Raw genomic sequence first — 144,179 nt, 5'->3', positions numbered from 1 at the left:
CCAGTAATACCAATCCATTGTTGTCTTTTCTCTCATCAACTATGCATTTTTCCTTTGACCTTTCTAAATTCCATATAGTGTCACTCATCACGTTGACAGTACATCCATCTCATCACTCTATATCATAAATCCATCTATTTTCTTCATAACTCTCTAATTACTTTATAACCATACAAACTTGTATTTCGTCATCATTTGACCAAACACAACTTTAATCTTCTTCATTGTGATTACACATACTTTAAGGAGTCAAACAATATTTTCACATCACCTTGCACATTTTTTCGTGTTTCTATATCGAACTTATCATTTACACTTCCATACGAATCCTCACTTCATTCACTATATCACATTTACGTAATCAAAAATACAACTATATCCAATACAATTTCATCACAAATCTTGTCAGTCAACGCTAACTCTTTCATTCTAAAGTACAAATCCTTATCATCTCCACTTTTTCTTATACACAATACTATCCCTTTGTTTCAAATTCATAACTCTGATTTCATTCATATAATGTTACTTATCCTGTAGACAGTAACATCAATTCTTATCATCTATTGTACTTGTATTCCTTCAAACATACAAATATTTATCTTCTTCACCACAACACCTTACTATGATCAAACTATACAACTGTATCCAAATCCTCTTCATATTTGGTTATCATAACCTGTCAATATTATAATTCCATTACATTTTCATCACATACTCTTGTTAGCCAATGCGAACTCTTTCCATCTAGAATACAAACTCTTTTACAAACAATAACCGCGTCACTTGATCTTTTAATATCCTTATGGTGACACTCGTTCACCATAATCCATCTTATCCACATAATAACAAGCTTCTCAATTTAATTTCTCCACTATGGAGAAATGAACATCTTCTAGCATTATCTTCATATCATATACAAAGGTCTGTAACAACAGAGCCTTCCTCAAATTCACCCTTGAGATCGGGTGCTCCTAACTCTTTTAACTATTTCGATACATTCATTCTATGAGTTAACAAAGTATACAATTTAAAACACATCGGAATATCATTCAACATCATGAATCATTCTCTAATCTTATACGGCATTCCCTGAGGTTTTCGCTCTTCTCCCTGCCTGGCCAGGGCAGGTGATGTTATTACCTTCAGTCTATCGCCTTGTGCTTCACTTTGGAAGCTCTCATATATTCATGTGCTCATATCATTACTTCTATCACATATCACATGTGCATATGATCCTTCAATTCATATCATATAACATATGTCATTTGTATATATTCACATATCATCTATCATATTATATAAACATATATATTTATCTCATAACTCATTCTCAGTATTCACTTATCTTATATCACATAACAATTTAACTCTATTAACAAGACAGCACACTCCTTACCCTATCAGATCAGAAAATTTTTCACTTATAGTTGGCATGTACACTTTTTAAAACTCTTTCGACTTCATTTTTAGCCTAGAATCGGCTAAATCGTGGCTCTGATACCATTAAATGTAACACCCCAACCCGTATCCGACCCGGATACGAGTCCGAAGTGTCACATTGATTTTTCAAACATTTATTCGTATAAAATAGTGAGTAATTTAAAACTTTTGTACAGTAACTTATTCAAAATATTTCCAGAACTATTCAGGGCTTACATGTTTTGACAAAACCGATCAGAGCATATACAATTCAAAACGTTAATTACATGCCAACTATTTGCAATGTACAGAATACATCTAATTCAAGAGATCTTTTCTGATCTGATCTTCGGTAAGAAGTAACTGACCTGTCTTGTTCCTCTTTCTTCCTCTTTTCGCTTTCCATACCTACGTATGAAACAACACACGCTAAGTCGAAGACTTAGTGAGGCATAACGTTATAATGCACTTCATAACATATATCAATACATGCATGTTTTGTTCTATCATGTTATACCTCCATACATTCATTCTATATAAATCATATCAGATTAATTACAGTACATACATACACATAACTCATCATTAACAGTTTATCATGTAATCACATACTTTTATTGTTAACCTTTTCAATCAAACACTATACACACACAACATCATATGGTTCACGTAACACATTTCAAACCACACAAACAACATCGTACTTACATATCACATTCAGTATCACTTGTTTAATCACTTTATTCAGTCCATATGTCCCGAAGGACATAGGTAAACAGTCCGTATGTTCCGAAGAACATAGTAAACAGTCCGTATGTTCCGAAGAACATAGGTAACAGTCCATATGTCCCAAAGAACATAGGTAACAGTCCATATGTCCCGAAGAACATAGGTAAACCCTCGACCCTTGGCATGCACTATACCCCTAGCTCTCATATCACATAACATGGCATTATCATTTATAACAGTTCACATTACTTATTCATATTCTTTCTCTTATAACCACATAGCTTTTCTTTTCAGTCACGTATCACATGTACGTGTAAACATATCTAATATCATATGTTTGCATGTAATCCTAGATCTTATCTCATAACATATACTTGTTTTCACATATATATTTCATATCATTTCACATATACACTTTCATATCACATGCCATAGCTCATAGCTTCTTTCACATATACATGTAGTCACATAGCTTCTTTTCATATTCTCATGTTCACATATATCATGTCATATGGCTCATATCTTTCTCATCAGTCACATAGTTCAGTTTCACATATGTTCATATATATACATTACATAGCCATACTTCTCGTAACATTACATTCAAAAGCATGTTAACACATAATCATGCTACATACAATTCATGTCCTTCATATATATATCATATTCATGCATTCTAACAGAGGAAATAGACTTGTCGCAAGTCTTGTTTCCATTTAGCACCATTGCAACCTTTGGTGGTTTTATCTTGACATTTTAGGTTAATTTCAAACTACGTTTGTGTGAGAAATAACTCGTTTCCCCCAACAATTGGCATCAGAGCTTCGATTGAGGTTATCCTGGTGGTTCCGTTGCTGAAAAGATACAGTTCGTGATATTGAATATGTTCGTTAGAATTAAATGTCAATATGGATCAGTTAAGACATTAAGCTCTTCATCTGGACCGGTGAGGAGGGCGCTTGAAGGGGATCGGTTCCCCTTGAATGGGTACCGATTCCCCTTGCCCAGAAATCATATTTTTAGCTCGAAATCATTCAATTTCTCTCAACACTTCTATATCATCCCCTTTTCATTCTTACTCTAGTACATACTTAAACCAATCTATATTCATTTATTTCATCTTAACCTTATAATTCTATTCTCCATAGAATCCAATAATCATCAATTTTTCATGTTATCAAACATAATTCTAATACTTCTAACTTCTTAATCTCATAGATGACAGTCAAATTCAACTTAAAATTCAACTTATCAATTCTATTTCAAGATTTGATTCAAGAACTCAAAATCTTTAATCTCTTATATACCTTTCATCTTGTTGTTTTAGAACAAATTAAGCTTTCCTTAAGCTTAATTATCATCTAATAATCAAACCCAACCTTGAATTGAACAAATAATCAACTAATGAAGAAACTTACCTTTGCCCTTGCTCTTACGGGAGGGGAAGAGAAAGGAAGAAAGATGAAATGCTTTCATCTTCTCATGTTTTTATCTCTTAATAAAGGGATAAAATATCTTTCATGACAATTACCATTTTGCCCTTCATTTCCTTTAACAATTATAAAATAACCTTCATCATATGGTATCCAATAATCCTTGAACTATTTCATTCTTATACTTTAGTCACCAAATTCCGAAACTTTACAATTGGAAGAAAGATTGTTGAAGCTGAAGAAGAAAGGAAAAGCTTCCAGATGCATGTGTTGAGCATGATGCACATGACTCTTACATCATTGGTTGCTTCATCAACAACATTCCATTCTGATGAGTGGATATTATATTCGGGTTGAACCTCATATGTCCCCTAATCAGAGTGGTTCTCCGATTTAGTGGAACTAAATACATAAGTTGTTTATATGGGCAATGACAATGCCTGTAAAACTGTTGGGATAGGTTCAATTCGATTGAAGAATCAAGATGGATCAACCAGAGTTCTGAAGGATGTCTGATACGTGCCCAGTTTGAAGAAAAATCCATCTCGTTGGGAGCCTTGGAATCCAAAGGCTAAGTACAATGAGAGATGGAGTTTTAAAAGTCACATATGGCGCACTTGTGATGATGAAGGGCATCAGGAAAAATAATTTGTATTACTACCAAGGTAGTACAATTATTGGAGCAGTTGCAGCAGCTTCCGGAGGTGATGATTTGGGCGCAACCCAGTTGTGGAATATGCGGTTGGGACATGCTGGAGAGAAATCCTTCCAAATTCTGGCAAAGAAAGGATTGTTGAAAGGTGCAAAGGCTTGCAAATTGAACTTTTGCAAGCATTGTGTTATGGGAAAGCAAAAGAGAGTGAAGTTTGGCACCACTATACATAATACAAAAGGTATTGTAGATTATATTCACTCAGATGTATAGGGTCCTTCAAAAACATCGTCTTTGGGAGGAAACCATTATTTTGTAACTTTTGTAGATGACTTTTCCAGAAAAGTTGGGTGTATCCGATGAAGTCTAAAGATGAAGTGCTTCAAATTTTCCTGAAATGGAAAAATATGATCGAGAATCAGACTGGTAGAAAGATCAAACGTCTTAGGACGGACAATGGAGGGGAATATAAAAGTGGCCCATTCTTTGACGTTTGCCATGAGTATGGTATTGTTCGACACTTCACTGTTAGACATACACCACAACAGAATGGGGGTGGAAGAGCGTATGAATCGAACACTATTGGAGAAAGTTCGATGTATGTTGTCTAATGCTAGGTTAGGCAAGGCATTTTGAGCTGAGGCTGTGACATATGCAGGCCATCTCATCAATTGTCTGCCGTCATCAGCGATAGGAGGAAAAACACCATTGAAGGTATGGTCTGGAAAACCTGCTACTGATTATGATTTCTTACATGTATTTGGATCCACTGTTTATTATCATGTGAAGGAATCCAAGCTTGATCCGAGAGCAAAGAAGGCTCACTTTATGGGAATCACCCATGGAGTGAAGGGATTCCGCCTTTGGTGTTTAGACACTAAGAAGATAATTTGTAGCATAGATGTTACCTTTGATGAATCTGCCCTAGTAAAGAAGGTAACAAGTGAAGCTGTCCAGACAAGTAGTACTCTGTAGCAGGTGGAGCATACTCCAAAACAGGTGGAGTTTCAGCAGACGATGATCCCAGAAGTTGATGCAGCTGATTCTTCAACTCCAATAGAAGAATCAGAATATGAAGAGGTTCAAACCCAAGAACCATTGGAGACACCAGAACCACTTGCAGTTATAAGGCCAAGGAGAGAAATTTGTAGACCTGCTCGATTTGTTGATATGGTGGCCTATGCTCTTCCAGTTGTTGATGATGATATCCCTATCACTTACCTAGAAGCAATACAAAGCTTGGAAAGTGATAAGTGGAAAAGTGCCATGGATGAAGAAATGCAATCTCTCCAAAAGAACAACACTTGGAAACTGGCACAATTACCGGAAGGTAAAAGAGCCATTGGATGCAAGTGGGTATTTGTAAAGAAAGATGGATCTCATAGCAAGAAAGATGTTCGCTACAAGGCACGGTTGATAGCTAAAGGCTACGCTCAAAAGGATGGAATCGACTACAATGAAGTATTTTCCCCTGTTGTGAAGCATTCCTCCATTAGATATGTTGGCCTTGGTAGCACATCTGAATTTGGAGCTAGCTCAACTTGATCACGGTGATTTAGAAGAGGAGATCTATGACTCAGCCAGAAGGATACAAAGATGGTGGTTATGAGAAATGGGTTTGTAAGCTGAACAAATCGCTATATGGATTGAAGCAATCTCCGAGGCAGTGGTACAAGCGATTTGATAGCTTTATGAGGCGGCAAAAGTATACTAGAAGCAAATATGATCATTGTGTGTATTTGAAAAAGCTCAAAGATGGATCTTTCATTTATCTTCTCTTGTACGTTGACGATATGTTGATCGCTTCGAAGAGTCAAAAGGAGATAGAAAAATTAAAGGCTCAGTTGAATCAAGAGTTTGAGATGAAAGATCTAGGTGAGGCCAAGAAGATTCTTGGTATGGAGATAAGAAGATTAGATAGAGAGGGAAGCTTTGTTTAAACAGAAGCAGTATCTGAGAAAGGTATTACAATGTTTGGCATGAATGAAAATACCAAACATGTAAGTATCCCATTGGTTTCTCATTTGAAACTTAGTTCTCAATTATCTCCTAAAACTAACAAAGAACGAGTGTATATGGAAAAAATTTATATGCTAATGCAGTTGGGGAGCTTGATGTATGCAATGGTGTGTACGCGCCCTGACATTTCACAAGCAGTTAGAGTTGTGAGCAGGTACATGCATGATCCAGGAGAAGGACATTGGCAAGCTGTGAAATGGATTCTACGGTATCTCCAACAAACCGTGGATGTTGGTTTAGTTTTTGAACAGGATGAAGCACTTGGTCAGTTTGTGGTTGGATATGTTGATTCCGATTATGTTGGTGATTTGGATAAGCGTCGATCAACTACTGGGTATTTGTTTACTCTTGCTAAATCCCCAGTAAGTTGGAAGTCTACATTGCAATCTACGGTGGCCTTGTCTACTACAGAGGCATAATACATGGCAGTTTCAGAGGCTGTAAAGGAAGCAATTTGGCTTAACTGGTTGATGGAAGACTTGGGAGTTGTTCAAAGTCACATTAGTCTCTATTGTGACAGTCAGAGCGCTATTCACTTAGCGAAAAAACAAGTCTATCATTCAAGGACTAAGCATATCGACGTGAGGTATCACTTTGTGCGGGAGATCTTTGAAGAAGGAAAGATTCTACTTCAGAAAATTGCGACATCAGAAAATCCTGCAAATATGATGACCAAGGTGGTAACAGTAATCAAGTTCAATCATTTTGAACTTGATTAACATCCTAAAAGTATGAACACTTCGGTGTGTGTGGCGCTTGTGAGCGCAATTAGAGGCACTACAAATTGGGGAGTTGAAGAAGTTGAGTAGGCTTGGTAATTTCAAGCCAAGGTGGAGATTTGTTAGATTTGTCTAAAAATTAAGTTGACAAGTTGGAAATTTTATCTTGGTTGGTGGCCAACTTATTGGAAATTTCATCTTGGTTGGTAGCCAAACTTTGAACATGTGAAATTTATATTTGGTGGCAAACTTGTACACATTGGAAAATTCTTTGGTAGGTGGCCAAACTTTGAACATATTGTTTAAAACTCAACTATAAATAGGCCTAAGTATTTCCATTAGAAATCATCCCAAAAACAAGTTCTCTCTTCCTCTTGTATTCTTCATTCTCCTACTTTGGGAATTCTAAAGAATTCATTTGTTGTAATATTGGCGATATAGTGAAGTTATTATCTGGTGTGGTGCCCGAGGAGTAGACGATATTCTCGTCGAACCTCGTAAATTTAGTGTGTTATCTCCTTTATTGTTTTATTCGGTTCTTTTCATTGTGTTTCAATATTCAATAGTTTAACAGGTTTATCCATTGTGCAACCTTTGGTGGTTTTAATCTTGACATTTTAGGTTAATTTTAAAACTACGTTCGTGTGGGAAATAACCCGTTTTCCCCAACAGGACCCGACATTGGCTTGGAGAAATTACTGCTTTTCGACTCGTTTTGCTTTTGTTTTCCCTGTAATTTCTGTTTGAAACTTTGTTGTTTCATCTCTTGTCAAGCTCGGATTTTAGCAGCACACTCACGTGTTGAAATCCATGAAGCTACATTGTTTTTTGTTGCAATGTAATTGCAACTTCTGATCTTTTATGCACATATCGTATCATTTGCTGCAGCTTCTCTTTCAATTGTTTTTGCTGCAATGTAACTGAAGTTAATCGATGTAACCACTAAACACATGGAAAACGTTGAACATAAATAGAACCCTAATCACAATATCAGGAGAACAACATTATACCAGAAAATAGAAGGATTATTAACAAATATATGCAAAATGATGTGAGAGATGATTGATTCTCGTGGTAATTATAAGTTGTGATAGCTTTATTGAAAAACATTAAAATCAATTTACATTGCACGGAATAGAGCCCGGGTTTCCTGGGTGAAAGCCAGATATCCTAACCACTGGACAACAATGGGTTGATATTTTAAGGCTTGTCTTAATGTTTAAAATTTATAAATACATTTCATTGGTCAAGGTCAGTTCAATTTCATCTCAAAGATTCCGCTTTTATTTTCCTGCCAATACCTTCCTTACACAACTTTTCAGTAGTAATGTTACCTTCTCATTGGCAAACTAGGTTTTCCAAGAAAAGTCCTCGCAACAACTCATACAATACAAGACATGGAAGCACCAAAGATAGGGCAAGCTTCCTAGGATAAACTGATCAAGCAGCCTGATGGATTTGGAGAAACCAATTACGAATCTCTCAACACTTCACCAATACACGCATCTCCAAAACCATCACGAACAACGTCGTCCACATTAAATTCGAGAGATTTGGGGGGAGGGAGAACCCATTTATTAATAGTTGAACAGTTTTTTTTTATGGGCGAGCAATGTGAGTAGCTAAGAGACAATGGAGAATATCAAAGACCGAAGAGAATGAAACAAGCCATTTAGCCTTGCCCCCATCAGCTAACCCTCCTCAACATTACCAAATCAAACAAGCCATTTTTGTTTGAAGATAAAGGGATGTATTGGGAAGGAGAAGAGGTTTTCTAGTGGTGGAAGTGCTGGTTTAGAGGTAGAGTACATTACTGGGCATGCTTTTGTTCCTAGGTTGAGTATACTTGGAAGAAACATGTTTGAGGATTTAGTTGTTAAAACATTGGTTTTGGTAAGTATAAAACATATATGCATTTAATTCTTTACTGTTTCTGTACGCAAGGATGCTCTTCCAATAGAGTAGAGATGGTTGAGATGTAAAACAGACTTGAACAAATGAAGCGAAAAGGACATTAGAACTTGTGCTATGATTCTTAAGCTCTCAAGGGTTTTAATCAGAGAAGAAGGTACTAAAGGAAAACTCAAGGGCTCCATGAATATATATGTAGTTTTTATAGGGACGAACTGAGTGGTGGTGTTTTGGATGTAGTCGCACCTTCTGAAAATTTTAAATTATTATATAATTTAAATATTTCTAAAATATTTAAGTTCATACTTCTAACCAGGGTTTTAAAAAGCGGTCCTGACCGATTTCGGCCGCGATATACGGTTTCGCTGCCGTCTGAGTTACCCGCGACTGCCGCTATAGCGCCGCGACGGCCGCAATCATGGTAAATCCAAAATAACCCAAAACAACCGCGACCGCAATTTGAAACCCTGCTTCTAACATAAACGTTTCCGTCCATTCCTAGTTCGTACACCCCTAAGGCAATTGGTCTATTTGAACTTGTCTAGTCAACACGACCAACTCAATTCGAGTAATTTTGTTAGAATAAGATTACATGGGATTATTAACTCTATTTTCATTTCTCAACAGTGCTTAGTAGAAGTACAACTTATTGTTACAATTTCAAGCTGTAAAATTACACAACATGCATATCGAGTAAGTTGGCATGACAACTGATCTCAAATATGCAGTTTATTAAGCTACAAATAAGGGATTCATGAATCAAGTTCCTTTGCCCCTCCTTTGCAAATGAATAAAACAAAATGACAAGAACAATCAAATCAAAGTAAATAGTCCCAACAGCTATTGCAACATTATGTTGATTAATACAAATATGGCACGATTCTCCATGGAACAACTTTGCAGTATTCTGCCCAGATTTCTTTTTATTTTTCTGCACAAGAAGCTTCATCTCTTCTTTCTCTTGATATAAAAACACGATCAGAACCATAGGGTAGAAGTATGGAATTGGAGAGCTGCAAAATGAATTTGTAAATTATTCATCTATTTTATATTTGTGTTCTAAACATATTCTATGATTATTATTTCCTTAAAAGAATTTGAAAAAATTTTACCTGAACCGCAAACCAAACTGAAAGAAAGTGATAGCAAGTAATCCGCTAGGTAATTATAGTGCCTTGCAAGTCCCCTTTACCAACATAATCAAGCTAGTAGAAAGTATTTTTCAGAATCAATAGTAAAAAGCACTTTTCCACGGCATTTTTTAAAAAGCGTTATCAAACTTAATCAAGAATTATAATGTTATTAGTTAAAGATTATTCGATGTTCTAATAATATTAAGAAACTAAAAAAGAGAGAAGTTCCTTACCAGTAGCCTGAAGCTAGCAACTTTCCACCAAAACATTTGGAGGCTTACTCCAAATAGGTGCTTTGGGATTCAATTTGAATTGGTGCTTTTGACTATTGGCTCCTCTATATCCAACAACACTGCAAAAAAAAAAAAACATTTTTAGGTTAAAATGTTTTACTTCATTTGCCTGGCTAATTAATCTCTAATCCCTTAGTTTCAAATGGAGAAAAATGTTTACCCTATTAGATAGACTGTGCAAATTGCTATAGCAGCTGGGACCGATAGCTCCACTTTGTTGTAGAAAAGCCACCAACCCTACAATAACAAAAATGAGTAGTCAAATTAAAACTTTATGATAATTTCTTAATTTCATATCATGTTGGAAAGGGATTTATTGAAGTTTGCTCTCTGAGATTGTAGCTATGAAAGCATCCCACACAAGTTATCTAAGAATCAACATGAACCCCAATCTCTCAGCGATCATGTCCCAACTATAGCAAAAAAACAACCATAACACGAAGTTAAAATAAAAACAAGGTTAATACAATCTAGAGAGATTTTATGATCAGGAGAACAAACTTGTAAAATTTTTGAGGATAAAAATAAATTATCAACAAAAAATGTAAAAAAATTTAAATTATTTACGCTTCATCCCTTATGCAATCCATGTAGGTGAGTGACTTACTAGCCAGTTAAATTGTCCTCGTGATAAAGGAAGTCCATAACATGTATCTATAATGCAAAATGATGAGAAAGGGCATCTTAGGAATGTTATCCAACTAAAAAACAATAATTTCACGTTAATTTTAAAGAATCGAGAATCAACCAGACATAAGAGTTTAAAGAGGATCATTGAGAGATATAAAGTTCCGAACATTATTTTAAATATTTGAAAACTTTGAAAAATAGTAAGCCCTTAGCTCCTTTCTTTGAAAAAAACTACTTTTCACTAAATTCTCTATTTTTTATATAAAGAATTCAAACTTATTAGAATAATATAAAAATGAAGAATAAACTAGAATATACATTCAAAATAAAATAGATAAATAATTAAATCCATAAAGTACTTAATGGTAAGGTTGAGCAATGAAACCAAGAAAACTGAAAAATCAATCCGAACTAGATTATGCAGTTCGGTTTGATTCAATTAAAAAAAATAAATATATAATTTAGTTCGATTTTTTTTTTGATTTTTTTTCGAATAAAAAAATGAATATCCAAAATAAATCATTTTGAACTTATTATATGACAATTTTAAATAAATAAAATCTTAAAACTAGTAATATTTTTTAAAATTTAAATTTACACTTAATTTAATCTTTAAATTTGTTTTTTAAGTTGAGTTTGAAAAGTGGTTAGCAGTAAAAACCGCAAAACTGAACCGAACCAAAAACCACGAGTTTTATGTCATTCGATTTTGATTTCAAATTTTAAAAACCCATACAATACAGTTTAGTTCTTATTTTAGTGAAAAACTGAAATTAACCAAACCAAATACATCCCTATTTTTTTAACGTAATTATTCCTACTTAAATGATAATCAATAACCAACAAATATTAAATGAAAGCAACCAACAATGTTTAATTTGCATAGTTAAAAAAGAGTACTAAATGTAGAAAAAAATACCATAAGTATTTAAGCATAAATAAATGCATCAAAAGACACGAAAATGCATTAGAGTGTAGCTAGATCATGATGGCGGAGGAGTTCTGGTCTGAGGCACTTAAAATAAGAATAATAAATACAAGACGGTAAAGAAGGTAATAGGTTAAAAGTGTAACATAAAATATTATAATACGGAACTGGAAAGTTATCAATGTAGTAACATAACAAGTTGAACCTAAAATGTTATAAACGATAAGAAAATAAGTATACGCGGTAAATGTTATGAATATTATTGACATTTTAGGTTGTGCTTAAAATGTTATAAGAATTTAAGCTGATGAGGCATTTGACATTCCCAAGATAATAAAATAAGTTAAAAGTTGAAAATATTATGAATATATACAAGAAATAGAGTTGAACCCAAGAATGTCATGGTTTACTAAGAAATAAGTTGCGATTTCGAATGTTAATATTTTATTAATAAAATGGGTTACACCCAAGAATGTCATGGTTCACTAATAAATGAGTTGCGATCTAGAATGTTAATATTTTTTAATCAAATGAGTTGCCCCAAAAATGTCTTGGTTCACTAAGAAATATGTTACAATTTGAAATGTTAATATTTTTATTAATAAAATGGATTGTGTCCAAGAATGTTAAGGTTTACTAAGAAAGTAGGTTGCGATATGCAATTTTAATATTTTTTATTATAAAAATTCTAAAGCATGGATATTGTTCCACAAGTATCAATACTTTTGAATTTTTAAAAAATATGAAAAATGAGAATGCTGCAAAGTATCGATACTTTTCCACAAATATCGATACTTTTAAATTCAAAAGTTAAAATATCATTTTTCATTTTTTCTAAAACTTGAAAGTATCGATATTTGTAAAAAAAATATCAATACTTTGCAGCCTTCTCATTTTTCTTTTTTTTTTTAATTTGAAAGTATCGGTATTTGTGAAACAATATCCATACTTTCAAAGTTTAAAAATCATGGAAAATGATATTTTAACTTTTGAATTCAAAAGTATTGATATTTGTTGAAAAGTATCAATACTTTTTATCCTTCTCATTTTTCACAAATATCAGTAGGATGTCACTCGACTATCTCATAGCGTATCAACGTGATTGTCAACACCCAAAGGCCTGAACTAAAACCTATTTCAGCTGGAGTACACAATGTAATAGCATCATCATTATACAACGTCCATAGGAACAATAATTTTCTAAACTAATTTATATAAACTTGAAATAAAATCGATTACAATTATTACCTCACCTGTTATCTTATCGATCAATAATCTAAAATCGTGCAAAGATTTTTGTAGGTGGGTGTGAGATAGTGTACCAATCCACCTATCATTCATATGAAAAAAATATAATTATTTGTCATATTATAAAAAAAAGTATAATAATCTAAATATAAACCTAGTTTATTTTTAATTACCTTCAAAGTAGTAAAAATTGAAATGAGATCGATTCTTTAAGAATCAGATGTAAAAACGACATTCAGAGCCAAACTCACGACTGCAACAACATCAGACACCCTCTAATATATTGTTTGTTTGGATGGACGACTTTACAAACCTCCTGGAATAGAAATGGTTGGCTTGTTTGGTGTTTGGCGCGCCTAGGAGGAGTCCACACGCTTGGCACATGATTGCTGGTGACAAGGCATCCACATGGTTATATAGAAGGGTTATGGTGTAGCCTTATGCATATGATGAAGACCAAACATGTGCAACAGCCTTGGGTGTGAGTTGAGCTATCTTCAAGCTTGCATGTGTTTAGCTAGCTAACAATACAAGGGCTGGTGGTGAAAGATCTTCTTAGCCGTGATCTCCCAAGCTCCTTAGCATCACCTTCAGCTATGTCCAGCTACATTTGTTGTCACTTTCAGTAACTTGTCTTCAAATAGTCCAACTAGCTAAGATGTGTTAGCCTTCAGCTCCTCTAGCTGAGTTAAGCTTCCCATTGTGTTCCACAAGCTTCCATGATGTTTCTGAGCTAATTGTGAGCTGCATATGGATCCCAAATACTCTAACAAGCTACCCAATGTGTGACATGCTTCCATGTACCTACATGTGCAAAGAAACCAAGGTAAATAAAAGGCATTGAGCTTATATAATCCAATTACCTTGCTTCCGTGCATGAATATGATCTTGTGAGGTATGTATGCATGTCATGATATAAGTACATAATGATATAACATATGTAAGCTATTGTATAAGACTTAGGAGCTAAAATGAATGCACATGAGCTAACAAATGAATGATTAAGCATGCTTCCATTTCATGAATGTAATGAATCATGCTTAAATGAATGCAAGACTAATCTAACATATTTATAACATACTTGAAATAACAATATGCCTCAATTATAAAGATGTGGATATGCTAAGTTACTTTACTCATTAAATCACATAACTAATAACCTTAGCATGATATGTATGATTATTTCATAGATGATCATAACGATATAAAGTTAGTAAAGTATTAAGATGTTCAAGAATACTCCCTTTGTATGTGGTGAAAAGATGTTTGCATCATTCTCCCTTCTTTAGGGTGATTTGTCCTCAAATCGAAGCCTTTGGTAGGTTTGAAGTGTTTATCATTGTGTTATTGCATAGCTTTGCGTTCTTTCGGCAAAAGAAAGTATCCTTTGAATGAATGTGTTCTTCCAATAGGTACCCTTTCACAAGATCTCCTATTAGGCCTTTCTTTGGAATATATATTACCAACAAGTACCCTTTTGGAATGATATTCTTCTAAGGATATCCTTTTTGGAAGTGACCTTTCATTTGGCTTTTCCTGAAAAGTGAATAGATGTGATTTTTCAAATGAATGAGTATTTACCTTTTGAAGATATGATTCATAACCCTTGATGAAGAGTTGTAATTTTGAATCCCAACCAACACCATGATTTTTTAGAATTCCTTCAATTTTTAGCGTCGAACCATCATACCTCTTCATGAAGAAATTCGGATTCATGTCTTGTCCACCTTCAATCTTTAATGGTAGTTTGTCTTTTCGCAAAGCTTGGATACTCCTTCGCATATGCATTTGATCTTGTTGGACTTATTTAGGCGTCAAAGGCACCAAAGTTACCTTGCATCATTCATGCTTAAAGGAATATTGGTTATGATAACAATCATGAATGGCCCTTTTGTCATACTGCCATGACCTCCCAAGTAAAATGTGGCTAGCATGCATAGGAATAATATCACAAAAGTACCTCATCCTTGTATCTACCAACTGAAAAAGGAATTAGGATCTGTTTACTAACGTTTAACTCACCTACTTCATTGATCCATTGGATTTTATATGGAGTTGGATGCTTTAAGGTTGTCAAGCTGATTTTATCTACCATAATAGTGTTGGCTACATTTGTGCAACTCCCTCCATCAATAATCATTGTACAAACCTTGTCCTTGACATGGAACATTGTATGAAAAATGTTATTTCTTTGTAGATCCTCCTTAATTGATTGTGATTGGAGGTATCTCTTTGAAATAAGCATTTCTCCACAATCAGTAATCTCTCTTAGATCTTCTTCAGGGATTGCTTCTTGATCCTTATCATGAACAGGTTCTTCGAAATCTGAGATATCTCTATTATCTAGCAATATCATAGTGTTTTGGTTGGGACATTGGCTTGCAACATGTCATTTTCCAAAGAACTTATAACACTTGATGTCCTGAGACCTCTCTAAAGTGTTTGTTTGCCTTTTTTTATCCTTGTTGGATTCACTCACTTGTATTGTTTTGGATCCCTCAACATTATCCTTCACTTGGACTGGGGGTGGCTTCCAGAAAGTATTAGGCTCTTTTGTTTCCATCTGGTGGCCGAACTTGGGCTACTCCGATTGAAGACTTTTCTTTTAATTTGGCATTTAATTTTCATGGCCATATGTACCATCTCTTCAATCTCTACATAATGTTGCAATTCATCAAGGTTAGCAATTTCAGGATTTAAGCTAGATAAAAACCTTGCTATTGTTACTTCCCTATCTTCATCAACATTGGCTCGAATCATGGTTATCTCTATTTCCTTGAAATAATATTCAACACTCTGGCTTCCTTGTTTAAGATTTTAAAGCTTGTGATAAAGATCAGTGGTAGTGAATAAGCACGAACCTTTTCCTCATAATGGCCTTCATTTCCTCCCAAGTATTGATTGGGCGTTCACCATTTCTTCTTCTTGAACTTACTAATTGGTCCCACCAAACGAGGGCATAGTACACAAATTCCATAGTGGCAATACCTTCTTTTGCTCCATATAGTTTTGGCATTAAAAATATGCTTCATTTTTATTACCCAGTCATGATAGGCTTCCAAATCAGTTCGTCCTTGAAATGAAGAAATTGTTACCTTGATGTTGCTGAAGTTATCATTTTTGTACCTTTCCCCCTGATTTATATGGACATCTCTTCTTACTCCTTAGGTGATTTGCTCTACCTCAGCCTCCTCTTCAATTTCTTCTTCCATTCTAGTATGAATTATCCTTCGGTTATCCAAGGATGCTTCAACTTGATCCATTCATTCATGTAAGGGCTCTAACTCTACTTTCAATAATCTCGCCATCTCATGTATAATTGCTTGAGTTTGCAAGTTAGAGGCTTCTCTTTCAGGTGTTCGTCCTGGACTCTGAGACATGATTAGTGAAATAAAAAAATGTTTAAAAATACCTTATCAAATAATGCTATCATAAAGCCTCACGAGTTCACTCCAAGGAAACTTGAATGTCACTCAATTCGCTCGTGTTTGTACTATAGGACTTCAAGGCTTTTACTAGTCTCCCACACTCAAGCCTTTTTCCTCTCAATATCTTTGTCTCGAGTTCTAAGTAACTTTACTCAAAACTCTACCAAGTAAAGTTTACTTGTTGTGCGTCGACTGCAAATGGTTAGTAGGAATGGAAATCAAAATATATTGAAAAGGGTGGCTTAGAAAAAAGAAAGAATAAAGGGGTTACTTACACAAAGTTACTTCACAACCTTTTCTATCAGCACAATCAATTTTAGATGCTTACTTGAATTGGTTGGTGATGAGACTTGTTGTTGTGTGCTTTCAACTTTTCTTTGCAATTTCTTTTCTTTTCTTCTTTCTGTTTCTTCTTTTTTAGTGCTTGCAATTTCTTTGCTGATTTTTTATTTCTTCACTTGCACTTATTTTTGTATTTTTTGTTGTTGTTGTTGCACGTTGCTTATTCCACCAATGCTCTAATACCACTTGATGTAAGGTACTTCTAACTGAAATTGATTGTGGATCTAGGAAGAAAGCAAAAACCTACATAAGTGAATGACTCAAATAGATGGCTTGGTAGTTGATGTAAAGGTGAAATGGAGGGCTATTTATGTTTTGAGATTGGTAGTGAAAGTATGTTGATATGGCTATGGTATGGGTGATGAAACAAAGGATGGTTAGTGAGGATAGTATCTTAGAAAGACCAAGAAAGAACCAGTGCTACAATGAGCAAAGACCCAGCCTTAAAAATCTATCTAAGGGATGGTAACACACTTAGACTAACTATCTATTAAGAGATAGGAATCCACAAGTATCAAGGAATAGGGGTTGACGCCACAAGTAATTAACTTACTTGATAAGTCGATAAAGTCACAAGGACTTGAAAAGAGAATAATCTCACTTAAATTAGATGAAAGGTGTGTTTACAAAATGAATAGGACTAGCCTGCTTATAGGAATTGAAGGGACATAGCCGAATGGATATATGTTAGTTCGGCCAGCCCTTGTGTCCCTCTAAAATAACATAATTAATTAATTAAGTACATGAATGAAAGGGGATAATGTTTCGGCTAAATGGAGGGGACATGTCTCTTGGTCGAATGGTGCTTGAACCCTTTCAAGTTGGCGCCTAAATGAAGCATTAGGAGCCTTGGTTGAATGGTTGACTTGTTTGGTGTTTAGCACGCCTAGGAGGAGTCCACACGCTTGGCACATGATTCTTGGTCACAAGGCGTGCACATGGTTATCTATGAGGCTTATGGTGTAGTCTTATGCATATGATGAAGAACAAACATGTGCAGCAACCTTGGGCGTGAGTTGAGCTATCTTCAAGCATGCATGTGTTTAGCTAGCTAACAATGCAAGGGCTAGTGGTGAAGGATCTTCTTAGATGTGATCTCCCAAGCTCCCTAGCATCACCTTCAGCTATGTTCAGCTACATTTGTTGTCACTTTCATCAACTTGTCTTCAAATAGCCCAACTAGCTGAGATGAACTATCCTTGAGCTTCGCCAGCTAAGTTGAGCTTCCCATTGTGTTCCATAAGCTTCCATGATGTTTGTAAGCTAATTATGAGTTGCATATGGATCCCAAATACTCAAACAAGCTACCCCAATATGTGTCATGCTTCTATGTACCTACATGTGCAAAGAAAACAAGACAAATCAAAGGCATTGAGCTTGTATGATCCAATTACCTTGTTTTCGTGCATGAATATGATCTTGTGAGCTATATAAGCATGTCATGAGCTAAGTACATAATGATATAACATATATAATCTATTGTATAAGACTTAAGAGCTAAAATGAATACACATGAACTAACAAAAATATTAGCATGTTGCCATTTCATGAATATATTAAATCATTCTTAAATGAATGCAAGACTAATCTAACATATTTTTAACATACTTGAAATAACAATGTGCCTCAATTATAAAGACGTGGATATGCTAAGTTACTTTACTCATTAAATCATATAACTAATAACCTTAGCATGATATGTATGATTATTTCATAGATGATCATAACGATATAGAGTAAGTAAAGTATTAAAATGTTCAAGAATACTCCCTTTGCATGTGGTGAAAACTTGCTTGTATCAACTTTGATTGAGGTTTCAGGCAGCGCCTTTCTATGCTTAGCTTGCTTGGCGTTTCCCCTTCCATTTAGCCCCTTGAAAACACAAGTCCTCCAAGACTCCGTCGAATGTTTTGGTATTCAACAACAAACTTTGCATTGTAATTTTCAACATTCTCTAGTTTAAAGAAATGGTTGATGGAAGATGAGCGTAAAACTCCCTCATTATCGTTGGGGTAATATCACCTAGGTGTTTGGTACACCATTCTCATTTGTCCATGACTTCGGGGTCAAATCCCGATTTGCAACATCCAGAAAAACAAAACCGTTTTTCAAATAAATATTATGACCCTTGATAAGTTGAAAACACTCATTTGTTGTTTTATCTTTGAACCTTTGAAACTAATTTATGTTTTGGGGGTGGGGGCGAAGAAACTTTAAGGTTCTTCTTGGAACGAGCCATGTTTGCTACAACAAAAAGATAAAAGAAAAGATAGAAGAAAGCTTGAAAACGACGACAATGGGGGTTTCATAGTGGAGGGAAAATAAAAGAGAAAGAGAAGTTATAAATGAAAGAAAAGTACAATAAAGAAGAATGAAGGTAGACGATTATAATAAAAGCGAAGTGAGGGTTACCTGATAGGTGGTTTTGGGAAGAGATAGAGTTAATACAAAAGTGAAAAAGTAGGAAAGGGAAAGGAAAATAATAATGAGGTGAATTATTATTGGTTGGTTTGAAAATAAAAGGGAATATAAATTAAATAAAAAGATTTGCTTCCCCTTTTTTCCACCCAAACTCATAAAATACTAGGGTTGTTGCTTCCACTTTTCTATATTTCTCATCCTAAGTCGTCACCTTCTATAAGGGAAAGCTAAAAGTAAACGGTTAAGTTAAAACAAATTATTTATGTACAAACTACTAAAATAAAATAATATAGCAAAAAGAAAAGGTAGACAGTGGAAACCCTCAAGCGTCATGGAGGAGAAATGCAACTTGTCTCGCAAAATGGGGGCTTCAGTGTAGGCCTTCAGGCGTTGGCCTTTGACCTTAAATTTGGTGTCATCGTTGAGGTTCTTAATGTTCAACACCCCCATGGGAGTATACTTGATACACTTGGAATGACCTAGACCATCGAGACTTGAGTTTTCCCGAGAATAGCTTTAGCCTAGAGTTGTATAGGAGTACTTGTTGCCCTTCATAAAAATGTCACGGTAAAAGTTTTATGTCATGCCACTTCTTCGTTTTCTCTTTGTACAAGTGGGCATTAAGCTTGAGCTCAAAATTTGTCTTTTTCATTTAGCTCTAGCAATCTTTTTTCTTCGGCTAGTTGAGCATCCATGTTGAACTTCTTGATTGCCCAAGAAGCTTTATGTTCTAGCTCTATGGGAAGATTGCATGCCTTTCCATATACATGCTTTAAGGGTGACATACTAAGCGGTGTCTTGAATGTTGTGTGATAGGCCCAGAGTGCTTCATTGAGCTTGGGAGACCAACTTTTCCTCTTGGGACTCACCAACTTCTCAAGGATCTGCTTGATCTCACGGTTGGAGACTTTGCCTTATTTATTGGTTTGGGGATGATATGTCATAGAAATTTTACTCCACACCCCATATCTTTGTGATATCGTAGCAATTAATTTTTTTTATCAAAGTGTGTGCCTTCATTACTTATGATGGCTCTCAGTGATCTAAGCCTTGTGAAGATGTTCTTATGGAGGAACTTGAGCATGGTCTTGGAGTCATTCCTTCGAGTTGACATGGCTTCTACCCATTTGGAAACATATCCCAATGTTAAAAGGATGTAGAGATCACCAAAGGAAGATGGGAAGGGTCCCATAAAATCTATCCCCCATATGTCAAAGAATTCCACCTCCAAAATGTTTTACCATGGAATTTTTGTCTCTTATATATGTTGCCAGTACGTTGGCATCGATCACATGCCATGTAGAAGTCGTGCACATCTTTGAAGAGTGTGGGCCAGTAAAAACCAAATTATAGAACCTTTACAACCATCATAACCCCACCGAATTACCCTACACACAGGGATGTATGGCAATGAAATAGAATTTCTCTTTACTTCTCTTCAGGGATGCACCGTTAAATCACTTGATCCACACATTACTTGAACAAGTAGGGTTTGTCCCAGTAGTAAAATAACACATCATTTCTGAACTTCTTTTTGTTGTAGGTATTTAAATCGAGAGGTAAAATATCATTAACAAGAAAATTAATTATGTTAGCATACCACGGTATTGTCGCGGTAAATAAAATTTTCTCATCATAGAAATCTTCTTTAATCTCTAAGTGTTCATTACATGCTACCTTATTTTCGAGCCTAGAGAAATGATTGACTACTTGATTTTTAGTTCTTTTCCTATCTTTAACCTCTAAGTCAAACTCTTGCAATACAAGTATCCACTTAATGAGTCTAGGCTTGGCTTCTTTCTTGGTCACTAAGTATTTGATAGCTGAGTGATCGGTGTGAACTATAAACTTAATACCTATCAAGTAAGCCCTAAACTTATCAAATAAAAATACTATAAGTAATTCTTTCTTAGTGGTTGTGTAGTTTACTTGTGCTTCATTCAAGGTGTGACTACCATAATAAATGACGTTAAAAATCTTACCTCACCTTTTCCTTATCACTACTCCTACAACATAACCGCTAGCGTCACATATTAGTTCAAATGGGAAGTCCAATCCAGTGAGAACACTATAGGTACCAAGATTAGCCTCTCTTTTAGCTCCATAAATGAGTCGGAATAATATTTTTCAAACACGAAGGGTTGATTTTGCAATAGCAAAAGGCATAGAGGCTTAGATTTTTTTGAGACGTCTTTTATAAATCTCCAATAGAAGCCTCATGCCCTAAGAAGCTTCGAATTCCCTTCAAGGTGGTAGGCGAAGGTAGTTTCTCGATTACTTTAATCTTTGCCTTGTGCACGTTGATCCCTTTGTCTAAAATCTTGTGGCCTAACAGTGTGCCTTCAATCACCAAGAAGTGACACTTTTCCCAATTGAGCACTAGGTCTACCTCTTAACATCTCTTCAGCACCTTGGCTAAATTGCCAAGGTATTTTTTGAAGTCATCTCCTGATACGGAGAAATATTCCAAGAAGATCTCTAAAAACTCATTGACCATGTCTGAAAAAATGGCCACCATGCACCTTTGAAAAGTTGTTGGGGCATTTCAAAGTCCAAAGGGTATCCTCATGAAGGCATAAGTACCATAGGGGCATGCGAAGATTATCCTCTCCTAATCCTCTAGCGCTATAGCAATCTAGTTGTATCCAAAATATCAATAGAGCAAGCGATAATAAGCCTTTCCTTCCAATCGATCTAGCATTTGATCGATGAAGTAGAGGAGGAAGTGATCCTTCTCGGTGGCTTTATTCATCTTACGGTAATCAATGCATATCCTCCATCCAATAATAGTTCATGTGGGTAGGAGCTTATTGTCTTTATTGCTCACCATGATCATGCCTCTATTATTGTGTATGCATTGCATCGGACTGACCCACGAGCTATTAGATATGGGATATATCGCTCCAGCGTCAAGCCACATAATTATTTCCTTAATTACCACAGTCTTCATAACAGAGTTCAGTCATCTTTGTGGTTTAATAGAATTCTTGTGGCATTCATCCAGTAAAATCTTGTGCATTCATATCGTCAGGCTTGTACCCTTCAAGTCGGCCATAGTCCAACCTAGAGCTTTCTTATGCTATGATAATATATGAAGCAAACTATGTTCTTGGTCAAGCATAAGACTAGAAGAGATAATGACCAACGACGTTTCATTACTACATAAGTAAGCATATTTAAGATGTGATGGTAAATGTTTCAGCTCTAAGGTAGGTGCTTGTGTTAGCGAATATTTTGGAGTAATAAATTCCTTAAAATTCAAATGTTCGAATAATGTACCTGTTCTAGCTATAAATAAGCTAGACTACTACACCTCTAGTGGAAATTCCTTGAGCTTCTCGGTTTCATTTTCATTGAGTTACATATAGTCCTCGATCTTCATAAAATTATTGCAACAAATATTTGTATCTTCCTCGTCTATCATCCAGTCCATGTCCATAATACATTGGCACTCCTCAAAATCATCCACTTACTTAATGGTGTTGAACACATTGGTGGTTACACTCTGATTGACCACCCTTATGGTGAATTCACCCTTCTTGCAATCAATCAAAATTTTACCAGTGGCTAAAAAGAATCACCTCAAAATAATACCAGCTGGGAACACAAACTTGTCAACCTTCACCATGACATCCTCAACTCTTCCTTCGGGTCAGACATGTAATTGGCCGACTAGTTGAAGGATAAAAATGGTCGGTCGTGCATTTCCCATCCCAAGCTTTAACAAAACTAACTTGGGCATTAAGTTTACATTCGATCTAAGATTGCACAGACTCTACCCACATAGTTATCACCAATAGAACAAGGGATGATAAAGCTTCTCGAATCTTTTTGCTTTGGCATAAGTTTGCTTAGCACAAAAAACATTCTTTTGATGTAGCAACTGTTTTTAAACTTCTCGACCTTCCTCTTCATAGTAACGATATCCTTGAGGAATTTTACAAACATAGGCATCTGATTAATGGCTTATAAAAGTGGGACATTGATGTATAGCTGGTCAAGGAAACCAATAAACATATTAAATTGAAGGTCTTCATTTTTCTTTTTCAACCTTTGTAGGAAGGGTAGTGGGGGTCTGACCTCATCTACTGCTGGTGGGAGCTGAACTTTTTCTGTAACATTAATTTGGCAACCCTCGACAACTTCAGTTGTTGATCCTTCATGGTCATCCTTCTTCGAAGGTACCACATATTGCACTTCAATATCGTCTTGGATGATCTTGGGGGTTGAATCATCTGTCTACCTTCCCCTAAACTTGGCATCTTGATTAACTTGGGTGCCACTCCTAAGCGTGAGTGCACTGTACTGCTCCTTACCATGTTGTTTAGTGACTTTAGTATCACTAGGTAGACGACCTTATGGACGGGTATGTAATGCTACGACAATCTGACCCACTTTGATCTCCAAGACTTTTAGAGATGAGCTATGACTTTTAAACAAGACTTCTTTTTTATAGTTGTAAAATGATCCTGCAATAAAGCCTTTTTAGTTGCCATGAAATCTTGGAGTGAAGCTTCCAAAGAATTTGTATTTGATAAAGATATTGAATGCTTGTTGACATTTTTCCATGGCATATTCTTTTGAAAACATAGGGGTTCAATCACATTCTAATGTCGCGTGGAACTGCTTGTATTGCAATTCCATTGATTCTCCCATAAGAAATTTGGATGTTTTCACCAATCGAGGTTGTATGTGTTCGAATAGGTGGTGTTGTTGTTGTTGTTCCAATTAAAATTCCCCACATAGTTGGCAGTCTCATAGTTATCAGGGCATTCACTCACATGATGATTGACGCGGAATAAAACGCATGCAGAACTGGCCACCTTAACCTCTCATACTTCGTTAGGGTATTAAATATTTTTAACATGTTGGTGATGACAAACAATTGAGGTGAAACGGAGTCTTTAGCATCCAACTTGAAGGTTCCTTGAGCCTTCCGTCTTGTTCCTAGCCTTGAAGATGAAAATTGGGAGTCATTGTTTGTTATCTGGTCGAGAATATCAAAGGCTTTTTAAGGTGACTTATCCAACAAAGTTTTGTTTGTTGAGGCATTTAAAATCATTCGTGTGGGAGTATTAACACCATTGTAGAACATATCAACTCGTGTCCAATCGTGGAATCTTTGGTTGGTATACTTGCAAAATAATCCTTTATATCGGTCCCAACACTCATACATTGATTCATCATTAGCTTGACAAAAATATGCTATGTCATTTCTGAATTGAGTGTTCATGTTGGGTAGATTATATCACAACAAAAAGCTTTTACACAGGTTATACCAAGATTCCATCGAGCAGAATGGAACTGCACTTAGCCAAGCTCTTGCTCGGTCACACAATGAATAAGGGAATTATTTTAACTTCAGTACATCTTCATGCACCCCTTGCTATCTAAAGGAATCACACGTTTCCAAGAAAGCATGAATGTGTTGCCTTACATCTTTGTGAGGCACACCACCAAATTTCCTTGTCGAGTTTAACATGTTGAATATCACTGATTTAAGCTCAAAGTGGGCTGTCTAAATCTTGGGAGCCACAATACCAGGGTTTAAATTATTCTAGATAGTAGCCAAGTGATATCGAATAGAACGTGGGCATGAAACATTACTTTCGTTGGGATTTGCTACACCATTGGATCCTCAAGATCCTCCACTTGTATACCTCCTAGATTTTGTAGTCTATACATGTTTCTTCCGCACGTTGAACACATCTTCTTTGATAAAATAATTGTTTAATGTAAGGCTCAATCGGTAGTATTGGTCAATCTAGTCTTCCTCTGGTCATGCAACATCAATATCTGAAAGAAATAAACAAAAGTATCATGTAAAACTATACAAAAATAAAGAAATAAAATAATGTTATAACTAAACTTTAAATCTCCAATTGCCAATCCCCGACAACGATGCCAAAAACTTGGTCATGTTGTGTGAGTGCTAAAGTTGAACACAAAACATGTGCAAGTATACACAGTAGAACAAGTAATATAATAGTGAGTAAGTATCGTCTCCATAGGTATTAGAGGGGTTTTTAGTGTAAAGCTATAGAAAAAGGGTGTCACTATATATATATATGGTATGGAAAATGATTAAAATTGTTTTGGCAAAAATGGTATGTGTAAAGAGTGTGAGTATGAAAATGTTGTGGAAAAAGTTTATGTGAAGTGCTGAGGTAAAAACTAAAACAATGTTGTAGCAAAATTAAATTGAACTTGAGAGAATGAAATAAGACTTGACAACTTTACACAATCAAGCTTCTATCGGGATAAATGGCTGCATTTGCTATGGTAATTAATATTCTGGGTCTAGAATGGTCTATGTATTCTATGAGTATGTTGCTCCCCAGGATTTGCTAATAGTGCTCATAAGCTATCTTTAGTAAGGAACCTTGAAAAATGTTATGACAATAACTCTCAACATGAACTGCAGCACTAGCCTATCGAATATGTCTTATCCCTTTTAGTTAATAAAACCCTCTAATTATGTCTAAGGTAGATTAGAACCTCACAATCCGATTAACTCCCATGTTCATGTCGATTTAGCCTAACTCTCTCGATATTAGGCATTTATACTTATAAAACGGCTAAATCTTGAAAGCTCTTACAAGACTAAGCATTTAAATATAAACAATGAGAAAACCAACATTTAAACATAAAAACATTCAACTATTCATTAACACAAAATAAAATCAATCAAAGTAAACCCACACTAAATAAGTTAGTTCATGGCGGGGCTAAGTTTAACCATCATCAACGTTAAGTACAAACTCATGTAAAATAAAGAAATGAAAGCACAAGTCGGAAGAAAACTCCCAAAGGAGCTACTTCCGTGACATTTAGAACCACCGTCGTGAACCACCTTAACGAGCTAGCCTTTCTCAAGGTCCTAGCCGCTACCCTTTCGAAGCTCGACTATGGAGGACACCACGAAAAGAAAGAAAAAAAATAAGAAAAACATGAACTTTTTGCTCATTTCTCCTCTCTCTTAGGTCACCCATCTAAAAGCTCTCCAAAATGTAGGGTATCCTTAAGTATTTATAGAAGGGAATTTCTTAGGGTTTTGGGCCAAAAAATTTTGTTTGTACCCTAGGATTTATACCATTCGCGTGAAAATGAGGCAGACTGACATGTCGTCCTAAAAGTGGCAGTATGGAAGTGCGTCACGTGTGGTTTGGTCAGCCTGGAGCATTAAATTTTTACTATTTTGTACTCTTTAGACCCAGAGTTGTTGTCGAAAAATGTTGTAGTAATATTTTCTCTCGATCAGCTTCATCAGTCCTTCAGATCTTCTTATCCAAATGATACAATGAATTTTTTCTTCTCCTTTACTTTCTTTACATGCACAAGAATACAAACGCAAGACCTTCCCCTTCAAAAACATCAGTTTTAGCAATAAAATTATGTTTAGCAAAACATTTACACCACATGCAACTATATGACCTAAATGCAACTAAATGCTATGACAATAGCTTTAAGATAACCAATAACCTAAGTAAAAAGGCACAAAAATGACCTTTTTACGGGGTTATCATTTATCTTGGATGAATATGTTTTGTGTTTGAATGAATGTTGTAGCATTTCTAGTTTATATACATGTTTTGTTCACTATTTTATTGCTTAGATTTGCAAGAGCTTTCGAGATATAGCCTTAATCTATGGTTGATGCTTGATATCGAGAGAGTTAAACTTAGATCTACGTGAACAATGGGGTTGAGCTGGGAAGAAAAACCCTAACTCACTTTAGAGATAAAGATAGGGTTTTAACGACTAAAAGGAATAGGGCTTCATTGATAGTATCTTGCTAGGGTTCATGCTGAGAGGTATTGCTTTAGAATTTTCATTGTCAGGTTTCATACTAGAGATAGCCTAGAAACACCTCAGTAAACTTATCGAGCATCATATTAATTGGAAAATGTTAAACACTGATTAAGGACAATGCATAGGATTCAAAGATAAACCAGCCTTTTATCCTTCTTGAAAGTTTCACACGTATGACGTCATATCGTTGTCTTATCTTATGCACCTATTTCTTAACACATAATTTTTCCACATCATTACCTTACTTTACTTTTTGTTACAAAATTTCACCCACTTCAATATTTTTCTACAACATTCACATCAGCTTGGTCATACCATTTTACACTTTATTTGTGTATAGTTTAAGTGCACATACTTTACTTGATTTCCCTCCAATCCTAGTGAGACGATACTCACTCATAACTTTTATTACTGGTTCGATGTGTATCTTGCACAATTTGCGTATCAATTTATAGTACTCACACACGCAACACGCACCTCGTAGAACGTGAAGTCCTCGGGAATTTAATTTGAATTTCTAAATTTAATTTTGAAGAATGTGAGGTTGTTTATCCAAATATTAAATTGTGTTATATGAAAAGTGTTTCTACATCGGGCGTGTCTCGCGCCCTATTGAACTTTAGGTCCTTTTATGCGTTTTGCAAGACACACGGTATTCCTACATAGTCAATTTGGGGAGGAGTTATTTTCTTAATTAATTAAGTTTTGGGATTTTTTAAATAAATATGTCAAAATGTCATTTATCATTATCAAAAGGACGCCAAATGTTTTTGCAATAAAATGAGTTGGTTGCTCTTTTGGACAATGCACCAAGGGTTGGCTGGAATGAGTGGTTTAAAAGCAATCGAATTCTTTTTTGAGGCCATAGATTTTGAAATTTTCAAATGAGAGGTTATTTTAAAATTTGATGATTTACAACAAGTAAAGGTAATTAAAATATGATAATAAAGTATTTATAATAAAAAAAATGAAAGTCTAAGCTAAAATAAGTGTCTAGTCAAGTTAGTTTAAAGTGTAAAATTTAGTTAGGAATTTTGTCAAACACTTGGTGGATGTATGAAAAAAATAGAGGTTTTTGAAAAAGCAATTGTTTGAAAGCTTATACAAAAGTTTAATTTTAATGAAACAAAAGTCAAATTTTCAAAGGAAAATGATTTGAAGATGAAAATCTTATTGAAATTCGAGTTTGAAAGCAAAATTTTGGTTTAGATTGAAGATTTTGTGATAGGGTTTTAAAAGGGATGATTTTAAGATAGTTTAGATGTTATTGGTTAGAACGTGTTTAAAAAAATGAAAGATACACTTTTTAGGTTTTAAAACAACCCGATCCCATCCATTCAGGTAAAAGGAATAGATCCTTTGTAGAAAAAATATTTATATTTTTTAGGAATTTACGATTTTACCACAAGGCATCATAAGCCATATGAATGTGATGAAATATGTTTTCAATGAATTCTTTATGCAAATTATACAGGATGCCCACTTGAAAGAGCAAGATACGAAAACTCCCAATTTTAATCAATTTAGTCACCTAATTTGCATATTTTCATCCAATAACAAGTCAAAATAGGTGATCGTCCGTATAATCAGTTGTCGTGATGTAACATTTATCTAATTGTGTTGTAGTATTTTCCTCCAAATAAATTTAGGAAGATTTTAATGTGATACACAACTTATGTTTTAGTTTTGTATTTTCAAAGCCTTAATAAAATCAAAATTGTCGAAAAAAAAAACAAGTCTAATATAACTAATATGTTGAACATGTGTTCAAGGCATACATGATGCATATAAAAGCTACAATTAATATCATATCCCAAAAAAACATCAAATAAAATCATTTAAAATAGAAAATATGAAATTAACAATCAAAGAAATTTTTTTCAAATTTAAGGCAAACAAGACATTGAACTAGTTTTACTACACTAAAAAAAGTAAATCATGCAATATTGACTCTCCTTTAACTTTTTACATATTGTGAAGGACAAAAATAGCACTTGATCAAGATAGATTGATTGGACCTAGTTTTTACACAATTGTCTTGCCGTGCCTCAAAATTCGAATTAATGATTTAATCATATTTTTATTTTATTAAAGTCTAAAATTCAGAATCTAATTGAAATTCTATAAAGTTTAGGGAAAACTTCGTAAATCCTAATACATTTTTGGATTAATTACAAAATTGACTCTTTCTTTAAAAAAAACTAATTATCGTGTTTTAATATCGTAAAATAAAATAATTATAAATAAATGAATGATTGATAATGGGGGAGATGTTTGCGCCCTCACTTAAAACTCTCCTCTGGTTTTAGTAAACCGTAAAAGCCCCAATATTAAATTTATTTCCTCAAACCTATCGACTAATTGTTTAGCCCCAAACCCTGCCTGTGGAAACTAAACCGCAATTATCCCCTATTTGTAAACCCCAAAGAGAACCATTGATTGAAGCCATAATTTCTTCGAGACAACAGTTTCCATGACACAACTGGTTTGGTTTACAGAATATAAGATTATCCTTAAAAATAAGATTACTGAAATGTATATTTTACTAAATTATCCTTATAATTATATGTTTTCTTCAACAAGTTAAACTTTAATATTAAATTATAAATATTTGAATGAAAATACATATAAATATTTTAATCATTTTACTTCTAACTTTTGAAAATTATATACTAATAATTAATATAATTAGTGTATTAAATTTATATTTTTAAATAATTTTTATAAGTATCCTATTTATTTATACAATATAATATGACATTTTCAATGTATAAGATTCATTTTTCATAACTCAAATTTTTTACTTCATAAAATTATAAATGATTGATTAATATTGTAAACCCCAAATTTTGGTTAGTGACCAAAATGTAAATTTTGAAAGTTAAGTGACCAAAGTATAAACTTTGGGAAAGTTTAGGGATTAAAGTTTAATTTTAAAAAGTTATACAATCCATCCCCGTAAGTGAATAGTTTACCCCCAAGAATGACTTTTCTGTGGGAATCAGATTTTTCATACGGATTTTGTATTAAAAGCTATAAAGCGATAAAGTTCAAGAAAAAAGGTAAATCAGATTGAATTGAAATTTGGGGAAAATTAAAGGATTATAAATTAGGCTTAAAAATATTATTTCCATATGTTAAAATGATGGAAAATAATATGGATCATTGGATTTGAAGATTTATTTCCATGTTTAATTAAGATCATTCGACTAAAGTGGCAAGATTGTAATTTTTGGAAAGTTGCATGGTAAAATTGGAAAAGGGTTAAATAATTGGTTCATCTTTGACTTTTTAAAGATGATAAGGTTGATGTGGCTTGGTTGGATGGCGATTATCAAGTTTCATTAATAGTAAAATAGACATTTTTCGTTAAATGAATATTTTATTCATTTAAGCTTAAATAAATGTTAAATTAACATGAAATTCATTAGAAATTTCATGAAAACTTAGTCAATTTCAGCCAACATTTCGTGCTCCCCATGAACAAGGTATGATAATTTTTATTTTTCATTTTTGAGTAATTTCTTTTGGATTTTGGATCATGTTGTGAAATAGGGTTTGTTTTCACATTAGGGTTTATGACATTGATGAATAATTTTGATGTTTTTGAGGTTGTAGAATCATATACAAGCATGATTGTTGATGAAAATCACTTATACATGGCTATATAAGCCTATGTTGAATTTGTCCAAACCTTAGATTTAGGGGAAAGATGTATTTTGATAAAATTAAGTTAGGGGTTTGATTCTAGAGGTCTTGAAATGTTTAATAGAGTTGGTTTCATGCTTGAATCAAATGAAAATCATGAGAAATATACCCCTAAAGCATTCGGCCATGAGGAAATAAGTTGGTAAAAATTGTGGAAAAATTCTCATGGATTAGAAATGATATTCGAAAGTTTCTACAATCCTTAGAAAAAAATATTTGGGTCATTTTGTTATTTTTAAAAAGTTGAGGAACCTATTTGACAATTTTGAAAAGTTATGGGTTGATTGTTTAATTACTCAATAATTGATTTAAATTACTGGAAATTACTAGTTGAGGGCTGAAATTGAATTTAGAATGTAAAATTAAACCATTTTGGAAAGTTGGCAAAGTATAAGTACAAAATGGTGAATATTGAGAAAGTTAGTGACTTAAGTGGTAATTATGGTATTGTTGAGGTATTGAACTGGAAATTAAATGTTGGAATTTTATTGGGCTTAATTGGGCTTGGATTGAAGAATTTATGAAAATGTCCCATTATGAATAAAAAGGAAAAGTTAAGATGAATTTTAATAGAATTAAAAAAATAATAATACTTTTTAGTATTATTATTTTGTATAAATGTTAGTAAGGATACTAACATTGTATTTTATAATTGTATATGTGATTATGGATGCTTGTATAGATCGTGATCAAATTCGTGATACGAGCAAATCGAAAGGCAAGAAAAAAGTTCAAGAATAATTGGATTTCGATAGTAAGATATAATAGTGAGGCATACTAGGTGAGTGCATTTATTATGTACCTATATGATATGAGGACGACTTGCGATGAGTCAACCTCAAATATTTTTATAAAAGCATGTTTTACCGTATTTTGAAATATTTTCATAAAGTTTATGAAAATATTTTTTTACGAATGATTTTAGGGTATGCACTGCCCTAAAACGAGTGGATGTGTTTCATACAAATTATTATTATTGATGGTATGGAATAAATGTTTAACCTATGATTTGGAATTTAAAGCCTATTGTATGTACGTGGAGAGTTATAGGTGCAATAATAATATAATAAATAAGGTGGTATTGTAATAGTACTTTGTGTATTGTAGCATTATGTATGTAATTGACATACTTGGTGTGAGATGGATATATATAGATTTTAGAAAATGCATTATTGCATTTTTTTAAGAGTACTTTGTGTACTTGGAGTAGTACTTTGTGTACTATGGCACTTTGTGTTCAAGGATGGTAGTCGTACGAGATTACTATTACGAAAATGATTAGTATCATGTTATTGTGTACCTTGTATTTTCATTTGTCATACATTGGGCCGTGAAAGGATATTTTGGAATATACTGATTTAGAAGTATGTAAGGAATACAAAATACTGTTTAACAGGTTATTTGATAGAAACTTGGCTTATCAAGTCAGTTTTTATGCGTTTATGCATTTTATACGATAAATCGTATTTTTATCTTATAATGGTTTACTCATGTTTTTAAAATGCCTTATTTATTATTGTTATGCCTCACTAAGTGTATACTTAGCGTGTGATGATTTTCACGCATAGGTAATAGCTTACGATTTGAGTGAGGGGTGCAACTGTCATCATCTATCAAGGGTTACCTCATCAGTAACAGTATAACATCTCTAGATGTTTATTTTGACATTACTAGTTGGTATGTACTTAGATATGTTGCGATGCTCTGATAAGATACTTGGTATTTGGTTGTAGTATTATATTATGTTTGAACTTAAACTATTGTTTGATGGATTTTAAATGTTATTTTGTAAATATATAATTGAAGAACGTTTTATAAACTATATTATTAAACCATTTATTTAAAGAAACAAAATTTTACTGGTTTTCAAGTACGAAAATGTTTTAAAAGTCATGTGATATCTGTGATTCATGTACGGGGACGTATACGGGAAATGGGTGTTCCAAATATATTAAATATTAAAAATTTAAAATAATTTTAATTACTTAAATTTATTAATATTTTACTAAATTAAATTCTATGTATACTATTGTTTTTATATTTATCAATTTTGAGTAAAGCGTGAAAAATGAGAATTGAGAATGATCCATATGAAAATAATTCATTATTTTAGTGGTGTCCTTGTCCAAAGTGACATCAATTGTGTAATACCTAAAAATTTAAAAGTAACGACATTCCCATCATGTTAATAAAAAATTGCTAATATTGATAATAAATTATTATTTTGGTAATGATCTTTTCTGCGAACCAAACATAAGAATATGATTCCGAAAAAGATTATTCCTCTTCGTAATAATCTTTTTCGAGAACAAAATGATCCATAAGGGTGCGTTTGTTTCACGGAATGTAAGATTACCAGTGGGAATAGGATTACTGAGAATGTTACATTACTGTGTTTGGTTGGTTTGGCTGGAATATAAGATTACAGTGTTTGGTTGAATGAATAAAAGATTACTGGAATGTATTTTACCAAATTGTCATTGTTCTATATTTTTAAACAAGTGAAATTCTAAATATTTAAATAAAAATTATTTATATAAAAATTCTATCTGTTGATAATATATTACTTAAGTATTTAAATATATCATGTATTATTTTAATTTTAATTAATATTAAATTTTACATAATTTATGTAAAAATATATTAAAATTTTACATCAACATTTAACTAAATGTTTACATTGTGGAAATTAACTTCGGTACATACGTGACGTATTCACTGGGAGGTTACTTGTATTTTTCAATAGACAATGTTTACATTCTAAATAGGTGAATCATCGACGGCCAACAAAACCACTTTATTTTCATTAATACTGTTAAATATGTGTTTATGAATCATGGAGAACAAAGAATACCCTTTGTTAAAAATCGTAAGCAAAAGAATAGTTGGGTTGTTATTTTCCTAGACATTAAGCCAGGAAGTTATGGAAAAGAGAATAATGAAATGAAATGAAGTGAAGTGAAGCTTAACATGTCCTTGAAAAACAGAGTTGTTCTGTTCCAAGATAGTGAACATAAGAATCAATTCTATTTCGAAGACATATAGAGCCAACCTTGCAAAAAGAATGATCATACATGAAAAAGAAAAAGAAAAAGAATCCATAGCTACCATTTAAAATATGATGTTAAGTTGTAGGCGATGTTCGAGCCAACTCATTTTGGTCTAAAAAAGATGTGAACAAAGGTCAGAGAGAGTGTTCTAACCTATATATATTGCACGAAGCATTGCTTTGAGGTTACTAACATCATGATGCAGTTGAGATAAGAAAGTAGCAAGATCATCTTCATCAAGCAAATCAAGTGCTGTAGAATTATGTTTTTCTAAGACAGCATCCAATGCAGAGATGTAGGAATCATCCCTTGATTGTGCCTTGTTGATAAGGTCAAACATCATATCTGTCACCTTAGACATGGCCGATACCACTATCAACTTTCTTTTTGAATCATCGCTAATAATTATATTTGCGACATTCTTGATCCTCTGGGAGGTCCCAACACAAGTGCCCCCAAACTTATGGACAGCCCACATGTCTCCCTTGAGAAGATTTACTTCATCCATCGATTTCTCTACAGAAATATCTGTAAAAGAGAGAGAAAGTAAAGATGTAACTTTTAAATATCAATAACCAGTAGTAAATAACCTACAGACTATTTGATTAAGCAAATATGTGATATATGTAATCATGTAAATCAGGCCAACATTAATTACAATGTTTATCCCAGCAGATATTTTCTATTGGTTGAAAAGACGGACTAGTCAATTCGCTAGATCAAAGGACATATAAAAGTCAATCCATATAGTTTAATATCTGAAATTTAGTCTCAACATTTACTGGAGTGGAATCGAACAAATTGCATAGAGTGGCAAATTTAAACCATAGGTTCAGCTTATGCATTATTAAGGTAGTGATGAGACACAAACTGAGCTAATATAGCGACAATATTACAAAAATTAAATAAAAACTAAAAAACCATCATCATTTCCTTCTTTTTTCTGTTATCTTATTTTTACTCTTTATGTTTTGAAGACAAGAGTAGCTCCAGGTCTCTCTCTCTTAAGGAAATTATACATGGAAAATCTAAGTGCGGTACAAAAGTGGATCAAGGTAAAAGAAACAGAAGTCCAAAGTCAAAGCTTTAGAAAATTGCCTCTGGTACCGATTAACATTTAGATGATTTTAGTAAAGCCTAGCACCTAAATCAACGAACAAAGAGATCCAATACCCATTGACGCATACACACGGATAAAATACATAAGTTACACAACAAAAAAATTCCATAGAAGTTCGTCTTAGATAATGACTATATCAGATAGCAATTGCAGATACGTCAATGATAGATACCAGAGAGAAAATTGAAACAGGCTTCAAGAGTAAAGATATGAAATGAATCCAAAACTTCCTATGAAAAACATGAAAGAGAGCTACATGTAAAACAAACCTGGTATTGAATTCTGGGCACAGATAGTTAATGACTTCCCTCTTTCCAACAGAGAACCAATATTTAATATGGAATACATAGATAATAAGAGAAACTCATTAGCGTCTTAGTACAATATTTTTTTAATAAAAATTGGAGGTCTCATTAAAAACTCCCTTCGTATTCGTCCACATACTAACAAGTATGTTAAAGAATATTGGAATGAAGAAAAGAGTACCTCACATTTCATTAAATAAAAGGACAAGTTATTTGATGGCAAGTCCAAAAAAATTACCCAGATCCTCCATATTAGCTACTTAAGTGTTTAAATTTATATTGTGGTGGGAAAGAAAACAAAGGTCCACATTTTCATTAAGCAATTAGCCTAGCATTGGAGTTTGAATTGGCTGAATCTGAATTGTGGATACATATTTGAGCATTCAACACATCAATAGCCTATGCCTATATTACAAGGACTCCAACCGTAGTTTTACATAGCAAAAGAGAGGCTATAGGCATTAAGGTCCTTACAACACCATAGGCACAAAGCATCAAAAGCACTCATCACAGTGAAGTAAGTCGGTAGGTTTTCAAGATTTGCTTAGAAACACGACCATAATCATAAATACAGGAATTAAAGTAGCAAAATTTCAACCATAAAAAATAAATTAAAAGACACAATCGATCCATATTGAACTAAAAAGTTCATTTGTTATTCATAAAAGTATAAACAATATAAATATATTCACACTTCTTCCTCTCTCTTTATCTTTTCTTTCTTTCTTAGATTTTTTATAAGCAACAAGCATATCAAGTCAAAATTTGGGAGCAAGATCAATCTATATACAACCGCTATCCAATTTTTTATCTCCTTGCATCTAAGTTATGTACTTATAATCATAATCGAAATAAGACCAGATCGATTTTACCTCCATGAAATTAAAAACATTAAAAAGAAGAAACACTTCAAACATGCTTAAAGAGTGGAAAAACAAGAGATAAATGGATAAATAACGCATTATAGCTATCATTTGGCCAGCAATAAACATCATTTCCTAAGAACCAAACAGAGTTTATAGGACTGGAGCGGAAAAACGGAAAACTTGTAAAGAGGAAAAGGCTTGGGAAGAGGAAAGGAGCGGCATTGAGGAGAAGGAGAAGAAGCAGGGATCTTCCACTTAGGCAATGAGGTAGATGAGAGGAAGCGTGAGGAGCCGGATATCGTGGCTGAGAATGTCGCCATTTCAGATCATATTTTGTTTATTGCAGTTGCAGATATAACAATTTCTATTATAGTCATTGTGGGTATCACGATCGTAAATTTTTTTCTAAAAGAGTTGATTTTTTTATTTGAAAACTATTTTTTTAAAATTAGAATAACAAAATAATAATGAAATAAATATTAGGTATTATCGCAGTTGGTTGTTACCCATTAAATTATCGCCATGATCAATTATTATTAGTGTGATTTTGCTTCACACCACTATTATATACAAACTTAGCATTTTACAACAACCTTAAATCATTAGGATATCTAATATTTAAAAACTTATCATTTTACCTTTTATTGTCTGTAATGGTCTTTTTGTTGTGTAATATGAAAGGAAAATTCCATACCTAGTTTAATTATTTTAGCTTAACTATAGAATGTTGTAACATTAAGACCTAATTCGGATTAAAATTTTAAATAGTTGATATCTAGCCTCTAATGAAAAATGTAATATTGACATTTGTAATGGCAATGCACGTCTGGGTTTCTTGATTGCTGGTTTTCTAGTTTCAAATTAGAATGACTTAATGTAAAATTAAGTATCCAAATTATACTCAAAGTTAATTTTTTGTGCCTAAAGAATTTTTCATTAAAATAAGTGTTTAATGTTTTATCTGTTACACTGTTAGGTGTCTGCTATTTAAAAAATTGTTAAGTGACATGTGTTACGATCATATTTTTAAAAAATATTTTGAAATAATATTTTGTTCACAAGCAACATTCATCATTTTGTTGTTCAAGTTTGTTGCATTATCGGTAATGATTCTTTCAAATAAACCATACAGACATATGATCTCATTTTTCAAGAACTTGCAAATAGTTGACTGAGTGACACTGGCATATGACGCAGCTTTCACCCATTTGGTAAAATAGTCAATTGCTACAAGAATGAACCTATGGCCATTTGAGGGTTTCGGGTGGATTTGTCCAATAACATCCATGCCCCATATAGAAAAGGGTCACGGTGCCATCATCACGTGAAGAGGGTGAGGCAGAACATTTATTTTATCCCCATAGATTTGGCCATTATGACATCTTTTAGCGTAGTTGATGCAGTCACTCTCCAATGTGGACCAAATGTATCCACACCTCATGACTTGTCTTGCCATCATGTGTCCATTTGTATGAGTTCCACACACTCTGTCGTGTACCTCTTCCAATATCATCTTTGCTTCTTCTGCATCTATACATCTTAACAAGACTTGATCATGACTTTTCTTGTATAAGATTTCTCCGTCCAGAACATATCCAGTTGTAATCATTCTGATTGTTCTTTTGTCAGTTTCGGTGGCTTCTTCCGGATAGTTTTGATTCTTAATGTATTGCAGGATGTCGTAGTACCAAGGTTTGGTATATTTTACCTCTTCAATTTGATAACAATGAGTCGGTTACTCATACGACTGTATGTCAATTGGCATCATGTCAGACTCCCTGCCAACCTTAAAGGTTACTGCCAAGGTAGCTAAGACATCGACCATTTGATTTTCTTCTCTAGGCGCGTAATGGAAAGTGACTTCATCAAACTCTTCAAGTAGATCCAATATGAGCTTTCTTTATTCTACCGGCTTTACATCCTTTGTCTCCCACTCTCCTTGGAGTTAATAGATCATTAAGGTCGAATCTCCATATATTCGTAAGGTCTTTATATTCTGTTCAATAGCATCCTGAATCCCTAAAACATAAGCTTCATACTCTGCCATATTGTTAGTGCAATCAATGTTCAATCTGCTAGTGAACGGGTAATGATTTCCTTTAGGTGAGATCAATATAGCCCCAATATTGTGTCTTAATGCATTTTATGAACCATCAAAATGTATTTTCCAGAAATCACATGTAGAAGTACTTGCTTCTTCTAGAGATATGGCCATTAAGTCTTCATCTAGGAAGTCAAAATCTAGTGGCTCGTAATTTTTAGCAGTTATGCTTGCCAAGAAATTCGATATGACACTTCCCTTTATAACCTTTTGGCTCACGAATTTGATCAAATTCATATAATAGGATATTTCATCGGGTTAACCTTCCAGAGAGTGCAGGCACACCTATCATGTACTTTAACGGATCTAACATGGAAATCAACCAAGTGGTGTGATACAACATTTATTGTCTGAGCCTTCGTGTAGCCCAGACTAAAGCGCATCATACTTTTTCAATGGATGAATATCTAACCTCGCAATCAGTGAACTTTTTACTCAGGTAGTAAATGGCTCTCTCTTTCCTTCCGTACTCATCATGTTGGCCCAGGACACATCCCATTGAATTCTTAAATATGGACAAATACATGAATAAAGGTTTGCCCAGGATGGGAGACATTAAGACAGGTTTGCGAGATAAATACTCTTTTATTTTCTCGAATGCAGTATGACAGTCCTCATCCCATGTTTCAGAGTTATTTTTTCGAAGAAGGAAAAAAATTGGGTCACGCTTATCGGTCAGCTGAAATATGAATCGCGCTATATAATTCAATCTACCCAGAAAACCTCAAACTTCTTTTTGTGTTAATGGGGGAGGTAAATTCTGGATGGCTTTGGCTTTATATAGATTAATCTCGATGTCTTTTTTGCTAACCACAAAGCCTATAAACTTTCTAGATATTACCCCAAAGGTACATTTGTTTGGATTCAACCTCAACTAAAACATTCTCAACCTCTAGAAAAGTTTTCTCAAATTCTCGACATGCTCATCTTTAGTTTGTGCCTTGAAAGTCATGTCATCTACATAAACTTCAATCTCCTTATACATCATGTCATAAAATAAGGTCATCATGGCTCTTTGGTATGTTGCCCCAGTATTCTTTAATCTGAAGGGCATCACCTAGTAGTAGAATATTCCCTACATTGTGACAAATGTGGTATTTTCTATGTCATCGAGATGCATTTTAATCTGGTTATATCATGAGAATTCGTCCATGAATGAGAAGAAAGCATTTCATGTTATATTATCCACCAAAGTATCTATGTGCGATAAGGGAAAGTTATCTTTAGGACTTGCTTTGTTAAGGTCTCGGTAGTCGACACACATACGCACTTGTACATCCTTCTTTGGAACTGACACTATATTAGCCACCCACTCCGGATACTTGGCCACTTGGAGAAAGCCAGCATCAAACTGCTTATTGACTTCTTCTTTTATTTTAAGAAGCATTTCAGGTTGTATTCTCCTTAGCTTTTGTTATACAAGTTTTCTTTCTAGCTTGATAGGTAGTTTATGGACTACCATATTCGTATCTAGCCCAGGCATGTCTTGATACGACCATACAAGAACATCCTTGTATTCTAAAAGTAAGTCTATCAAGTTTTGTCAAGCTTCAGCCGAAAGAGTTGTACAAATTTTAACCTCATTCCTTTCCTTTTCTATGCCCAAATTCAAAACTTAAATTTTCTCTTCATGTGGTAACATTTGTTTGTCCTCTCTTTCTACCATCCTTAATAATTCGGAAGGTAAGTTGCACTTTTCTTCATTGTCACATTCATCCATTTTCCCTAGATAACTAAGATGCTCGAAATCCACTTCCGGGTCAAAATCATTATTTTTGCATCATTAATATATGGGGACCTGAAAGGGAAAAATGAAAAGAAATGTGTATATGCGGGAGGAAAATATCTCACACAAAATGAGGAAAAATTAAATGCAAAAGAAAATGAAAAGAATAAGGAAGAAATGTTTGCCAAGAAAAAAACTGCATCTTTTATTGAATATTAATAAAAAACCATTTATTAACCCATATAAAATATCACCTATTGCCCCGGGTATAGGCAAATAGGGAGATTTTGAGTATTACTCTGAAAGAAATTTGAAAACCCCAGGTAGCTCTTCAGCCATCCAGTTGCTAAGCACAAACCCAGGTGTCAATGGGTTGATTTTGGATCTATGCACACTTCAGCATTCTCTATGTTTATGGCATTGATACTCAAGTTTTTCAATGCAACCTCCAAATCTGGTCAGGTGGTCTCAAACACATAGCCACCAGATCTAAATGTGTCATGAAAAAGAGGGAAAACCATTGGTTCCCACTGAAATTTATTCCTGGGCAATCTTGCCAATCTTCTTTCTCAGCACTTCTGAATTTCCTTCCTATTCTATTGGTGATTGGGGTGGAAACCAAGCCCAAATTGGTCTACCTTCGTGATAGAAAAAATGGGGTCAATCATTCCTTTCAAAAGACTTCCAAATCCTCTTCCTATCTTGGCACGTCTTCCCAAAGTCTGCTTGATTTCTATCTTAGTGCATTCCGAGAGCTTGGGTTTGGAAATCTTACCTCCTTCAACCACAAATATGGTATTCACAAACTCCATAGAGCGGAACGAACACTCTACAGTCTCATCATTCACCTCTATGTAAGGGGCATCAGTGGTCACACTTGCCACTATATCTTCTTCGGTATTAATGATTACAAGAGCCCTGTCAATGACAAATTTGACTTTCTGGTACAGTGTTAATGGTACTGCTCCAGCTTGATGAATCCAATGCCTTCCTAAAAGGTAGTTGTATGAAGGCATTATGTCCATCACGAAGAACTCTATGTTATAAGTGGCAAGTCCAATGGTTAAGGGTACCTCAATATTGTCGATTACCTCCTTTTTTGTCTCGTCAAATGCTCATACCACACTCTAGCATGTTCTCTTATGGGAGGTATCCATTGGTAGTCTTTTTAGAGTGACTAGAGGCATGACCCATTGTCGATTAATACACTTAGCAAGGCATGACCCTTGCAGTGAGTTGTAATGTGCAATGATTTAGCCCGACCTCTTCCTCCGGATGGTATCTCATAATTAGAAAGTGAGATAAGATTGTAAGACTGAATGTTGTTGACCAGTCTGTTCATCTTGTTGCCTGGTATGTCTTATGGTATGAAGGTCTGATTCAAAATATTTAGCAGTACATCTCTATGTGTCTCCGAATTTAGTAGTAGTACCAACATCAAAATACGTACTGATAAATTGTGTAGTTGTACCAAAACACTATACTTGTTATGCTTCAAGAATTTCAGGAATTCCACTGTTTCTTATTCTTTAATAGGCTTATTTATCACTAGTTTGTCTCCCTTAAATGGCTCCAATGGTCTATGGGATGGATGCATTTCATAGGAATACCACTTTCCCCTTCCAACAGCGTGCCCCACTTCCTAAGCACCTTCTTTCACAGTGTTTACTTGGAAATCATATTTCCAAGGCATTTGTCGATCATCTTTATAGGGAAAAGGTATGGGTGTTGTGATCACCACCTTTGCTGGTGCCTTTTCTATCGGTTGTACCTTAGGGGTGATTAATAAAGGAGGTTCATATTGTATCCTCTTTCAGATGAATCCCCAGTCGCACAAATATCAGCTTCTAGATTGTCATGTACTTCCTCGTAGAATTCTAACTCCTTCCTATCCATCATGAGCTAAACCAAAGCTTTAAACTCCAAGCAATCCTACACGTCATGTCCTTTTTCATTGTGGTAACAGCAGCTATTACAATATTCATATTTTGTTGTATCGGAATGTGGTATAAGAAATCCTTCTTTCACCATCTGTCTCCATACCCAGGCTAGGGGAGATGTTATTTTAACAACACTTATTTTGACCCTCTTGTTCCTCTCCTCAACAGTTGCATTAACCCAGCTTTCTTGGTGGTTAGGCAAAGGGTTCTATACCACATTCGGTGCTCCTGAGTTATTGAAGTAGATCTAATTCTTGTTGTGCATTCTCTGTATGATACTCTTGAATGTGAGGTTGTTCTCAATAGTGTGCCCTGGAACACCGCCATGATATTTGCAATGGGCGTTCTTATTATACCACTTGGGGTATGGGGGTTATATAGGTTCCACCGGTTATGGTGACATTATATGAGTGTCAAAGAGTTGCTGATAAAGTTCTTTGTAAATCATGGGAATAGGATCGAAATGTTCATTTTCTTTTTCTTTCCTGGGTTACCTTGAATCTTGTATAGAAGTACATGACGGTACAGTTGTAGTTGATTTTGGGTTAGAGATTGTAAAATCGTTGTTGGTGTTGTAGGTGTTGATGTTGTTGGCCTCTCCCTCTCTCATCTTAATAGGAGGTTGATTGTTGGCCTCCCCTCCTTCAATATTGCCTTGCTTTATGGTCATTTCTATCATCTCCAAGCCATAACCAAGTCAGAAAAATTTTCAGATGTGATTGCAACCAAATTCACGAAGTAAGGAGCCTTCAGTGTTTGCATAAAAAGCTTTATAGTTTCCATCTCATCCAAAGGTGGATGAACTTGCACAGCTAAATCCTTCCATCTCTGTGCATATTGTCTAAAACTTTTGTTATGCTTTTTCTCCATACTTTGCAGCATAACTCGATTTGGTCTCATATCGTTTACATGTTTGTATTGTTCCAAGAATGACTTGGCTAGATCCTTCCAAGTCTTGATATGAGACCGATTCAACTGGTTATATCACCGGATAGCTAAACCGGACAGACTCTCCTAGAAGCTGTGAATTAGGAGTTGGTCATTTCTTACGTATCCTGTCATCTTTCGATAGAACATGGTAATGTGGGCTGACGAGCAATTGTTCCTATCGAACTTCTCATACTCAAGGACTTTGAATTTCATATGAAGAACCAAATCTAGGACTAAACTTAGTTCCAAAGCATCGACTCCATAGTAATCATGATCTCCCTTAACAATCTTTATTTGGTCCTCCAACTGCTTGATTTTCTCTTCTATTTTCTTTGCCTTCTCTTCTTCATCAAAATCCGATATATGGTAATCATCCAGATTATTCTCAGGATTGGATACAAAAGTCAGTACTTTTACAGCAGACAATGCTTTTGCAGAAGATGAGTGCCCTTGAAGTCCTGCTAAGATTCCAGGTGAGATAACCACCTGCAGGGTTTGTGGCATAATTATCCCTTCAGATGTCCCTACCCCTGGTGCACTTTCTTGATTCAATCCAAATAACTTTGCAACAATTTGATCAACCAAAGACTCTTGGCTTTTGGGGATTTATTCCAGAGAGCTTTGATTATTTTGACTTATTTTCTCTTTTAGCTCCCTTTGTAACCTTAGCATGTTCTCTTCGAGTTGAGCTATCTTTGCTTCCATTTTCTTCTTCTTTGAACAGGTATTATGTGGATGAGGTGTGTCCAATGTTTGGGGTGGTATGTCCAGTGCTTGTTCCTTTTTTTTATGAGACATTTTTTGTTAGTTAATATGAATGTAAAAAAATGAAGAAAATAACAAATGCAAAGTATCTAGAAACGCATGGTGCATGAAATGTTCTAGGCATTGATCCAAAAATACGTATGTTATTATAAATAATCTTTATTGGGACAAAAGTGTTATTTCTTAAGAGGCAAAAACATCTTAAAGGTACATTCTGACTAAGTCTTCTAGACCTCGAACAGCTTCTAACACGTTGACAAGTCTTCTTCCTTCATCTGTCACCGGTTGAATACCTTGTCGAACCACTCCAGCTTCTCTCGCTAAATCGTGCAAGTGACGAGCTGCTTTTTGTACTTGTTCTAAGAAGTCTCGAATGACCATGTCTCTGGCTTTTACTCTTTGTTGATCTTTCTCCCAACGAAAAAGCTCCATCAAAGGGAACTATCTGAAACAAGCTTGCTTGCTTCTTAAACCCATTCACAATGGTCTCTAACTCAGCTATGGTTTTACCATTATGTTCTTGTTGTTTCTAAAGAGACCTCTCCAGATCAGCTACCTTAGTCTTTATACGTTTGTTCTGGTGTTGGCTGTGTAATAAATGTCTTTGGGAAGTATTTAGTTGTTCTTTCAGTGTCTCTCTTTCGTCTTTTCCTTCGAACTTTCCTTTCAGACTGCTAGCTTCAGCTTTCTAATATTCGAATGATCTTTTCAAACTGGAATTGTTATGAACTTGATCTTGATACCCCTTTCTCAAATCTTCCAACTTGAAACAGACTTTCTTCTATTATTTTTCTAATTTGTCTGTCCGATCCCTCTGAGTATCAGCATCTAACTTCCAATAGAATCTTTCAGCCTCGAGTTCCCTTAGTCTTCATTTCAACTATTTCTTTTTATCTTCGAATTCTTTATTTACCATCTTTAATTTGGAGGGAACTGGTTTAAGATATTCTTCCATGGTCTGAGTATCTTCATGCTCTGGCACGGGAATGGTGTTGTTCTTTCTTAACTTTTGTCATTCCAAATAATATGGAGTAAGCATGTCTTTAACAGCCATGACATCCATACAAACATCTTCTTCCATGACTAAGCTACATCTTTGACTCTTTTCTTGTAGTTATCCTCATGGTATGCGAATTCCGATCCAAATATCCCATGTGTAGTTGGGATAAACTGGCGTGCCCCATACTGCTGAAGTGCCAAAAGTGGAGAATATCTGACTCCTCCCTATAATCCAAGTAACATTATGGTTTCTGAGTCTTCACACCGACAAAGGATATCACTATGGGTCAACCAAGGGGCTCTCCAAGCAATGTCCTTATCTTGAAGGTGCGTGAATACCTTTTTACATTTTTCTTTTGTGATGCCTTCTTGCCATTTCAGTGTAAGGAATTCCCCTAAAGGAGAGTAAGTGGTGTTGAATCGGCAATAAGAAATCCCGTCAGTCTTCCAGAACTGACTATGGATCCAGACCTGAAGAAGTTGTGTGCACCCTATAAATCTTCCTCCGCTAGTCTTTTTGCAATGGTTGGGTGAATGAAAAACTTTCAGTTAAATTTTACAAGTGTCGGGTCCACTCGCTTCAGAAGTTGTTCGAACAGTTCCACCACAGCGCCTCAATGTATCCTAAAGTTCTTGGGAAAATAACTAAGTCGTAAATACCCAATGCGAAGAGATCAATCAACTTACATTCATCAAGATGATTCTTCATCAATTTCTTGATATGGGTCAAGCAATTTCCTCTCCTTTACCCTTGTGTTGGATCCAGTCAGTTACCAACTTTTTATCTACTCCTGTAACCTTTGCCAACCCATTCTTGAAAGGCTGACTTTTGATGAACTTGGTGTAGACCCGATCGAATAAATAAATTAAAATTTAAACTTATAATTTTCACTTAAGAAGACAACCGGAAATTAATTTTAGCCTGACTCACTTACCAGTCTCCAATAGAATCGTCAAGCTATCATAAATGTCTTTCGGGTGGGTCCGGAATTGGTGTTAAAGCCTCCACCGATCATTTATTTTTTAAAATAAAAAATTAGGTTGATCGGACACCTCAATTTATCATCTTACCTGATCTGTGTTTTACCATAAATATGTCAGATTCAGGAGTCGATTACAATCAAGGAAGGATTAGCACCCTTGTACCACCTTTTCGGTACTAATTTAATTTCTTGGTTGTCTTAATTGCAAAAAATAAAAGTTAAATTGAAATTTAAAAATTCGATTCGAACAATTTACCTTTGATCGATTAGAATTACCCCTGAAAAAAATAAATATATATATATATTAGATTGTGAAATTAAATGTATAAATAATTTACAAATTTTTTAAAAAAAAGAAAAAAATGTTTTAAAAAATGTTAAAACAAAGGAACATATTAAGATTTTTTTTTCAAAGTAAGGAAAAAATAATAAAAAAACAAAAATTTAAAGGATTAAATTAAAACAAATTAAAATTGAGGGACCAAATTAATGCTAAAGATGTGCTGAAAGGAAAAATAAAGAGTTAGAGGGGTTAAATTGCAAAAATATAAATTATAAATAGGGATTAAATTTAATTAATTGAAAATGCAGAGGCAAAATTGTGATAAGTGACCAAAATGAATTACACATCAAAAGTACAAGGACTGCGAAAATAATTTAAATATTTGCTAATTACAACCTAGTCCCTTGGTTATAAAATATCATTTTAAACCCATTCCAAAAAAACTATCTCAACCTTCAAACACTCTCCCCTCTCCTCAACCGGCCCCGATGGCCGGCCACCACTTCGACGAATCCCTGCCACATGGCTGTCGCTCCGACCACCGCCCCCGGTGGCTAAAAATTTCGAACATACCTAAAACGTTATCCCCAGCCTGATAAACCCAAAACCAAAGCCTACTCGTACTAAAAAGGATCCTAGAGGCGTAGATCTACATTTGGAGTTTCGGTTTTACCTTAGTTTGGTAGTGTCTCTTTGCTTTCTCGGTGTCCTCTGGCCTATCTCCGACAACAAAAATGATGAAACCTTTCTCTTTATATTTTTTACGATTTTTTGAGTAGATTTTCATGTATGTTTACTGTTCAATTTCGTTGTTTTTTGCTTGGTTTATTGTATGCTTGTTATTCGATAATGCTTGGTTTTTCTCATGTCCCTTCCCTGGCCTCACAGGTGGCTTTTATAGCCATAGGTTTGGATATTTTGAGTCCCAAAAGGGACGGGATTCGTGTGATGTATCATGATGTTTGTATTTTTGTTGGGTTAATCGTTCTGATTTTATCTCGAAACGTTTGTTCGGTCGGGATTTTCGTGGTGGTTCAGTCCTGATCTCGGTCGGTTGTTGGCTTCTGATTTCCACGCTCTGTGTATGGATTCCACGCGTGACATGTGCGTCGCCAGTGCTAATTCCAAAACCCTAATTTGTTGGACTGGATCAAGCCCTCCTAATCGGGCTTGCTGGGTCAGGCTTACTTTTGTTGGGCTTTACTCTGGACCGGTTTATTTGGACTTTACTCTTGACCGATTTATTTGGACTGGATTTGAACCTACAATAGGACCCAAAAATAAAAAATAAAATAGAATAAAAAAAATAAATATTAATATTAATAATATGTATATATATTATACTATATATTATATGTTTTCAAAAATATTTTAAAAAAAATCATATATCATATGTTTTCCAAATACAATTTCAAAAACTATATTAAAACTATTTTCAAAACCATTTTTTAAAAAACTATATATTATACATTTTTTAAAATATATATTTTAAAAACTATATGTTTTGAAAGCTGTTTTTTAAACTATATTATACGTTTTCAAAATTATTTTAAAAATTATATACTATATGTTTTCAAAAATTGTTTTAAAAACCATATATGTTTTTTTTTAAATAAGCTTCCAAAATGTGTATATTATATACTATATTATATTATAAAGATAGCATACAAAAATAAGTGTCTACAAGTTCAAAGGAGAATATGTTGGATTTCTTTTAAATTAAGTTATGGTTGCTTTAAAGGATTGGTTTAGGACTGAGCGTGTTAAAGATTCAGACTCCATAAAAGTGTATTAAAGTAAAGATAGCAACATTAGAAGGCTCGCTAATATCCCATGGTGATAAAACTACTGTACTAGCCGAGATCCAATCCCTAAGGGCTAAACTATGGATGAAGTACAAAAGGGAGGAGCGAGATTGGTTAAAAAAATCCAAGCTCAAATGGTTTAAGGGGGGGATAAAACACCAAATATTTTCATTTAACTATGGCTATGAGAGGGTGATCGAATTTTATTTCCTAAATTAGAGTGGGGGATATGACTATCTCGGGGAAGAAAGAGATTTTGAAAACTTTTGAAGAATACTTTTGTGGAAGTTGTAATAATGTCAATACAATTCCGGTTAAAAGGTGCAATGTTCCACTTAAGAACCTTGGTGGAGCATCAAAATTGGACCTCGAAAGCCTTCTACTGAACAAGAAGTTTGGCAAGTTATTTTTTGGTCTGATGGGTCGTGAGCGCCCAGGCCCGGTTGTTTTAACCTGGAATTCTCCAGAAAATTTTGGCAAACTTGAAATGTGAAATTATGAATTTTTTCGATGATTTCAGTAGAGGAAATGTAAAGCAAGTTGCCATCAACCAATCCTTTATCGCTCTTATTCCGAAGAAATCAGGTCCATAGTGTTTTGATGATTTTAAACCCATTTCGTTGGTGGATAGCCTGCACCAAGTACTGGTTGACGAGGTACAGAATTTCATCTAGTTCCTTCATTTCTTTCAACGTGCTTAGGAGAGGTGGTCGACGAGAGTCGGTTTGCTTTTATCGCAAGGAAACAAACTGCGGATTACTTGTTGATAGCGAATGAAATAATTGACAACCTAGAGCAAAGAAAAAGACACGTTATTTTCAAAGCAGATTTCTGTGAAGCATCTGAAAGTGTTGATTGGAGTTTTTTGATTCTTGTAATTAGGAAAATGGGTTTTGAAAAGAAATGAAGGAACCAGATGAAATTCTGTATCTCGACTCCATCAATTGCAATCTTAGTCAATAAATGTCCTTTAAACTGATTTAGTATTAAGAGGGGACTCAAACAAGGTTGTTGGTTGTACCCAATGTTATTTAATATAGTTGGGGGAGCTTTGAGTGGATTATTGCATAAAGCTTCAGATGTGGGAATCATGAAAGGGGTTTCGGTGGGACGTAGTTACTTAACCATCCGCATATTCAATTCTTTGATGATCTAATAATATTTTTTCAATGCGAGTATAGAGATGGTTAGGAATATAAAGCGAACTTTAAGAGTATTCAAGGTTGCTGCTTGTTTAATATGAAAACCAAACTCTATGGTATAAATGTCGAGTATTAGTCTCTATAAGTGTGGGCAGAGGAGATCCATTTTCAAGCGGACACATTTCCAACAAAATACCTTGGCCTTCCGTTGGGTTATAAGAGGAACTCGAAGGACATTTGGCAGCCCATTGTAAACAAGGTCCAGTCTTGACTCGATGGTTGGAAGGAAAAAATGCTTTCTTTCGTGGTCTGCTCTCCAGTCTATCAATATACTATATCTTCATATTCTTGTTGCCTTCTACACTGGCAGATAAGCTCAACAAAAGTATTGCTAAATTCATTTAGGGAGCCAAGGAGGGTCGAACCATACACTAGATAAAATAGGATTTGGTTCGTAATTCGATTTCTTTCATTCGGTGGACTGGGGTTCTTCGATGTAAGAATCAAGAATCGGTCACTACTAAACAAGTGATTGTGGAGATTTTGGTTTGAACTCGATTGTTTATGGAGGAAATTCATAATAGCGAAATATGAACTTGATGGTGATGCCTTGGTTCCGGGAAATGTTCATAGAGAAAAGTCTTCTTGGATTTGGAGGAACATTTCCTCTCCACTGCTCAAGGAAGCGGATGCACTCACATAGTTACGGTGCACACTTTTTACTTCATTTAAGAGTAGAAAGGTTTTTTTAATGAGACTCATGGTTGTATTCGTTTTGTATAACTCACAATTAATTCATATAAAACATTTTACATAAAAAAAATCTAATCTTAATGAACATAGAAGTCTTGATAATAAAATACTTCCAATCATGATCATCTACAAATAATAATTTTCATAGCATATGTAGTATAATTTTCAAAACATATTGACTATTTAAATTATTTTTCATTTTCAAATTCCTCATTGTTTCCCTAAGTCCTGGCTGCCTTTGTTATTATAAGCTTTATATTTTCATCACTTGGGTTTGGGATCGAAAAATGCTATCTCTCGTTGGTTGAGTGGTTGCAGTGGCCTTGCATTTTCTTCTGCATACTGAAAAAAAAAATTAGATTGCAACAAAAAGGTTATATTTTTCTTGAGAAATTCTCATTTGAATAATTAATTGATGATCAAATACCAAATTAGTAAGTATTGATACTTACATCATGGACAGCTTCTCGGATAGCATGAACCTGTTCCCTTGAAACAGATGGTATCTGGATAATATAATTCAAAATTGTTTTAGGATCTCAGATTCATACAATAAATTAAACATACCAGGACTAAACTACATAATTTTATAGTAATGGGACTAAGATGCTACCAAGCTACTGTATAAGGACCTTTTGGGCAGTTTAACCATTAGTTATTTATTTATTATTAAAGTATGGGTAAACTACCTACTTGGTCATTTACCTATTACTTAGTTTTGGTTTTGATCACCCAATTATTTGTTTTTTCAAAATCATATTTAATGTTACGTTTTGGTTCTGTTTTGACTACTTGTCGTTAAAAAATTGACGGTAATCAAATAAATAGTTTACCCTAAAGTATTTTATACCTTTTCATCGATGATCCAAATGACACCTTCAGTGCAAGGAGGGACAGTCAACGAACCAATGTAGTTATAAAACTTATTTCCTTTCAATTCGATTTGGTTTGGATCTATTACTCCCATTGGCCTTTGCATGATTTTATCACTCATTGCTGAAATGTTGCATATGAGCTGAAAACTAATAATAATAATAATAATGATAAAAGCATATTTGTATATTTTGATCCAAAATATGATACTTCTCTATAATCATTTGGTGAAATTGGTCCTTTCCTTTACCTTGTAGAGGAAAGGATTAGGAGGACCAAATTGGTAGAGTTGTCCAATAACAGTTACATTGTTCTTCACTTTAGGGTCCTCGCATTGGTGCACCATATGTAGCTCCATGGCAAACCTAATTATTACACGAAACATATACATACACAAATATAAATGTATAATATAAACTTACTCCTAATGTTTGACTCGATATTCACTTTAGCCTTATTTTTTTGGTATACTTTGGCCCTAACGTTTCATTTTGGGACAAAATGCTCCCTGATTGGATATAAATCGTTAGTTGACTAATGATCAATGTTCTATTGACGCGACATGTTTTCTGTATCCAAAGCGATAATGTGACACATGTAACATGTTTAAAGTGATGACATAAGACATATCACATCATCACTTTGGACTCATAAGACTTAACATGTTAGTGACAAACGTTGACCGTTAGACAACTATAAATTTTCATCCAATCAAAATATACTTTATCATAAAATAAAATGTTGGGATCAAAAATATATATATATATATATATATATATATAAAGAACATACGTTAAAATGATTATTTTATCAAATATTAGTGGTGAATTTCAACATTATACTTAAAAAACTAGGAATTTAGGTATGTGTTTTTAATGTTTGAAAGAGAGATGAAACAAACGAGTGAAGTTACCTTTTTCCATTAATGGCATGTTCAGAAGGTGAGTGCCAATGAACTTGTTTGAGAAAGTATTCGGCGCCGTTGAATTTGAGTGAACCTGCAGTCTTCGCCGTCCATTGAAGCTGCAGGCCCCACTTTGTCAACTACAATTCTACTGTCCTGAACAATCATATAAAAGCATAGTATATAATTTATATGTAATTTTATTCATCACCAAAATATCATGGCCTCTATTCTTGATGATTGCCTCAGCAGGTTTGTACATCCTCTTCAAATCTTCGGATATACTGATCATCTTCACTCGAGCACTTGACAAATCGATCGGCGACTGCAAACGTCCTTTATTACACGCAGCCCAATCTTTATTAAGAGATCCCCAAAATTTTGGTCCTTTCCCACTCTTCTCTATGTAGTCAAATTCTCTCTCGTTCTCTGCATTCAATTTTCATATATTACCTAAAATTTTATATTAAAAATTAAAAATAGGTTATCAATAAGAAAATATAAAAAAAAAGATTTAAAATTTATGAAAATTTGTAGATATTTGTCCCACTCATTCCCTTTTAGTTCATCGTGTATATATTTATATGAACGATAAATGAAACTCCATTGAAAAAATAGTTATATATTTATCATATTACCAACTTCTTGAGCTGAAATTGAGGTGAAATGGAAGAGAGACACATGTGAAAAGATGAGAAAAGATAAAACAAAATTGGGTTCTATTTGGTATATCATATTTTATTGAAGATCGAAAACCCCCCCAATAATTTTATTTAAATATTGGTAATATGGAATGGGGGAAGGATTATTGAGAATATTTATAATTTTCTTGTAAAGGTGATAGAAAGTTCCTATTTCTACGAGTTTCATGGGTAACCAATCTTTGTTATTAATTTAAGGGGACCCCTTGGGAAACTAACTGAATGCATTGACTTTGTCCCACCCAATTCATTTTTTTCTCTAAAACAAAGAACAACTCAACTAGGAAAAAAATGGTTCTTGCATTATTATGGTCCACTGGCAGAACGCCTAAAGGGCTAGTGGGGCCATCCCCAAACAAATTATTTAAAAAATAATACAAAAATAACACAACAATAACAAAACCCTATTCATATATGTAATTGGATAAGGGGGAGGTATGGTATTAGGTTGCCCCCAACGCCAGGTTGAGAGCAGCTTCTGTAGAAGACCTACGGCAGTGAGCAAATTAAAAATAAAGATAAAATACAATGCATGTATAAATAAATAAATAAATAAATAAATAGTTGAACATCTTTCATATGCATTTTTCATATGCGCGTCTATAATGGGAAGTAATCCCTGCAAATAAATCCCTGCGTAAAAATCTTTGCATATAGACAGAAACGTAACACCGGCTAAATTTAAAAAGAGGAAAAATGAAGAGAAGAATACACAGAAGTCAGCGATAGCAAGCTACAAGAAGGAATATAGTCAAATGGGTTAAAACATAAACTAAGGTAACACTCTCCGCTATCCTAGTTCTAAGCCTTTATAAATTTCAATGACAGAAACGTATAAAAAGTAGAAGTCATGGAAATTACTACAACGACATTAAAAGAAGACAGAGATGCTATACCCTATGGTTGTGACTCACACTACTCGGCTACCCTGGTCTTAAGTCTCTATACTTTCCTATCAGAGGTCATGTCCTCGGTAAGGGCTAAATCCTTCAAATCATATCTCAAGCAGTCTACCCACTTCCTCCTTGGTCTTCCTCTCCTTCTGGCACCGTCGGTTGTAATCGACTCTACCCTCCTGACCGCATCCGACGGTTGTCGCCTAAGGACATGCCCAAACCACCGTAGTCTTCCCTCCCTCAATTTTTTGGATACAGGAACCACCCCCAAGGACATCCTAATTTCAGAGTTTGGTGTCATGTCCCACAGAGTCTTACCACATGCCCATCGAAGCATTCTTATTTCTGCTGCCTCTATCCTCCTTACATGATCCTTCTTGATTGACCAACATTATGATCCATACAATAACGTTGGTCTTATTGTCATTCTATAAAATTTTCCCACCTTCTTGTCACACAAAACTCCAGTAGCAGTTCTCCACTTTAGTCATCCCGCCTTTATACGGTGTGTAACGTCATCATCTACACCCCATCTTTATGTATCATAGACCCTAGGTACTTGAAACAGTTCTTTGAGGGGAGAATGTATCCTTCTATGCATACTTCTACATCTTCAACGTTTTGGTTCCCACTGAAGTTTGAACATAAATACTTTATCTTTTCAATATTGATCCTTAGACATTTTTCTTCCAAAGCAGTCTTCCAGGTAGCCAGTCTACTATTCAGCTCGGTTTTTGTTTCAACAACTAGGACAATATCGTCAGTGAAAAGCATACACCATGGAACACAGTCTGGAGTTGCACAATAGATGTCATCCATAATCAAGGCGAAGATGTAAGGGCTAAGAGATGACCCCTGGTGGAGTCCGATTTCCACCTGGAATGCCTCGGTGTCGCCAACTGTGGTCCTGACGATTGTAGTAGATCTACAGTACATATCATGAATCACCTGGATATATGCAATTGGGATCAGTCTCGTTTCCAAGGTCTTCCAGATCGTATCGTGGGGGACACTATCATACGCCTTCTCGAGGTCAATCAACACCATGTGAAGATCTCTATTTTTTTTTCTTATATTTCTTCATAAGCCGTCGAAGTAGATGAATCGCCTCCGTAGTAGACCTGCCTGGCATAAAGCCAAATTGGTTTTCCGAAACCCTAGTAACCTGTCTCAACCTAACCTCTATCACCCTTTCTCATAGCTTCATGGTATGACTGAGTAGTTTAATACCTCTGTAGTTACCACAACGTTGGGGATCTCCTTTATTCTTATAGATTGGTATCACCGTAGACTCTCTCCACTCCTCTGGCATCTTGGCAGTCTCTAAAATAATATCAAAGATGTTGGTCAACCACTTAACTCCCTCTTCTCCTAGGGCCAACCACACAGTGATAGGAATTTGATCTGGACCGACAGCTTTGTCCCTCCCCATCTTTCTAAGAGCCATTTTGACTTCCTCAATCCCAATCCTACTTGTAGGGCAGTCATTGGTCAAAATATGATGGTCGGCTGACACATCAATGGTACTATCTCTACAGGGAGACGCACCGTCATTAAATAAACCAAAGAAGTAACTACCCAACCCTCTTAATATATTGATCTTTCACTAAAAGAACACCATTGTTGTATTTAATAAACCTAATGTTACCTATATCATTTTTCCTATTCTCCCTGGATTTTGCAAGCCTGAAGATGTCGTTTCTTCCTTCCTTGGTGTCTAATCTCTTGTACATTTCCTCGTATGCCCTATCTTTTGCTTTAGCCACTATTTTTTTGGCTTCCCGTTTTGCCTCCTTGTATCTTTGTTTAGCTCTCGATCTTTCTTCATCGTCATTGCATTGTAGAAACTCCTTGAAGTAAGTTTGTTTTGTCTTCACCTTAGTTTGGACTTCATTGTTCCACTACCACGATTATTTATGTTCCTTGACCTTCCCTGTCAACAACCCAAGGGTGTTTTTACCCACCTCTCTGATGGAATTTGCCTTATTTCTCAATAACATATCTGCATTATTTGAGTTTGTAGTTCCAAAACCTTACTCCTAAAGTTACCATATGTCGTTCCATGTAAGTTCTTCCAAATGATCCTAGGTTTACCAAGGTTAGCCTTTCCTATGAGTGCTCCGCTCAAGGCGTACTCGGAGCACCAACACCAACAATCTGTGTTGTGATACACATGCCTCTTTAGGGAACACCTTATAGTCAATGCAAGCCCACCGATCCTGATTTCGAACCAGGATGTAGTCGATTTGGGTACAATGTCCCCCTCTATGGAACGTAATCAAGTTCATATATCTCTTGTTAAAGAAGGTGTTAGTGACCACCATATCGTGTGCAGTAGCAAATTCAAGCAACGTATGCCCCTCCTCGTTCCTACTTCCAAAACCGAAACCCCCATGAACACCGTCATACCCGTCAATTACACTACCTATATGGCCATTAAAGTCTCCCCCTATGAAAACTCTTTGGTCCTCCAGAATGCTCCTAAGTACATCATCTAACGAATCCAAGAAGTAATGTTTCTCCCCATCCCCTAGGCCAACGTGTGGTGTACACTGAAAGGACATTCACCACTTCCGCTTCTATAATAACCTTAATCATCATGATCCTATTACGGTATCTACAAACTTCAACTACATTTTCCTTGTGCCGAGAGGATACCAAGATACCCACCCCATTTCTAGCGTTATCTACGCCTAAATACCACAACTTGTACCCATTACACTCTCTGGCGCGAGAATCTTTCCACCTAGTCTCTTGAATACATACAAAATCTATTTTCCTATTACTTAGTACGTCGGTCAGCTCCAGCAACCTAGCATTCAATGTACCTACATTCAACGTACAAACTTTAAGTCTAGTCTCCTTGACACCACTCTGTCAAGCCCTCCCCCTATACGCCCTATGGGCTCTAAAAGAAAGACATGACCTCAAGTAATTATCTATAGTCGTAGCTATGAGGAACTATGAAAAAAGAATCCAAATAAGACAGAAGATGCGCAAAAACAATGCTAGAGAATTGAGGGGTACTACAGAATCAAAACTAGATTACAGTTAGGATGCTTTGCTCACCGGCGAATTCAAATACCAGGCCGAATCAACCAAGAAAAAACCCAGAAAGCGGAATAACATGCAACACATGCGATCAGAATAGTTGTAAAAGTAGCATAGCACGTTTAAATACCTGGCCGACCACTATATGTACCTGGCCGGCAAGTACGAAGTAGTTGCTATTTTACGGCGGGATTGTTGAGGGCGCTGTTGAGGTCGACGGTAGAGATTGCTGATGGAATCTGGTTGCTGGTAACGTTCACATGCAAAAAGCAAAAAGCAAAAGGCACAAAAAGGAGATACACAGTTATTGCAGGGACAAAGATTTATCAACTGGATTTGGCGGTTGAGTTCGGCTCCAGACTGATGGTCAACGACACCGATCAACGGGAACGGAGTAGAGTCAGTCAGAGATTGGTCCAGTCAACTTTGTTTTCGAACAAAATCTCCCGAAATTGAACCGAACAACGAGGGGAATGCTAATACATGTTCAAAATTTGAACCGAAGATTGATGAGAAAGCTAGTGGAGGCGAGAAAGAAAATAATGATTGTGAAGATGAAGAGCTCTACGGTAGTCAAGGTAAGAAGAGGGGAAGAAAATAGGAAGGAAAAGTAACTCCCTAGAATCATGCTTCTAAAATGGTTTAGTTGAAAAATGAAATTTTCAGAACAATTACGAATTCAAAAAATAGAAATCAATCGAAACAAGGTGAAATTCAGCTGGATCTAGATACATGAAAATTAGATCTATGAAAATGAGATATCAAAAAGAAACTACAAATTCAACAAAAAAAATTCAGATATGAACGAGAGTGAAATAGAGAACGAAAATACACAAGATACATATAAATAATAGTTTAGGTACTAAGCGTATAATTTAACCTAATATATAATATTAATTTCTTAAATTTGACCGCAATAAAGTGTATGATATTATTAAATTTGATTGTCTCACAAAATGTGTATACTATTTTAAAATTTATAAACCACTTAAATATCATTTATTAAATATATTTAACATTTATTTTTTCTATTATTGTTTTATTTTAAACGAATGAAAAGCCATTTTTTGTTTACCAAACATTTAACTTTTAATTTCATTTCAGTTGAAGGTAAATGTTTTAAATATTTTTTCAATTCAATTTATATTTATAAATTTTATTTTAAATATCCATATTTATCATGTGAATTCATGAAATTTTATCTTTAAAAAATAAAAATTTAGACACAATTCTAAATAATAATTATTATTATTATTTCTTTAAATTTTTATATGAACAAAATAAATTTAAGGATTTATGAAAAAAATCTTAATATGATATTTTGATATATAATTTAGATTGACAAAAATATTAAAATATTTTAATTAATATATACAATTTTTAAATAACCTATCACAAAGTAATCTTGAGTTCCACCATATGGACCACAATGAAACAAATAAAACGTTGAATATCGCAAGGTTTACTTTATTTTAGGGTAAACTAAAGAGTTGGTCACTTTTGTTTCAGTTTTATAAACATATAGTCACTCGATTCAAAATACATAATATATGATCACTTTTTTTCATTTTAATTAAGATGTGGTCATTGAGACGTTAGCTGCCATGAGTTTGATGATGTGACACGTTAGTAAAAAAATTAATTTTTATTTGAACCCGTAAACTTTAGATAAAATACTAATCATGGGTCTTTTAGTAAACCTAAAATAGTTTAGAGATAAAATATCAATTTACCCATTTTCTTTTCCCTAAACCTATCATCTCTATTGCTTCATCTTTAAACCACTAATTCATCTCATTTGAAATTGGTTCACTCAATGAATTTTGATCTAGTTGAAGATAACCATACTATCATATTCACATATATACCCCAGAACATCACCGGACAAAGCATTATCTCGAAGATCAAGCATGGTCAGGTTCAGAAACAACTCGAGCTCTGACATTGTCCTGGACTGAAGCTTGTTCCATGATAAGTTCAAGTACCACATGTTGGAAAAAAACCCTATTTCTGTAGGGATCGTTCCTTCAAGGTCATTTCTAAACAGATCCAAGTTTTGAAGAGACTACTCAAACCTCTCAGAATCGAATCATTGAACTGATTATCGAAAAGATCCATATATTCCAATCCCATATCAAATAAACCAGCTGGAATATTATCAATCAACTTATTATTAGACAATCCTAAATATCTTATGTTGGGATTTTCGGAAGCTCGAATCGACAACCGAAACGGTTTGCAAAGAGGGGTCGGAATGGTTTTGTGTTTAGGGAGTAAGGAGATTGAAAGATAGAAAATTGCACAGCGATTTAGAGTGGTTCGACTTTATCAACCAAAGTCTACATCCACTACCTTAGCTCCTCACTAAGGATTTTCCAACAAATTCACTAATTTGTTCTTTCTTTTGAGGATAAAGAGTAACCTTACAAACTCCCTAGTTTTTCCGGGCTAAACTAGAACCTTTCCCTAGCTTTTACACGGGCTAAGCTAGAACCTTTCCCCTTTACAAAAGGATAATAAATGTAAACAAGAAAACCTCTCTAAGGTAGGTGTTTACAAGATTGAGCTCACAAGAACAAAATATTTACAAGAGAAAGATGAAATAAGAATGAAAAATTCTTCTCTTGTGTTTGATTGCTTGGATAGTTGTTCTCTTACTTCTTCAAGTGTCCTTAGCTTGTATTTATAGCTTGGAATGAGTTTGAAGTCGTATCTAGTCGTTGGGGATGTTTTGGAGCCGTTTGGGAATGATTTTTATACTCAAAAAAGCTGCCCAGAATGGGGGGAATCGGTACCCCTTCATAGGGAATCGATACCCCTTCATAATATTCAAATATTATGACCGTTGGGCTGATGAACAGTGAGGGAATCGGTACCCCCTTGGGGGGAATCGGTTCCCCTTTTACAAACTGGAATTTTTGAGCCTCGGGTTACTGTTCATAAAAACATTTTTGTGCTCAATTTTAAATTAAAAGAACTTTGAATTATTTTTGTAAATTTTGAATAAATTCAATTAAGTCTAAAAACATTTTGTAAATTCAATTCAAGTCCAAAAACCATTTTGTAAATTCAATTCAAGTCCAAAAACCATTTTGCCTTAAATTGTTATATCGAAACATAGTTCAACATCTTAGATCTTTTGGATTATTGATTAATAATGGCAAGCTTCTAGTTAAACTGTTGCATGAAAAATCCATATATTCCAAGTTGCTCAAGTAACCAATCCATGGAGGAAACTCACTTGTAAACATATTGTTTGATAAACTGAACAATACCAATGAATTTAGTCTCTGGAGAGAATCCGGAAGTGATCAATTAAAGATAAAATGAAAGTTCCTTTATATCTTATTTCAACACTATCAAGCCAAGAACATCGTTTCTTAGTTGAATATAAGAATGTTCATTGTCTCCAATGCAAAAATCCATGGAAATATGCAAATAAATCAAGAAATAAAGAGAACCCTGTAACACCCTTAGATCGATGTGGGTAACTCGATCTGATTCGATCCGAGGTATCACATTAGGGCCATCAGAGCGACCCATAGTAAAAATCTAGGAAAAAATAAAATTTTTGTTTAAACGTATAAAATCATAAAATAATTTATAATTAAAATATAAGTTTAGAAAACCATTCATATATTACAAGAAGAATTAAAATTATACAAGTTTCATACTCAATATATAAAAAAATTCAAATGTGACATCCATGCCCCCTAATTACACATTGTACCGTACTCTGCAAGCAAAGCCGAAGGAACTCCCAAAAACTAAAGTTGATAGCTGCACTGGATCGATTCTTTTAACCTGAAATGGTGAGTAAAGTGTGAGTATTGGGAAACTCAGTAATACAAAACTACCAGATGAATACAATATGTCATCGGGTATAAGGTAAAACATAAATTCCTTAGCGGGACAGTCATCATCAGATTCTCATGATGAATTCAGATTCCATTAGCTAAGTCTTCAGTTATAAACAGAAATTTACAGTCTGAATAAAGTATTCAGATTGAGACAAATTCAAAAGATTGAATTGGAGAGTCTAGTATGTTCCAACAGAACAAAGAAATGTGTACAGATCATTTAAAAACATTAGTAGCTTAAAACATATATTAAAACCACAATAATACCCTCCAACCAAACACTGATATGTAGATACCCAGAACTGCATCCATAAGGATTTACCCTAAGCCCATTGGGCGTAGGTGCCAACCTAAGGGAGCATATTGGGTCTATAAGGTCTTACCCTAGCCGAAGCGTAGGTGCCTACTTTAGGGGTGTGCCCTTATTCCCATAAGAACTTACCCAATGTACACAACAAATTAGACAACCTAAGGGAGTACCTTAGGGTCCATAAGGTCTTACTGCTAGGCCGATTGGGCCTAGGATCCCACCCAAGGGTCGCCTTAGGTCCATAAGGAATTACCAGCTTGATCGGTGCTGAACCTACATAAGTAATTACCAGCTTGATGGAATTGAACCTACATACTCCAAAATCCTACCCAAACAATATCCCAATAATCGATTTATACAGTAAAAATATATTCCATGATCCATAAATCAGGAATGAATATATCTTCCAGTGAAAATAGGTAACCAGAGAACACATATTATGTAGCCATAGTTCATAAGCAATAAATCAATACTTCAGTAAATCTGTAATTTTGGAAAATCATATTTTAAAACAAGTAAAACAATTATATAGTGTATAAGGAACACATTATATGATCTATTTTTTTTCCAGAGGTACTTAGCAATTATCAAGTTAGGGAAACATAAAACTTCTGCAAACTGATTGAATTTAAAAAATGAGTACCTTTTAAAAAGAAAGTTTGATAGCTAGTAGATTCATCAATCATTAAGGAAGTGATTTATCATGATCATAGTATTCAAATATATCAGCAAGATATTCAGGAATTATTGCATCAAAATTTACTTAAGATTCAGACATTCTCAAAGTAATTCCATCAATCAGGCATATAAGGGCATTTTAGTCATTCTATTCCTGAAAATTTTGATAAATTATCTTAATAAGGATGTGAATCGATTTATAGAATTCCATATTTCAAGTATCTTAATAGGTTTTCAATTCCAATTGCACTGTATAATTCCCAACAAAGGCGACACTTATCAATTATGTAGATAGAAAAATTTCACGAATATTCATTTCTTAAAATTAATTAAATTGTAGAATCGAGCTGATCACCTTTAGAACCATCTTTGGATGGATCATGAGAAGACACACATGTATTTAAGCGATATTTATTTGCTTCCCATAATGTAACAGTATTAGGGATGATCGACCTACTTAGGTTGTACTCTATAACCTTAAGGGTGCTACAACATCTAAAACTTCACATTTATCTTCAGAAGTTATCCAAAGGCATTGCTTAATACAGGTCATGAGGGTTTTTAGATTATTATGGTATTCTAGGTAGATTTATTCATTTCAGAGCTTAACGATAATTAGTCATTCTAGAGCTTGGGGTATTTTGGGTTATTTTATACTTTAGGGTTATTTCAGCCCTTCTTTTCGCCCAATCTTCCCATTTAATTCAAACTTATCATTTATTTCAGTCATTTCAAATAATTATGAAAATAAGAGTACTTTTGATAAGTTAGTCTCCGGGTGTATGCTCATAAATCAGAAATTATGGGTCTAGTGCCTTCTTAGAGGTTATGAACCGTTTATATGTAATCTTCCGAACAAAATGAAAACTTAAGAGTTAAATTAGTAATTTACCAAATCAAATACGAATTCTTAAGGTACTTTCTCAATCGGGGTCAATTCGGACTATTTTTACCTTTCAAGGGTAATTCCATAATTTCTCATATACGTATTTTCGGTGTTTCAATTTTTAACAAGAATAACCAAATTTTAAGGGTTATGAGGTTTAACGCTTCATTGGTTAATCACAAAACTTGGAATTGTTCCTTATAAATCTTTTATTTTCTTATACGAGCCATCATAGTTTTATTCAATTACTTACTTTTTATCGCATTTGAATTGAGTTTAGAATTAATTAACTATACAGATGAGATGAAACATATTCATCCATGCATTTAGCAATACCAATATGTACCGTAAAGTATGTATAGGGTAGTAAAGTATTACCTTGATTTTCGAGCCACATTGATTAACCAATTAAACTTTATTTGATTTCCCTCAAACTTTAATTTCACGTCCCATAATGTATCAGATACATTTCAAAACCAATTACTTTAGAAACAAAACTTAAACGTGAAAATTCATATTAAATCGAGAGATAAAATGTCAAAAAATAGCTTACCGAGTTTGAATTTGGCAAAATGAACTTCGAATTCGGACTCGGGACGTAAAAAAATATATAAATATGACTTTTTAGAAAATTTGACTTTTTTGTCAAAGTCAATGGGTAGGTCAACGGTCAATGGGCAAGTCAATAGTCAAGTCAAAGTCAACGGTTCGGGTCAAGATTAATGGGTCAGATCGGTTCAGTTGACTTGGGTCGGTTCGAGTTGACTCGAACCGATTCGGGTTGACTCAAATTGGTTCTAGGGTGTTCCAAGATCGGGAAGGAGCTCCACACGCACGCGACGGCTCGTGACGGTGGCGACGTGGTTAGGGATGATGGCTGAGTACTCTAACAGCTTCAATGAACCAAAATTAATCCAAAACAACCTAATATTCAACCCAAAACAATTTAAATCAACCGGAAAAACATTCGAGACTTACCAAAATCGACGATGGTTGACTATCTCAGTCGGGTTTCGAGCGCACGATGGAGAGGAGTCTAGCTGAGGTTGCGGTGAGGCAAACTGATGACCAAGGTGTTCGAAATTCACAAAAAACTGACTCGTGACCTAGGTTTCTCCAGTAAACTTCGAACGAATCCCCACGACTAACGGCGATAGCTAGCAACGATTGACCATGGGGTTTTTGGTCGTATGATGACGGCGTTTCAATTGGGACGATCGAAGTTGCTCACCGACGAACGGTGACGGAGGAGGGGCGATGAGGATTTTGAAAGCCTTTGCTTTCAATTCAGGCTAAACGGTGGTCGATTCAGGGTCGTTAAAGATTGAGTTGAGGTTACATGTTGCTTCTGAGTTCGACAGCGATGGCGGTGTACTCCACTACTGATCGGGGGAGGTTGAACGGAGATTGGCGACAGGAATGGCTTGGAATCGTGTAGGTTAGGGGTTGATTTTGGGGTTTAGTTCACACTGAGGGGTTTCTGGTTATGGAAAATGTGTTATCTCATTTTATCAATATGAAAGAAATTATTATTATTTTATATCAAAACAATAGCCTAGCCTGATCGATAGGGTTTAGGGTTTAAGGTTTGGCCCTAAACTTCCCACAAGTTCAAAACTAAACTACAATTTTTGAAAACTTGCAATTTAATCCCTAAATTGATTAAATTAATACTTAATAAAGCTCAAGAATTTTTGGGTGTGACAAACCCTTTGTAATTATCCCTACTATTTTCTTTTTTGTTCTTTGAAAACCACCCGAAATCGAGTGGAAACGATGAAATCATGCATCGTTTTGTGCTAAAGAAAATACAGTTTTTTTTCACGAGAGAGTGTTTTCAGCTTTGTGACAAGGATTCTTTTAGTTTCGCCCTTTAGTTCATGCTCATAAAAAAGAACAAATTAATTTTGGGGAATCGAGAAAAATAATGAATCAAAGTGAAAATTAATTTTAAGATGAAGCAGTGGTTTAGAGATGAAACAGGGGAAGTCGTGGAAAAGATAAGTTTGGAGAAGAAAACATATGTAAAAAGGGTAAATTGATATTTTATCCCTAAACTATTTTAGTTTTACAAAAAGGCCCATAATTAGTAATTTATCTAAAGTTAAAGGGTTTAAATAAAAATTAAACATTTTTACTAACGTGCCACGTTATCAAACTCACGACAGCTAATGTCTCAGTGACCATCTTAGTTAAAATGAAACAAAAATGACGATATATAATGTTTTTTGAATCGAGTGACCATACGTTTATAAAATTGAAACAAAAGTGATCAACTGTGTAGTTTACCCTTCGTTTTATAATAATGCTTAATTATGATTTTAGTTCCTCTATTATGCTAAAAATTAATTTCTGTACTTTAATATTACTATCTAATTTAATAGTTGTAGAAAAAATTAAAACTTATCTAAATATCATAACAAAATAAAAATTAATAATATTATAATATTGAATAATCTAAAACTCATAATAAAGTGTATTGGAATAAAATTAATTACAAATATTCAATAAAATGATTAAAAAATTATAATTAAAAAAATATTGTATTTGACTCATATATTATTTTCTGCATATGTTGTCTCCACTAAAAACAAATGTTCCTTGAGTTTTTGACATCCAATTGTGGCATTTCAACACGCGTTAAAAATATAACTGACAATTGATCAGTTCATAAGAAGATATTTTGAATTAAAAGTTCTCGAGTCTCATTCAAAAATTCGTTGTAAATCAACTTATATTCTAACCTTTAACCTCAACTTCAATTTTTGTCCAAAATAAATTGCTTTGCTCCTATGCACAAATCATGTTGGCATGTCTAAGGGTGTTCAAACGATTAATTCGGCTACTGATCGAACCAAATTTCTATTAACCGAATTAATTGAATCTTTTTCTGTAACCATTAACCGAATTGAATATTTTTTAACATATTAACCGAATCAAATAAAGTTCGATATTTTGGTCGGTTAACCGAATTAATCGATTTTTAATAATTTTTTTATTTAGATTAATTTTAATATAATAAAAGTATTTTTTATTTGAGTTAAAATTTAATTAGGTATCGATAATTTAATGAGTCTAGTGTGGTTAAAAAATGATTAGGTCTTACTTCTTAATGGGTTTGAGTTTTAAATATGTATTTAATATATATAATATATTCAATATTTATTAATTTTAATTAATTAACCAATTTTGAATCAAATTAACTGTTAACTGAATATTAAAAAATATATTAATTATTTTAAGACTGAACTAATTTGATAGCCAACCAAATTAATTAAATTAATTTGATTTAGTCGATTAATTTAGTTAAAACCAAAAAATAAATACCCATCATGTCATGTTAATAAGAATGTTAGTCGTTAGTTGACCATCTAAAAGGATCTTATTTGAAAAAAAATTAAACTTTTAAGATTTAAATTGCAAAAGGAAAATAAGATTATAATTGAAAAATAGTAAAAATGAAGGGTTTATTTGTCATTACACCATTACCAAATAATGAAGTGGAATTTGTACGTATTAAATTACCTAATTTTAATATAGATATTGATTTGCACCTGATCCTAATAAAGTTGTCCAACAAGGCCAGCCCTTAATTAAGCCCAGCCCTCTAATAAATCTGATATATTTCTAAATTACTTCAATGGCATTTCAGAGCCGAAGCCAACTCAGTTGAAGTTTGCAGAGATCCAATGCCGTTTTAGTTGTTAAATGAAACTAACTTGATCCGAACCAAAATGCCCGAACCACAGCATTGAAATTGAATCGAGTCCTAAAATTTTACCACCAAAATGGAAAAATCGGAGAATTCGAAAATCAATTTCTCTTCCATACGCTAAGATTCACCCGTCTATGGATCCGGAGGCCGATTCCAATTCCTATTCCCTTGAGAAGTTCAAGCTTTATGAAACTCGAGCTGTAATTATCCTTTCTTTTTTCTATTTTGGTTTTCATGGAATAATCATAGAATTTTCTTGATTTTAGCAGCAGGAAAGGCGTTTCTCTAATTTGTCTTTTCTTTTTCGGTCTTTTTTTTTGCATAAGGTTAGTTGCTGTCGAAAAGTAAATGAAGTGGTATCTTTTTAAGATAAATGATGGATATGAAAATATGAAATAGGAAATGAAGAAAGAAATTGCTATATTAGCTGTATTAGATTAGAATTGATTAATAAAGAATTTTAAAACTGCTGTTTGGTTGCTAATAGGTTAATTAGATTACTTTTATGCATGATTTTCATCTCCTTTTGTTCAGGATTGAGGCTTTTGTCTTGAAAGGGTATTAATTTATTTATTTATGGTTTCTTTAAACAGAGGTTTTATTTAATTGGGAGCGATAGGAACAAGAAATTCTTTCGGGTGCTGAAAATTGATCGATCTGAACCATCTGATCTTAATATCAGTGAAGACCCGGTGGTTTATTCACCGCAAGAGATAAAAAACTTGCTTCAGCGGATTGCTGAAGGGAATCGTGCCACTGGGGGCTTAAACTTTGTGGCAAAGGTTTTCGGGATTGTAGGCTAGTGACAAATTACTAACTTTTAAAAGGCATTTAAGGAATAGTTACAGTTTCTATTAAAATCTCTACCATGTACTCGGATTTTCAGGTTGCATCAAGTTTTTGGAGTCATACTACTTGATACTGGTTACAAAGCGACAGCAAATTGGTAGTATATGTGGTCATGCAATATATAGCATAGATGAGAGCCAGTTGATCACAATTCCTCATGTTTCTGTTCAATCCGACATAGCACATTCTAAAACGGAGCTAAGGTATCTCCTTTATTTTGATTGCTTCATAGTTAGTTTTTAGGTTTGGTTGAAAACCTGTGGATCATTTTATTCCTTTTTAGAACCTTTTATCAGTTTGAAAGTAGAACTGACTTTGCTTATTCACTTCGACATTAACTGCTTTCCTTTTATGCATTTATCTCTATTGCATTCCTAGACATAGTCGTTTTGCAGAATATGGATGCAATTGCAACACCAAACTATGTGGTGACACAAACCATTCCCTTAGAAGTGATTTTTCTACTCTTATTAGGTTGTGAGGTGTCTTTTACAGTTTCTTGTCTTTTTAGTGATTACTTTATGGAGAAAATGGACTGTTTTTGTTACCCTAAGTGGATCAATGGGGAAGCTCTGAGACAGGAGAAACAGGAAACTCCACAATCTGCACCCACTTGAGATGTTTCAACTGTATACTTTAATTTAAATTGAGATCAGTTATGTTATCTTCTTCAATCAGCACTCAGGCCTTGTTTTCTTTTCTTTCTAAGAATTCAGAGGTTAGAGATATTTATTAAAGTGAACTTAGGTTCCCAGTTTCAAAAGATCAGTAATATTCAAATCTTAAACTCCATTTAGTGCTATGTGTGTGTGGAGTCCTTCTCTGATATTTACCCCTTTTAATAAGATCTCGCTTTCTTAAATACCTTTAAGTAATTATAACTACTATCATGGAAATCTATCCTTATATCGACCTCAGTAATGATACTCACCATTTTGATGTATGGCTTCTCTCAGTAACTACAACGAAAAACACGTGAAAACTAAACAATTTGTAGCTATTATGTTGTAACTAGTAAGCAATGAGACATTAGAAACAGGGAAATGCATTGGCTCCCCCTGCTACTTTTGGTTTCTACTAATCTACTTTAATTTGAATGGAGGTCAGTGACATTATCTTCTCCAATAGGCAAAATATCCATCAGGCCATTTTTTCTTCGCTTTATAATTACATTGAGTGATTTGCTAAGGGAACAACAGTCTCCCAAGTTGAAAGATCAGTAATTTTCCAATCTTGAACTGCATTTAATTCTGTGTGTGTAGAGAGATCTGTTTGGATATTTATATATTTTAAATAGATTTTGCTTTTGTTTAATAACTTTAAGTAATTGTAAGTGCTGCCATGTAATCTGTACTTTTATCTGTATCACCAATAATAGTCACCAATTTGATCTGTGGTTTTTCTCAGTCACTGTTAAAGAAAAACAATGTGAAACTAAATAATCGTGTACGTATATTATGTTGTAGGCTTTGCCTTATTCCTTTGGTTTGTATTTTGCTGTATTTTTTTACTTTCTCGCTTTTTGTTGGCATTTCAGGGTCTAATTTTAGTAGAGCTTTTTAACTATTCTTATTCATTTGCTTTTGGGCTTCAGGTACAAGAAGCTGCTTTCCAGTGTGGACTTGACCAAAGATTTTTTCTACAGCTATACGTATCCTGTAATGCAAAGTTTGCAAAAAAGTGTTTTATCTGTAGGCGAAGAAAGGATGCCATATGATAACATATTTGTTTGGAATGTCTATTTAACCCAAGCCATGCGTTCAAGATGCGGTAACACCATTTGGACAATAGCATTAGTTCATGGGCATTTTAAACAGGTAATTAAAATGTTGGTAGAGTTTTTTTGCTGCATTGGACTAGCGGGGCTCACGCTTATGAGAGCTGCTGGAAATGTAGTTCTAATGGTTTTTGAAGATTCTAATTCGTTGAGATGCGTGAAGGATGAAAAGTTAGAAACTCTTGCAGAATGGTTTTCCAGAGTGGAAACTTGGTCTGAGAGCCTTGTGGTGGAGAGCCGGCGCGTTTGGCTAGTTTGCGAAGGTATTCCTTTTCACGCTTGGAATTGGGATACTTTCAAAAACATAGCTACTAAGTGGGGCAAGTTAATAGCAATCGATAACAGTTGTGAGTTCCCTTCGTCTTTTGATCGGGCTAAAATCCAAATACTCACAAACGCTCAAGTGAGAATTAATGAGTTGTTGGAGTTGAAGGTCGGGGATCATTTATTCAAAATCTTGGTGCATGAAGTTGATCCTTCCTTCAAACCTAATTCTTGGGTTCCTGAAGATTGCGATATTTCTTTAGAACTTGATCCTCCAATTGGGTTGTGATTGTTCGGCTGCTGTATTCAGAGGCGTTTTTAAGTTTGTGGTTGTAATTGTTGGTTTTTGTTATGTTATCTTACATCTTGAGGTGATTTAGGGGCTTTTTGGTTGACGATGTAAGATTTCTAGGTGATATGGGTTGTATTGGTGTTTATTCCCGCATGTGGGTTTGGTGTTACCTCATGTACTTAGTATTATATTTAAATAAATATGAGGCACTCTTTTCTCCCTTCCTTGTTCTTCAACATACTTCTAAGTATGTGGAAGAATACGAAGGGAGTTTTTAATGAGACCTCCAACTTCTATCAAAAATTTTTATTTGTAGAATTAGTTTGATTTCAGCATCCTCTGTCATTACCTGTAACTATTGATTTTTTGCTGCCAGTTGTAATAAGCCATTATTTATGTTCTTTAAGGCTCGCCCTGTCTTACATATGTGCAGTGCCATATGTATCTGGCTATTTTTTCCTCCTATATCGGCCTATATTTATTTCCTTTTTCCATTTGGCTCAATGAATAAACATGAAAAATTCTGTCAGAGACTCAATTCTGTCAGATATTTCTAAATACTAGAACCCATTTGGCTCAATAAATGTAAATGGAAAATTCAGTCTGAGGCTCAATTCTTACAGATATTTCTACCTACTAGAATCCATTTGGCTGAATACATGGAAAGGAAAAATTCAGTCAGAGGCTCAATTCTGACATATATTCCAACATACTAGAATTAATCTGGAATCTTGAATATGAAGAACGGTGTCAGAAAAGTTTAGATATAATTTTTTTTCCCAATGTGATAATATTGATACAATTACACCACATTGATTTCTTTTTAATTTATGTTAGAGGAAGCTGACATTTGGTTGTTAGTTTATTTTAGTAATGCTGAAAGTCTTTGGTATGGTTAAAACAATTTGTTGCTTACTAATATGAATATTTTATTTAAGTTTGATGTGCTTCTTGTTGCTTATTCAACCAATTCTCTTGATTTTTTTGGTTTTGTGCTACTTACAGACTCGGCTATCAATCTTTGGGAGGGACTTCAGTGTTACCATAGTTTCTAGATGATCTCGGCATTTTGCTGGAACACGGTAACTGTTTTGCATGCATCCTTCATCCTTTACAGACCACTGAAGTTGCATTCGAACGTTGTAATATGTTAGCAGATGTTTTCAACTTGAAAATCTGCCATTTTGCTTGGAATTTGTGTTCTTTACTTGGTTTGCTTATTACTAACTAAAAGATCTTAGTCCATTAAATGTCATACATGCATTTTTGTTGAAAAATGTTAGATATAAAATCCCTTCTTTTTGCTTGGTTTGCTCCATTTAGAATTTTAGGCATGTTGGCATCACATTTTTAGTCAAACGGTCAATTTATGGCTGATAGGCAATAGGCTCGTTGTAATGTTGTAAGTAATGGTATCTTGTATGCCATTGCTCATCCTTTCTAGTTCCTGATGATCTGAACTGCACTGAACTGGCATGCTAAAGATTATATTCCTGATGAACTATTTGTGGAAATATAGTCTTAACTCTTAATTGACAAGAGGGAGTTAGTGGCACACTACAGTTGAAAAAATGCTCAGGATTTAAAGATTGATTAATTAGGACCAAAACAGAATCTAAAGAGAGCAGGTTGATTAGTAGTCTGATGGTATAACACGAAATGATGATCAGAGTTGAATGTGATAGGAAGCAGTTAGTAAGAGTAATTGTTTTCATTATTTAGCTGCGATGAATGATGATCCATAAAAAAGATGGCAGATGGATTGATGGTTAGAAATATTTATTATCTTGCCTTTTTGTTAATTCATTATTTATAATGGTTACCAGAGCAAATTATCCTAGATCTTTTCAAATATCAGAATTTGATATAATTCTTAAATTCTTAAATATTACAATCATTTTTTTATAGAAGTTGGAGGTCTCATTAAAAACTCCCTTCGTATTCGTTCACATACTAAAAGTATGTTAACGAACATTGGAAGGAAGAAAAGAATACCTCAAATTTTATTAATAATAATACCCGATACAAAAGACACCACGGAATATCCTCTCATGGTGATGAACACCATTACAATAAACACCTTAACCTCATATAACCTCATATAAAGCCACAGTCTAATCACCTTACTTCTAATTACACCACCAGTAGTAGGAATAAAACAACGCAACAGAACATAATGCAAATTAAAAGCACAACACCTACAGCCATATAAACTAAAACAAAACCACAATTGAAGAGACAAGATCTAATGAGACTGGTCTTCTTCAGGAGCCCAAGAGTTTGGTTTGAATGAAGGCTCTATCTCATGCACCATGACCTTGAAGAAGTTGTCACCAACCTTCAATTCCACCATCGCATCAATTCTCGCATCAACCTTTGTGAGGACTTGAATTTTTGCCCGATCAAAGGATGATGGAGAATGACAACTTTCGTCTATAGCTAGTAATAAACCTCACTTATCAGCAATGTTCTTGAAAGTATTCCAATTCCATGCGTGAAAAGGAACACCCTCGCAAACTAACCATACTCGACGACACTCCATTACCTAACTCTCTGACCAAGCTTCGACTATGGAGAACCACTCTGCGAGAATCTTTGATTTATCGTTCTTCACAATTCTCAATGAAGCATTGTCTTCGAAAATCATTAAAATCGCATTACCAGCAGCTCTTATTAAGGTGAAGCCAGTGAGGCCCTTCGCTTGGATTTGTCTAGCGAGATGACCAATTTTGACAAAGTCCTTACACCACCCCACTAGACAATTGCTCAACACCTGAAGTTTTTCTTCATCTATAACACCTTCAACTTTATAATGATTCTTCCTCGAATCATCTTCCATCTCGGACTTGTGAAGAACACCTGTCGAGGACTTTCTCCAATAGGAATGTTGAGGTTTGAATTTAGCGAAAGAAACACCAATTTTGCTGCCGTCGATACAAGAGCCATTCATTTTTGTGATCGCTCTCCTTGCTTCTTCGATTGATGCGAAGCGAATAAAACCAAAACAAACTCCTTTTGAATTCCTTTTATTTGGAATAAAAGCTCTAAGTACCCGACCATGAGAGCAAAATAGAGATCCAAACCTCTCCCAATGAATCTTCTCTGGTAAATTTTCAACAAATAACTTGAAGCATCCAGACTTGTCAACTCTGCACCCCTTTGTGATTGACTCCCTGGATCCCTCAAGTACACCATTTACTGCAGATTTTTCATCGCATCACACCTCTTTAACTGGCACATGAATACTAGGAGATGCTTCAGAAGCTGGAATTGGCAATGGCAGTACTGGAGGAATAGGAAAACCTCCGTACTTGTCAAAATCAGAATCTGTAACTACTCCTCTTTTTAACAAGATTCTTCCTTGCCATCTCGATGTGCAAAAAGGACTTTAACTTAGCATCAAAAACCATTTTCTGAAGGGCATCCTTGGCAGCAACTGCAAATTTAACAGTTTAAAAGAGAGCGAAACCCTTGGGCTTATCTCCCTTGAAGCTCAAATGTGAATCTTCAAAACCTATAAGCCATCTCAGAAAATTCTGCAACTCTCTCTCTTTGACATCTTCAGGCAGACCCATAATGAAGATAGTATGAACCTCATCATGATGAGAAGGGTGAGATGGCAGAGAATGCGCGGCTGCAGAGGATGAAGGAACTTGGACCGGAGGTCTCAGCTTGAGAGAAGGTAGGATTCCAACACTCGGCATGATGAATGACTGTTGAAATAAAACACCCAGAGACTTGACAAACTGTCCTGGATTTTGAATGCAGATTTGAACGAAAAAACCAGAGAAGTAAAATGCTAGGTAAGATATGCCTCCGTACGTGAAAACCCAGAGCCAGCAACGGCGATCTAGAAAAATAAGTTTTTCTCAGGAAGATTTCCGTTGACCAGGAGTGGGTATTCACATTAGAGTACTTGGGTTTTTGTCACGAGCTTCCGGCGAGCACAGTGGAACGGTTGAAACTAAACTTGGAAAACTGCTGGAGGAAAAGAACGGCGGAGAAAGGCAAGTAGATTTGCTCCGATTGAAGAGGAATCTAACAAAAAGAACCAGGAAAAAGGAAACGCTGTGGGTAGACGAAGATCCTTGAGAAAACCGGCGTCAAAAGGAGGTCGGAGTGCGGCGGTGGACGGTGGTCGGAAGACGGCGGACGGTGGTCGGAGGACGGCGGACGTCGGACGTCGGACGACGGAAGGTGGAAGGCTAACGATGGATGACAATAGTGAGGGCTGTATAAACGACACCCATATTTTCTCTCTCCCTTGGAAATTTGAAATTTGAAAACGCCTGGTAGTTTGATGTATTTTTTGATCCAATATTACAATCATTATCTGTTCTTTTTTTTTTTTGGTTCTATTCCTTCTCTTTTTGTCTTCTATTTCCTGGGTGATTATATGAGTGCCAGAACAGGTAAACTCTTTCAAAAGGTGTTCTTTGAAGCATGCTATGATGGTTTTTCCCCTCAAGTTTCCAAGATTTGCCTTCTTATTCTTCCTTTTTTTCTTGTTATAATTGTCTATGATGTCATGTGGAGTAAAAAAGGAGCAATATATGTTCACTGTTTGAATATATCCTTTGAAGCTTCGCTGAATATTATTTCAAGGAGTATATGGAAGATGCAAATAATTTCTTGTCATTGGCTTCTAGATTTTTGGTCCAGGGGGTACAAAGATAAAGAAAAAAAGTTGGGGGGGATTGAGGTGGATTCATTCTAAAATTTATAGTTTATTTTTCCAAAGTCTGATGTATTTTTTCATTAATCTCAGGTACTTGAAAAGGGGAGTGAATGATATAGGAAGGGTTGCAAATGATGTTGAAATGGAGCAAATTATCCTTGATGAAGAAGTTGGGTCTTACAAGGGAAAGATGAGTTCTGTTGTGCAGATGCGTGGCTCAATTCCTCTTTTCTGGTCCCAAGAAGCTTCAAGATTTAGTCCTAAACCTGATATAATCTGTAAAATTCAGCTTGATTCTTTTCTGTTCTTTTCTTTGTTTTCCTGTTGTAGCCCTTTGCATCTTCATATACCTAACTTCAGGTCAACAAAATCTTTATTGTTTTTGTTTTACTTCAGTACAGAGGTATGATCCTACATACCAGGCAACCAAATTGCATTTTGAGGACTTGGCGAAGAGATACGGCAATCCAATAATTGTACTTAATTTAATCAAGGTTATTGCAATATCCTCTTTCTAGTTACATTTTATTCAATCTTTCATATTCATTTTGTTCTTTAGTGCATTCATTATTTTTTTTGGCTTAAGGGTGCCATAAGCCCTCGAACTTTTGAAAAAAAAAAACAATTAAGCCCCTGATTTTGTTTACAATTTTTCTTTAAAAATCTACAAATGCCATGTGATAGTAATATCTAAGAAAAAAACCGTTAAGACTTAACGGTCAAAATTGGTCAAAGGGATTAATTGATTCATTTTATCAATTCAAGGGTTCAATTGGGTGCAAGATGGTTCAGGGGCTTAATTGATTATTTTTAAAATTTCAAGGGCTTTAGGCATCCTTAAGCCTTATTTTTTTTAACTACCTGTGGCTTCTTAATGTAACAAATTAGTAACATAAACTGAGAAGAACTCTTGTGGAGTCGGACTGTAATTAGTTTTGGCTTCTCACAATTTCATAATAGAAATGTTACACCTGTGTATGAGTACTAAGGCTGCTAGTTCTTTGTAGGTTACAATAATAGAGGTGTTATCTAGACTCCCTTACCACCAAGTATCCTTCAGGGTGATGTAATACATCATTTTACTTATAAAATTTGTACATAGACATACCAACTTAATGCGGGGATTATTCTGATATCTGGCGCCTGAGCCATGCCTTAAGAAACTGAATGGCAGCAATTGGGCTTTCCAACTATGTTGCTCGGACTCTTTATTTTTCTGTAGTACTCTTGTCCAACACTTGGGTTTGGGGATATGATCTCCAAGGATCCTCCAAATATATAGGAGAACTTAGAGAAGTCTAGTGATACTTGTGTCTGACACTTACACTAGAGTCCGAGTTACATAAGTTTCCAAGATCTCTGACAAAGCTTTTTGCCTGCAGTTCCAGCAACCCTTGAAAGGGTGAACAGAAAAAAAAGATGATGAAAAATAAAGACAATATTAAGTATATAATTTTGTACGTGTAATCTGACTTTTCAATGCTTTCAGATCTTTCATTTAATTGTCTTGTAATTCTATTTTCTTTGTACTTGCAATCATGTGACTTTTTCCATCCAAAAAATGATTAAAATTGCTCCTAAATCATATCTCAGGGTTAACTTTGCACTAATATAAATAGTTGGACCATCCAATATGATAGGGTGGTTGATTTTACCAACATTCCTTGACGACTAGTTCTTTGGGGGATCCATGTACTGATTAGTGCAATTAACTGCTATAGTTGCATGGCTGGATTTGTTTTGTGTTTGAGTTGAAAAATTTTAATTAATTAATATAGATGAGACATTATATGAACAATGACTTGTTAAAATATCTTGCCAGTAATTATATGGCTAGGCTTGTTAGTTTCTGCTTTACCGTTCTGTGGAAAGTGAAGCCATTAATTCTCTTCATAAGTTTCAGATAGAATATTTTTAATTTCTTTGAAGTAGCCAGAAACACTTATTGATAACTCCTTACCTTGCTACCCTTTTCAACATATGCGCAAGTGTGAAGTTGTAGTTGTAGTTATTTGAAGATTATGGTAATGAAAGAGAGTCGAGTGAGAGAATAAATCTAGTCAGTCAAACGTCCTCCAGTGAGGAATGGACGGCGTTTGTTGATAACTTGAGCAAGAGAGTGTCAAGGAGAGCTGTTAGAGAACTTTTTCAACATCAGGGTCAAGTAGTTTAGGTTTACATTCCAGATGTTTCAAAAAATCCAAAGTATAGAGATCAAATGTTCGCTTTCGTTCAGTTTGAGAATGAGGTAGGATTAAAGAAGGCGATTGAAAACATCAATGGAGCGTGGATTGATGGAAAGAAAGTGACTGTAGGGCTGCGAAATATCAAAGTTATAGGTCTAGAATTGCTGCTGCCAGTAAATCCCAGAATGAAAAAGATATGTCAATCAGGGGAGAGGATAGGAGGATAAGAGAGGGAGCAGAATCTTTGAGCAGCTTAAGAGATGAAAGATCTTACAAGGATGCTTTGGTCTCAAATGGAAGGAAGAGTGGTGAATCGGTGTTAAAGGAACAAAAAGAAGGGTGTTCTCTTAGGGCTCCTGGATTGAGAAATGTGTGGGAGATGCACATCCCTGCGGATGAATCGGAGTGGGTTAAAAGATCTTTTACAAGGATCATCAAACCTTTATTCGATTTAGAGTTGGTCCAAAAAGGATTGGCCAGTGATGTGATTAAGGTTAGGATAGCCAGCTGGGGTTACGCCTGGATCTCCTGTCTGGTCACTTTTGATTCGTCTGAAGAGCTAAATGAGGTATGGGTGAAGAAGAAAGCCGAATTACTTTTTTGGTTTGATTGGCTTGAACCTCTTCTAAGAGAAGATGGAGTCCCATTGGCTTTCTGTTCGGTGGAACTTGATGGTGTTCCCTTGTTGTGTTGGAATGCTCCTTTTATGGAGAAGCTTGTTGGGCTGTGGGGAAAGATGATATGCATTCAAGACTCTATAATGAATAGAGAGGATATGTCAGTGGCAAGGGTGTTGTTAAGGGTGGCGAGCCTTTTTAACGTTCCTGAAGTGATCACATTAGGATCTTATGGGAGATCATATAAGGTAAAAATAAAGATAGGGTCTGTTTTTAGAAAATCATTTGCAGTTTCAGAATTTTATTCAGAGTTGGCCTCGGAGAGGAGGTCCGGTGAGGGTGCAGGGTTAGAGAAGGAGGAAGAAGGTCGGGAAGCAGTGGTGGTTGGTCGGGCAGCAGAGGAGTCTGAAAAAAGTAATCAGTCAGACAAGGAAACTAGGTATAGGGTTGACACATGGATGGATTGGACTGGAGTTGTTGATTTTGTTGGTGGTTGTGAAATGTCGAAGTCAACGCAGCAGGTCTGTGATTGGGAACATGAAGAAGAAAGGCTGTTAGGATTTCTGATTTTTGATTTCTGGAAGAAAGTTGACAGGAGACTTTGAGGGGGTAGGTATTAGGAAAAAATTTAAACAGCTGGAAAATGGACAAGCCCATTCTAATTGTAATAGTGAGCCCATGTCTCCCTTATTTAGACTTTCCCCATCTGGGCCAGTTATTAACTTGAAGATTATGGGAGTTGGAAATAAGAAAGAGGGACGAGTAGAATCTCAAGGGAATTCAGAACTGGTTCTTCAGGAAGGAGGTGTAAGAGGGTCAGATTTAAAAGTTGATGGGTTTAAATATAGTTCTCCCGAGAAGGTGATTACCAGAAGAAGTTTTTCTTCTGCTCCAACTAGTCGAAGAAGATCCAACAGTGCTGGTACTGTATTTTGTGAGAGAGTGAACAGCAGATCAAGTAAGAAGTTAAATTCAGTGGAGTCGGAGAGGGGTTGTTCTGCGGCTGATTTCCCTATAGAGGATAAGGAGTTTGTCTTTACTTGGAAGTTGAGCAAAATGCTGGGTGTCAAATTTAAAGGAGGAAAGAGTGCTTTTGCAAAGAAATTTTCCGAATTGAATTAGAACAAGGGGGAGGAGGGTGGGAATTAATCTCTCAGCTTGGGGTAAGTGTAATTTTCAGTTGAAATGGTTGGATTCTCGTGTGTTACTTGGAATATCAGGGGATTAGGAAGAAAAGAAAAGGTAAGGGCAATTAGGAAGGTGGTTATCAATCAGAGGCTTTCGTTTCTTTTTTTTGCAAGAAACAAAATTAGAGAGGGTGAAACCTTCTTTGATAAGAAAGTTAGGAGGCAAAGAACTTGGTGGGTATGCAGAGTCTTCGTCAGAAGGAGCGTCAGGTGGTCTCTTAAGTCTGTGGGACGAAAATTGGTTCAATCCACAGTTGCAACATATATCGTTTAGATTAATAGCAATTAAAGGAATGATTAAGGAAGTAAATAAAGAATGTTGCTTTTTAAATGTTTATGGTCCTTCAAGAATTATTCAGTTATGTTGGTTCGGTGGACTACTCTATATGTATAGGAGGTGATTTCAATGCTTATTTATCGAATGATGAGAAAAAGGAGAAATCACAGATTGTTAACTTGGTAAGGCTATTTAGGGACTTTGTGTTTCAAGCTAAGCTTATGGATCTTCCGTTGGCTGGAGGGAATTTCACATGGTGTAACAACAGGGAAGAACCTTCTTTTGGGAGAATGGATCGGTTTCTAGTGAATGACAAATTTTTATTGATGTTCCCAGATATTGTTCAGGTTCTACTGCCAAAATCTCTTTCGGATCATAATGCAGTGGCATTGGATTTGAGTAAGATTAACTGGGGTCCGAAACCTTTCAAACTCTTTAATTATATTATGGATGAGGTTGGATTTCAAGGAATGTTAGAAGGAAAGATCAATGAGATGAAGGTGGGGAAAAAGAGGAGTATCGAAAGCTTATTAAAGGAATCAAAGGAGGTGATAAAAAGCTGGTCAAAAAACAGCCGTTTGCAATTACCGAAATTCATTGAGAATTTGGAGAAGTCAATTTCTGTTCGGGAAGCAGAAGTTCAAAGTGGGAATCCAATGGTTTCGATGGACGACATTGTAAGAGATAAGAGAGAACTTTGGTCTTTGTACCAAAAAGATGAACTTATTTGGTTTCAAAAATCGAGGGCGATTTGGATACGGGATGGTGATCGAAACACAAAATATTTCCACCAGTGTGCATCAAACAGAGGTAGATTTAATGCTTTAAAGTCGCTGGAAGTGGATGGTACTCAGACTTTGGATCCAAATTTGATAAAATCCCATATCTTTCTTTATTTCAAGAAAGCATATAAATGTAAGCCTACTTTGGAGGTGGAATATTTGGAACTTAATTTCAGAAGACTTTCCGAGGAGCAGAGAGATGGTTTGGAAAGGAATTTTTCGAAAGATGAAATTTGGGAGGCAATCGCCTCTTCGGATAGTAATAAGGGTTCGGGGTCGGATGGGTTGAATATGGGATTCTTTAAGAGATTTTGGCCGGTTTTGAAAAATGAAATTATGGAGTTTTTTGAGAGGTTCTATAAGGGGAAGAAACTTAACAAAGGTGTGAATCACTCTTTTATTACGTTAATTCCAAAGAAACCGAACCCGGTTGGAATAGAGGATTATAGGCCTATTAGTTTAGTAGGGGGTTTGTACAAGATTCTGTCTAAAGTTCTTTTAAAAAGATTATGGTTGTACATAGACATGCTAATTGGTCATTCACAGTTTGCATTCATTCCTGGTAGACAAATTTGTGATTGTTCCTTCATTGCTAATGAAGGCATTGACTATTGGAGGAGGAAAGGGAGGAAAGGTTTAGTGTTCAAAGTAGATTTTAGTAAAGCCTATGATACTTTGGATTGGGAGATCTTACTCAAAATTATGGAGTACATGGGGTTTGGTCAGAGATGGTGGTCTTGGGTTCTAGAGTGTTTATCTTCAACTTCCATTTTAGTTTTAGTGAATGGCTCTCCCACATAAAGTTTTAAAGTTTCACGGGGTTTACGCCAAGGGTGTTCATTATCACCGCTTTTGTTTAATTTAGGGGTTGAATTTCTTAATATGCTGCTTTCTAAAGCAGTTGAGTTAGGGTTGTTTGATGGTTTTCAGATTGGATGTGACAATAATTCTTTCTCACTATCTCATTTGCAATTTGCTGATGATTTGATAATTTTTGCAAAGCTTCAGAAGCTCAATTGAAGAACTTAAAGAGAATTCTGGTTATCTTTGAATTGTGAATTGGTTTGAAGTTGAATCTTTCGAAGAGTAAGATTTATGGCATAAATGTGGATGATAATATAGTCAAAGAGTGGGCAAGCTCTATTGGGTGTAGTTTTGGCGCCTTTCTGACGGAGTATCTGGGGCTTCCTTTGGGTGCAAGTAGAAATTCGGTTACCCTTTGGGAACCAATTGTCAAGAACTTTTTCACAAGCTGGCTTAGTGGAAAACAAGAACTTTATCCCTTGCGGGAAGGGCTGTTCTAGTTAAATCAGTCTTGAATTCGCTACCAAACTATTATATGTCCTTATTCAAAATGCCGGTTGGAGTTTGGAGAAAGCAAATTTTTTGTGGGGTTATACTGCTCAGAAAAATCGGATACACTGGGTGAAATGGTCGACAGTTTGTAAAAAGAAAGATTTTGGGGGCTTGGGTATCACCGATTTAAATTTGAGGAATAAGGCTCTTTTGGGAAAATGGGTGTGAAGTTTAGTAGTGAGAAGGAGTCTTGGTGGAAGAGGTTGGTTTGTTGCGAGTATAATTTAGACAGAAGATCTATTGCGATGGACAATTATACATCCTCCCTTGCGTCTTGGCTTTGGAAAGGAGTCATTAACAACTATCGATCGAATGATGCTATTGGTTTGTGTTTTCGTAATCATCTTATTTTACAAGTGGGGAAGGGAGAATCAATTTTGCCAATCACAATTTGCTTTTATACCCGGTCGGCAAATTTTGGATTGCTCCCTCATTGCTAACGAGGGCATTGATTATTGGAGGAAGAAAGGGCTAAAGGGTTGTGTTTTTAAAGTAGATTTCAAAAAGGCTTATGATACGGTTGGTTGGCCTATCTTATTCAAGGTGATGGAAAAAATTGGATTTGGTTCGACTTGGATTAGTTGGATCAGGAAATGTGTCTCTACTGCCTCCATTTCAGTGTTAGTCAATGGGTCTCCAACCGAGGAATTTTCGATGGCCAAGGGACTAAGAAGGGGGTGTTCACTTTCACCTTTGTTATTTAATCTAGTAGGGGAGTTGTTGAATTTATTAATACTGCGGGCTGTTTCTGAAGGACTATTTTCTGGTCTGACAGTTGGCAAGGAGGAAGGGTCTTTCAAGCTCACACATTTACAGTTTGCTGCTGATTTAATTATTTTCTGTGGAGCTTCGAAAACATAGATTATGAATGTGAAGAGGGTGCTCAGAGTTTTTGAGGTTATGTCAGGGCTGCAACTTAACCTAAAGAAAAGCAATTTGTTTGGGATTAATATTTCCCAAGAGGAGGTTCAGACTTGGGCAGCTTCTATTGGTTGTTCGGTTGGGAGTTTCCCCTCTAATTACCTAGGTCTTCCATTAGGGGCAACTAAGAATGCATCTGCTATTTGGGAACCGGTGGTGCAGAATTTTCATACTAAATTAGCGGGTTAGAAGGCTGCTACACTTTCATTAGCAGGGAGACTGGTTTTGATCAAATCGGTTCTGTCCTCACTGCCTACGTATTTCTTGTCTATGTTCAAGATTCCAGTTTCAATCCTTAAGGCTCTAAACTCGATCATGTCTAATTTTTTATGGGGAGGGGGAGGGGGAGGGGGAAATGGTTCAAAGAAGATTCACTGGGTTAAATGGGATGATGTATGTAAACCTAAGAACGAGGGTGGTCTGGGAGTCCGAAATCTGACTAGTATGAATAGAGCATTGCTAGGGAAATGGTTTTGGAGATTTGCAAATGAGAGACACTCTGTTTGGAGGAATTTTATCTGTAGGAAATACAACATTGATTCTTCAAGGTTACTATTTGATAGCAAGGTTCCGCCTCAATCTTCTTGGCTTTGGAGATCGGTGGTTAACAATCATTACAAACAAGACTCCTTTGGCTCTAAGTTTCAAAGTTTGTGTAGTTTTTATGTTGGAAATGGTAAGCTTATTCGTTTTTGGCAAGATAGTTGGGCTGCAGATTATCCACTTCAGTTTCTTTTTCCTAGATTGTTTTCGGTTTCTTCTAACAGATCTGGTAAACTTTGTGAGTTTGGGGAATTCCTTCCTTCTGGCTGGGTTTGGGATGTTCAAGTTAGAAGAAATTTAAATGATTGGGAGGTTGAACAATGGTATAACTTGGTGAGCTTCATCTCTCCCTATTCTTTGTCTGAAGATTCCAGTGATATTTTACTTTGGAAAGGCAGTGGGGATGGTGTTTTTTCAGTCAGTTCTTGTATTAAAAGTTGTGCTTCAGGATCAGATGATGTTTGCTTCTGGAATAACATTATTTGGAGAGGTTTGGTACCCCCTAGAGTTGAATCTTTAATGCGGCAGGTTGTGCTTGGCAAGCTAGCTGTTAAATCCGAACTGATTAAAAGAGGGGTTCAAGGTATCGAGGATGATTTATGCCCTCTTTGTAAATTGGTTGAGGAAATTTCCACGCACTTATTCTTTACATGTTCGGTTGCATGGGCTTTGTGGTACAAATTTTATAATTTTTGGAGATTTAGTTCTGTGTTTCCTGCTGATGCAAAAACCTTTCTTACTGTTTGGGATGAGTTGAAATCAAATTCTTCTATTTGGACTTTCATTCCTGGGGCTATCATTTGGACCATTTGGAAGGCCAGAAATTTTATTGTCTTTGAAGGGGGAAAGCTTGATCAGTTAGAGTTATTTTTCTTATCACGAGTTAGGCTGGCTTCTTGGTTTCTAGCTAAGCACAAGGACGTTTCTATTCATAAGGATTCCTTGATTATGGATCCTTCATTAACAGATTCCTACTCGCCCTACAGCTCTATGAAGTCTTCCTCATTCCCTTGGGGACCTCCCCCTTCTAGTTTTTTTAAATTGAATGTGGACGCAGCCGTTAGTAGTGACTGGAAGAAATCGAGTATAGGAGGTATTTGGAGGGATCATTCAGCTTCAGTCCTAGGTTCTTTTCAAGAGTCAGCTGGTCCGGGACCTCCGACTATGATCGAACTTAAAGCTATTCAGAGGGGTATTTTATTATATGCTTCTGCTCAAGGGAGGGTCAAGGATAGGCTGATTGTTGAGAGTGATAGCAGGGTTGCAGTAGACTGAAATAGGCTAATGTTTATGTTGTTTGTTGTTTCAGTTTAGCATTTGATTCCTGTTCGGGTGGGATTTAGAGACTGTTGTAAGGGTTATTTCTAAGAGATTTATCGAGGTTGTAATCTTATTTTCTTTTATGAAAATCTAAGGCGCTCTTTTCCTCCTTCCAATGATTAAGGAGCTTCTTTTCAAAATCCATTAATCAAGAAGGTGGTTTTTAATGAGGCCTTCTAATCTTATCAAAATTTTTTTTGTTTTGGCATGATGGTTATGTAATTCACCGTTGAAGTCTAAATATCTAAGGCTGTTCTCTTTGTCAGTAAAAAAGGATGGGGTAATTGCGAACTACGGAAGTTTAGCAATGGGAGGTGGGTTTGGGACATTCAATTGAGAAGAAATTTGATGGAGAGTGAGTTTGCTTTATGGTATGAATTGTTTCTTCTGCTGGAAAATGTTCGTATTGACTCGGAGGTGGATGATTGCTACACTTGGACTCTACCTTGTCAACTCCGGAGTTGTGTTGGTCTAAGAGAGTTTGGATTGGTTTAATGCCTCCAAAAATAGAGGTGTTTATTTGGCAGGTTCTCTACCGGAAGTTGGCAGTTAAAATTGCCTTATTGAGGCGGGGTATTAGAGGTATTGAGGATTCTTCTTGTTCGGTTTGTGGTTTGGATACCGAGTCGGTGAGCCATTTGTTCTTTGAATGTAAAGTTGTGTGGTGGATTTGGGTGAGGTTTCTTCAAATGTGGAATTTATATTCTGTTTTACCTAATACTCCCGGAAGTTTTCTGTTTTTCTGGTTGGATTTAGTTCCTCATTCAGAAATTTGGAAATTTGTGCCGGGTGCTGCTTTGTGGACTGTGTGGAAATGTAGAAATGACATTGTGTTCGAGAAGGGTAGGTTCGATAAAGTTAAGCTCTTTTTTCTGGTCAGGTAGAGGGTGGCTTCATGGTTCTTGGCTAAGTATTGTAATATTTTCTATCCCTCTGGATTGCCTAGTAGGAGACTTAACTTTGGCTGATCAGCATCGTATTCCTTCGAGGTCTGTTTTGTCCGAGTCTAAGTGGTGTCCCCCAGACCCAGGTTTCTTAAAACTTAATGTTGATGGGGCAATTAATTTTGACTGGAGATGCAGTGGTATTGGTTGTGTGCTAAGAGATGCTGATTGTAAAAGGTTGGAGTTTTTCTCAAGATCGATTGGACCAAGCCCCCCGATCCTTGCTGAGTTAAAAGCAATTCATGCTGGGTTAGATTTGTTTTTGAAATCGGTTTGGAGGGATAAAGGAAGTCTAATTCTAGAGAGTGATTCTTATAATACGCTAAAGTGGATTTCCAATCCGGAGACATGTCCAGATCTTTATATTCAAGTGGTCAGAGTTATAGCCAAGTTAGTTAGTCAGTTCAAAGTAACTACTAGGCTTTTTAACAGATGTATAAATGTGGAAGCTGATCGTTTAGCTAAATCAGACATAGGATAGCACAAGGGCTTGTGTTTTGTTTGTATTTGGTGGTTGTCTTTGGGGTTGGTTTAAAGGGGTTTTATGTTGTATTTTATGTTCTGAACTAGTTGTATCTATTGCTATAGTAATAAATCTTTGGGCACTCTTTTCCTCCTTCCTATAATCATTGAGTTTCTAGGAGCTTAATGGTTATGAAGGGTTTTTTTAATGAGGCCCTATTTCTATAAAAAAAGTGTGAAGTTGTTGTTGCTTTTGTAGGGATCTCAAGCTGTTGACAACCTCCATCTAGATTCCATCTTGTTCATGAATATAATTTGGATGTATAATTATATACATATATGTGTACATCTAAATGTGTGGAGGTGTATATGTACTTATTAATCACCTAAAAAGATGGAAACTAGCTATTTGGTCTGCCAATATGTATTTGATTATTTGTAATGTAAGCCTGTGTACATTTTATAGCTTATCTCCTTTTGACCATTTAACCACAAATCATTTTGAGATTTGATATAATTTTTATTTTTTAGTTAAATTAAATATTGAAACGCAGACTGTTGAGAAAAGACCTAGAGAGATGATGTTGAGGCGTGAATTTGCACATGCAGTTGGGTATTTGAACGCAATTCTCTCGGTAAATCTGGTCATTTCAATTATTGGCAGTATAGTACTAGCTTATTTCAATTATTACAGGGATGCATCGCTTAGAGATATGAGAGGTAAATCTGGTCATCTTGTTAAGATTGGAAGCAGCAATGAGAATTCAAATTTACTAACCAGTAGAGAAAGAGAGGGCGACTTAAGTCAACAAATTAAAATCGATAATTATGATGGTGAACCTCCAAGATTTCAGAGTGGAGTTCTGCGAACTAACTGCATTGACTGTTTGGATCGTACAAATTTTGCACAATATGCTTATGGGTTGGCAGCTTTGGGCCGCCAACTCCATGCAATAGGATTGACAGACAAGCCTAAAGTGGACCCTGATAGTAGTGTTGCTGCTGCCCTCATGGACATGTACCAGAGTATGGGAGATGCTCTTGCCCATCAGTATGGAGGTTCTGCTGCTCATAACACTGTAGGATTATCTTCTTAACCATTCTGTTGTTAGGGGGAAAAAATGCAAAAGCTAAAACATAAGATATTCAGCATTTTAGTTTTCGTATGTTATGGAATTATTCTCGTAGAATATTGAATTCTTTACAAACTTCAGGTTTTTCCGGAGAGGCAAGGAAAGTGGAAAGCTGCGACCCAGTCTAGAGAGTTTCTCAAGTCTATCAAGCGATACTATAGCAATGCCTACACCGACGGTGAAAAACAAGATGCAATAAACTTGTAATTCTTTTCCATCTACCATTTTAAAAACAATTCTTTAATGAATGACATCTTGAAGGTTTTTATCTTCATTATAACTGTGCCTTTTGAAAGTAGGGGCATTTCAGGCTTTAGAGATTATTTAGTATAGGCTATAGCCTTTATAAATCTGTACAGTTTTTGTTCTTCTAACTACCAGCCATTGGTATTTCTACCAGATTTTTGGGCTACTTCCAACCGAGGGAAGGAAAACCTGGTCTCCGGGAGTTGGATTCGGATTATTATCTTCATGTTTCTGGGACCGGAGATGACCTATTCCCTGATAAGTGGTAATGTGTCCATATCTATTTTAACCAAAAAAAACTACACTTCACCTTCCAGCAATCCTGATATATTTATTCTAAACCTCAACTAAGGACCTTTAGCTGTTTCTTAACTATATTTGCCAGGATTATTATGGTTCTTGTTATTGCTGTTGTTGTTGTTATTATGGAGTATTATAAATTATTAGGGTTAGAGAAGGGAACGGGGCTTGGATGCTTTTTTTCTCACCCCAACTCTGACTCTGACACAAGAATATGCCAAAAACTGACCTGACTCCAACTTCAAAAGAAAACCTTAAAATCTCCGAACCCAACCCCAAAATAAATGCCATACATACCTGACTTTGCACCACCCCATATTATCATAAAAGTTTCAGTTTTTTGTTATATTGGAAGAACATTTAATTCCAAAAATCCTTCCAAATCAAAAGAACATTAAACACAATAAACATCACTTCAGAGATTAGCTTCGGATCTTACTTGAAAGTTGCAGTAAGTTGGTCCTAACAATGATAGTGAGGCGGCAATAAAATGTAAAAAAGTTAATAAAATAAACCTTATTTAAAATGATAAAAGATTAGGAAAAATACAAAAATGAAATAAAAGGATAAAATAGCTTGAGTTAACAGAAAAAGTTGCAGCAAGATGGAACTGGTGAAGAAAATGAGAGGCGACAAGAACAATGAATAAAGTCTAAGAAGGTAAACTCTAGATAATACACATAGGGGCAAGTTTTGTAATAATCCCAGGCAAGGCCAGTTTTTCCTAAGCTTGACCCGAACCCTAAATGGGCTATTGTTTCGATAAATACCCATCCCAACCTGCATTATCATCAAGGTTCTGTCTTTTAATTTACCATTTTTTTCATTGTTTCGATTGCCATGTGCAGTGTGGAGGGTAATATTAAGCTTTTAGGGGTAGTGGGAAAGACACTTGCTCCCATTCCAGCTTGTAGAGAAGACTTTTCACGGATGAAGTTGACATCATTTCATAAATTGATAGAACGAACATCCAGATCAATAAAGAATGTGAGGTTGTGCAGTGAACCAGATCAAAGACCTGTTGGTCCCACAGCAAATTCTGGTGTGGCACCTGATGCAGCGTAAATATCATTTTATCTCTGCAATATATATATTTTTTATATTCTGTTTGTAGCTTCTTTTACTTTCATAACTATTTCCCTTATCTTTTGTTGAATAGTGACACTTGCCTCTTCCAGGTAATAAGATGTTTTTTTAATATTTTATCTGCAGTCATGATTTTTTTTCTAAAATTGAACCATTTGTGACTATTTGAGTGTCCTGATTTGTTGCCAGGATGTGCTTTGTCTCTGACCTTGGCTAGTTTGAAGCTTATCTTAGTTGCATATAGGTTCTCTATTTTAAATAATTTTTAGGCGGCTGTATTTTTGCTGAGAAGCTTAAACCTTGTTTGTGACGATTTTCATTTTGACTTCACTTCTATCTATGGTACCCGTTCTAAAATACAATATATTTTTTTCATTACAATTTGCGGGAGGTGAAAGGGCTTGTTGTTGGCTCTGAAATACAATATTAACCCAAGAATGTCAATTTCAAGTGCTCTGACTTTTCTTTTCAATCTTAAGAACTTTGACATATCCGTGAGAAGAGAGAATGTCTAGGAGAGAGAATAGAAGAGAGAATGTCTAGGAGAGAGAATAGAAGTGAGAGTGAGAGAGAATTTGAATGTTTCTTTGTCTTTCGGTGAGGAATGGATGGCATTTGTGGACTATCTGAGTAAAAGGGTGTCTAGGAAAGTTGTCAAGGAACTTTTTCAACACCATGGTCGTGTATTAAGGGTTTACATTCCGATCGGATCCATTAAACTAAAGTATAGGAACCATACTTTTGCCTTTGTTCAGTTCGAGAAAGAGGAGGGGTTAAAGAAAGCGATTGAGAAGTTAAACAGTACATGGATTGATAGGAAGAGAGTCTTTGTTGGGGTTGCGAAATATAAGAGTAAGAGGGCTATGTTAGCAGTTGGGAATACGTCCAAGTTGGTTACTGAGAAGTTGAATAGGGGTGAGGATGGTAAGAAGAGAGAAGAAACAGTTTCTTTGAATAGATTAAGGGATGGAAGATCGTATAAGGATGTACTGGTTTCAAATGAATGGAGGAGGAATGAAAAAATTCCTATGGATAAAAGAGAAGGATGTTCGAGAAGGGATGTAGGGGTGAAGAATGTATGGGAGATGCACATCCCCTCGGGTGATTAGGATTAGGTAAAACGTTCTCTTACAGGGATCGTTAAACCATTATTTGAGTTGGGATTGGTTCAAAAGGGATTGGAAAGTGATGGGATAAAGGTGAAAGTTGCCAGATGGGGTTATGCATAGAAATCATGCATGGTTACCTTTGGTTCGGTTAAAGAGCTTGAAGAAACGTGGTCGAAGGAGTTAATGTTCTGGTTCGATTGGTTGGAACCCCTTTTGAATGATGAAGGTATTCCAATGTCTTTCTACTCGGTGGAATTATATGGCATTCCATTGTTATGTTGGAATGCTTCCTTTTTGGAGAAACTGGTTGGAAGATGGGGGAAACTGATGTGTATTCTGGATAGCACGTTGAATAGGTTGGATTTGTCAGTGGTAAGGGTGCTGTTGAGGGTGGGAAGCCCCTTTGATGTACCGGATTGGATAACTTTAGGTGCTTATAGGAGATCATACAAAGTTACTGTTAAAAAAGGGCCTTATTCTAGGATGTCGGTGGTATAGTCAGAATTAATTTCATAGAGGGGATCGGAAAATAGTGCCGGTGATGGTGCAGCTTTCGGCGAGGAGGAAGAAGGTTGAGAAGTTGGGGTGGTTGAAAGAAGAGATCTGGCAGCAAAGGAAACACGTCTAAGGGTTGACAAGTGGCTTGATGGGACTGGGTAGCTGGAAATTTTGGCGGCTGGAGAAGCTTGATGTCAACGCAACAGGAAAATCATGGGGAACATAACGAGAGAAGGGTATCATTTTTTTGAGTTTAGTAGGGACTTGAGAGGGGACTTTGAGGGGATTGGTCTGAGGGTAAATTGGAATTTGGGGGGTAGTGGTTAAGCCCACTCCGATAAAACCAGTGAATCTTCCTCTCCCATAGGAAAAATAATTCCATCTGGGCCTGTTGTTAATTTACAGATTATGGGCTTTGGGAAGTATATGGCTGGTAGAGAGGAACATATAAGTGAGCTGGAGGGTATGGGTAAGGTGGGAGATAATGGAGTTAAGGAATTAGGAAAAGTTGGTATTACTTGCAACTCGACAGATAAGGGGAGTGGATCAGGGAATGAATATGCATCATTAGTTTCTTCACAGGGGCATTTGGGAGAAAAATCATTGGAGAAGGCAACTTCACGTTCTGAATGCAATGGATCAGCTAGAGATGTTGTAAGGAGCAGCAGTAAAGATAGGAGATATAAGAGAGTTTATAGGAGAACAGGGGGAGTTAAAGACAAATGCAAATCTGAAGTGGGGGATAGGACTTTTATAGTTTTAGAAAAGGATGAAGAAATTAATGCTACATGGGAAGTGGGAAATCTCTTAGGTATATCTTTTGGGGGGGGGGGGAAGCAGTGGCTGAAAAATTAGCTAAAATGAGTAAAAGGTGTGGGGAGGGGGAAGGTCAGTAGACTTTTCTTCATCCGAAAGGGGTAGTATTGTATTAATGTTAAAATTTTCTTGTTTGTCTTGGAATGTGCGAGGTTTAGGGAGGAAGGAGAAGGTGAGGGCGGTTAGGAGAAAGATAGGGGAAAAGAAGCCGTTAGTGGTATTCCTGCAGGAAACTAAAATGCAATTGATGAACCAATCGTTGTTGAGGAGAGTGGGAGGGAGTTTCTTAAAAGGTAGTGTGGTTGCTCCTTCAGTGGGGACTGCAGGGGGTTATTTATTCTGTGAAATGAAGAGAAGATTGATGTTGTGGACCAGGTTGTGAATAAGAGATTTGTTGCGGTTTTAGGAAAATATAATGACTCAGGTATTAAATGTTGGTCTGTTAATGTCTAAGGTCCTACAATTGAAGCGGAGAAGAAAGTTTTTTTTACTGAGTTGTTGTCGTTTGTTGAACAAGCTGTTGGACCTATTTGTGTAGGAGGAGATTTCAACTCTTATTTGATTCTTGAAGAGAAACTAGGTATAAATCATAATTTTCATTCAATGAAGGTTTTTTCGGATTTTATTCAAATGTCGGATTTGATTGATCTTCCTATGAGTGGGGGTATGTTCACTTGGGGAAATAATACAGAGGAACAATCAGTTTTGAGGTTGGATAGGTTTCTGGTGGATTCGGTGTTTTTAAATTTGTTTCCAAGAATTTCTCAAATATTGTTGCCATGTTCTATTTCTGACCATAATCCTATTTTGTTGGAGAATGTTTCGTTTGATTGGGTCCTCGGCCTTTTAAGTTATTTAATTATTTGTTGGACGACGTTAGCTTCCAGGAAATGATAAAAGTTAAGCTTGGGGAGTTGAAGAGGAGGAAGAGGCACAGAGGAATTTTTTGGTTATTGAAACAAATTAAGGTGGTTGTTAAAGAATGGTCTGGAAATAAGCATTTTGGACTCTCAAAAGGAATAACAGAGTTGGAAAATTCAATACACGAGATGGATTTGGCGAGGCAGAAGAGTGCAAAATCGGTGGATTTCGATCGGATCATTATAGAAAAGAATGAATTATGGAAGCTTTACAAAAGAGATGAACGAATATGGCATCAGAAATCGAGGTGTAAATGGTTTCTGGAAGGGGATCGTAATTCTCTGTTCTTCCATCTATGTGCAGCAAACAGGGGTAGGGTAAATTCTATTCTTTCCTTGAAGATTAATGGGGCGGAATGTTCAAATCTTGAAGAAATTAAAGCCCATATTCAGGATCATTTTAAAGAGGCTTATAATTCAAGGAAAATGTTAGAGGCAGTGGACTTTGTTAAGATTTGTCTAGATATGGCTCAGAGGTTGGAAGTGGAATTTACAGAGGAGGAAATATGGGGCATTGTGTCTGAGGCGGATCCGAATAATGCCCCTGGGCCAGATGGGATGGTTTTGGGATTCTTCAAAAAAATTTGGACTTGTATTAAGGAGGTAATGAGATTTTGCAGGGATTTTTTTGCTGGAAAACAATAGGAGAGAGGAATTAATCATTCTTTTATTACGTTGATTCCTAAGAAAGTGGGTCCTGATTGCATTGATGATTTTCGTCCCATTAGTCTCGTTGGGGGTCTTTATAAAATCTTATCGAAGATGTTAGCTAGAAGACTTGAGGGTGCATGGAGTATTTAATAGGGTCTTCACAGTTCGCGTTTATTCTGGGAAGACAAATTCTGGATTGTTCTTTCATGGCTAATGAGGGTATTGATTATTGGAGGAAAAAAAGGTTAGCCGGTGTTGCATTCAAAGTTGATTTTAGGAAAGCATATGATTCGGTTTACTACTCTTTGCTTATAAAGGTCATGGAACTAATGGGGTTTGATGAAAAGTGGATTTCATGGATTCAAAAGTGTATTTCAACTGCTTCGGTTTTTGTTCTTGTAAACGGTTCACCCACGGAGGAATTTAAAATATCTAAAGGTCTTCGTCAAGGGTGTTCCCTATCACCCCTTCTTTTTAACTTGGTGGGAGAGCTTTATAGCCGTATGTTGTCAAAAGCAGTGAATTTGGGGGGGTTTGCTTGTTTTACCATAGGAAATCATGGGCAGGCTTTTAATATTTCCATTTACAATTTGCTGTTTATATTTTGTGGAGCTTCGATCAATCAATTGAAGAATGTTAGGAGGGTATTGTTGATTTTTGAATTATTATCGTGTCTCTAGATAAATTTGGTTAAAAGTAAGATTTTTGGGATTAATGTAGAGGGGGTGTTAAAGGAATGGACTGATTCTATTGGTTGTTTAGTAGGTTCTTTCCCATCCGATTATCTGGGTATTCCTCTAGGTGCTAAGAGAAATTCAGCAGCCTTGTGGGAACCAGTGGTGAGGAGATTTAAATCTAAATTATCCGGATGGAAAGCTTCGTCGCTTTCGTTGGCTGGTAGAACCGTGCTTGTTAAGTCGATGTTGAGCTCTCTGCCTATTTATTTTTTGTCCATATTTAAAATTCCTGCCTCGGTTTTGAGAGTTTTAAATTCTATTATGGCAAGAATTCTGTGGGGAGGGTCAGGTGAGAGGAAAAATATACATTGGGTGAAGTGGTCTTCGGTGTGTTTGACTAAGAATTGTGGTGGGCTGGGGATCCCTAATCTTTAGCTAGTTAATAGAGCTTTATTAGGCAAATGGATTTGGAAATTTTCTGTTGAAGGATTCTGGATGGAAACAGCTGATCTGCTGTAAATATAAATTGGACTGTAATGATTTGTTTTTGAAGGTTGTTCCAACCCAAGCTTCTTGGTTATGGAAGAATGTTGCCCAAAGTTGGATTGTAATGGATGCGCTTGGTGAGGCAGCTCGGAATAAATTGGTTTTGAATGTCGGGGATGGGAAATCTATTTCATTTTGGCATGATGTATGGATTGATAGGGTGTCGCTTAAGGTTAGGTTTCCTAGACTGTATCCTTTATTACTGAATAAAGTGGGGAAAATTTCAGATTTTGGTTCCTTTTGCTATGAAAAGTGGATTTGGGATATAAAATGGAGGAGGAATTTGGCAGATTGGGAAGTTGATATATGGATTGAATTTATGACGTTATTGGATTCTGTTAATGTAGATCACAGTCGTATGGATTGCTTATTTTGGAAAGGTTGTGGTGATGGGGTATATTCGGTTAGGTCATGTTTGAAGGGTTGGTTCGAGATAGTGGGGGTTGAACAAGTTTAGAGTCCGATGGTGTGGAGTGGCCTAGTTACTCCGAGGGTAGAATCTTTCCTATTGCAGGTTTTAAACAAAAAGTTGGCTGTGAAGTGCGAGTTAGTGAAGAGAAAGGTTCCAGGTTTAGTTGATTCGTTGTGCCCGTTTTGTGGGTTGCTTCTTGAAACGATTTCACATCTATTTTTTACATGTAATGTTTCCTGGGTGTTGTGGTGTAAATTCTTAAGTATTTGGAATGTTCAATCATGTTTACATTTTGGCCCTGATTTTTTTCTGCAAGTTTGGTGGGGATTGGTTTTGAACTCTGATATTTGGAAAGTTATTCCCGGGGTTGTTTTGTGGTCTATTTGGAAGTACAAAAACATGATAGTGTTTGAAGGTGGGTCTTTGGATCAGATCAATCTGTTTTTCCTAGCTAGATACAAACTAGTGGCATGGTACATTGGAAAATACAAAGAATTTTCGGCGTTCTTCGATTATCTTATGGGGGATCCTTAGGTTGCGGATAGATGTGGAAGTCAGGGGAATAGGGTGGTCAATCGGGTTCAGTGGGTTCCGCCTCCTGAAGGTTTCTTCAAATTAAATGTGGATGGTGCTGTCACGGATGATTGGATGAAAGGAGGCATAAGAGGGATTATTAAAGATTCAAGGGGTTCTACGTTGGTTTCATTCTCTGAGGATGTAGGTAAAGGGCCTCCTACAGCTGCTGAAATGTTGGCCATTATTAAGGGTTTGAATCTTTTCTTTGATTCCCAATGTGGTGGCAAAGGAAGCCTTATTGTTGAGTGTGATAGTCTTGTTGTGGTTAATTGGATTAAGAATTTGGGGGGTTGTCCGCATCAGCTGTGTTTGTTGTTGAATGGAATTTTAGAGGTTATTAGGGATAAAGATGTGATGATTAGACATATTCCTAGAGGGGCAAATTGGGAGGCGGATAAGTTGGCTAAAGAAGGCATTGGATGAGAGGGGTTGTGTGTAGGCCCTATGGTGTAGTTATGGGGGGTTTTGTTTCGTTTGGATTTTGTGGTTGTATGTTTTTGATGTAATCTAAGTTGTAATTTTTAATGGTTCAATAAAATTTATAAGACATTCTTTTCCTCCTTCCAATGCTCGACAAAACTTTCATATTTCGTTGAGTATGAAGGGGGTTTTTAATGAGGTCTTCCTATTCTATAAAAAAAAAAGAACTTTCAAGCTTTTCTTAGACTTGTTGAAATTCTTTTGTCCCTCATGTACCAGTTAAATTTTTTGTGGTAAAGTAGATTATCTACTTGTTTTAGCCTAAATTTTAGGTCAGAACACAGTTCTGCGCTAAAATGCTTGTGTTAAACTGATATGTAGAGTAAGATTGACATTATTTTATTTGATCCGAACTTTAGAATTTTGGTGCAGTGAAATACAGCTTAGAAGTCCGAATTGGCTATTTGGCCAAAGAAAGTTTGAAGAAGTTGGCTCAGCTCCCAAAGTAACTGTACGTGAAAATAAAAATGGAGGGCTGAATGGGGAAATGAAATTTGATGATTTATGTGACTTAGCTTGGCTTTCTTCCTATGATGACGATGATGGTGATGATGAAAAAGATATTTTCCAGAGGTATTTTCTTAAAATTCATTTTTGTTTTCCTAAGGGAAAATGCATTATCTTTTTGTGTTCGCAGCATGAAGGATTCAATTTGTTGCTAACTGCGGACCAATAACGTTGGTCTCCATGAACATGGCCTGAAAATGAGTAATGGTGGGATTGATTGTTTACTATTTGAGATCCATATGTGCTTGCATGCACAGGTGACATAAATGTCCACACATGCATGAGGTATCATTGTCCTGAAAAGCATTATCAAAGTGTAACTACATGCAGGTGACAACACATTGCCATAACGCAAAAAGTGGTTATGAATCTTAACTACTTGTCTAATGAAATTTCTGTTCATAACCACCTTTCTATTTTGTAGCTTAACGATTAGACTTGAACAAACTTAAAAAGAAGATTGTTATTATTTACTGAATAGTTTACAACCTTTATAGAGTAGTCTAAGTGTAAATAAGGGAACAATCCCTAAAAATCAGTAACTCCCTAAGAATTAGAGACTAAGAATAGATCATACTGTACAAGGAAACTCCTAGGAATAAGGTAAGTAATCTATCCTTAATTTAGGGATTTCGACACTCCCCCTCAACCTGGAGTGTAGATATTTATCAAACCCAGTTTGCCAATAATTTCTTCAAACATGTTTCTGCTCAAACTTTTGGTCAACAAGTCCGCAACTTGTTGTCTCGTAGGTATGTAAGTAACACAAACCTCTCCCGAGTTAATTTTTTCTTTGATGAAGTGGCGATCAATTTCCACATGTTTGGTGCAATCATGGTGAACAGGATTATGTGCTATGCTGACAGCTGCTTGCTTATCAAAATGCATTTTTATAGGTCTTGTATAGGACACTTTTAGTTCTCCAGTAGTCATATCCAGATTCCTTCACATATACCATGGGATAGTGCTCGATACTCGGCCTCTGCACTGCTGCGTGCTACAACAAACTGTTTTTTACTTCTCCATGTTACGAGATTACCCCAAACGTAGCTACAGTAATGACTTGTAGAATGTCTGTCGTTAACACCTCTTGCCCAATCTGTATCAGTGTATACTTCTACACTTCGATTTGCAGTTTTCTTGAAGTGCATGCCTTTACCCGGAGTCCCTTTGAGATACCTTAATATCCTGTACGCAGCTTCTAGATGTTTTTCCCTTGGAGCATGCATGAACTGGCTGATAACACTCACATCGAAAGCTATGTTCGAATGAGTGTGAGATTGGTAGATAAGTCTCCCTACTAGTCGTTGATATCTCCCCCTATCGATATCTTATCCATCCTGATCAGTCCCTAATTTAAGATTGAATTCCACAGGAGTTTCAGTTGGTTTGCAGCCCAACAAACCAACTTCTGAAAGCAGATCTAGAACATACTTTCTTTGGGAGATGGAAATACATGCCTTAGACCTTACTACCTCCATTCCAAGAAAGTATCTAAGATTCTCCAGTTCTTTAAGTTCGAATTCTGCACTAAGAAACTCTTTTAGACTTCTAATTTCGCTTGAATCATCATCTGTTAAAATTATATTGTCCACATAGACAATGAGAATGCAACATTTTCCACTTTTTGAGTGTTTGTAGAACATGGTGTGGTCAGCCTGTCCTTGAATATAACTTCTACTAGTCATAGCTTTGGCAAATCGGTGAACCACGCCCTTGGAGATTGCTTTAATCCATATAAGAATTTCTTTATCTTACACATGGTCCTTTCTCTTTTCAAACCCAGGTGGGAAATCCATGTACACTTCCTCATTTAATTCCCCATTGAGGAAAGCATTTTTTAATCCAATTGGGTCAAGGGCCAATCCAAGTTGACATCTAGGGATAGGAGAACTCGAATAGTGTTTAGCTTGGCAATTGGTGCAAACGTCTCGTCGTAGTCAAGGCCATAGGTTTGAGTAAAGCCCTTAGCCACATCCTGAGCCTTGTATCGATCGATATTGCCATCGGGCTTAAATTTTGTAGTGAAGACCCACTTGCATCCTACAGTCTTCTTACCACTTGGTAAATCCGAGACTTCCCATGTTTCATTGTCTTTGAGAGCCTTTATTTCTTCCATCACAGCTTGCCTCCATACAGTTGATTTAAGATTTTTCTATGTTTTTCGGAACTTCTACAGTATCAACATTAGATACAAAGGCTTTATAAGATTTAGATAAGTTTCCATAGGACACAAACCGAGAAATAGGGTATTGAGTGCAACTCCCTGTTCCCTTTCGAACAACAATTGGAAGATAGATGGATGGTGATGGAGGAGAGACTTCTGTTTCAGAACAATCCTCAGTTGGGGATGAAATTGGCGCTGCTGTTTCAGTTTTAGGAGGATGAAGTCGTTGGGAGTATACCCGAAGCTTTGGAGCCTGTTCTTGTTGCCTTCCTGGATCATGTTGCTGTTGTTCTTCGGTGCTTTGATTGATTCTGCTAATTTCTTGCTTCTATACAGGAGAAACAATCCCTAAATCTGGAATTACAATAGTTGTTGGGTTGTTAGGTTTGTTTGTGATAGTAGAGGTAGGATCATGAGGTATAATGAGAAGGGAATTAATGGTCTCATCTTCATTGAGAGTCTCCCCCTGAAGATGAGATGCTGCAAAGTATGGTTCATCATAAAAAAAAGGTGACATCTCCAGAGACAAACATTCGGTGTAAGGTTGGTAACACTTATAACCATTTTATGTGGGGGAATAGCCAATGAAGACATGTGTGGGCTCGAGGATCAAGTTCGGAGTGTATGTATGGTAGAATTAAATTGGGTTCGAACAATTGAGTGAAAGTTTTGGAAGATTTTGGGTGTTTTGGATTTTTCTTTGAGGAGGTATACCTAACAAACCCTAGTGTGATCATCAATGAAAGTTATGAACTACTTAGCTCCTGTAATATTTTTTTACTCGGCTGGCTCCTCATAAGTCACTATGAATTAAAGAGAATGGTTGAGACTGATTATAAGGTTTTAATGGGTATGGTACACGGGTGTGTTTGGACAATTGGCAGATTTCACACCTCAAGGAATTAATTCTTTCATTTCAAAATAACAGTGGAAGGTGTTTCTTCAAGTACAAGAAGTTTGGATGTCCTAGTTTACGATGCCATAACATGATTGTGTCTTCTTCCAAAGTAGATATAGCCAACCCTTCTTGTCCACTGTCTTTATTCCAAACAGAGAGTCCATCAACTTTAGCAGTGTCAATAATCCTCCCTGATTTCTGTTCCCGTACCACAACCAATTGTATAAAATGCAGCAAGAACATTTTCATCCTTGGTAAGTTTACTGATTGAAATTAAATTATAGGACAATTTTGGGGCATGTAGGACTTTATCAAGGAAGAAATTTTCTGCTAATTTTACTCTTCCAATTCCAGCCACCAGTGAGTAGGATCCATCAACTATGCGGATTCGGGATTGGTCATGACAAGGTGTGTAAGTATGAAACAAAGTGGGGTTACCTGTCATGTGATCGGAAGCACCTGAATTGAGTATACAGGAGGATTTGTTAGGTTCAAGGACAATGTTGAGGGCAGTACCTTGGGTTGCTAGAGAACCACTAGCCGTAGAAGTACCAAGCAACATATGGAGAATTAGAAAAGAATGAAGAAATAATGTGTCTTATTTCTTGAATGAGTACAAGGCTCCTTTTATACAGAGGGAAATTACAACAAAAAAAGAAACTAATTAGAGCCAATATTTGACAACTTCTACTTTCCTACTTTTTCTTGATTTACATCTTTTACATTCTATATTTTCGTAGAAAACAGATCCTAGAATATCTCACAGATTATGACTAAATCAAGGCTTTCAATGACCAAATTTCCAACACTCCCCCTCAAGCTGGTTTAAAGATATCTTCCATAGCCAGCTTGCTAGTCATCTTACCAAATTGCTTCTTGTGTAGTCCCTTTGTTAGTACATCAGCTAATTGTTCATCAGTTGGAGATATGTCATGCATATTATTCCCGCATTGACTTTCTCCTTGATGAAATGTTTATCCACTTCTATATGTTTCGTGCGATCATGAAGAACTGGATTATGAGCGATAGCAATAGCAACTTTGTTGTCACAATAGACCTTAATTGGAGTCGAGTAAGAAAACTTCAATTCTTCAAGAATCCTTTTTATCCACATCGCCTCGCAGATTCCATGGGCAACGGATCTGAATTCTGCTTCAGCATTACTTCTAGCTACCACATTTTGTTTTTTACTCCGCCATGTAACTAGGTTTCTTCCAACAAAGGAACAATATCCAACGTTGATCTTCTATCTGTAACACTTCGTGCCCAATCTGCGTCTGTGTAGACTTCAACTTGAAGATGTCCATGTTTCTTGAACAATAAGCCTCTTCCTGGAGTTCCTTTCAAATATCTTAAGATCCTATATACAGCCTCGAAATGCTCCGCCCCTGGTGAGTGCATGAATTGACTTACCATGCTAATTGCAAAAGCAATATCAGGCCGTGTATGAGACAAGTTAATCTTCACTACAAGTCTCTGATATTGTTCCCTGTCCTTTACTTCTTCAACCTTAGTAGCTTGTAACTTCTAGTTTGGCTCAACCAGAATTTCAACCATCTTACAACCAAGTAGACCTGTTTCTCCAAGGAGATCAAGAACATATTTTATCTGATTGACAAATATGCCTTCCTTAGATCTTGCAAATTCCATTCGAAGGAAATACTTAAGAGCTCCCAGGTCCTTAATTTGGAACTCCTTCGCTAGTCTTTTCTTCAGAATAGCTAATTTTGTTTCATCATCACCAGTGAGAATAATATCATCAACATAAACAATCAAAATTGCAACTTTACCATCTTTTGAATGTTTATAAAATACTGTGTGATCAACATGACTTTGCAAGAAGCCATAACTGATAATTGTCTTTCCAAAGCGGTCAAACCAAGCTCTTGGTGACTGTTTGAGTCCATATAGTGACATGTAATCTGCATACTTTGTTACTGCCAAGTTTCTTCTCAAATCCTGGCGGTAGGCTCATATACACCTCTTCCAGATCACCATTGAGAAATGCATTTTTAACGTCAAGTTGATGTAGAGGCCAATCGGAGTTCACTGTAAGAGATAACAACACTCTAATAGAATTTATTTTAGCAACAGGAGCAAAAGTCTCTTGGTAGTCAATCCTATATGTCTGAGTAAAGCCTTTAGCCACCAATCTCGCCTTGTATCTCTCAACGCTTTCATCAGCTTTACTTTTTATTGTAAACACCCATTTACACCCGACTATTTTCTTTCCTTTGGGTAGATCGAAAATCTCCCATGTACCACTTCTCCTTAGAGCATTCATCTCCTCCATGACTGCTAATTTCCAATTCGGATCATCCAATGCTTCTTGTATATTCCTTGGAACAAACAAATGTGAAATCCTAGATGTGAAAGCTTTATGATTTTTTGATAGTCTGTGATAGGAAAGATATTTTGCAATGGGATGTTGAGTGCAATTTTGGACACCTTTCCTAAGTGCTATAGGGACATCAAGATCAGGAATACTAGGTGAATTGTTGGACAAAGTGGAGGAAATCAAACGTGTAGTAGGGATAGGATTACCTGAAGTTTCGACACCAGAACTCAGATCTTCAGATTGTTTTCGTGCAGGGTTGATATTTGAGTCTTTATTTCTCAGATGAAATCTCTTCCTAGTATAAAACTGAAGCTCAGAATTCAAATCACGTTGATTAGTTTGTAGTACTTCTCCCCCTAAACGAGAATCTCCTTCATTAGGCACCAACAAACTTGGTTCTCCTAGGCAATCGTTATTAGAAACACTTGAATTTGGATTTTCAAAGCGACCACTCTCAGAAATGCATGGTTTTTGTGTAGGATAAATGACATTGGGTAGTGGGATAGAAATGTCCCAAAAATTGTCTTCTATATCACTTGTCTCCCACTGAAGAGAATTTTTTGTGAAATAAGGTTTTGTTTCCAAAAACGACACATCCATACTCACATGAAATTTTTTTGTTTGAGGATCAAAACACTTATACCCTTTTTATTTGAAGAGTACTCAAAAAACTCATTTAATAGCACGTGGGTCAAGTTTTGAACGAAATTGGCATGGAACATGAACATAGACAGTACATCAAAAAACTTTGACAGGTAACTCAGAAAACAACCTTGTTCCAGGAAAAGATGATTTTAGGCAATCGAGTGGTGTTTTGTATGTTAACACCTTAGTAGGCATCCTATTTATCAAGTAAGCGGATGTTAAAACTGCTTCACCCCATAAGTATTTGGGAACATGCATGTAAAACATTATGGCACGTGCTACTTCAAGTAAATGTTTATTTTTTCGTTCTGCAATGCCATTTTGTTGAGGGGTATCCCGACATGTAGAGTGATGAAAAATCCCTTTCTCTTTCAAAAAATCACCTAAGTGCTCATTAAAATATTCTGTTCCATTGTCAGAATGTAAAATACTAATCTTGGTTTGAAATTGGTTTTCAATCAGTGTAAAAATTTTTGAATAAATATTTTACGTCAGACTTTTTATTCATTAGATAAATCCAACATAACCGTGTGTGGTCATCAATAAAAGTAACAAACCACCTTTTACCAAAAATAGTAATAACTTTAGAAGGGGCCCAAACATCACTATGAATCAGATAAAAAGGTTTGGAGGCCTGATAATCTTTTGGTAAATAAGGGGAACGACGGTTTTTTGAAATAATTCTGGAAATAAGTGTTTCAAATAAAGAAAACTAGGATGTCCTAGTCTATGGTGCCACAACATTATTTTTTCTCGAATCAAAATTGAACTAGTACCATTAAAGCTCTGAACTTTTTCATTACTAATAGATACTTTATCAAAGTAATAAAGACCTTCAATCATCCTAGCACATCCAATCATCATCCCCGAGTTCCGGTCCTGAAATTCACAATGTGATTCAAAGAAGGTAATGCAACTATTAGAATCTCTAGATAGTTTACTGACAGACAAAAGATTGCAGGCTAATTTAGGACATGAAGAACATTATTGAGATTAATTTTCTCTGTCAGTTTAATGAGTCCTTTTCCTGCAATAGGTGAAAAACTACAATCGACAATTCTAATTTTTTCATTTCCACGGCAAGGTGAATAGGTATTAAATAAATGAGAAAAACTAGTCATGTGATCTGAGGCTCAGGAATCTATTATCCACGGAGAGGAATTTGGACAAGAAAGGGCTTTAGGATTACTACCTGTTTGTGCCAAAGAAACACTAGGAATAACGGATGAGAAATTGAATTTTATCAGTTTCAAGAGTTGATCAATCTGCTCTTTGTTGAAGGGACCTAAGTGAGCTTCACTTGCAGTAGGAATTCCACGATTCTTCTCTCCTTGGTTGTTGCTTTTCCAGTTAGCAGGTTTGCCATGAATTTTCCAACATGTCTCACGTGTATGGCGGGGTTTGTTGCAAAAATCGCACCAGACCCGTGGTTTATCATCAGACCTGCGCTGGTAGTTTGCTGCCTTGTAGGCTGCAACATCACTCAATAAGGCAGAATTTTCAATTAACTCACCAGTACTCCTCTTTTTGAGCATGACATTCCTTCAGCTTTCATCTCTTCTAACTTAGGCAAATACTTCGCCAATGGATGGAAAAGGAGGTATGCCAATAATCCTTCCTCGTATTTCATCAAACTTAACATTGAGGCCGACAAGAAACTTGTAAATACGGCTATCTTCTACAGTTTTCTTATGGTGATTACAGTCGTCAGTACTTTTCCATTCGTATGTGTTGAAGAGATCAAGATCCTGCCATAACCTTTTCAACGAATGGAAATATGTGGTGACAGAATTATCTCCTTGACGAATCTCCAATTTTAAAGTCAACTCAAAAACCTGAGATTGGTTGCCCAGGTCAGAATACATCTGACTAACATTATCCCACAATTTGAAGTAGGATAGCACATGTAATTGGAGCTTATGTCCTCCTGCATGGAATTGACCAACCATGTCATAACCATGGAGTTTTCAGCAACCCAAGTAGCGTACAGCGGATCATCAACAGCAGGAGCCTTCTTGTCACCAGTGATGTAACCGATTTTCCCTTGCCCACGAATATACATCTGGACTGATTGTGACCATCGGAGGAAGTTGTCACCATTTAAGCGGATGGTGGTGATTTGGACAAAATGAGAATTGGAGTGGTGTTGCGGAGTGGCCGCAGCAGGGGTTGAGGTGATTTCTGACGCGGCTTCGGACATGGCTACGGTGATTTTGGAATTGCTGTGTTTTAGGGTTAAGACACGATTATGGCTCTGACACCAAATTAGAAAAGAATGAAGAAATAATGTGTCTTATTTCTTGAATGAGTACAAGGCTCCTTTTATACAGAGGGACATTATAACAAAAAAAGAAACTAATTAGAGCCAATATTTGACAGCTTCTACTTTCCTATTTTTTCTTGATTTACATCTTTTACTTTCTATATTTACATAGAAAACATATCCTAGAATATCTCACAGATTATGACTAAATCAAGGCTTTCAATGACCAAATTTCCAACATGGAGTGTCTCAAGTTGGGTTTTGGTTAGGCGAACGTTGAGAGCATCATTTGTAGCAGTGGAGGTATTAGCGGACAACATTGCAGTCTTATTCTCCTTATGGTTTTTTCCAGGATAGCCATGGAGTTTGAAGCATTTTTCCTTGGTATGTCCTACGCGGTTGCAGTGGTTACACCATGGCCTGGATGAGCTCGAATCGTTTCCAGCACGAAACGTTTGTGGCTGTAGGCCTCTGGAGATAAGTGTTGAGTTTTCAGAGGGACGGTAACCAGCAGTTGTCACGGGTTTAGGTTTCTTTGATCACCCATCATGATAAGTCGATGCTTGTCTTCTCTTCTAACTTCTGCAAATGCTTCACCAATGGTTGGGAGGGGGTTCTATCCAGAATTCGACCATAGACCTCATATATCTCTCGGTTCAGTCATGCTAAAAACTCAGAGACGTTCATTGTTGAGGTGAGTCATAAACTTGGTGTGTTCTACTCCTTCTCCCCAGTCTGCCTCATAGTACATGTCCAATTCCTGCCACAAAATTTTCAGATTATTGTAGTAGTGAGTTACTTCAAGTGTTCCTTGTCGGATGTCCTTCAACTTCCGTTTGATCTCAAATACTTGGGAGGCATTTCCAAGATCCGAGTAGTTTTCTTTGATTGCATCCCTCGTATCTTTTGCAGTTTTGAAGAAGTGGTAGGTACGACTAATATGGCCTTCTATTGAATTAATTAACCAAGCTATTACAATTGAATTATTGAGTTCCCAAGTGCCATAAGTTGGGTCTGTTGTGGCTGGTCGTGGGATGTCTCCATTGATATATCCTACTTTGCCACGACCACGAATTACCATAATGACCGATTGGGACCACTGCAGGAAATTTTTCCCATCTAGTCGATGGTTAGTGATCATAAGAGAGGAATTAAGGTCCCCTTGAGGGGTTCCTTGATTGATATTTGGAATCATTTATGAGGTTTTAGTGTCGGATGAAGTTTCGACTGTGTCACCCATGGGTAGGAATAAAACAGGAGGCAAGAGAGATTAAAGTGGAGGGACGTTTGGGATGAGAGATTAGAGATGACAAGATCAAAAAACCTTAAAATTCTGATGCCATGAACAAACTTAAAAAGAAGATTGTTATTATTTACTAAATAGTTTATAGCCTTCATAGAGTAGTCTAAGTGTAAATTAGAGACTAAGATTAGATCTTACTGTACAAGGAAACTCCTAGGAATAAGGTAAGTAATCTATCCTTAATTTTAGGGATTCCAACAAGATTAATAAATTTTCCATCCTTTGTACCAAGGAAAGCCTTAGTGTGGGGAGGAATATATTTTTCCTTGCAGCATATTGGAATTTATGACATCTGTTAAGCATTGTGAAGTATTTTGGAACTTATGAAAGTATAGGTTGGAGGGACTTGTATTCTAAGGCTGATAACATAACAGTTAAGGAAGTGCAATCTATATGCAATCGTGTGTTCATTGGTATCCTGATCTTTCTGACTTTTGATTTCTCTAGTTATTTAGGATAAATATTTACAATTTTACATTTTTGTTAGAGTCAAGTATTTTTTAGTGCTAATCGATTATGTTTCTTGTTATCCTGTCCTTTCTGACTTCTGATTTCTCTAGATATATTTTTACATTTTAGTTGGATTCAAGTCTTTTTGTTGCTAATATTGATTTTATTAGTACATTGTAAACATATTTTCTGATCTTAGGTACCTCTCAATGACCTGTGTTGATGAAGCCAATGGTTGGTATGGCGGAACACTTCTTGGCGATCAAGATGAAAGCATTGAGATATATAGGCATTATGCTAAACTATGTCGGGTAATACTATAATAATTTGAAGTCGGTATATTTGATTCAAGTTTTTTTTTCCGGCAAGTTTAGACAATGCTAAGTGGGCTTGAAGTTGACATCCGATCCTTGATTTTTTTTTTTTATTAAATGAAGCTGGGTTCATATGATTAATCTTTTTTCCGTTTTACCTGTTCTATATGGACATTTAATTAACATAATGGAAATGAAAATAATAGCACTTAACTAACATTTAATTAACATAATGGAAATGAAAATAATAGCACTTTTCTAACATTTAATTAACATAATGGAAGTTGACATCCGATCCTTGATTTCTTAAAATGATTGGAATACCAGGGACCAGCCATGGAGCCTTTCCAGCGTGATCTGGAAAGAGAGAATCATTATGCTGATCTTCTACAAATGAACACAATTGATGTTGTAGATGATGCATCTGTTGAAGCCGAGATGGCTGAAGCACTGCGGGAATACGACCTAATCGGAGCTGATCTTGGTATTTTTCCTGTGTCGTGCAAATCATTTACTGAAGATCCAAGTCGGTTGACACGATGGATCATCGGTGAGGACAAACTGCAAAAGGTGTGAATAACATTGTCAACTGAATTCAGTTTGATAGAAAGTACACATTAGCGGTTGAACAGCTGTTATAAAAGGTGAAACCTGTTGAAAATTTAGCTATTCATTAGTGGTTGAAAGATGCTTTCCAAATACTCTGCTTGTGTAGAACCAATATTTGAGACTTGAAATATCTCACTCCATTTATCAAACTCTATTTATTTTCTTTCATTAAATAGACCAAAAAATATACAGTTTGATTTAATGATTGAAAGATGCCTTTCCATTCATGCGAGCCGGGTTTAAATCCCCCATTATACAACAATATTTTTATATTTTGTACATATTTCACTTTTTAATTGATTGTAAATAATTTAATAAAAGTTATTTATATGATAATTTATCATGTCAACATCTTTTTTATGACGCGAGTACATTTGTGATAAGAGTTAAATATTTATTGTACTAGACGTTAGAGCTATTTTATGTCATTATTTTATTATAATTATGCTTAAGTTTAAAAATTATTTTAATTTATATGTTAATTCCTAATCTAATTGACATGTAAATAATTCGAAATTAAAGTTTTAAATAATAAATATATAATACATAATTTATGTATTAATAAATATTTACTGTACTAATATATAATTGATAATATAGTAAATATTGAATAATGTATAGTTACAATTAAAACCAAAATTGTAAATTATAAAACTAAATAAAAATTTTAATTTTTTTTTTATTTTTCTCTGGGCCCAAAGAGTTAATTTTATTGGACCATATAAATTGTTTAACTTAAAAGAAACCAATTGGGCTAAACAAAGCCGAAGTCTTGGTTTCTGTTTCCTGTCTACTTCCTTTTCTTATGGGGAACTAAAGAAATGATCACTTCCGTTTGAGTTTTATAAACTTTCTCTTAATTTATAAAACATAAGATTTGATTATTTTTATTTTATTTTAATTAATATGGTTAATAAATGTTAATAGTTAGTAAACCTTTAACAGTTTGTTGATGTGTCACGGTAGATAAAAAGTGAATTAAATTTTGGTAACTTTCTTTTTATATTTGTACATTTTGGTCACTTATGTTATCATTTTGTTAAGTTTTAGTCATTATGTTATCGTTTTATAAGTTTTGGTCACTTGGACGTTGAATGTTGTTAATTTGATGATGTGACCCATTAGTAAAATGATTTAATTTTTATTTTAACCCCTACACTTTAGACAAAATATTGATTATTGGTCTTTTTATAAATTCAAATTAGTTTAGGGACAACATTTTAATTTATCAATTTTAGTAGATTTTCTTCCAAACCCCATTATTGTTCATTTTCTCTCTGCTTATTCTTCATAAATCTCTGCTCCATAGCTCCATTGTTTCATTTTCCTTCTTTCAAGGACTCAATCTACATTTCAAAAATAATGAAAGATTTCCAACTTTCGATAATAAATAATAACACTACAAGATCATAGAAAAATAAGAGGATAGACATCTAGAGATAAAATGAAGCTAGGTATTCTCAGTTATTCAAACAAAAATTTAATTTCCAAAGATTGAGATTGCAGAATGTCAAATCCAACAATAAACAAGAAGACAAATCAATTGATCCAAATAACCCGATAATCTATCACTATTCGTGGTGATTTTTCCTTCAGAAAGTGCTCTGGTTACACATAATCTATGGACCCAAACAACCCGATATTTGGATCTGTGAATTCATCCACTAAACTCAATCCAAAATCCATCTTCAACGTCAAATGTTTGTTTCTGCTCAAGATCACCATTAACCCCTGAAGCTTGCGCGATCTGTCGCACCACCGTCACTGCGCCGACCTCTGAGTACCTCATTTCCAAGTGATCAAAACTAAATAAAACAATAATGCAAGTGAACAAAACTTAATAAAACGATAACATAAGTGACCAAAACTGTACAAATATGAAAATAAAATGGCCAAAACTTGATCCTCATGTTATCTACGTGGAAATGATTTAATTTTAATTTTATATATTTACCGTACTACATCAGCAAAATGTTAAAAGTTTAATGACAATTAACCTTTAATGACTATATCTTAATTAAAATAAAATAAAAATGATCAAATCTCAATTAAAACAAACTAGAGTGACAATATTTTATATATTTTTTTAAATTTAATAAGGAAAAACTTATAACACTAAAAAGAAAATGATCATTTTTGTAGTTTACCCTTTGTTATATAATATCCGTTTCAGATTTTCTGCTCTCATCATCGTTTTATTTTTCTTCCAAACCGAAGGAACTGTTTCCGCTCTGAGCAATAAGAAAGAAGTGAAGGAAGAAAAGGGTCAAGCAGCCGAGTTTCCGCTCGTTGAAAATGGATCGTTGGGCTTTCCCCGTGAAGAACACAAACACCGCTGCTTCTGGAGCTGTGGCTTTGTTGTCGAAGGCGAATTTGATTCATGGAAGACCCCATTCCTTGAAGACTTGGAAAATCGGAGTCTTTGGGATCCGAGCTTCAATTCCATGCTTCTCTTTACCTGCGGCTTGTTCTTTAACAATTAAAGCTATGGCCAAGAAGAATGATGACCATGATTCCTCTTCTTCTGGTATACAATTTCTTCTTCTTTTTGGATAAAAAGTCCAGCTTTTTACTTTTCTTGGGGAGGTTATAATCTTTTGTGTAATTGTAGTTTATACCTATGGAATTTTTAGCTGCTTGTTGCTGAAATGCATTTAAGAGTGACTTGTTCAAATCTTGGGGATCTTGAACATTAAGGGACAGTGACTGGCCGATTGAAATAGTAAGGGTAATATTTTCTTTGAAATGTGGAATGGAAGAAAATGGTAATCTCTAAAGATTAGTGATTTGGTGAACTAGTATTTAACTTAAACTGTGAAATTGTTTGTTTGTTTATTTGGATTTCAATTGTTTGTTTATTGTGAAATTGTCTTTATTTTAACTTGTAGTTCTTTTCAAAAGTGGCATGAAACTGAAACATCATATGCTTTTTCGTTGTGTTGTTTACATTTCATTAGCAACGGTGTTCATTATTTTCTCTCCTTTCTTGTCAATTCTCATTTTCCAATCATATGGTGATAGCTGATGAAATGATTTTTATGATAAAGAAAGACCCTTGATAGTGACTATGGACTTGCTTGTACGATCTTTGCAAATTAAAGAATGCGGTCATTTTTGATTTCGATCTCTCACTTGCTTGGTTGTGACATGATTGACTAGCTAAGCTCATTTCTTCTGAACCAAATGCTTCCTCCTTGCTGTTTTACTGATAATACCTTCTGGCTGTCTTTCGGCATCAAGTTAATATCTTGTTAAAGTTTTTAAGGAATTTTTCATATAATAGGTTTCAGCTTTATATTATTTTCGGTTGTCTTACGTTTTCTCTTTTCTCATGTCCCTCATTCTTCCAGTTATTAATGATACTTAAATTGGCATTTCAGAGTTCCCTCAACTTGATATGAATACAGGCTGGAGAGAGTTCAGAGCCAGGCTATACAGGAATTACGAGGTGATGTCTATCTTCCATGAATTATGTACCTGCTGCTCCTATAATTAAGTTGTAAAATTATTTGGACGGATCTCCTTACTTCCTTAAATTAAGTTTTCTCCGGAAGGTCCAATGTTAATAACTTCCTGTTTATGGTTTGTCTAAGTTGTTGGACTTGATTAGAGAAACTACATGGACCAAACATATTGAGTGTAGATGTCAATCCCAAAATTGGGACCCTGACATTCAAAAAGTATTTGGTGTATATGTATATGTTCTTTTCTCAATTAGAACATTGGCTATAATGGGGAAAAGGGAAAGTAATCCAGACAATCCCATTTAAGATAGAAAAAAATCGTAAAAAAGTACGGACTCTGAAATACAGATTATTGTAGTCAATGCATGCACCTCGGCACTAATGTTCCTGCCCAATCATATAGTTGTTTTCTTAAGGTATTGTTTATCAGCTCTTGTGCAACTCCTCTTTTCATGCGTATACTTGATACTAGTGTTTTCTTAAAGTTGGTGTATCATTTTGCCGCTTTTTATCACTTTCTGCTTTTGATATACTGTATTTGGAGGCATACTTACACTTGATAATAGAGTTATTATTGTTTTTTTTTTGTTTTTTTGGTGAGATAATATTTTCTTTCTTCCTTTGCTAAGATGTTTCCTATACTCTCATTCTTCAATGTCGGTCAAGGAGGAACCCTCTTCCTTGTCAACCAAGGTTCTATGATCTATCCTTTGAGAGCATTTTAGGACTAAAACCTTGACTGCACTAAAGCAATGTGAGAGTGTGCCCTTAATGTTATCTGGGAATCTGGCGGAGATTAGTTCCAGGCAAAGTCTGGGTAACCCCGACCATCTTATAAAAATAATTTAGATTAAGGAACATCAAGCATTACTAGCAGTGTGTAAAAATATTTTATTCTTGCTCAAGGAACAGTCAAGTCTAAAATCTTTTGCTTAAATTTTAGCAGGTAGAGAAGACCGAGTCCGATGCTCATGATCAAAGTGGGACATCTTATGGATCGAAACCTCTTGGAAAAAAATGGGCCCACCCTCTTTCTGTGCCTGAGAATGGTTGTGTTCTTGTTGCCACGGAGAAGCTGGATGGAGTTCGCACCTTTGAACGCACAGTTGTTCTCCTTCTAAGATCTGGAACCAGACATCCACTATACGGGCCATTTGGACTTATTATTAATCGCCCACTGCACAATAATATGAATCAAATGAAACCTAGTAGTAGAGAGTTAGCTACTATTTTTGCTGATTGTTCCCTGCTCTTTGGAGGGCCCCTCGAAGCGAGTTTATTTCTTTCTAGAGGGGAGAAAACTCCCAAGATTCCTGGGTTTGAAGAGGTGTTTCCGGGCCTCTTTTTCGGTGCTCGAGAGAGTTGGGATATAGCTGGAGATCTGGTGAAGATTGGAGAGCTTAAGTCTGAGGATTTCAAGTTCTTTGTTGGTTACGCTGGATGGGAGATGGAGCAACTACTGGAGGAAATTGAATCTGAATATTGGTATGTGGCTGCCTGTAGCCGGGACCTTATTTTCGGAGACACATCAGACGCGTCGTCGGAACGTTTGTGGGTTGAGATTTTGCAGGAAATGGGCGGTCACTACTCGGATTTGAGCCGGAGGCCAAGGAAAGACATGTAATGGGTGATTTTAGAACGAAGATATCAATCTGAATGTGGAATCTTGAAGTGCAGGTATTATGAAATCAAATGTACATAAAAGTTAGCAAACTTTTTGGGTTAATAAATCATTCGTATTTCCTTATGTTCTCTTTCTATCAAATTTTTATTAAATAAATTTTAAATTAATAAAATTTATTAGAAATAATTATATTTAATAATTTAATTAAAAGTTAATATACATTTTTCTTTAAAAAAAATAATTATTTTTACTTTAATGATTTATTAGTAAAAATTAAATTATCATTTTAACCTTAAAAATTACATTTTATTGTGGAATTTAATTTTTACATAATTTTTCAACATAGTTAGTGTCACTTATCACTTAGTTAAATAAATAAATGTGTAAAAGGTATGTAAACAAAATTTATTTGATTTTATATTCGATTTTAAAGTAATAACTTTTATTGTTTTATTTAAAGATTATCTAAAATTATAAAAGGACAAAAATGTTCTTATAAGTGTGTGTTATCCTTTAAAATAAGAGTGCTTCTATAATTTTTAACAGAGTTGGGATCGAGTTAACCACTTTAATATATAATATAGATATTTTAAAATTATTAAACAGTTATTGTATGTAACAGTTTATTGTTTTTTCATGAAAAAATTGAATGATTAAAAATGTATAATAATTCAGAATTTTAGTATTGGACTTGTATCTAGTTGTGGACACATTATCTTTTTTTTTTTGAAAGGAATATATCTTAATTTTTCGACGTTCAATTGAGGCATTTCAAAATGTATTAGAAAGGTAAAAGAAAGACAATCGATATCTAAGAGGACATCTCAATTTAGAAAAGCTTGAATCCCGTATCCAAAAAAGTCACTACATGTTGGTTAGTGTTATGTACTTAAAAATATCTTCAACAATTTGCCCAAAACAAATTGTTATATTCATTGTATATGTAACACCCTAATCTAATACGACACACAATCAATCGATTAAGACATTACACGAGAGCACCGAAGTGGCTAACCCAAAATTTTTCTTTTTTAAAACGACCATAAAATACTATTTAAAAATCATCCAAGTTCTACAATACGAAAACATAATAATTTCCCCTTTCCAGTACGGGGAGCTCCTAAAATAGTATATCAAAATATTACAACCGAATATCAAAATAAGTACGACTTAAATGCACAAAGGTCTATGAATAATATATGCGTTCTAAAATACAGACTCGAGACATACTCGAATTCCTCGATTGTCTGGAATGCCTACGATATGACCAGTTCCTCGAATACTTCATCTAAGGACATGCGAACGAAAAACAATTTCGAACACTGACCTCACTAACAACAAAATCATACTAAATATGTTCAGCAATGCTCATGCTATTGGCTACAATAAAATAAGTGAGTATACGCACCCCTGTAGTCTACAAAGAATGAGGACCTTGAAGCACTACGTCGGATACATCACCCAACTAACCCACCCCTTGCGAGTGTTGAGGCCTTGAGCCATAGTTAGTCTTAAGTGCCTTGTGCACTACCTAGGTATATCCGAACTATCTATACTTCGTAACTATCGTCATCAACTAAAGTAACTCTGATGTCCTTGCCATTTACTCGAGTGTCAAACAAGGCCAGATTTATGTCATCCTAATTGATAATGTTTCTAGTTGTAATTAATCATTATTGAGTGTTCTCGCTTGAAATCTTATTCATGGTCATTAAAGCGTTCTCAGGTCCTTCAATTATCGTTCTAAAATCTTTTGGGTTTCTTATCCAAAAATGTCCATGGGTACCAATACTCACCCTTGAATATCGGTATTGTTGGGTTGAAAATAAGCATAAACCGAAGGATGATATTGATATTGTTGGACCAGTATTGATACTCCCAGGCTAATGTATCGATACTCACCAAGGTATTGATACCAAATTTGGTTTTGATGTTTTAGAAAAATAGCTGGGTATCGATGCTCCTATGGAGAGTATCGATACGAGTATCGATACTTCCTTATTATCGATACCAAAATTTGCTTCGATGTTTGATAAAATTTCTTCGGTATCGATACTACCCTGAGACTATCGATACCAGACCATCAATATCGATACCCTTTGAAGGGGTATTGATATTTTTCTTCCCAAACCCTTTGTTTTAATAAGTTGAAGAACAATATCGGTATTGTTATTCCAATACCGATACTCGAGCTCAGAAATGCCTTATTTAGGTACAAATTTTTCTCCCTAAACTACTCCAAAAGACTTATTGAGGTTACCTTATATGAATGATTAGGGGTCATAAAAGGTCTTTAAACATGTTAATAATATCAAATACGAGAATCTATAATGAAAACTTATTCATGCTAAACAAGTTCTATTTCCTAGCTAGATGCATCACATTGACTCACAATTGATATGAGGAAATTGTAAACGTGTTACCTTGATTTCTAATTGTAGACAACTTCTCCAAGGTCACCCAAGGTGTAACTTCTCCTTCCCTTTTCCTTGGAGACTTCTCCCACTTCTTTCAATAATCAAGACAAGGAAAATGAGTTCCTAACTTATTCTAGGGATTTGGATTGAAGTTATGAACACTTCCTAACACTTAAATCATCTAAAAAATGGGCTAGAACGCTGGATTTCATAAACCCCCATTAAAACCCACCTTTGGTTTCCTAAGGCCAAACTTTGATTTTAATAGCTTAAAAGAAAGCTTTGAAGATGGAGACTTTAATTCTTACCTTGGAATCTTTAAATTAGGCTTGGAAGGCTACAAGTTTCAACCTTTGGTTATCTTCTTAGATAGGAAAAGATATATGAAAGAGGAAGAAGAAGACAAGAAGAGTATGGTGAAAAATAGATAAAAATAGTTGTGAGATCATCTATAATTAAGGGGATTCAACTTTTATTTCAAACAATGGTCTAATTGCACTTTTAGTCATTTCACTTTCTTGCTAAGATTAAAAACACCCTCTTTTATCTCATATTAGGCCAAGGTCAAGCCCAAACCTAACAAATCTTGGACTAAGGCTTCCTTATAGCTAATGGGTTTATTTAGATTCAATCTTGGGTTAGCCCGAAACTTCTAAAATAGGATTTGAGGCGTTACAACTCTCCCCTCATAATAAAAAATTTTTCCTCGAAGTTTACCTGAATAGAAGAGATGCAGATGAAGTTGCATATCCTCCTCTATTTTCCACGTTGCCTCTTCAACTCCATGATTCCTCCATAGAATATTCATTAGGGGAATCCACTTGTTCCTTAACTATTTCACCTCTCGTGCCAAGACTCTTATCGGTTCTTCTTCATGAGTCATATATTGGTTTACTTCAATATGCTCTAAAGGTATAATACGAGAAAGGGCGGAATGGTACCTCCTAAGCATAGATACATGTAATACATTGTGGATGCACTCTAACTCCAAGGGTAAGGCCAACTGATAAGATATGGGTTCAATTCTCTCGAGTACCTTATAAAGTCCTATAAAACATAGGATCAACTTTCCTTTACATCCAAATTGGAGTACTTTCTTCCACCGGGACACATTGAGGAACAATCTGTCCCCCACGGTAAACTTGATATCCTTACGTTTCAAGTATGCATACAATCTTTGCATATCAAAAGTTTCCTTCAATTAACCTTGGATCAACTAAATTTCTCTTTAGTTTCTTTAATCAAATTCGGGCCAATTATATTCCCTTCACTACGCTCGGTCAAATAAAGCAAAGTCTTATACTTCTGTCTATATACAGAGCCAACTAGATACTAGACTAGTGGCAAGTAGTCCTCCCAACTACCCTCAAGGTCCATGATGGTACACCTAAGCATTTCCTCTAAAATCTGAATAGTACTTTCAGATTGGCCGTCAGTCTGAGGATGGAATGCGGTACTAAAGTGGAGTTTTGTACCTAAGGCTTCATTGAGAGCTTTCCAAAATAGGTAAGTGAAAGAGGATCTATATAAAAAATGATTGATGACTGTACTCCATGCAGTCTCACTATCTCATGGACATAGAGTTGCGCCAACGTCTTTAATGTGTAATATATTCAAACAGGGAGAAAATAAGTCGATTTAATTAACTAGTCTACTATGACCCAAATTACATCATGCCTCTGCCTAATCATCGGTAACCCTATCATGAAATCCACAGTTATCCTGTCCCATTCCCACTGCATTATATAGATAAGCTAAAGCAACCCTGAAGGGACCTGGTGTTTTGCTTCTACTTGTTGGCATACTAAGCACCTTGCAACGAACTTAGACACTTTACTTTTCATCCTCGACCACCAAAAAAAGACCAAAGCTCTTGGTACATCTTGTTGCTACCCAGATGAACCAAAAATGGGCTACAATGGGCCTCGTGGAGGATCTTGTTACGCAATTGTTCACTGAAAGGAACACACAAATACCCTCTAAATAAGAGCACATATCCCTCGCGCAATTCAAAACCCAAGGCCTCACCTCTATGGATTTGTTCACGCGATCCTAAAAGAGGTTATTAGAACTCTACAACCTTTTAACCTCACTTACAAGTTCATGCTCTACTCGTAACTCTGGTAACAACCCACCACCGCTAAACAAGCTCAGACATACTAACAACACCTCAACTATGACATCGACTTTCTGCTAAAATTGTAAGCAACTACATTCACTTTCCCAGTGCGGTAGTCAATCACAAAATCATAGTCCTTTAACAACTCAACCTATCTACATTGTCTTAAATTCAATTTTTTCTTCTTCAGTAGGTACTTGAGGCTCTTGTGATCGGTGAATATGTGACACCTCTCGTCGAAAAGATAGTGTCTCCAAATTTTGAGTGTGAAAAATACTACTACAAGTTCTAAGTCATGGGTGGGGTAATTTCGCTCGTAAGGCTTGAGTTGATGGGAATCATAAGCTACAACTTTCCTTTTTTGCATAAGAACACACCCAAGGCCGTTCAGTGATGTATCGCCAAACACAATGAAATCTTTTCCTGATTTTGGTTGGGTTAGGACTGGGGCTTGGGTTAAAATGGCTTTCAATTGCTCATAACTTTTCTGTCGCTTCTCGTCCCACATAAACAGAACCCCTTTCTAAAGTAATTTAGTTATCAGAGTAGCTATCACCTAGAAACCTTTTACAAACCATCGAAAGTACCCTGCAAGGCCAAGAAACTATGTACTTTGGTCATGTTCTTCAGAGGTTCCCATTCTAAAACATCCCAAATCTTCTAGGGATTAACCCGAATACAAACCGTTGCCACTACATGTCCTAAAAATGCAACTTCGTATAACTAGAACTTAAACTTCCCAAACTTGGCGAACAACTGACATTCTCAGAGAGTCTGCATGACTATGCAAAGGTACCGACCATGCTCATCCTCTGATCTAGAGTACCCAAGTACATCATCTATGAAGACCACCACAAACTGGTCTAAGTACGGGTGAAAAACTTTATTCATTAGGTCCATGAATGTTGTCGAGGTGTTGGTGAGCCCAAACAACATCAAAAGGAACTCATAGTGATCATATCTCATTCTAAACATTGTCTTGGCTATGTTTCCATCCTTAACCTTCAATTGATAATATCCTGATCTCAGATCTATCTTGGAGAATACACACATCCCTTTAAGTTGATCAAAGAGGCCATCAGTTCTTGGGAGAGGATAATGGTTCTTAACAGTTAACTTGTTCAATTTTTAGTAGTTAATGCAAAACCTCATTTACCCATCATTATTCTTGACAAAATGGATCGATGCTACCCAAGAAGAAATACTTGGCCGGATGAAACCCTTCTCCAAGAACTCTTGGATTTTGGATTTTAACTCCTTTATCTCTATCAGTGCCATGTGGTAAGGAGAAGTATCTTTCATACGGTAATCCTAATAGTTCATCTAGAAATACTTTTGGGTAATCTCACACGATTCAAATATCTTCAAGTCTTGGGACTGCAACTTGAGTGTCGATTACGTGAGCCAAGAAAGCTTCACAACCTTAATCTAACATTCTTTGTGTCTTGATGGTTGGCACAACCCTTTTTCCCTTCGATTTCTCATCAACCATTATGACCTTGGCTCCATTTAACTTTCTGAGTTTAAGCTTCTAGCTTTACACATCAAGCTAGCATCATGATCTGAAAGCCAATCCATTCTCAAAATTAAGTCAAATTCTGTAAAGGGTAGCTCCATGAGATCTGCTAGAATGAATTTCCACTGGAAAATGACAGTTAATTTTGTCTACTAGGATGTTCAACCCCAAAGGATAAGACACTCAGACCCTATCACTAAATCTTTGACTACTAGGCTTCTTTCTCAGGCTAAGTCGTAACATATATATAAGTGGGTGGATCCTTAATCTACTAGTATTATAACCGAAATAGAAAACACGGTGAATATACCTAAGATACATTTGTAGGTCGCACTCCTCCTAGGCTTTAACACTTATTGATATGAGGCTACCTAGGCTCGAAACAGCAACGGACCTAGGGACACCTCTACTGTGCTATCTGGAAACATAACTCCTACCTCTCGTTGGTCCTCGACCTTTCTAGGCTGACTGGATGAATCTCTGAATCTACTCTATGATCCCACTTTATGCCTGTGGGTAATTCCGAATAAAATAATCTAGCGAGCCATAACCAAAACAATATTGGATCCCAACATTGCACATCATTGTATACCTCTTCCCATAAGAATGAAAGGCCAGAAACCTAGATTTACCCCTGCGATCCGCGCTATGAGTCGGTATTCTAAACTAACTAGTTGGGGTCTTCCATGATCCCTATGAATCTTTGGCCCTCTTGACCGATGCTTGAGTAGGTTTCAAGGACTCAACCACCCTTTGACTCTGTGTTGAGGCGATAACTGAAGCTTTGGATCTCATCCCCAAAACTCTCTCAAGTGTCTTCGCTTGACGAGTGAACTCGATGAATATCTTAGGTGGGTCAACAATTAAGTGAGTGAGGATTTCTAGGTAGAGGCCTTTCTTGAACCTCCTGCAGTAATGATACTCAAACGTTACTAACTCTGGTGCATACCGGCTTAACCAGAAGAACTTTTTCTCGTACTCCATAGCCGAACGATCCCCCGAAGTCAAATTGAGGAACTGGTTTCTCAGGTCATTAGTGTGAGCGTCCTCAATCTACTTTTGTCTAAACTTGGACGGAAAGAACTCCCACGTGGACCTCTCAGGCTCCATTGCCAAATCGAGGGTCTCCCACCAATCTATAGCTTTACTCTTTAACAAGGAGGTGATGCACTCTAAGTTACCCTTTGGGGGTAAGGTACAATTGTCTGAGTGTGTGGAGAGTCTCTTTCAGCCACTGATATGCAGCTATGGGGTTGTCATTTCCCAACCCAAGGAAATCCATTATCTGGTACCTACGGAGTCACTCGACCAGTGACTCCTTATGAGTTACTACTAGAGAGGCTAATTGTGCGAGAGGAGAAAGTGGTAGGACTGGTGCACTAGGTATGGCTCGTACTATGTGCGTGAGGGTCGTAGTTAGTTCTCTAAAGAAGGTCGCCTCATCGACTATGGTGTCCTCCTGATCCCTAACTCATTATATGAAACGAAGTCATTCCCAATATCACCCGCTAGTAAAACTAGTATCTCTACTCTACCCTCATTGTTAGGGTCGATGCACTCATCCACAGTTAAACTCTAAAATTAAGAAAAATGAGGGGTCAATATCACTGTTCCATACATAAACGCACTATTGACTCGCTAGAGGCCTGTATAATCATAGACTTTTACCAAATCAAATACGAGGGTCATAGAAATGACTAAACATGACAATTTGATACCACTAAATGTAAAACCTTAATTTGATATGACACACAATCGAATGATTAGGATGTCACACCGGACCATCGGAGCGGCTAACCCCAGAAATTTATTTTTAAAACAACCATAAATAATATTTAAAAATAATCCAAGTTTCACAATACGAAAAATATAATAATTATTCCTTTACTGTACGGGGTTCTCCCAAAATAGTATATCAATATGTTACAACCGAATATCAACATGAAGGTCTATGAATAATACATACCCTCTAAAATACAAACTTGAGACTTACTCGAATTCATCGATTGTCCAGAATGCATGTGATACGACCGGCTCCTCGAATGCACCACCTAAAGACCTACGAATGAAAAAACAATTCTAAACGTTGAGCTCACTAATATAATGCCACACTAACCAAAAATATCATGCTAAATGTGTTCAACAATGCTCATGATATTAGGCACAATAAAAAAGTGAGTACGCTTGTATGCTCACACTACTCTAGGGTAGAAATCATGGTACGACTGAGGGATTACTTCTTCTCAGAGCTCACACACCCCTCTAGTCTACAAAGGATTAGGATCCAAAAACACTACATTAGATAGGTCATTTAACTAACCCACACTTTGCGAGTGTTAAGGCCTTACGTAAAAGTTAGTCTCAAGTTCCTTGCGCACTACCTAAGGATATCCAGACTATCTATACTTCGTAACTATCGTCATCAACTAGAGTAACTCAGGTTTCCTTCTCGTTTACCTGAGTGTCAAAGAAGGATAGATTTTTGTCATCCTAATTGATATTGTTTCTATTTGTAATTAATCATTATTGAGAGTTCTTTCCTGAAATCTTATTCGTGATCATTAAAGTGTTCTTAGGTTCCTCAATTATCATTCTAAAATCTTTTGGGTTGCTTACCCAAAAATATCTATGGGTACCGATACTCAGCCTTGATTATCGGTATTATTGGGTTGAAAACAGCTTAAACCAAATGATGGTATCGATACTGTTGGACCAATATCGATACTCTCGGGCTAAGGTATCTATACTCATCAGAGTATCAATACCAAATTTAATTTCGATGTTTTATAAAAATAGTTGGGTATCGATGCTCCTGTGGAGAGTCTTAAAACAAGTATTGATACTTGTTCGTATTTGGTGTGCTTATAAATTTACGCAAAAATTATGTGCAAGTATACACAATTGAACAAGTAAAATAATAGTGAGTGATTACATCTCCACAGGGATTGAAGAAATCAAAAGTTAAATTAAAGAACTAACTTAAATTATCCGGGTAAAGTTAGTGTAATGGTATGAAAAAATGATAATATTGTAGCAAGATGAATGTATGTATATGGAATTTCAATGGGAATATGAAAAAGTAGCAAATGGAAATGTTATGACAAACTGAGATGTATGAAGTTTATCCAATTAAAAATGCTAAAGCAATTGAAATTGAGAATCTATAATTGAATAAGATAACAACCTCACACAAACATGCTACAATGGGAATGATTACCAGCTCACAAAGGAATCTTAAGCATTGACTTCTAGAATGGTTTAAGCCCCTTATGTCTATTTGCTCGACATAGTTTAGTAAGAGTGTTCCTAGGCTATCACTAGTAAGGAACCTGACCGATAAAAATGCCATGGCAGTATCTCTTAGCGTGAACTCTAGCAAAAATCCTATCGATTAAGCACTACTTCTTTTAGTCGTCGAAATCCTACCCTTATCTCTAAGGCGAATTAGGTCTTAGTTAGCAGTTAAATCCCATTGCTCACATTTATCTTCACATAGCTCTCTTGAATAATAGGCATCGAACTTAAGAAATGGCTACTCTCATAAGCTCTTACAATCCTAAGTAAATAAATACAACAAGCAAAGAAAATAATAAACATGTGTGGGTTGGATAGGCTGATAGGTGGGCTTGGAAAGCTGGTAGCAAAATATCTTCAGATTTTCTATAATTTTTTGCGCCCAGAAATGCTATCTAGAATGTTGTAGCAATTTTCTATGTCCATCAGCATCAACAGTTCTCCATATCTCCTCATCTAGAATGCTACGACAAATCACTACTTCTTCTTAAGCTTTCTTCACCTGCATATCAACAAATGAGCATGACATTTCCCATCAAATAGCACCAGTTTACAAAATAAAATGTTGCAGTAAATCATTTCCGCCATATGCAACTATATGAGCCTAAATAAAATCTTAATGCTATGATGTAAACTTTTAAACAATCAATAACCTAAGTAAAAAGGCACAAAATATAGACTTTTTTACGGGGTTATCACGCCCCAAACTTAAGCTATTGCTTGTCATCAAACAATGGATAGAGATCAACAAAAAAGAATGTTATGGCAAAGTTAAGATCGGGACAATTATATGGCATATAATTTTAGCCCTAAAAAACAATTGGCTTCAATATTTTAGAAAAATTGAGAATTGAAGAACTTTCCCTAGAACAAGATTTTTTGCATGTGTGTGCGTGATTGTATCTAGTTTATGCTTAATAAAGTTAGAAACTTTATAGGTAATCTCTCTCTTTATGTTATAACATTTATTCAACCTTTAAGAACATAATTACTCCCGTATGTTTAAGATTTAATTTTTTAATGCTATGAGGGGAGCCAACCTATAACAACTACATTCCTAGACTTGAAAATGAAGTGGAGCAAACACCCCATTCCCTAGCCTATTAAGTAGAGTCATCCCGTGACTATTTTCATTCACTTATATGCTAAATAAAATATGAGTGTCCCTCTATAGTTATGCCGAAGCATTTATTTGCGATTCAACACATTAATAACATAATGGAATTTACTTTGAGCCTTTCAAGCTATCATTTATCATTAAGTTCATTACATTAATTTATTCTAAGGTATGCAAGAATCCTTTCATAAAAAGTTTCTTCTTTCCTTAACATAGAGAGCATACAATCATGCATAAATAAATCACAAAGAATCAAGTCCTAAAGTTGGTTCTATTAACCTCAGCTGTCATGTACATTCAATCAATCACAACCTAAAAAAAATTCATCATCTGTTAGCATCATCAATTTATTCCAAAAATTATCTTAAAACCTAATAAATGTCATAGCAAAAATTTGTTGACAACTATCAATGCAAATGCCTAACAATGAATACTACCTCCCGCAAACTTGAAGGAAGCGTTGTCCTCAATGCATGAAAACTAAATTAAAAGAAACTAAATGCAATACAAACTAAAAATACAATATGGCGTACCTCATTCTGGTGGTGGTGTGGTCATGCCCGCCGATCAATTAGTGCACTTCCTTGAAAGTTTTGGGCTTTGTTGCTCCGGTTCTGATTCTTGTTAGTAGGTTAGGACACAACCTCCTCAGAGTCATCAGTAGGTAGGATCTGAGGGCATTCAACTAATCTTTTCAAGTGATTCCTAATCATCTGCACGGGAGATTACTATGGCTTGATGATAAAATAAAATAAAAAACAAAAGGTTTGAAATAAAGGATAAAAGACAAAACATAATACCAATAAAAGTAAATAAACAAATTATTTATGGAAAAAGTATCAAACAAAAATGTTGTAGCAATTTAAAATGGATAGAGGGGATAAACTCATGCATCCTCAAGGATGAGCACTGACTTGTCCTGCAAAATTGGAGCTCCAGTGTAGGCCTTCAGCCTTTGGCAATTGACTTTTAAAGATGATGCCATCGTCGATATCCACTGGTATATGAGGGTAGATATGATGTACTTGGAATAGGCATGACCATCGTGACTTGAGCTTGCCAAGGAAGAGTTTGAGCCATGAATTATATAAATGAACTTGTTGGCCTACATGAAAATTATGTGGAAAAGGATGTTTTTCATGCCACTTCTTTGTTTTCTCCTTGTATAGACGAGCATTCTCATATGCTTGGGATCAAAATTCTTCCATCTCATTCAGCTCTAGCTATCTTCTCTCACCAACTAGTTGGGCGCCCATGTTGAGCTTCTTGATTCCCCAGTAGGCCTTGTGCTCTAGATCCACCGCAAGATGGCATGCCTTGACATAACAAGCTTAAACGATGACATCCCAAGTAGTGTCTTTAATGCTTTGCGATAGCTAGAGAGTGCTTCATCGAGCTTGGGAGACCAATCATTCCTCTTGGGATTTAGCACCTTTTAAAGGATCTACTTCATCTCACGGTTGGAGACTTCATCTTATCTTTTGGTATGAGGATGATATGCTATATCAATTTTATATCGCACCCCATATCTTTATAATCATTTATCAATTAACTTGTTATCAAAGTTGGTTCCTTAATCACTGATGATAGCTCTAGGTGCCCCAAATCTTTTAAAGATGTTTTTATGAAGGAACTTGAGCATCGTCTTTGAGTCGTTCCTTGGTTTTGCAATTGCCTCGACCCACTTAGATACACAATCAACTGCTAATAAGATGTAGATATCTCCAAATGAAAATGAGAAAGGTCCCATAAAGTCATACTCTATACATCGAAAAGCTCTATCTCCATAATATTTTGCAATGAAATTTCATTTTGTTTAGAGATGTTTCCTGTGTGTTGGCATCTATCACAATCCTTATAAAATTCATGGGCACCCTTAAAGAGGGTGGGCTAATAGAAGCTTGATTGAAGAACCTTTGCTGCAGTCCTTGCGCCTCTAAAGTGGACTCCACACAGAGTCATGTGACAATGATGTAGAATTTCTTTTTGCTTATCTTCAGGGACACATCGTCATATTATCTGATCAACATATTATTTGAACTTGTATGACTCATTCTAAAAGTAAAATCTTGCATCATGCTTGAATTTCCTCTTACCTTAGTTGGTCAAATCATTAGGCAAAATACCACTAAAAAGAAAGTTAACAATGTCAACGTACTATGGAATTGCCGTGATATATAAAATTTTCTCATATGGGAATTCCTCTTTGATTTCTAAATTGCATGGCATTTTGATTTGTTTTTTAGCTCTTGGGTAGGTGCATATTGTAGCGAGGGTTTTGGAGGAATAAATTCATCAAAGTCTAGAGGTTCAAATTGCGTACCTGGTTTAACTATGAGTAAGCTAGACTGTTGTACCTCTAATGGAAAATCCTCGGCTCTTCTATACTTTCCTCTTCATTTAACCTCTCATAATCCTCCAACCATATGAAATTACTGTAGAAAAATTCGTCAGGTTCCCCTTATATCATTGAGTTCGTTTCTAGAATGCTCTAGTAATCATCCACATACTTGAGAGTTTGGAGGACATTCACAGTCACAATTTGATCAACTACTCTCATAGTGAGTTCACCATTCTCACAATCAATAAGAATGTGACATGTGTCTAGGAAAAGCATCCCTAAAATTATGGGTGCATTAGTGTCAACCTTGCAATCAAGGATGAGAAAATCAACTGGGAACACAAACTTATCCACCCTCACTATGACATCTTCGATCCTTCCATCGGGACGAACATGGGATCAGCCGGCTAGTTGCAATATAATGGAGGTAGGTATTGCGTTTCCCATCCCAAGCTTTAAGAATATCGACTTGGGTATTAGATTCACATTTAATCCAAGGTCAAATAGCTTTTTCCCAACATAGTTGTCTCATATAGAACATAGAATGATAAAGTTGCCTAGATCTTTTTGCTTTGGCGGTGGCTTGCTCAGTACGGAGCATAATTTTTTTGCTGTAGTAACAGTCTCATACTTTTCAATTTTCCTCTTCTTGGTGACAATTTCTAACAACTGTCATTTTGGATGTCAAAATAATTCCTTTTTCTCAATTTATCAATAAGGAAATGCGTAGTTTAGAGAAATAAGGGTCGAATCCTTAGGGATATATAAAATCACAAATTTATGTTTGATTGTTTTAAACCAAGCGTGAAAGTTATAAAAGGGGGTTTTGGTATAAATATATTTAAGTGATAAAAGCGATTAAATAAATAAAAGCAATTTAAATAAAAATAAGAGAGTAGAGATTGGGAATAAATACTGTAAAAATAGCCTCAAGCCTTGCTTTGACTCAATTTCCTTATGATCATCGAATAAGATTTTCTCTTCGGGATTCACGTCGGTTACTTTGTCTACAAGGGCTATCCCCGTGACTCTATCTTGTATACCGAATACCCAAGGCAATCTTTGATTCTGGCTTCGGTAATTGATTCTAACAACATCAATTGTAGTAGATCAATTACCGTTTAAGTTCGTGGCTTCCGACTCGGATTGTTGCTTCGATAACCATCAATTCCGATCTCAATTCCCTTTTGGCGAAACTATCTCGCCAAGTGTGTTCCCAGGAAGTCGAATTGCTTTCTGTAATCCAAATCTTCCTCCCACACATTTAATCGCAACAACCTCTTGATCAAATTCAATCTTTGATTTTGAAAACTGTTTTGATTTTGAAAAAATAAGCACATAGATTGAGAGAGATATTCTGAAGATATTAAGGGTCTGTTTCAATTCTCCTGATGGAATTGAGTCATCGCGACAGCTCTCGGCTTATGAAAAGTTTAGCTAAGCATGACAAATGTCATACTTAGCATTTTGAAAACAAATCTTGAAAAATAAAAGAAAAATGAAAAGAACTTAAAAAGAAAAAAGAGAAAACTTTTATAAAAACTAGAGAGAAAAGAAGAATGTAATTTGAGTGATGAGTTTAGGCTTACCCCAAGTGGGTATTTATAGCCTCTCAAAGCCTAAATGATAAACAAAGAAAATAAATAAAATAATCCTAAAGATAATTGTTTTTTAATTTAAATTCAAACTTAAAGTAGTCTCCTAATGCAACTCTGCTCGTCAGTCTTCCAGAAGGCGTGCGGAGTAAGTCTTCTAGAAACCGTCGCTGACTGGACCTTCTAGAAACTGCCACGTCACACCGCGTCGTGCCCATGTCTCCAGCCATGACCAAATAATAAAAAAAATGCAGAATGCGCCCGTTTTGTTACTAATTCTGAAAGTAAGGACCTGCACAAAAACAAACATAACACGACCAATTTAGAAATAATAAATCCTCAAAACTGAAGAAATAATGGGCAAAGATTAATGATTCTGAACACTCATCAAATTCCCCCTCACTTATCTCTTGCTTTCCTCAAGTATGATTAATCAAACTAGTCAAAAATTTCATTTACCGTTCTTTGTCAAGTTTCACATTCAAGGAAGCAAGGTAGAGACCACAATAACTATTCAAGTCAAGAAATCAATCAATTGAACATCACTAATTGGAACAAGTCAAGTGAAATTGTAATATCCATTCATTCATTAATCTCAATGTTCATAACTCAACACCTTACCGGGATTCACTCAAATTACTCAATGTGTTTGGGGGTAAAAAAATGCTCAATGTCAGAATCGACATGACATTACCATAGGCTTGCAAGTAAATCAAATCTCCGCTACTAATAAGAACATGATGCATAAATCAAAGGGTCTTTTATTGGTTGTAACGAGCTTAGGTAAAGGTGGGGAAAAGGCTAAATATTCAAGGCAAAGAACTAACAAATGATAATATCGAATCCATTAAAACATTAAGCACACCAAGAATAAAAGACTAATTGTCAAACACCAAAATGCATTTGATTTTTTTATTTTTTTCACACTTTTGTTATTTTGTTTTCCCATTTTTTTTTCTCTTTTTTTTCGAACAACATTTTTTCTTTTTTTCAAACTGTTGTTTTTTCCTTATTTTTCATGGAGCATACATCGGATAATTACTCCCTTGTCCTAAAAAAGGTAGAAAAGAGGGATAAAACAAAAAGGTTTGAGTGTATAAATGTGGTAAAAATAAAGAAATTGAAATGGCTCAAAAGTGGTTAACTAGGAGAAAATAGCATGGGTAGGATTTTTAGTGGGGAAACGGAAAGGTTAATCCTAAGGTGCCCAAATCATTTTTAAGCATCATGTTCATGTGTAATCTCGACAGTATTTAATATGCAAGTTCTAGAATACCAATGTCAAATTCGACACACTCAATCCAACAAAATGAGAACGAAAATAATATGCTCGTAAAGGCTCAAATCTCACCAAATTGTTTCATGCATTGAGTTAATAACATTTCAACCAACAAAGGTATGGAATATCACAAAAACACCAACTTGATCACAATTCATGCTATTCTCTATCAAGAATATCCTAACCTAAACAATTATGTGTTCCAAAACAAGCAGAGAATTCCAAAAATTTTCCATAAGACAAAGACAATCAATGAAATTTTCGACAAATCTAATCAACACATACTAGCATCGAAACATAAAGATAAGCAAGGTGAAATTTAATCATACACTCTACTCCCCCTCAATTAAAGTGTTTTGCCTCAAAACAAAAAATTAAAGTGCAAGAGAAGGAATAGAGTACTCCCCGGATTTAATGTCGACCACGGTCACGGCCTTGGCTGCGATGAGAGGCACCAGGACATAGTAGGAGAGAATCTCAGTGATGTTCGTCTCGATGTAGTCGAGGCGGTTATGGACTTCATCCATTTGAGTTTGCATATCCGGTGGGGTGCTGCAGGTGGCGAAGCTGGTGCATTATGGCGCATGAAGACGCGCTCGCTATGAGGAGTGAGTACACCCGGTGGAACGAAGTATGGTGCGGTCGGAGTTCCCGCAAGTAGGCCCTTTGAATCCAAGCATCGCTCATCTAAAGCATCTGTAGAAAAAGCATAAGTAAATCATGTTACATTAAAGTTAGCGACGCGAGAAGCTAAATATGTAATATAAGGGCCAAGGATAAGCGGGCAATTGGATCGAATAACGATCTCAAAGGCCCGAGCAAACTAGAATCCCAAGTTCACACATTCGTCGGTGGACATGCACCACAAAAAGAATAGCTCGACTCGGCTTAAGGAGGATGATGAGTTGTTCCGGCCAGAATAATTATAAGTGAGGAAGCGATGGATGTAGCGCAAGACTGGGTCATGGATAAGATGGGCTCGCGTTGAAAGTGTGGCTGGCCAAACCGGTAAGTCCCTCATAAGCCATGTTGGCATCGAAACTCTATGTAATCTCAAGTAAAGCGGTTAAATACGAATGACTCGTGACATCCATCACGAACCCCATAGCAAGATTAAATTCTGATATAGACATTGAGAAGTAATTTCCACATAGCCGAAATATTACAACATCAGGTGAAGTAACATTAAGCAGACGTTGGGGCGAAAAATTAAAAGTGGCATAGAATTCAAACACAAGTTCATAAAATGTTCCACAGTTAATCATCAGATATAATTCCAACCAATGGCAAAAAGTATGCATGAACAGACTCACGTAAATGCAATGTTTCTAGATTACGAATCGGAATATACTTAGCTACACGGAAAGGGCGGTGTCTTACCGACTCGAAATGTACCAGTTCATCATTAGAGAATTGCAAATACCCGTGCATCGTTTCCTTGGGAGGGACAGCGTATGACCAACCCCGTCGATTATACTCTGGATTTTCGTGGGCTAGTGGCGGGCTGTCAGGTATATCCCCCGGGCTAGGTGGACAGGTCAGTGAAGCATTACGTGGAGGTTGCTACTGTGAGCTCGATGTTGCAGGCGATGGGTCCGGTGGTGGAAAACCGGCAGTAAAATCCTCTGTAAAACGGTAAATAGTATGGTACATTAGCAACGGTTGTACTGAAATAGGACTAGAGTTTACCTCGGGAGCGTTATCGGATTCCTCCGAATGCATCGAGTAAGACGGGAATGCCATCTGTCGTGAACGTGATGACGTTGCTTCGGTCGACATTGAGTGAAACGACAGAGATGGAGATCATGGAGGGGATGGTGAGTGAGACGTGCTTGGCACGGGATGAAAGGTGGCGGCGGAAGGGTATCGGAGTCACTCGGCACCTCGACAAATGTCGATGCGTTTAAGCGGTGTCGTCCTCCAAGAACGGTGGGCGGCGAGGCATTGGTTCCGTCGGGTCGATTTCGCATGCGCACCATATTGGATTGGGGAAAACGGGTAGTGTGAAGTCGATAGATCGAGGAGAATGCTTTGTTGAAGCCGCCAATGGTAAGGATCTGAAAAGGCACCGGTTTTGCGTTGGGTTGGAGAGGGTGATCGAATTGGAGAAGAATAAGGGAGTTTAAGTTTTGGTCTCTCTGCTATGGGGTAGTAGAGTTGGAAGGGGATGTGAATTTTGTTTTTTGTTTAGATAAATATGAGTTTAAAATTGAGAGGTGGATGGATAAAGGGTGGAGTTTTTTATTATAATATAAAAGGTTTTTGAAAATTGAAAAAGGGAGATGAAAGGTGATAGGGTAGGGTCCATAAAATATTAAAAGAGGGAAGGGGCTAAGGTGGGTGGCAGAAGAATCAAACTAGGGGGAAAAAGGTGATTTGGGGTTCGCTAACATACACCGAGCCCCCCTTGGGTTCTGCTAACGTGCGTCTTTAATTAAACGGTACGTACAGGCTTCTCCTTCTTTTTTTCTGCTCGATCGTGCACTGTAGGTTCCTGGTTTAGAACTAATCGAATGGAAATTTTGCAATTCCTCATCGTTTAAGTTCAAATAAAAATATTTGGTTCCTGAAAAATTAAAAACAAAAACAAATTAAACATGTCTGGTCGAACAAAAATAAAAAGTAAAAAAACATTTAATGGGAAAATAATAATAATAAATACTGGTTTCCTCCCACGAAGTGCTTTTGTTTAACATCGTTAGCTCGACGACCTGATTCAGACTACAAGTTCTTCTAAGTTGAAATCTTCAATTAGGAAAACTTCGTTGTTCGCATAATAAAGTTTAATCCTGTGTCCATTTACTTTAAACAGAATGCCCGAATTGTCTTCAATTTCAACTGCGCCATGAGGAAATACTCCAGTTACAGTATAAGGTCTGTTCCATTTTGATCGAAGTTTACCTGCAAAAAGTTTTAATTTTGAGTTAAAAAGAAGCACTTTTTGTCCGATAGAAAAAGATTTAGAAACAATTTTTCGATCTTGGAATTCTTTTGTTTTGTCCTTATATATTTTGGCGTTGTCGTAAGCATCTCTTCGGATTTCCTCAAGCTCTTGTATATGTAACTTTAGTGTTTCGCCATCCACTTCTAACTCCATATTACACTATTTTACGGCCCAATATGCCTTGTGTTCTAGCTCGACAGGTAAATGGCACGGCTTACTAAACACAAGGCAATATGGCGACATGCCGATAGGTCCTTTACATGAGGTCCGATAAGCCCACAAAGCGTTAATTAATTTAAAACTCCAATCCTTGCGATTCGGCTTAACTATTTTCTCAAGAATTGTTTTTACTTCATGGTTTGAAACTTCTGCTTGTCCGTTCGTTTACGGATGATAAGTTGTGGCAATCCTGTGATTCACTCTATGCTTTTCCATAAGTACATCAATTACTCGGTTGATAAAGTGTGTGCCACGAACGCTTATTATCGCTCTTGGTGTACCAAACCTAGAAAAATTACAATTCTTTAGAAATTGAACAGTAGTTTTTGCATCGTTATTTCGAGTGGCTTTAGCTTCTACCCATTTCGAAACATAATCAACCGCAAGGATTATATAACAATTGCCAAAAGAAGAAACAAATGGACCCTATAATCAAGTCCCTAAACATCAAATATTTCACATATGTGTATAGGATTAAGGGGCATTTCATTTCGTCGACTCAAATTACCTGCACGTTGACAATTATCACAAGATTTGTAAAACAAATAAGCATCACGAAAAATATGAGGCCAAAAGAATCCGCATTCCAAAATTTTATGAGCGGTCCGCTTCGGTCCAAAGTGTCCACCACATGAATAAGAATGACAAAAATTTAATATTGAGCTTACCTCGCTTTCAGGAACACATCGTCTAATTACCTGGTCTGAACAATTCTTCCAAAGATATGGATAATCCCAAATGAAGAAATGAGATTCTCTTTTAATACGGTTTACTTCAGCTCTCCTTAAATCAGATGGTAATTTACCTGTAGCTAAGTAATTGACTATATATGCGAACCAAGGTATTAACGTTTGCACCATCATCAAGCTTTCCTTCGAGAATTCTTCACGAATGGGAGGATCAACTGTAGTGATTGGAAGCCAGCTTAAGTGATCGGCCACTAAGTTCTCACATCCTTTCTTGTCCTTGATTTCCAAATCAAACTCTTGGAGGAGTAAGATCCAACAGATTAGTCGTGGTTTTACTTGTTTTTTGCTGAGCAAGTGCTTCAAGGCTGTATGATCAGAGAAAACAACAACTTTAGTGCTGAGAAGATATGATCTAAATTTATCTAATGAAAAAATAATAGCAAATAATTATTTTTCAGTTAATGAAATATTTCGTTGTGTAGAATCCAAGGTACGGGATGCATAAGCGATAACGTGAGGTTCTTTCCTGTTCTTTTGTCCGAGCACAGCCCCAACGCTTTCATCCGAAGCATCACACATAACTTCGAAGGGGAAGTCCCAATTCGGTGGTTGGACTATGGTGTCGAAACCAACTTCTCTTTTAGTACGTTGAATAATTCTTGGCATTGTTGGTCGAAATTGAAGGCTTTATCCTTCTGTAATAGCTCGCACAAGGGTTGCGCCACCTTAGAGAAATCCTTAATGAATCTACGGTAAAAACCTGCATGACCAAGGAAAGAGCGAATTTCCCTCACCGTAGTGGGGTAAAGTAGTGAACATATTATATCAGTTTTCGCCTTATCTACCACAATTCCTTTAGATGAAACAATATGTCCTAGAATTAAACCTTTATCAACCATAAAGTGACATTTTTCCTAATTTAGAACAAGGGTAAATTCTAGGCACCGACGCAACACATTTTTCAAGTTTAATATACACTCATCGAATGAATTACCGTAAATAGTAAAGTCGTCCATGAAGACTTCAATACATTTCTCAATAAAATAAGAAAAATACTAATCATACACGTTTGGAATGTCACAGGTGCATTGCAGAGTCCGAAAGGCATACGTCGGTAAGCGAGTGTGTCGAAGGGACATGTAAACGTCATTTTTTCTTGATCTTTAGGTACTACTGGAATGTGGAAGAAACCTGAAAATCCATCAAGACAACAATAGTGAGATTTACCGGCTAATCATTCTATCATCTGATCTATGAACAGAAGAGGAAAATGATCTTTTCGAGTTAAAGAATTCAACTTCCTGTAATCGATGCAGACTCTCCATCCATTCTGAACTCGTGTTAGTACAAGTTCTCTGTCAAAATTTTCGACCACAATAACTCCTGTTTTTTTAGGAACTACGTGTATCGGACTTACCCATTTGCTATCCAAAATTAGATATATAATATCTGCATCTAGGAGTTTTGTTCTCCTTTTTTACCACTTCCATCATTGGTGGATTTAGCCGGCGTTGACCTTCACGTGTTGATTTAGAGAGTTCTTCTGTTTTAATTTTATGTATACAAGTAGATGGACTCAACCCTTTTATATCAGCGATGGTCCATCCTATAGCCTCCTTGTATTGAGCAAAATAATGATTAAGTCCTTTTCCTCCTCATCGAATAACTTTTTTGATATGATTACTGGCAGAGTGTTATTCGCTCCAAGGAAGGAATATTTCAAATGATCAGGCAATGGTTTCAGTTCAACTTCGGGTGCCTTCAAAACAGAAGGTAAGACTTTAGGCTTAGAAGAAATCAAATTCAATTCGGTATAATCAGAATTCATGTTTTCATCATGGTCCTCTAGCTCCCTGCATATATCAAAAGAAAAATTAGACCTTAAAAATTCATCAGCCAAAGGATCAATTAAATTGACAGAATTTAAACTTTCCACTTTATTAGGATATCGTATTACCTTATATACGTCAAATTTAACACCTCACCGTCGAATTCCATTGTTAAAATTCCACTCCTTACGTCAATTTTTGTATTTGCGGTGCATTGAAAAAGGCACCCCAAAAGGATATCAGATGATGTGCTCGTGCGATCATTCTCCATGTCGATTATATAAAAATCGGCGGGAAATATCAAGTTGTTTACCTCTACCAATACATTCTCTAAAAGTCCTTATGGATAGATCACAGACCTGTCGACAAGCTATATCGAAATCTTTGTATCCTTCAAAGGATCGTTAGTAACCATTTTATAAACATATAGAGGCATTACATTAATTGATGCACCAAGATCACACATTGCTCATTTTATCTCAACCTTACCAATTTTACAAGGGATTGCGAACATACCCTGGTCCTTTAGTTTAGGTGGTAACTTTCGTTGGAAAACGGCTGAGACGTTCGCCCCTAAGTTCACTTTCTCAACTTCAGTAAGCTTTCTTTTGGTCGTACAAAGATCTTTTAAGAACCATGCATACCTTGGAACTTTTCGGATAACCTCAAGGAGAGGTATATTAACTTCCACCTTCTGAAGTACGTCTAATATTTCCTTTTCCTCAGCTTTTTTATCCTTTTTAACTAACCTTGATGGAAAAGGTGGTGGCACGTCATAGGGAGATGGGGTCGAATTGTCCATTTGTTCTTCATCGTTCTCTTTATGGGATCATGCGTCAGTTATTTCTTCTTCCCTTTTGGAGTTCGAAGTTTCTTCTTTCTTATGGGATCTTGAACTTACATCCTTTGGGTTTGGTTCTTCAACAATTGTACCACTTCGAAGGGTGATGACGCTAACATTCTCTATTGGATTCGGCTTAGTTTGTGATGATAGCCTCCTTTGTCCATTTCTTGGAAGTGGGCTTCAGTTCGAGTATGGAATTTTTCCTGGAATAGTGCTAACCTCTCGACAATCAATTCTAATGATGACTTCTGCGGTTGTTATGGTGGTGGAGGTCTCTCTTGAGAGCCTTGATTTGGTCTCGGGTTCTGAGCATAACTGAAGTTCGGATGATCCCTCCATCCTGGGCTGTATGTATTACCGTAAGGATTATAAGCTCTTTGGGGAGGTCCTAGAAAGTTTCGACTGTGTTGACTTGAGTTGCTGCATCGTCTTGAATCAGTGGACAACCGTCTGTTGGATGATCAGGTAATGCACATATTCCACATAATCGGTTTTGTGCTGTCTTTCCTGCAACAAGAGAGTTTATGACTTTAGTTAACTTGTCTATTTTATTTTCTAAGGAAGATGAACTTATCTCATGAACTCTTCGAGAAGGTTCATTTTTTGTGCGAAATTGTTGGGAATTTATGGCCATCGTCTATATTAAGTCTCTAGCCTCAGTAGGAGTCATATTCACCAAGGCTCATCCGCTGGGAGCATCGATCATCTTCATTTCCAGGGGAGATAATCCTTCATAAATGTATTGAAGGAGTGTTTTTTCGGTTAACCTATGTTATGGGCAACTTGAATATAACTTCTTAAACCGCTCCCAATAGTCGTAAAGTGACTCTTCATCAAGCTGCTTGATTCCAAGTATTCTCTTTCGTAGTTCACTTACTTTTGCCGCAAGGAAAAACCTTCAAGAAAAAGACGAGTCATTTGAGCCCATGTAGTAACAGAATTAAGAGGAAGATAAAAAAACCATTCCTTAGTCGAAGAAAAAAGAAAAGTTCTAAGTTTTATTTGGTCATCGGTTTCACCCTGTGGTCTCATGCTGGAGCAAACCATATAAAATTCCTTGAGATGTATGTGTGGATCCTCGTTTGGCAATCCACGGAATGTAGGGAGAAGATGAGTAAGGTCAGTTTTCAACTGGTACGGAGTTTCGCCTTGGGGAAAATCAATGCACATAGGCTCTTGCTTAGTAGGAGCCGCGGCTAACTCCCGGATAGTAAGATCGGCCATCGGATTTATATTACCTGAATTTGAATCTTCTTCTAGATTTGTTTGTTATCTCATTCTTTCCCGAAGTGCTGTGCGTGGAGTCTCCTAGCTTTGGCTTCAATATCCGGCGTACTCCACTAATGCTCCCGAATTAGACCTGGTCATAAATCAAAAGCAAAACAAAATTAGTAACTTTGGTGAAGTCCCCGGCAACGACGCCAATTTGAAAACTGTCGTTTTGGATGTCAAAATAATTCTTTTTTCTCAATTAATCAATAAGGAAATGCATAGTTAGAGAAATAAGGGTCGAATCCTTTGGGGCTTAGAAAATCACAAATTTATGTTTGATTGTTTTCAACCAGGAGTGAAAGTAATAAAAGAGGGGTTTTGGTATAAATATATTTAAGTGATAAAAGAGATTAAATAAATAAAAGAAATTTAAATTAAAATAAGAGAGTAGAGATTGTGAATAAATACTGTAAAAATAACGTCAAGCCTTGCTTTGACTCAATTTCCTTATGATCATCGAATAAGATTTTCTCTTCGGGATTCACGTCGGTTACTTTGTCTACAAGGGCTATCCCCGTGACTCTATCTTGTATACCGAATACCCAAGGCAATCTTTGATTCCGGCTTCGGTAATTGATTCTAACAACATCAATTGTAGTAGATCAATTACCGTTTAAGTTCGTGGCTTCTGACTCGGATTGTTGCTTTGATAACCGTCAATTCTGATCTCAATTCCCTCTTAGCGAAACTATCTCGCCAAGTGTGTTCCCAAGAAGTCGAATTGCTTTCTATAAGCATAATCTTCCTCCCACATTTAATCGCAACAACCTCTTGACCAGAGTCAATCTTTGATTTTGAAAACTGTTTTGATTTTGAAAAAATAAGCACATAGATTGAGAGAGATATTTCGAAGATATTAAGGGTCTGTTTCAATTCTCCTGATGGAATTGAGTCATCGCGACAACTCTTGACTTATGAAAAGTTTAGCTAAGCATGACAAAAGTCATACTTAGCATTTTGAAAACAAAGCTTGAAAAATAATAGAAAAATAAAAAGAACTTGAAAAGTAAAAAGAGAAAACTTTTATAAAAACTAGAGAGAAAAGAAGAATGTAATTTGAGTGATGAGTTTAGGCTTACCCCAAGTGGGTATTTATAGCCTCTCAAAGCCTAAAGGATAAACAAAGAAAATAAATAAAATAATCCTAAAGATAATTGTTTTTTAATTTAAATTCAAACTTAAAGTAGTCTCCTAATGCAACTTTGCTCGTCAATCTTCGAGAAGGCGTGCACAAGAAGTCTTCTAAAAACCGTCACTGACTGGACCTTCTAGAAACTACCACGTCACACCGCATCGTGCCCAGAGTCGTGCCCATGTCTCCAGCCATGACCAAATAATAAAAAAATACAGAATGCACCTGTTTTGTCACTAATTCTAGAAAGTAAGGATCTGCACGAAAACAAACATAACACGACCAATTTAGCAGTAATAAATCCTCAAAACCGAAGAAATAACAAGAAAAGATTAACGATTCTAACACTCATCAATTTCCTTGAGAAATTTAGCATATGTAAGCATTTGTTTAATAGCCTCCAAGAGTGGGACATTAATATATAGCTGGTCAATGAAGTCTACAAACTTCTTGATAAAGTCTTCCTTATACTTCTTCAGTCTTTGAGGGATTGGTGGTAGGGGTTTGACTTTATTCTCTGTTGGTGTGGGAATAACTTTTGCTGAAGCATTTTTATTTGTTCCATCAGTAGGTTCACTTGTTGAACCCTCGTCCTTGTCATTCTCTATAAGTGTCTCTTCTTGCAACTCAGATTTTGCTTGCTCAGTTGTGGGGTTGGAATCATCCATCTTCATTCCCCAAACTTATCTTATTAATTGATTTGAGTGACACTCCTTAGAGTGAGTGCACTACATTGCTCATTGCCATATGGTTTAGTGAATTCAATATCACTGGGCAAACTACCTTGTTGGCGAACATGTAATTTGTCAATTGGTATTTGATGAAGATGATGCCCTTTTGTTGGTATTTTTCCACGACATATTCAATTACAAACCTGGGGATTCATTCATATTCTTTTACTGAGTGAAGTTGCTTTCATTATTATTCCCTTGATTTCCCCATGAAAAGTTTGGATGTTGTCATCAACTAAGGTTGTATGTGTTTGAGTAGGGGTTTTTATCATTCATGTTAAAATTCGTCACATAGTTAGCAGACTCATAGTTGTCAGGGCATTCACTTAACTGATGATTGTCGTAGTATAAAATGCATGCATAATTGGCCACCTAAAGTTCCTTTACTTTGCTAGAGTGCTGAAGATTTTTCAACATATTTGTGATGATGGACAATTGAGCTGACACAATCTTAGGATCCTAATCAAAGTTCCCTTGTGCCTTCCGCCCCATTCTTGGCCTTGAATATGGAATTTGGTAGCAATGTTTGCCATCTGGTCAAGGATATCAAAGGCTTTTTTAGGTGAATTGTATAGCAAAGTTCCATTTGCTGAGGCATCTAGCATCATTCTCTTGGGAGTATTAACACCTGTGTAGAACATCACAACTTGCACAACAATCATTTATATCAATCTCAACATTTATACATTGATTTGTCATTAGCTTGACGAAAATATGCTATGTCATTGCTGAGTTGAGTGTTCATGTTGGCCATATTATACCGTAATTTTTTTTGTACAAATCAGTCCATAATTCTATCGAAGCAGATGTAACTCCACTCAACCAAGCTCTTGCTCGGTCACGCAATAAATAAGAAAATAACTTTAGCTTCAACTCATCTTCATGCACCCTTTGTTGTCTAAACGAATCCCAAACCTCCAAGAAAGCACAGACGCGTTACCTTGCATCTTAATGAGACATGCCACCAAATTTTCCTATTGAGTTCAACATGTTGAACATTATTGGTTTGAGCTCAAAATGGGTTGCCTGAATCTTTGGAGCTATAATACCAGGGTAGAGATCGTCCAAGATAGAAGCTAGGTGATTTTTAATAGCACGAGGTTGAGCAACATTCCTTTCATTTGGGATTGCTACGACATTTGGATCTTCAGGATCATCCACCTGTTGACCTCCTTGGTTTTGAACTCCGTACATAGTTCTTTGAGCACGTTTAGCACGTCTTCTTTGATGGAAAAATTGTTCAATCGGAAATAATTGTTCATTGGGTCTTCCTTGGGTCATGCAACAACAAAACGTGAAAAAGATAAACAAATATAACGCATAAAACTATACAAAAGCAAAAGAAAATAAAAATAATGCTATAACTAAACTTTAAATATCCAATTGCCAATCCCCGACAATGACACCAATTACTTGTTTGCCTTTGGTGTGCTTATAAATTTAAGTGAAAATTATGTGCAAGTATACACAATCGAACAAGTAATATAGTAATGAGTGAGTATCGTCTCCACAAGTGTTAGAGAAAATCAAATGTTTAGTTAAAGCACTAACTTAAATTATCTAAGTAGAGTTAGTGTAATGATATGGACAAATGATAATACTACGGCAAGATGAAATTTATACAGATGAAATTTCAATGGTAATGTGGAAAAGTAGCAAATGGAAATGCTATGGAAAATTGAGATTTATGAAGTGTAACCAATTAAAAATGCTAAAGCAATTGAAATTGAGAATCTAGGAATGAATAAGATAACTTGACAACCTCACACAAACAAGCTACAATGGAAATGATTGGCAGGGTCACTAAGGAATCCTAAGCATTTTCTTCTAGAATGGTTTAAGCCCCTTATGCCTATTTACTCGACATAGTTTACTAAGAGTGTTCCTAGGGTATCTCTAGTAAGGAATCTAATAAATAAAAATGCCACATCAATACCTCTCAGTATGAACTGTAGCAAAAAATATTATCGATTAAGTATTACTCCTTTTAATAGTTGAAATCCTACCCTTATCTCTAAGATGGATTAGGTCTTAGTTAGCATCTAAAACCATTGTACACGTTGATATTTACCTAGCTCTCTCGAATACTAGGCATCGAACATAAGAAATGGCTACTCTCGTATGCTCTTACAATCCTAATTAAATAAATACAATGAGCAAAGAAAATAATAAACATAAACATATAAACCATTCATTAAAACAAAAGCTTAATCATCCATAATTAACCCTCACCAAATAAGGTTAGTTCATGGTGGGGTACAAATCATCCAAAGAATTAATTTGTTCTATAACAACCCACAAAATAAAAATAGAATGAAAACACAAAGTAGAGGAAACTCCTAGCACATGCACGGATGTGAGCTCCATTAGGCCACTGTGAACCACCTTATCGACGGTAGCTTCACTTAAAGGCCTAGCTCGACACTCCCTCGAAGCTGGAATAAGGAGGACACCACGAAAAAGGAAGACAAAGGAAGAAAAATAGAGAATAAAAGAGTTCCTTGTTCTGCCTCTTGTTGTCTATCTATTATTTTTTTTATTATCTTATTTATTATAAAATAAATAAGAACTTTATAACTCCCAATAATAATAAGATATAAAGGAGAATAAATCACTCATTAACTCACTAACTTCCAAGTAGCTTTTAAGTTCTCATAAAGTCTCTAACTCTCAAGCTCTTCAATTCTCATAAATTCCTTAATTTCTCCTTAATAATGGGATATCCTTATCTTTATCTCTAAAAAATAGACTATCCCCTTCATATGTGTGGGCTGGACAAGATGGCAGGTGGGCTTCACGTGTGGGATTGGAAAGCTGGTAGCAAAATTTCTTCGGATTTTTTTGTAATTTTTTATGCCCATAAATGCTATCCCGAATGCTGTAGCATTTTTCTATCTTTGTCAGCTTCAGCAATTCTCCATATCTCTTCATCTAGAATGATATGGCAAATCACTGCTTCATCTTAAGCTTTCTTCACCTGCACATCAACAAAAGAGCACGGCTTTTCCATCAAATAACACCATTTTACAAAATAAAATGTTGTAAAAAAACATTTCCACCACATGCAACTATATGAGCCTAAATGCAATCTAAATGCTATGAGATGAGCTTTTAAACAACCAATAATCTAAGTAAAGAGGCAAAAATTATAGACTTTTTACGGAGTTATCAATAGTTCCTTAGTATCAATACCAAAATTTGCTTCAATTTTTGATAATAATTTCTTCGGCATCGATACTACCTTGAGGGTATATATACTAGGCCATTAGTATCGACACCCTTTGAAGGGGTATCGATACTTCCCTTCCCAAAACCCTTTTGTTTTAATGGTTGAAGAACAATATCAGTACAATTATTCCAGTACCGATCTAGGGCCCAAAATTACCTTATTTAGGTATGAATTTGGCTCTCTAAACTACTCAAAAGACCTATTGAGGTTCCAAGTGTTCTTAAAGTCTTATGTGAATGATTAGGGGTCAGAAAAGGTCTTTAAGCATGCTAATGACGTCAAATACGAGAATCTACTATGAAAGCTTATTCACGCTCAACAAATTCTATTTCCTAGCTAGATGCATGTTATTTACTCACAATTTATACAAGTAAATTGTAAATGTGTTACTTTGATTTCTAACTGCAAACTACTACTCCAAGGTCAACCAAGGTGTAACTTGTTCTTCTCTTTAGCATTGGAGCCTTATCTCACTTCTTCCACTAATCAAAACAAGGAAAATGAGTTACTAATTCATTCTAGGGGCTTGGATTGAAGTTATAAAATAATTTATAATTATTTTATAAAGTTTATAAATTTATTATATAAATTAAAGGAAAAGTAAAATATTTGGGCAGGAGTTGGGGGTTTGGGGATAGAGCCCCTTCCCACATAAAATGTAGATATTATGATTTTCTAAATATATATCATTTAAAATTTTAAATAACATTTTAAATGTGATATAGTTTTTTATTAGCTTAAAATAATTATAAAGCAATATTTATTTAGAATTTTGTTAACCAACTTAAAATAAACGTATACACATTTATAGAGACAAAAGTTTGAATTTAAAATTTGTAAGAATAATAATACTCATTTTTATTATAAGAACGCTCAATAAATTCAAATGTAATTTAATTTAATTTAATATATAAAAAAATTATCATTAAGACATTTCATCAAGATTGTTAATCTACTGTCATTTTGTGTTGGAGTCACTTTCACTAATCATCCAGATATATCTAAATCAATAAGCAATAATGTTGTCGACACAATTTCTACTTGCCACTTATTGTTTAATTGCTTTGTTTGAGATAGTGGAAGCTTAGCTGTTTTATAAGTCTGTATTGCAGATAGAAGATTCAAGAGGCGAATCGACGATATACTAAGCAACACACACTATCTTAAAATAGTTGTAATTGAGTTGGAAACCAAAGAAATACGATAATTTTTCTCCCACATCTTGTATTGGCCGCAAACACCAAATATGGATTATTTTCTTATACAAAACAATCATATCATTAACAAAAAATGTAAGATTTTATGTTGGAATAAGTTTGAACATATAAATTTAAGAGGATAAATTTAAATTTATAAAATTTTAAAAGATAAAAATAAATTTTTAATAAAAAATATATTTTTTAAAAATATATAATAATTTTAAACCTTTAAGAGGAATAATCTCCCCACCATCCTGCCTAGATTTGCACCGCACGTCACATTCATCCATAAATTACAGATGTAACATCTAGATTTTTACCTTTTTTCTTTTACCAAATGGCTTTTTACTATCTAATCAAAAGTTGGGTTAGGGTAGGCAATAGACGGCAAGGATTTGAATATTTATCGATGGTAGAATAACTTTTTGGCCCCTTAATTTTATTAGTTTAATTATTTTAGCTTTTAAACTTTTATTGTCTCTTTTTAAGTTTTCATCTAATTGACTCAAATATAGCATAACAGTAACAACTAACAACATCATTAAGTTAATATTATATGTTTCTTTATTTTTGTACCATGTCATCGAACTTAAAAAAAAATTATTTTATTCTTATTGAAATATTGACATCATATGTTTCTCTCTTTTTTACAATTTTATTTTTAAAATTTTTAATGACATGAAAAAATTGATAATATAATTGACGTCAATAAGGACAATAGCTGACATCAGCTTAACGATCAATCGACTATCATTGTTCCATCATGTTCGGGTTAATTTGACAAAAATAAAAGATTAAGGGCCAAAAGAGATATGATAGAAATTTAAGGATAAAAATGGATAAATATGTAAAGTTGAAGGGTTAAAAGGTTGTTCTACCTTTTAAATATCCACATTAATATTTTATAATTCAAAAATTTAATATTATTCAAACAAGTGATTTTTTATTCAACTGATCCTATCCATTTTTATTCATAGTCATAATTCAACTTTCACATAAAAAACTTAAAAATAGAAAAAATAAAATTTTGTAAATTTAATTGGAATCATTTTTAGTGTAATATAAAAAAAAAATCATAGATGTCAAATAAAAATACAGACGTCTTGCAATCGCTCATTAGATGATTACTTCATGTATAAGGATAATACAAGATTTTATGTTACAATAGAATCTTAAGAAGTGATTAATAATCTTTAGAATAAGTAGTTAAAAACTCAAGTTGATATTTCTTTTTTTTATTGTGAGTTTAATAAATTATTAAAAAAAGATTTTATGCGAGTGTATAAACTTAGTAAGTTGTATTATAAATTATTGGGATTCGATGAAGTTCAATTGAACAACTAGATAATTTGCCAAGAGGGGTGAAATGGCTTTTTGAGTTTAGAGAGTAAGGAGTATAAAGATGAAACAATTTGCCAAGAGGGAGTGAATTGACTTTTTAGTTTAGAGAGTAAGGAGTATAAAGATGAAACAATTTGCAAAATGACTTATAGTGATTCGACTTCTCAACTAAGTCTACCTCAATTACCTAAGCTTCTCACTTAGGATCTCTAACAAATTCACTAATTTGTTCTTTCTTCTTCCAGGACAAAGAGATAATATTTACAACTCCCTAACTTATCAGAGGCTAAGCTAGAACCAATCCCCTTTACACAAGGAATAAAAGATGTAAACAAGAAAACCTCTTAAAGAAATGTGTTTACAAAAATTAAGCTCACTAAAACACTAATATTTACAAAAGAAAGGAAAATAAGAATGATAAAGCTCTTTTCTTGTGTTTGATTGCTTGGATAGGTGTTGTAACATTCTTCAAGTGTCATAATTTTTTTATATGTTGGAATGAGTTTATGGTCGTTTATAACCGTTGGAGATGTTTTGGAGAAGTTGGAGATTAATTTCTGCAAAATAAAATTGCCCAGAACAGGGCATATCGGTACTGCTTTCATGTGTATCAGTACTCCTTTCATGAGTATCGGTACTACCTTTATAATATTTAAATAAACTAGCCGTTGAGGACTGTTGGGCTTGATCAATATCGATAATATGCTTTATGGTATCAATACCACTTTGTAAAGTAGTATCGGTATCCCTTGAGTATCAATACCTATATTGCATTCTGGAATTTGAGTAATTTGGAAAACAATAGGTAGTATTAGTAGTACCTAGAGAGTATCAATACTTCTCTTACCTTTGGTATAAGTACCACAATAACAATATCAATATTATTCATGTAGTATCGATACTGTAAGAATAGTATCGGTACTATGTACCCAGAAAATTATTTTGTGCTCTAATTATAATTTATTGGACTTTGAATTATTTTGAAAACTTTGAACAAATTCAATCAAGTCCAAAAACATTTTTCCTTAATTTGTTATATCAAAACATTATAAAACATGTTTCAACAATCTCCCTTTTTTTGATAAATCAAAACATTTGAAAAAATTATTTTGGAAAAACTCCCCTTAATAAAATATTTCACGAAAAACATAAATATTTGAAAATATTAAAGCTATCCCTTTGTCATTCTTGAAATTGAATTTTTCAAAATCATATTTCTCTCCATTTTTGTTATATAAAAAATAATTCAAATTTAAAGTTAATAAATAACAATGGAGAGAAAGTGGTAAATTTTAGCATAAAATCATTTGAAAAAAAATCAAAGCTTCCTCAATAAAACATTTCAAACAAAATGTTGACTTTAAAAACTTGACACTAAAAAAATGAATTTCAACAAAGATGAACAAACATGTTAGTAGCATATGAAATTCAATATATCCAAGTCTAATATACTTTATGCAATACCTATTTTTTGTATTTAAGTGCATGTGCATAAAGCTATAAAAAATGTTACGCATTTGATATAAATTGTTAGAGAAATGTCATTTGCAATAAATCACATACATAAACATTTAAATTAAGGTCAAAAATTAAAATTTGTAAAAACAAAGTATTAAAACCAATTTTGACCAAAATTCATTATAATGAACAAACTTTTATGAAAAATCATTAAAGCTTTAGAAAATGTTCATCACAACACGTTTTAACATACATGAGATAAAAGACATAAAATTATTTAAAATCAAAACTCATGCATGCTTAAACTAAATGAGCAACCAATTATGCAAGATAATCAAAATAAACTTAGAGGTTACCCATTCCATATCAAGTGTGGCTAGAGCATTTGAATATCTTCACTTTCATCACCATTGCTCCTTGTTGAGAGAGCTCATAGCTCTGGTATTTAAGCAAATTCAGTTTAGAAGTGGAAAGCTTTTCTTCTCTTCATTGTTTAACATCATCCTTTTACATGCTTTATATAGCTACCAAGATTACAAGAACTTTAACAGAACTCTAACTGCCTACTCTAACAAGAATTCAAACCGACTAACAATCTTAACTGCTACATATCCAAGAATAGTAATCAGTTGCACCTGTAGCTAGAACTATCCATGCACGTTAAACAGCAGCCAGTCATGCACCAGCCATGTCATTCATGCACCAACCATGCATAAACGTACCAGCATGCATCTTCAACATTCTTCTTGCTTTCTCTCTCTCATGCTTCTCAGAATAGTTTCACACATAACTTTGCACGAAATTCTTCAAATGCATTCCGAGCCAATGGCTTAGTTAGTCCATCAACAATCTGATGAGCAACAGATACATAGTTGACTCACATATGCTTTGTTGCAACCTTCTCGCGTACAAAATGTATGTCAAGATCAATATGTTTAGTGTAAGCATGATAAATAGGGTTTATGCTCATAGCCACAGCACTGGAGTTGTTGCACCATATGACAGGCTCCTCATTCTGACTAACACCAAGTTCAGTAAGCAAGGCTCAAACCCAAACCACATCTATTACAGTGTCAGCAACACTTTTGTACTCGACCTCCATTGTAGAATGCGATACAAACTTCTACTTCTTCAAGCTCCAAGCAACCAAATTGTTGCCAATAAACACGCTATATCCAGACACTAACCTTTTATCATCAAGATTACCACCCCAATCTGCATCTGCAAAGAAAACCACCTTCACACTAGTTCCAACAGCAGTGAACACCAAACCAAAATTCATTGTACCAACAAAATATCGCAAGATTCCTTTGACTGCATCCATATACGACTGTTTGGAGCATGCATGAACTGGGGAACTTTGTTTACACAAAATGCTATGTAAGCATTGTATAGCACACATACAACAGTCCTCCAACAATGTTGCGATGAAAGTGAGCATCAACCACATTGTCTCCATCATCACAACGTAACTTGGTGGCTGTTACCATGGGAGTTGTGTTGCAATGGCTTTTAACATGTTAGCTTTCTCAAGGAGTTCCATGAAAAATTTCTTCTGTGATAATGCTAAATATTCACTGGTTCGTTTGACTTCGATCCCCAGGAAGTACGAGAGTTACCCTAAGTCCTTCAGTGAGAACTTGTCACTTAGCAATCGAAC

The 144,179-nt window shown here is 35.5% G+C and overlaps 2 protein-coding genes, 3 long non-coding RNA genes and 1 pseudogene across 5 annotated transcripts in view; 3 read left to right on the top strand and 3 right to left on the bottom strand.

Moving 5' to 3' along the window:
• LOC120215474 overlaps positions 1–7,739 on the bottom strand; it is an 11,954-nt gene extending 4,215 nt beyond the window's left edge. Inside the window, exon 1 of the long non-coding RNA XR_005524961.1 lies at positions 7,647–7,739. This is a non-coding gene — a long non-coding RNA (uncharacterized LOC120215474). The remainder of the gene's footprint in view (positions 1–7,646) is intronic.
• A 1,984-nt stretch (positions 7,740–9,723) lies between these two features.
• LOC120215480 lies at positions 9,724–10,373 on the bottom strand. The gene is made up of 3 exons (XR_005524963.1): positions 10,249–10,373; positions 9,995–10,068; positions 9,724–9,895 (listed from the first exon to the last, which is right to left on the bottom strand). It is a non-coding gene; the product is annotated as an uncharacterized LOC120215480 (long non-coding RNA).
• A 39,484-nt stretch (positions 10,374–49,857) lies between these two features.
• Positions 49,858–52,105, bottom strand: LOC120215482 (alpha carbonic anhydrase 4-like). The gene is made up of 7 exons (XM_039213160.1): positions 52,009–52,105; positions 51,582–51,799; positions 51,380–51,489; positions 50,717–50,831; positions 50,444–50,608; positions 50,046–50,099; positions 49,858–49,935 (listed from the first exon to the last, which is right to left on the bottom strand). The coding sequence occupies exons 1-7, from the start codon at positions 52,103–52,105 to the stop codon at positions 49,858–49,860; spliced, it is 837 nt and encodes a 278-aa protein (XP_039069091.1).
• A 13,315-nt stretch (positions 52,106–65,420) lies between these two features.
• Positions 65,421–104,849, top strand: LOC120215477 (annotated as a pseudogene).
• A 42-nt stretch (positions 104,850–104,891) lies between these two features.
• Positions 104,892–121,832, top strand: LOC120215476. The gene is made up of 4 exons (XR_005524962.1): positions 104,892–104,966; positions 110,561–110,569; positions 115,260–115,262; positions 121,822–121,832. It is a non-coding gene; the product is annotated as an uncharacterized LOC120215476 (long non-coding RNA).
• LOC120215475 (UPF0301 protein Cpha266_0885-like) lies at positions 107,131–110,003 on the top strand. The gene is made up of 3 exons (XM_039213156.1): positions 107,131–107,393; positions 108,247–108,314; positions 109,277–110,003. Exons 1-3 carry the CDS (start codon positions 107,162–107,164, stop codon positions 109,952–109,954), a joined length of 978 nt encoding a protein of 325 aa, XP_039069087.1. The 5' UTR covers positions 107,131–107,161; the 3' UTR covers positions 109,955–110,003.
• Positions 121,833–144,179: the final 22,347 nt, after the last annotated feature.

The sequence above is a fragment of the Hibiscus syriacus genome, unplaced genomic scaffold (assembly GCF_006381635.1).
Source record: "Hibiscus syriacus cultivar Baekdansim isolate YM2019G1 unplaced genomic scaffold, ASM638163v2 tig00110121_pilon, whole genome shotgun sequence".
Taxonomy (NCBI): domain Eukaryota; kingdom Viridiplantae; phylum Streptophyta; class Magnoliopsida; order Malvales; family Malvaceae; genus Hibiscus; species Hibiscus syriacus.
This window is presented reverse-complemented; position numbering and strand designations above follow the sequence as displayed.

Bases quoted from the DNA above. Each gene is read 5' to 3' on its own strand.
- LOC120215482 (XM_039213160.1), bottom strand. From the start codon at position 52,105: ATGATATACCAAATAGAACCCAATTTTGTTTTATCTTTTCTCATCTTT. The intron at 50,609-50,716 runs GTAAAGGAAAGG...ATTAGTTTTCAG, and splicing joins CTAATCCTTTCCTCTACAAG to CTCATATGCAACATTTCAGC. The intron at 49,936-50,045 runs GTAAGTATCAAT...TTTTTTTTTCAG, and splicing joins TCCGAGAAGCTGTCCATGAT to TATGCAGAAGAAAATGCAAG.
- LOC120215475 (XM_039213156.1), top strand. From the start codon at position 107,162: ATGGATCGTTGGGCTTTCCCCGTGAAGAACACAAACACCGCTGCTTCT. The intron at 107,394-108,246 runs GTATACAATTTC...TTGGCATTTCAG, and splicing joins CCATGATTCCTCTTCTTCTG to AGTTCCCTCAACTTGATATG. The intron at 108,315-109,276 runs GTGATGTCTATC...AAATTTTAGCAG, and splicing joins GGCTATACAGGAATTACGAG to GTAGAGAAGACCGAGTCCGA.